We start from the raw sequence: 144,179 nt of genomic DNA on the forward strand, positions 1-144,179 counted from the left end.
TTGAAAGTCTAAATTAACTTGCTCTCAATGCAGGCCTCACGAGCCATTGGATTTTATCAAAAATATCTGAATTTGTGTTCCAAAGATGAACGAAGGTCTTACAGGTGTGGAACGACATGAGGGTGAGTAATTAAATAATTTTCATTTTTGGGTGAACTAACTCTTTAAGTACTTAAGTGTATCAAAAAGTCACTCTAAAGTTCTGCTAATTGCACTCAATATGAATTTAAACTCTAATACATTTTCATTTATTTGCCATTAACATGTAGTTCAGTGTCTGAAAACATATTCAATTCACACATAAGGATATTCTTATGTTATTTCCATAAATGTACTTTTTTTATATAAGTATGCTAAAATGTACTTTCCCCCCCAAAGGGTTCTTATAGGATACCTGTGAACTTGATGAGAACCGACTCCATACATCCACTAAAAATCACCTTGACAGCAGTTGGTGTCACAAAAATAGACCCAGAAAAGCTCTAGCAGCATTTGTGCCACTTGATTTCATATTTCATCATCGTGTAATGACATTCATACATTTTAGGTGTGACATGAGTGTCCAAATATTTTTGGCCAACGTTTAATTCACTTTAAATATTATTATCTTTGTAGTTAAAGATGCTGGCTTACAGTTAATATAAAGGTAAAATATTCATTTCAAGTTTGAAAACTCTAATCAGTGGATGCTCACCAGTTATCAACAGGTTGTTGTAATAAATAGCTTCCACTTACTATTCCAGTGAGTGTATGTGCTTAATATTTAAGTAACGGTGTAAATCTTGCAAATACAGTGTATTTTTGGCCAGGCTCCTCTTGGATCGGTTCCAGGCTCGTCATCGCGGAGACCGGGGAGAGCCCTCGGCAGCGGACCACAGGTGATGCATCACGCTCAGACTCATGGGTAGGTGGTGGAGGGGGACAGAGTAAACAGTCGTAGATCACGGGGCTGTCACAGATGGGCTGTGTCACGGTGCCCATACAGGGAACTCACAGCCAGAGGCCTGGTGATCTGACTTTGAGAAAGCTTTTAATCTGAGTTCATTAGAAGGGTTTCACAGCAGAAATTAGAGGTAAAGACACTTATGCAGAAGCTTCATTTGTCCGTGGACAACTATGACTAAGAGAGTGAATGTGAAATGCATGTAGGTGGAAAAATCTCTGATTCATTCTTTTCAAGTGGGGGAGAGCTGGTGGCCAAGCATTTCTGTTGCTATACAACCTGGTCCCTCAGTCTGAAAGCCCAGGAGTTGCAGCCGGAGCCAAATGTTTCAAAGGAAAGTGGCCCCTAAAGTCAATGGCATTCAATGAGCCCTGGATCTAAAGGCCTTTGTGCTGGATTCTTAGCATTCAACTTAAATCTTCCCATTACAACTGCCTATCTGCTTAAGCACTGTTAAAATGCTATACTTTCCTTTTGTCAGTCTGGCGTCAGTTCATTTGTTTATTGGCAAACAACATGTCCATGAACTTCATTTTTTTTTTACAGAAAAATAGATTATAGCTTAACCTTCCCTTGTTAAAAAGTATACTTATTATGTAAAAAATACAAGAATAAATTTAAGTGCGAACTGAATAAAATGTTTTCAGACACTTAAGTGCATGGTAACTGCAATTAAATGAAAATGTATTATAGTTTAAATTTATATTAAATTCAATTATTTAGAGTAGGCTATTTTTGACCCACTTAAGTAGGCTAATTAAGCACACTTCTTTCTCACAACAGTTAATGAAACATATAAGGTAAAGTGTGTATTTTATGTGCTGCAAAAATGGTTTATCTGTATTTTAATGACATTTTCCACTTCCGAAAAAAAGTCTTAAAGCCCATGTGAATTGCCTTTTGCAAGCCATTTTACCATAATTTGACATATGTATGAGTAAAACAGGATATTCCTCATTCAAGAAAAAGTGTAGGGTCGACTTGTTTAGATTGTGAAAAGTGTACATTAAAAAATGCAGTCTGGCTGCATGTAAGCATGCTAAAACAATGCCTAATTATACACGTTCCTATTGGTTATTATCAGATGTGCTGTCTGCGGAAAGGGAAAGTCATATATTTTGATATAAGATTACGAATAGAAACACTTTTTTCTTGGGAATAACATGCACCAATGACTTGTACACAAGACCAGGGACACACATTAAGAAATCAAATAAGGCCATTTTTGATTTCATGTTGACTTTAATCACCTATTGTACTAGTAATTTGCTAGAGTAACTGGAAAAATGCTTGGAAACAGACATTAAATTGGTTTTAAATGCAAAAACGCTGAAGAGAGTTCCCAACCCCCTCTGCTGCCTGCATGTCTACATTCTACCCGCACAACACTCGCAATTCTGCTGATATAGTCAGCGACTGACCCCCCTCCTCCTCGACACACACACGCATTCACACCGAGCACACACACTCTCACACGCGCCCAAACGCATTTATAAAAGCATTTTGAGTCTATATTACTTTATAATAATAAAAACTTGTTTGTGAGCACTGACACAGGTCAGGCTACCTGGCGCCTTTCGCAGGCGCAGGTTCTGCATTGTAGAGAGAAGGCGCTGTGCCTGCGCTGTGCGTGTTCGCTGCCCATCCCCCACAGCCAGATAGCAAAGTTCTGCTGCTTTTGCAAGCACAGAGCCAGCCGCTGCTGCGAGAAGCGAGCGAGCGAGAGAGAGAGAGGCAGAGGCAGACAGGCAGAGAGAATGAGAGGGGGTGGGGAGAGAGCAGCAGTGTTTGAGTGGGGTAAAGAGCATGGCTGTTTCCATTTGGTTATTTACTTTGCGCCGTCTCTAAGCTCTCCGGTATCTCTTTACCAAACCAAATACACGTTTCGCTGTTGAATTTGGGGTTGGATTTGGTGTGCCAGATTTGATTGCTGCGGCCTACGCAGTTTTTTTTCCTTTCTCTATGGCTTGCGCTGCATTTCACTTTTTTTCATTTTCACTTCCTGCTCTCGGTCCATCCCCCATCCTCTTTCCCTTTCCATCCCTCTCTCTCTCGCGCGCGCTCGCTCTCTGAACACATGCGCACATACACATTAGCACACAGGCTGTAATTTCATGCTGTCCTCTGCACAGATCAAACATAATGCTGCTGCAATAAACCCTCTCATTTGCTGTCTGAAATATGCAAGAAGCACTTGTTTATATTTTGTATATGTAGAATGCTTTGTTGTATGTTCATGTGATAAATATGTAAATATGATGGAACATTTATTGTACTATTTATTGTACAATTGTATTTATTCCATTCTTAGTTGTGCCCACCAAAGCACAATTTGAACGCCCTAATCTAAGTATTAAAGTGTGAAATGTTTTATGTTAAAATGTCAACTTAGATAATTAATGTGGTTCAGATAACATAATATTTTGAGTTTCTATTGATTAAACCAATCGCCTTCATTGTATTAACTCAATTTTTTAATTTCAATTAACTCAAAATTTTAAGGCAACCAGGTAACTTACTTTTTTTTAAAGTTAAACCAACAATTGTTTTTTACAGTGTACTTTGTCCTATTTCAGCTTAATATGCTGAGACATGTATGATTTCCCTGAAAAGTGTAAACACTGTGGCACTGTCGGCCCTTTCGTTGTGTTGTTATTGTTAACTAAAACGATTTTTTTTTTAAATTAACTATTAAATATAATTTTTGTCAAATTGAAATTAAATTAAAATATAAATATTAAATAAAAAATTAGATGAAGTAAAAAAAAAAACTAAAATTAAATAAAAAGCAATATATATATATATATATATATATATATATATATATATATATATATATACATACATAAATAAAGATGGCAAAATAACTCTTCCAACCAACATAATCAATCTCTCTATATTTTTTTCCGTTTTGGAAAGTCATGGAAACTCTATCACAGATTTTTTTTTTCTTTTGCTATTGGAGCAAATGGAAATACAAAAATTATATTTGATGTCGTCTACTGTCCACCGCTATGCAAGTTTATAAGTTTACCAAATTATGAAGACTTCCGCTTCTGAGAAACCTGGAAATATGAAAAGGGTTCATCACCCAGCAACAATTCAGAACACCCTAGCACCCACCTAGCAGCACCCTGAACACCATAGCAACTGCATAGCAACCACACTGGCAACTGCATAGCATCCACAGCACCCTAACATTGTGGCACTGAGTTTTGCATGGGCACATTTTTTTTTTTTTTTTTTTTAAATCAGCATGAAATGGAAGTTGTGATAGTCTTTTTTTCCTCTATTGTGACATATATCTGGGTGAAACGTATTTTCAAACAAGAAATAATGTCAGGCAGGACTTGATTTTTAATCGCCCCGCCCTTGTGCCAGTAAACACGTCATCAGAGAAGAGATGTAGCTGCAAGACAGAGGGCAAGTTATTTTGGTTAAAGATTATGAGGGCACATGAATTAAAAAAATAATAATAATGAAGTGCACGGGTAAATAATTTATAATAAATACTGCAATATTGCATAAAAAATATTTTAATTAAAAAAAAATCTTTAAATTTATTTAATACAATGCTCACAGTACAATATTTATTTTATGCATTATTTCACAATAAAGCCCAAGGCTTACATACGTATTTTGTGCTCAATCCACGAACTGGAACAAGAACTATGTGAAAGTACCTTGAGATGACATACTTCTCTCTCTCACTCCGGATCCGCATAGCGCTCCATGACGCGTTTTGCATGTGACCGCGCGCTTCGGTAAAATGGCTGTGTCTCGCGGAGCCTCGTGCTGGTTTGATCGGTTTCTCTCTCGCGCTCTCGTTCTGTAAGAGGCCCCCCCTCCACATACACACTCACACACACATTTGTGTCGGTTAAATTCATTCCCGGGACCTTTATTTATATTCTTCAAGAAACTTTTTTATACTCGAGTCGCATTCGGGAGAGAAGACCGAATTCGGTCTGAAAGTCGAAGGAATGATACGGGACACGGGCACGTCTTTATAAGAGCGTTGTATTTATATTCAAAGTGACTCGCGGTGAAAGAGAGGGAGAGAGAGAGATCATGGCCGCTCAGGTCGCCACTCTCAACACTAGCCCGCCCGCCGAACTCAAGAAGCCGGAGCGGGAGCCGCAGGACGAGTCGGTGCTCGGAGAGAAGCAGCAGGAAAGCAAGGAGCCCCGCGCCGACAGCGGATCCCCGGGCCAGAAGGAACTACAAGACGGGGCCGATGTGGGAAATGCTGCTGGGGGAGGAGGAGGAGCAGGAGGAGACCCTGACATGAAGAACGGCAACGGGAACCCGTCCAGGGTGAACAATAACAATAGCCAGAATGATTCCGAAGGGAACAACCACCCCGGCATGGCTCCCCACCACCCGGGCGCCTTCCCCCCACCTCCATACAGCTACAACCAGCACTACAACCGGGCCCCTTTTCATCAACATGGCGGACAACAAAGCCCTGGCATGGCAGGGCCGGCGGTAATGGACTCATACCCGCCCAATTCGCACGAACACGGCTACCCGAACCACTTCAACAACTACAGCCCCTTCCCAAACCGGACTCCGTACCACCAGGGCCAAGGCTACGGCATGAATTCCCCGCGAAACAGCCAGCCGCCGACGGCCGGGGGGCAGCCAGGCAAGCAACCGCCGCCAGGAGGAACTACTACTGCTGCTGCTTCCTACAACAACCAGAGGTATAACATGGGAACCCCTCAGCCCACGTCCACCCCAACGCTGAATCAGCTTCTGACCTCTCCCAGCTCCACGAGGAGCTACCAAAACTACCCGGCCAATGAGTACAGCGGCCAGGACGGGGCTACCAAAGGACCGGGGGACATCAGTAGTCAGTACGGTGGCGGCCATCCGGCCTGGCAACAAAGAAGCCATCACCCTCCTCCCATGAGCCCGGGAAACACTGGACAAGCCCTCAACAGGACCCAGGTAAACTTTGCTTAACTCGCTCGGCTAGAGCTGTGTGCTTCGGTACGAGAGTCTGCCATTGTTTCTCTTGAGGTGCGTCCCAATTCGCGTACGTATGCACTATGTATGCCGTTTTGAAGTGTAAATAGTGCGAATAGTGTTCACACTGAAAATGTTAAAAAGAGCAAGTGCATTTTAAATACCCGGATGATGCAGTCGTTTAACCGAAAAAGAAGTGTGGAACGTTGGACACTTCATGCACTCAACGGTCGCAGCTTTCCTAACGTGGTGGAGGTGAAGTGGCTTTCAGACTACCGCATGACAAAACCGTATAAAATGTATACAATAGACTATTCAGTACATAGTGCATAGTGTAAGTGCATAGTGTATAGTATGACATTTGGGACACAACTTCAGTCTGCTCTAAAATGGCTGCCTCTGTTTTTCCAACGAACTCAGTTCATATAAGCAGCTTTTATTGTACTGTATTTCTGTCTCTTGTTGTCTCGCTTTGGGCTGGTTGTGCGAGACAGATGTCCAGAGCTCGGACAGGGCTGATGGGGGCACGAGTTTGCATGTGGAATTTAAAGTAATGCTAATTTTTGAGGCAGGGCTCGTTGCGTGCATTCAGCAAAAATACCAGCTTCGTGTAAGCCCAGCTTCATGGGATTTGATAACAGTTGTGTCGGGAAAGTTTTAAACGTTTTTGAATGAAGGTTGTTGGTTTGAATGATTCTGTTAATATATTCGAGTTCGTTAACGCCTCGTTTATTAGCCCCCAGACTATCAGAATAACTGCTAGTTAAAAACCAATGCCAAAAACATATTTTCAGCCCGAATATTTCACCATATGTGGGGTAAAAGTGAACATTAACGCCCCATTAACAGTTAAAATCGGTTTGATTTGAAACGCGTCGCGTTTGGGAGTGTTTTGAGGCGTTTTTTTTGACCGTACGTGTGTGTAAACAGGCTGAGTGATGTGAGTAAGTGCAGCGGGCTGCTTTGCTTTGGGATTTGAATTATGGAGGTAAAATCCTTCTGTCAAAGGCAGAAGACAGTTGGTCTTAGGTTGACACGCGAGCTCAAATCTGATTGGCTGCCTCTTCTCCTGCGCCTGGCCATTTATAATTGCATCTAATGCAGCAAAGAGCCCCGCCGACGAGCTGCTCTACTTACACTCACTGTGTGCATGGGCGCGTTTTAAAGCCTTTTTAAAGCGTTTTCACGTTTTAAATGTATGCAAAATGATGATTGGTTAAGATAAATATATATATATTTTAATTTGAGTCACTTTTGCCTTACAAAACAGACTTATATTTTATTTATGCACAGGTAATTCATGCACAAATTGCTTTGTTTTTAACAATAATGATTAAGGGAATTTACAACTTTAAAATGCGTGCAATGTAGTGCACATTTTAGTGATGCACATTGTTTTGCATGGTCTGAAATGCCCAGTGTTAAGAGGTATTTGCATTTCATAAAAAGGTTTATCATAATGAATGTTGTTTACTAGGTTACATGATGAACTGTTGGCATCTGAATCCAAGTTGCCTGCTTCCAGGTTTTCTATTTAGATTGCTTTTAACTTATTAGTTTAGGCACAATTATTTATTTATTTATTTTTATTTTTTTGCGATAGCTACTAAACAGATTGTGGTATTTGTATGAGAATATTTATAACACCCTAAGATCTTAATTCATTGTTCAAGAATCTTGATTGTCTATCTGAATCTCTTAATATGAAATTTAACATCGAAATGCATGCCATTTAGAGGACTTAACCTTTCTTTCATGCATATATATATATATATATATTTTTTTTTTGCATGTCCTGAAATGTTCATTAATAGCAGTGTATTACTATCAGAGATTAGCATTTGTGGTATGTAGAATTATATCATAACTTGAAAACCATGTTGTAGGTTACAGGGATGTTTATATCTTATCTGCATCCAGGTTTCTTAATGTTTAAATTTCATCATTCCTACTATATACAGTGTGTCACTGATCTCAGTGCAGGTAATATTGAAAGTAGCATGCTTGTTCAGACTCACTGTGTGTCTGTGTTTACAAGCAGTGTAGGCGTTAGCCAAATGTCACTGTTGTTTTACTACCATCCTGTCCTCATTGTCAGCTTCTGACCATCAACAGTAATATTCTGTCTTTCTCAGGCTCACACCTTTACTGAATCCACAGACGTTTATGCTGTTTGGAGATTTTTGTTTTTGAATGAGAGAATAATGCTTAAAGATGGGATTGCGTATTCTCATTGTGGAAGTGAAAAGTGTTTTAATAACCCTTAGCCAATGCAACAGATATTTTTTAGTGCATCTGCTATGCCATAACCTTGATGGGAAGACAAGAATATTTTTCTTAAGCCAAATAGTATGTCCTTCTCTAGAGTGTTTTAATTTTCAGATGAGATTTTGAAACAAGACTTTTTTTTTTAGAACTTTGCATTTGTGGTGACTCTTTCTGTTAATCTGTGCTTGTGCAGGATGCAGTGGCATTGTCTTTTTTTAGATAAACAACAGGTGATTTGGTGTAGATGTGACTCATGAATGCACAGAAACTGTTACTTCTAAGTTTGATTGTACACACTGTATAGAGTTGTGATTAAGAGCAGCTTTTGTTTATGTAGCTTAAGACATTGTTAAATGAATAAATATTTCATAACATTTATGTAATGAATATTTAATATGTTGAGATTTGAATGATAGGCTTTCTGTGGAGTTCTGTAGGTGCAGAACCTTTGTGGACCTAGTTAGATTTATACAGATGAGTGTATTTATAAAAGTGTACATAGATTACTACATTTCTGCATAGATTTGTGTATTTAAAGTTCTCATTTGTGGTCTAGTTGTAAGCCAGATAAATTGTGATGTTAAAAGGTTTTGAAGCTGCAGATTTGCATGAATGATGCAATGGGCAGCTTGAACTTGATGATGGTGTGTAATTTTCAAAAGCAACCAGCCTTGCATATATCTGTGCTAATATTTAAGTGGGACTTTTTTGGTGTACAAATACCAGAACTGTAAGTTAGTTTTGAGTGTCAAAGTGAACTAATCAGTAGTCGTATTTTGTTACAGTAAACTTTTTTTTTTTTCCCCCATGTAAGCTTGTTTCAAGTTAGATTAATTAGCTGAGAGATAAATGCATCCCTAACATAAAATGGGTAAAACCTTGAGGAGGTCATGTACAGTTTTCTTTAGCTGAATTTTTTAAAGTCATAAACTATGGAATAAATGTATGTGTTTGGCAAATATTACTTAAATACAAAAAATGAAAAACTTTACAAAAATGTGTGAAAGTATTGTGTTTTTTTTTGGTCCAATGACTTAAAAGGGTGAATTTAATTTGTTTTCAGGCACCATCATGTTGACTGAAAAGTCATTGCTGAAAAGTAGATTAATTAGATTAGAAAAAAAAACCAATATGTAAAATGTACTTGACGTTTTTTTTTTTTTTTTTTTTTAACCTTATGTACACAAATATTGCACATTAGATAAATTTATTAATAAATGGAAAAAAAAATATTTTTTTTGCTTAGACTTCTGTGAACGTTTTGAGTGATTAATGTGGACTCTTGAACAAGAGTTTTTAATTTATTCTTTGAAATGGACAGATATTCATGGAAACTGAATAGATTCATGGAAACTGATCTCCTCTATCAATGTGGTACTAGGGTTGTCACGGTACCGAAATTTCAGTAGTCAGTGCCAATAACAGTGTAATTTCATGGTTCTTGGTAGGGCTGCAAGCTGCACGATTATGACACAAATCATAATTGTCGATTATTCCCTTGAAATTGTAATTGCAATTTTATCAATTACAATTATCACAATTACATTTGAGTAATGTTTTGAATAGCTTTATACCATTGTTTGAAACAACTGAATGTCATATTTTTATGTAAAAAAAAAAAAAAAACGGCCTGGAAACACTCTTCCTGAATATTTTTTTTTTTATTGCTTTTCTGTAGCATTAAGCCTCAAATGTCAACTAGGCCTACATATTGGGTTGGTTTCTTCTTAAAAAAAAAAAAAAAAATTAAACAAATGCAGAACTAATGTTCCCCTAGGACCATTTTCCTGGTTGCATTTGCACCGCCAGTAGGAACTCTGAAGTATAAACCACACTTGTTGTCTTTTATTTTGACTGTGCGGTGGACTTTTATTTTGAGGCTCTGAGAACAGCTCAGCCAGAGCCTGAGCACACAGTGCTTGCATTTTCCTCCTTCATTAGTTTACAAACTGTTTAACAGTCCTGTCTAATACTAATAGATAGAACGGTTATACAAAGAAAGGAGACAGTATATGAAAAAGTATTAAGCTTTTGCCGTGTGGTTGATTGCCAATGTTGCTAACTGAGCAGAAATACATAATCATGTTTCACTTGGTCCGTTCAAAGTCGTGCTGTATTTTCTCCTTAGCGTAAGGTTGAGAGGTCCATCTATCACTGTTTTCCATGTTTGCAGAGGTGGTTCGAGGAGTAAATATATAGGCTGTGTACATGGCTTTTTAAAAATGACGGGTGCTGGCCAATCAACGTACACTTACGTCACTGGTAGTTCCTTTTGTGCTGAGTTAGACCCAGATCTTTTACTCTCTGAACTGAAGTAGTCGTGATTCACCTCTCACAACATAACATGCTCTAAACACACCTCTTAAAGGGATAGTTCACCCAAAAATGAAAATTCTGTCATCATTTACTCACCCTCATGTTGTTCCATTGTTCAAAATGTCTTCTTTTGTGTTCAACAGAAGAAAGAAACTCATACAGGTTTGGAACAACATGAGGGTGAGTAAATGATGACAGAATTTTCATTTTTGGGTGAGCTATCCCTAGAATATTGTAAGTGGATATTTTTTATTTATTTTTGTAATCATGCCTTTGAACGATTATGAAATCGTGGCATCCGTAATCATAATCGCGATTAGAAATTCGATTAATTGTGCAGCCATGTTTTTCTGTGCCAATTTCGGTACCATAGCAAAAACCATTTTGCTTTAATGTTGTTGTTTTTTTTTTTTTTGTTTTTTTTTTAAAAAAATTTTTTTTTAAAATTAATTTATTTAACTGAAAATAAATTTAATTAGTTCACTTTTTAGTACTATTATTGATTATAAGTAAATACATTAAAACATAGCAAAATTGTTCAGTTAAATAAACATTGCCAGGGTTTTTCCTGGGACAAAAATGTTCTTTAGTGATGGTGGATGAACACAGTAATCCACACACACAGTACAAAATACCCTACCCTTGTGAACTGTGAAACGAGTACTGACAATAAATCCAAAATAAATGCAAAGAAACAGTTTGTAATATTGGCTTAACCTATTTATCCATGAATATAAAAAATAATCACTGGGACAGATCATAAAATGGTTTAGAATTAATTTATACTTTAAAATCTGAACATTTATATGTAAAAAGTCCCTGAGTGACTGATTTGAGCTTTTTAACTTAGCTGGCTATCAGCGGGGACTGGTACTCCAGAACGGCAGGTATCATCACATTAAATGATTAAATAAATCTTTGGCAGGACAAAGATTCATTTAGGGTGGCCGCCCAAATATTTTCCATGCAGGAAATTGATGATTGAAAAAATGATTGCATACTTTAAGACTTAATGCACAGATCTATTTTGACATGATTTTTTTTTTGCCCTGTCCATTCTCAAACTGTACATAACCATTTCAGATTCAAACCTGCATTTTAAAAAGGGTTTGACTCCTGAAACTTTGCAGTGTGTACTTAGCAGCATGAAAAATAAAAATGTATTCAAATTATGAATGGGTTTTATAGAGAAAGAGAGAAAAGAGCACTCCCTTTATAATCGAAGAAGCTGATATCACCGCAGCGCAAGCTCACTGACCGAGTGAAAATCAAAATAACCAAAAATCTGTCTATCCTGCACAGTGGATCTCTTATTTACTTTGTTAGTTATAACAAAATGGTTTGCAAGCATGCAGAGCTCACGCTGAACGAACTCAGTCATAGTGAGCGTGTTCTGACTGACTTAAATGCCTTCGATAGGCCATTGTGTTCACACGCTTAACAAACATGTTGTGATTGTTGCAATGCTCAACGCTGCAAAAAAAGTTGTTAATAGAAACCGTTCACACTAATACGCACGGCAGCGTTTGTAAGCAGCTGGCCATCAGCGGGTACCGGATTGACCAGTACTCTGTGCTACTGTACTGCAGAAAGGCTGGTACTGTTACGTTAAAATTTAAGTGTCCACTTGGCACCAAAATAGCTTTACTTTTGACAAACATAAATGTTACTGGATGATTTATATTTACATGGTACGGCAAGATTCTCGAAGGGTCTATTTGAATGTTAACTGTATGCCCTTTGAACTGTTCTAAGACCAGTCTTTCTGACCCAGATCTTGGCATTGACCCATCAGACTTCCCTGAGAGCAAAGCGTTTCTGTTTAAGAGGGAGAATCCTATCCCAGCATCCTCCGAATGAAGGGCACGGTCTCAGTAGCCTGCGGGGTAATGAGTGAACTGTTGCTGCCACAGCACACTGTCTGCACTGCTGAGTAATGAATCTCCACATGCTGCCTCACTGTGAGTGTGTGTGTGTGTGTGTGTGTGTGTGTGTCACAGATACTTAGGGAAACAGAGCCGGGAGGGGGGGTGTTTTTGTGAATGATCCTTTGCTGCCTGCCGGTGACAGCTGTGCGCTTGTGAATGTGGGTGGGTGTGTGAGCATGCACATGTTAGCGGACGCTGGGAGAAACGCTCTGACCTGCTCATGCTTCATGCGCCACCAGCGATCCGTCTATCTTTCTAGGAGCGTTTAGGTTGAACAAACTCTGCACAAATTGGCCTCTTGTACGCTTGCTTTACCCACGCAAAAGCACTCATGTAGCCCTCAAACTGTTTTGCACATAACATCCATTCCTCTTGTTTCTCTCTCTCTTTCTTGTCATCACTCTTTCTTTGCTTTTCACGTTCTCTCACTTTATGCCAGTTTGCATGCTACTATACAGTAGACGTATAAGACCGTGCTGGTGTTTGGGAAGTATGTGAAGTGCTTTGAAAGTATGCGTACGTTTAAGATACAAACATGCAGTAGGAATGTGCAAAACTATATACTTTCAAAATCCTGGAGGACGCCAGCTCTGCACATTTTGGATGTCTTCCCTCTCTCAGTGCAAGTTTTGTACCTCTACTAATGAACAGATAAGGTTGCACCAGCCATTTGTAAGTTCTTATTTAAATTGGAACATAAATTCCAGACTATAGGCTTAGTTAATACTAGTTAGTTTGTAACTAACTGTTTACTTTTTGTTTGCACCATTGGTTCTTATAGGCAGAACTTGTCTAGTACATTCATTGTAAAATCTTCCAAAAGTAATGTTTAGTCGCATATGACAACATTTACCTTTTAATGATGAGTTATTTATCGATGATAAATAATTGTTAGGTACAATGTACTTATTGTGTTCATGTCAAAACACTTTTGCTGCTATTGAGTTGGAATACGGGTAAGGTTGGGAACAGGTTCGGTGGTATGGTTAACAAACTTTTTTTTTTTTTTTTTTTTTTTTTCACATACACAACATGCAGTGATGCACACCAAGGTGCGCTGTTTAGATTGGGTTCATGTTAAAGAACTGCAAGTCATTTGTTCACATAATGTTCTCTTTTAAAATGTATAAATGTCAACATCATACATGTCTGAAGGACTGAAGTCTGTCAAATAAAACATGATCTTATTGAAGCAGTTCAGTCAATCTATTTTTTTTTTTTTCTGAAAGTTACTACTCCTCTGAGGCTTCTGTAAATATTTTGTACTATTCCAATTTTAACTTGCATCTAGGGCTGGGCGATATGGCCAAAACTATTATCACAATATTTTTTTTTCCATATCATACGATATCGGTATCTATCATGATATTCATTTACCATTAATGGGGACGGAAATGCTTTTCACATATTTGTTAGACCTTGAGAATAAATGTAAACTTTGTTTACAATTAAACGCCACAGAGAAGCTACCTTTTAATTTAGGGCCCCATGAAATCCATTTTGTTTTCCCCTAAATTCTGTGTTTTGCATTTTATTTTTTGGTGATTCTTTGTTTTATGATTTAATACAAATTTCAATAAACTAACAGTTTAATCAAGCTTTTAAAATGTAATCAAATTAAAATATAACAATTAATTTACAACAAAACATTTTTATTTTTTTTTCAAATAAGATGTTGCACAACAGAACTGTATACATTTAAAACCTGGATGAAAAAATATCTTGGTTGTATGATATTCATTAGAAATAATATTATTATTATTATTACTTTGAGAAGTACATTTTAGTATACAGTAGTGATATATTTCTGTCATAAACTGAACTTTTATTTTGACAGCTTGTAGTGAAGATCTTTTAAGTTTTAGTTTCAGTGTATTTGACGGTAGTTTTTCCTCAAAAGAAACTGTGAAAAGCTTGTGAAGTGACTCTCAAAGCAGGCAAGTTCATGGTTGTTTCTCAATATGCGTGCTTAAGCGATCTTGCATCCTTGTGTTCTTGTACTACGTCATCGTCAACCTTCAAAGTTCAATTCCAATACTCAAGAATGCAAGTACGAAGCATGCATGAAAGTACCTGGATGTGTTTATGATATTGAGGATGCATTGAATGCAGACTTCAGAGAATCGAACCGTTATAAACCCCAGAAGATGCTGTGGGTGGACGATGTATGGAAGCCTGTAAGCTTTCAACTTCTTCTCACTTAAGAGATTCCTGCTGCAATCTCACAAATATGTGACGGCTCGTGAAAGTAAACATTTGTCTGTTTCATTCGCTTAATAGCGGAAAAGTGGATTAAAGTGATAAAGACCTGAAGAAAGCCTGCAGTATTTTTATTGGCATATTAAAAAGAATCTTAACATTGACAAAGCATAGGCAACATTAAACATACTAATTTTCACAAATATATGCGGTAAAATATAATATGAAAATAATGTCTATAATATGAAATAGATGTTTTAATAGGTTTACGACACTTGTTTGTGATGTATTTATTGTGCATTTGGCATATGCTAAATACACAGTGAGCGTCACATGTGTGAGTTTGTGTATCAGACGAAACCGCGCCGCTCATTCACACAGACATGCAGAAATCACTTATTAGTGACATGCACTGACTGGCTGTTGTATTTATGTCTGCTGTGTGATAGGCTTTTAGATGAATCTATTTCGAGTAAAAATGTCCAATGCTTATTATCGTTATCGACGTGATTTTGATATATCATTTATTGCCCAGCCCTACTTGCATCTATCACTTTTTCCCCCCACTTTATTTGTTGGCTCTTCATCGCAGTGTTTCTCTTTGTTTGTTTGTTTCTTTCCTCTTTCCCTTCCATTCTTTGTCTTTGGAAGTTCTGCATGTTCATACAATGAGAAATAGTCTTGGACGCCTGTCTAAAAGCCACAATCAATTGCTTGAAATGGAGTACTAATCATTTGCCATAGTGTACCGTTGATGATGAGGTGTTCCCTTTCTCCTCTGTGATTGGGGAAATGTCACATTTAAGCAGTTCCACAGGGCTGTTTGGAAATGTGAGGGTAATGTATTTTCTTTTGACATTTACTTTTAAAATGTAGCAGATTAGCATAGTAATTTCCTTCTTCAAACTTATGGTCCCGGAGTCTGCAGGCTTCATTTACATGACACACGTATGTGTGTGTTGTGTGGAGAACACCATTAACCTTTTACTGGCTACTAGAGTCAGCCACATAAATCACACTAAACCCTAGTGATATGAGACCACAACTTTAGTGAGAAAGGTGGTTTCATACCCTTATTTGCCTGTTTGCTATATAGAAATAATGCATGCCTTTATACTGTTTGAACTACAATCTGAATTTTTTTTTTTTTTTTTTTTTTTTTTTTTTTTTTTTACTGCTATTGAGCACTTAATCATACCTGTATATTGCTCAAGTGGCTTTTACTGTCTTTTTATTTGTTGTCTGTCAGTGCTAAATGTCATTCTCGGCTCACACTCTTGTTTTGAGTGTGAACTGCGAATCCGCCTAAACAATCTGTAGGATTTTTGTCTCCCTGTTGGAAAACGCACTCTTGAGTGGCAGTTAAAATGGTTTTTTTGGCTGTGGTTATTTTTGCGGTTATTACTACTGTAAAAGGGTCAGAATCAAAACATAAAGGTGAACTTGAGGTCTTCTGTATATGTAGAGTTACAAAGTCTTTCCATCCATATAAACACTGGCCAAAGGATTTGCATGTCCACAATCCAACTGTATCTGAGAAATATGCAAAGCACAGGTGCCGCTAAATAAACCTATTGTTGTCATGTTGGCATATATTTAGGCAGCATAATGTAAATGACCTGACAATAAACTAGTGAAGTCCTGTAATAGCATAACTTTGTCTTCAGGACTGTCTTTCTAACATCGCTTCCTGTAACAGCTTGCTGAGGGCATCACTAACTTGCAGCTGTCACCACAAAGCAGTGAAGCTAACCACCACCTCCTGATGTTTCAAAAGCACTACCTGAATGACGGGCCTGGCTGACAGGTCCAAATCAACGCAGGAACTAGAATATGCCGTCTCTGCTGTCAGTGTAGTTGGCCATGGTTGCGTCTCCTAAAGGAATGCTTATTCGGACAGTTTTTGATTGACATGGACTGAGTGCATCTGGAAATGCATGCCATTTTATCACACGGTGGCTCCATATTCTCCCACATTGGTTAGTCTTGTTTGGCTGGATGCTAGAAATCTGTCTGGTGGGGATTTTTCTATCCACTTTTTTCCCAACAAGTCTACTGCATTTAAGATTATGAGTGGCACTTGGTAAGTTCCACTCAAAAAGACTAAAACAAAATATTTTGAATCATAAGGTTGCACTACAAATAACCTGTATCCGCCACTGAATGTGCTGTAAAATTTCCTTCATGATTCCTTCACGCTGCATTCTTTTCCTCCTGATTTTCTTTTTTCCTTTCTATTCCGCTGTAACAATATGAAACAGGACGACACAAACTGGTCTACTCTCCTGATTTAATTTACAGTATATCCCATTAATAATTCACTGGAATGCACTAAGTATCTCTCTCTTTTTTTTTTTTTTCTTTTTTTCTCCCTAAATCCTCACTTTGCTTTCCAGGTTTATTTTCACACTGATGCTTTAAAATGTAATCGTCATCTCTTTTCACTTTTAATCCTTATGCATTGTTTACTGGAATGTTTCTAAAGCAGGTAAATTATAATATTTATTGTCTGTCACAGTGACGGAAATAACTTATCACTCATTATCACTCAATGTTCCAGTTAATTAACATTTTTGATTATAGCAACGTGTTACATAGTGCAGGCATATTACTACAGTGATATTTAACACATTTGTAATATTCGCTATTATTAAACACGTTCGCTGCGGAATAGTAGTAATTTGTTAATGCTTTTACACTTGTCCCTTTTAATGTTCAATGCTTAAAGGGAGAGCAGAATAATGTCATCTTAATGTACTCAGTTTTTGAAAATGCTTGTTGCGTTCATAGAGCGAACCTTTCGCTGATTGTTTACAGTTTATCAGAAGTTACTCCAATAATTTATGCAAAGTGTCATGGGGCGTAGGAGAAAGATGGATAGCACGGTGGACTTTTTTGCACACAATGCACAGCTAGAAGGCAGGACTACTAATGCAAAGATGTGTCTCAAACTAGGTTGTGTGGTTATTAGGCGTAAAGTGAAGCAAATTTTGGTTGTTTACAGCTGGCTTGAAACTTGCTGTATTTTACATGTAATAAATTTCAACTGATATGTGGTCACAGATGTGTGTATATCCATCTTAATATTTTTAATGTAAAATTGGGCGTGGCTATTTGTAACTTGAATATGTGAGGCATCTGTTGTCAGCTGTACAAAAACAGTCTCTTGTGCTAATTGATATTTCAAACTGGTATTTATCATATTTTAATTTATTGTAAACGTGGTGTTTTGTAGTGCAGATAATTTTACCATTTATTGTTTTTTTGTTATTCTTCTAGTTATTTACCTACAGTATCTAATAAACTGTAAGTGTTGCTTATTCACAGAAAATAGCTTACTTCCATGCTGGAAAATTATGTGGTAATATGACTAAATTTGAAGAATAATTGAACATGAAAAGGTTTTTGTGTGGTTGGCAAACTTTTTTTTTTATTTTTTTTTTTTATGAGTTTAATTTTTGGTTTGCAATCAGAATTTACCTGATTTTAAAAAGCTTGATTGTTTAAAGTGGCAGATGACAAAACTACAGAAAGTGCTTTTAATAAACAGAATCTTATAGTGTGTTGTTGTGGACAGAGACCACAATGGTTATCATTATAGATATCATTCTTGGAGTGAGCGGTCCTTTATTCCATCATTTAATATAAACAATTTGTTCCCCAGTGAATTTCCAGTTTTCCAGATTTCCCGTAGCGAAAAGAACTATGTTGTGATATTCAGTTTCCATTATATAAAATTACACCACTCCTTGTATATATGTGAAATGCAGGATGTGAATATCAGCAGGTCAGTTAACATCTATGTACTGTATTATATTAATGAATTTGTGCAGGCGAATAGCATGCCAAGCCTTTTTCTTTGAAATTCTTCAGAATAGTTGGAGAAACATAAGGGGTGTTGAGTTTATCTGTAAATGTGTTAGTAGTTGATTGTAAATGTCACTAATAATTCCTGTGTTGCCACTGGTGGTAGTTTTCTCAATTTATAGCTTTGATATTACTCAACCCAGTGAGGTGTAATTGAGAATTGAAGGAGTATGGCTTTCTCCTTCAGTGAGTCCTTTACTCAACAAATGAAGAGAATTTGCTGTTTAAATTGCTGTTGAGAAGATGAGACTTGTCTAAGCGAGGACAGAATCTCATTTGGAGTCGCACTCCCAATGCGGAGCAAATCAGGGAACAGATGAGTTGAAAGCGTTGGTTCTGACTTGTTTTCAGTGATGCTTGTTTGTTAGAGCTTAAAGATAGTAAGCATGTTACACATGTAGACCTGTATAGTTGGATTCACAAGGAATTTGAAAATTAAAAAAAAATGTAGCAATTGAAACTTAAAACAGATTTTATGCTTTCGGGTAACAATAGCGTGAATCTCATGAAAATGAACATAATGTAAAGAAAAAAGGGTGGTTCTAAAATACTTTTATTTTTTGCAAAATATATGGCTCGCCAATATGGACTGCCCGATGATATTTTGGGGCCGACGCCCGGGACAGTAGACGAAACTGTCACTTGCCCGATTGGGTCAATGCTTCATCGACACAAATGTTTATCATTTGCACGTGTTTTTAAGCATTGCCAATTTAAATATTCAAGCGCAACAATGCGAAAGAGCTCTATTCCATACTCGTGCGCTGTGTGAGAAGCTTTGTGTGTGCAACACATCCGAAGCATGCGCACTCACAGCGTACAAAAACTGAATTGAATTCTTTTACGTCTGCTTGCACTTGGACTGATTCTCACAATTATGTGAAAATGCCTGTATTGGTAAGTATCCTAGTAAACATAGTTGACGTAAACAGTAGAGAAATAAATAGTACTGTGTAACAGTATATTGGATCCGTGCAGCTCTTAAAGTGACAGAAGTCTAATAAACCTGCTGCTGTCTGTCACTGTTAATCAAACAAGGACAAGAAAAAAAAAATCGCTCACTGCTCTTGACTGAATAACTTTTGTAACATTTAAGGATTAATCTCTAATTTATACTAATTATACTAAATTAATCTCTAATTTATACTAAAAAGTAAAGACTATGCAGTGTTATTTTACATTTGATTACTTTATACAATTTCTGTTCCTGAAAACTATTGTTAGACCTACCTGAAAAACACTGTTTTTCATTTAATTGTTCTATTGCATTAATTTGAGCTATTGCTCATAATAATATTATTTATTATTTTATTACTGTTTACTTGTCTTTAACAGTATTTAAAATTTAGGAGTTAGGCTATTAGTTTTTGGTGTCATAACCTTATTTATTAAGGTTACATGGGTCAAAAACAACAAAAACAATAACCAGTCCTTTTATTTATTCATTTATTTATTACTTTTGGGGCCAGTGAAAAAATTGGCAGGGCAAGTAAACATATTAACCACTGGCCCGACAGGGGAAAGTAGAAAAATCCTTAACATCGAGCCCTGAAATACTTCGTCACCCAAAAAATAGAACAAAATCTTTATAATCCATTGTTAAAGCATCTAAAATTGTGACGTAATAACCTTACTTATTAGAATACAGGGTCAAATACAATGCAAACAAAAACTTATTTATTTTCTTTGGCTGTTCCAGTGAAAATTTTGGCAAGTGAAAATTTGAACCACTGATCCGACTAGTAGTATTAGAAGGCAGTGGCATGGATTGTTGTAATTAAATGTGTTAAATACATAAAAATATAATAAATATAAAAAAGCGGCCAAATCTGTATGGACCTAGCTATAGTGTGCATCCTAGAACGTTGCATAACACTTTCAAAGATAACGTTTTGGAGATGACATCTTTGTCGTTAAGAGTGGAAATCTCGATTCCACGTGCCTGTACATGTTCAGCGCTAACTGTTCCACACTTGCGCTCCTGGATAAACCTACACTGGAGTGATGTGATTTGTATTCGTGCATGTTGGTGTTTTGGCACAACGATAGTCCTTTGCTGTAGGCCTGGACTGTTTGTCCGTGTGGAGGATTAAATTAGCAGCAGTTGTTTATCGTCCGTACCCAATCCATCTGTCTGGCTCAGTAGAGCCGGCGCTATCTGTGCTATCATACTTCACTCCAACGCCCGACCTCTCAAACACACACACACACACACGGAGTGGTCCACACCCCCTTCCTGCTTCCCTAACAGACAGTGAGACATTCCACCCGGTGTAACCTCCTCTGCCAAGAGCGCTTGGCTTTCCTCTATGCAGATTAGCCATGTGCTAATTGCAGTTATTTATTTTTTTTTCCCCCTCCCTTTTTCGAGAGAGAGTGAGAGAGGAAGGAAATCAGCCATGGACAAGCGATTGATTGGTGGAAGAGGATGGGTTGAGAGAGGTGAGCCAAATAGCATGAGTGTCTCTGGAGCTGTAAGATTATTTTAACAGAGAAGAGATGTCATGTCCAATCACTCGAGAGATTTACGGACCCTAATGACAATATTTGAATTTGGGTATTTAAAGTCATCATGGAATCAAAATGAACCTACATTCAAAAGTTTGAGGTCAGCAAGTTTTTAAGAAATTAAGTTTATAGACATTTATAATGTTACAAAAGATTTCTATTTTGAGATAAACACATTCTTTTGAAATTATTCAAGGAATCCTGTAAAAATGTTTCACAAACTTTTTTTTTTTTTCAACATTGATACATGAGCAGCAAATCAGCATATTGGAATGATTTCTGAAGGATCATGTGACACTGAAGACTGGACTAATGATGCTGAAAATTCAGCTGTGCAATCACAGGAATAAATTACATTTTTAAATGTTTTCAAATAGTAAAGTTATTTTAAATTGTAATAATATTTAGCAAAATCTGGCTGATGTCACCTATGTCGCACAAGCTATTGGTTAACTTTAACGTTTATGTCCTGCTGCCTTAACTTGACTTAATAGGAAACTGCACTCGTCAAGCTGTTTTATGGTGGCTAATTTGCACAGTGACTTAATACTGAACATAAGTAATTTTTGAATGAATATAATTTTTCTTTTATCAATATTTATCAATAAGTTTATTTTAATGTGCAAATAAAATGTTCTTATTTTCTAGTCAATTGCTGATAAGTAATTCCTTCCCTGCATTTATTTCTCAAATATCCCGTTTCGAATGTTTCAGGTTTATTTCAATTTCTGTATGGTCTTGTTTTCAGGAACAGCCAGGGGTGTTTCAAGAGAAAATCCCATGACTGGCTCCTTGTTTTTGTTGCTATTAACTAGTATCATTCATTAAAAAAGTGAAAGGGGAAACTCTCGCCCTCAGTGAGTAATGCTGCAGCGGGAAATCCTTGAATTCCCCTCAGGGATCAATAAAGTACGTCTGTCTATTTAAAAATGAGAGACGGCGAGATATGGTGCTGCTTATCTTTGACCTTGCCTGAGGATGAATTAAAAGCACTTCATTTCTGAACAACTGTCATTCTCTCTCGCCGTCACATCCAACTCTCATTCCCGCACTTAAGGGAGCCCTGGGGTAATTCATATACATAATACTGTGTGAAAGCAACCTCAGCGTTTTTCAGACTGGATGCGGGTATGTGCCCACTACTGCATGTTTACCACTGTCTCTGGCAGAAAGAAAATTTGTCTTTTGGCCTGCTGTCTTTATTTGTGAGCCATTCCTTTAGGCAACATACAAAAATGAATTTGTTCACATAATAGTTTTCACTGGATATGTACTGCTTTAATGCAGGGACATTAAATCTCGCTTATTCTAACCATGTAAAATCCCAAGAATACAAATGAAGATGGCAACTTGGGGTCAGAGATTTGCTCAGATCTTTGTTCAAACATATTTCTTCTCCTTTATCTACTTCCATTTACCTTTTTGGTCAAGGGCCTCATTGATCTCAGCCATAACCTTGTCTGGACTGCTTTATCACGGCATGTAGATGCCATCTTCCATTCTTATACAAGTAAACACAGCTGTACCATCAAATTAACTCAACACTATCTTCATGCTGGACTTGTGGGCTACAAAACTACAGCCCTTCCATTAATCAACTGAGTAGTCTACACTAGAAGCATTCGCTGCAGCCCATTACTTGTCCATCTGAAATAACTTTTAAAAATATAGTTTTTTTTTTTTTTTTTTTTCTGTTCCTGACAGAGGAAAAAAGTGTCAACTGTCCAGATTCACTTCAGTAGTCTCAGGCAGGTCCAGTCTCCAGCGCTACTCTGATGTCCAGAGAGCCTTATTACAGCTGCTGGAGGAGCAGTGCCGATTGAAGATCTGCTGTGGTTGCAGCTGGGACCTGTTACCACTTCAACAATTCTGCTCTGTGCCTTTACTGGACTTAGTGATCTTTGAAAAGTGGGAAAGCAAATGTGTTTGCTGATTCTTAGAGGGATGCAAGAATGGAGTGGGTTTATTCAAACAGTTTCAAAGTTATGCCGAGGGGTGGACAGCATGACCAAAATGCTATATCACATTGAGTAATTTATGTCATAGTAACGGTATGTAACACAAAACACTATTTTTTTTATTTATTTTTTTTTTTTTTTTATTTAAAAGTTATTTTTTTTTGCTGGAAATTCTGAAAATGTTTTATTTTGATCATTCAAAATACTGCAAAATGCTTTACAAATAAAGTACTTAAATTTTTTTTATTTTAATTAATAGTTCATGACAAATTTATTCACATAACAGGGCTCGAAATTAACTTTTTTACTTGGTAGCACTTGGTAGCAAAAATTTAAGAGCAGCACAACTAAAATGATGATCCTGAATTCTTTGCCACAATTGTCCCGGCATTTCTTGTGCTCTCTCCATGTTTAATTAAGCTCTTGTGCTTAATGTGTGGATTAGCGATGAGATTATATATCCTTAACTAAAAATATACAGAAATTATTCTAATAAAAGTGTTTTCCAACATTATGTTGGGAATATTAAAGTTTTTTTCGTCAGGCACTAATTTGCAGACTCATTAAGCTACGCAGTTGTGGGGTCCACTTGTTTAAGCAGCAATGAAGACAACAGATCTGAGAGAAATTTCAAAAAGGAGACTTAAAAACAAAAGGAAAAGAAAAGCACAGTGTTGGAGTGTTTTAGGCTGGCCACACAATTGGAGATTTTAAGGCCGATTTTGAGCCTGATTTGCACTCCCCAGTGATCTTGGGGGTGTGGCCTGATTGCAGCCAACTTTTTGTCCAAAAAATCCTCAATTATGTGGCGTCATTACGATTATTTTACTACTCCCAATTGCGTCAGAGCCTCCACGATCCCACATCGTAAATATCAAACATGTTAGATATTTATGTCTCTTGATCGGGCTGCCTCTGACGTGATACCCGAGGTAGCCAATGAGAACGTGCTTCTATAACTGAAACTTTGCACAAACATGCCACGAAAGTGGACTATTAAGAAAGATCACCCATATTCTTTTTTTTTTCTTTTTTTTTTTCTTTGTTTTTCACTGTAAAACAGAACACGCCCCAGGAGAGCCAGCTGACAATTGTCTATTGTCCTCCATTTGTTTTTCTTCTCAAGTCATGTTTGATCTCGCGAGTCTCCGTGAGATCTCATCTCACTGTGAAATCGATCCTACAATCAAGTGTGTGCTCAGAGCATTACAATGCTAAAAATCGGTTGAAACTGTCATTATGTCTGTGGTCTCCCACAGTTTTAAAATCGTCTAGTTTGTCCCAGGCCTCAGTGAAGTAGTTAACCAGGATGAATCAAGTGCTGGGTATGTGATTATGTAACAGTGTTCTTTTCATCTTCTCTTTTCATCTTTTTACATTTTGCGCGCTAGTTAGCTCCCTGTCACATGACAACGGAGCGCAGTGAAAGGGAGTGATTGACTGCTAATATTAACCAAACTAAAATCTGCTTTAAAGTTAAGAATGTAAAGATGAAGTTTAATTGGTTATTGATAGAATGGTGGACCGGTCACTGTATCAGCTCACAGCAGGCACATACTGTGCAGTAATTAGCAACGTTTTGTAGGGAAATGAAAACGGGTCACACCTCAACAATTATTTGCACAAATGAGAAAAGCTCTGATTGGGGAAATTTACCACTACACTCTTGTTACCATGCAAGATAACGGAAATTTCAAATGGGGAAAAAAAAAAAAGTGTTCAGAATAAATAATCAGTGGGTCAATATTGCAGACCGATTATGCATAATTGAGAGAGGCAGAAATTAATTGTGCAGCCAGACTCACTTGCAGCGTAGTCAGATTTGCTCATGGATAGGGGCTGTGACACACCAGGTTGGCTATCAGGCAATATGTGGTCGTCAGTGAGCGTCCGTTGGCCTTACTTCGTTAGCAGTTTGCCTGATTCATCATGTTGAATTGGTGCTGTGGCTGTCAGAGAGAGTTTGCTCTGAGTTTGCTCTTAACTGCTCTTCAGTTTAGCAAGAAAGTCATTGCATGAGAATAAAAGCGAAAGTGATGAAAGTTAGCAAAGTAGTGAAGACGGCACAGACAGAAGGCTGTTCTAATTTTTAGTAATCTTACCCTAGAATTCCAATACACAAATATTTTTATAACAAGCTGCCAGAAATGTAGAAAGTGATTGATATTCAAAATGGTAAAGTGCTGGTTTAAGTTTTATATATCTGCAGTCCTAGTTTCAGTTTCCCTTTTTGAATGACTAATATATGATACTTACTGCAGAAGCAGAACGCACATGCTAGTTGGCCGTTGTCTGTAGTCTTTGCGGTGTGTTTAAGTGCAGTTTTTTTTTTTTTGGCCCAGACTTTTGTCGTTGCTAGTTCTTTGACATAGGCTTGTGTCACCGCCTTCACATGAACGATGTAGTTTGGTTCTTTCAGATTTGAATGTAATATTATTCAGTTCAAGTCTCATAAAACTATTTGAGAACACTTGAAAGCAAGTGCTGTCTTTTTACAAGTAGAAAAAATATGGGCAGTTCATCTCCAATTTAAGTTGATGATCTCAGTTCCTGCCTTGAAGTGGAAGGGTCCCTGTCATCTTTCCCTAATTCCCAAGCATCGTAGTCTTGTAGTTCCAGAGACTTTATTCCAATCTCCCTCTGTTCTTTGAGCTAATGTTCGGGTCACCCTCCAGTCATCATACACATTTGTTTCCTCTTGTCTGTTTTCAAAGGGAAGTTCAGTGTTCATCCAGTCTCCAGCCGCTGGCACTCAGGATGGCCTGGCAGATAGAACCGCTGCTTTCATTCTCTCATTCATTCAGCGCCAGTTTCCCCTCCCTTCACTGGCATGGTTTTTTAAGCATCCAGCATCTATTTTTTGATTTTGGGTGGTGTGCCTTTGCTATGCTCTGGCTAATACTGTTGTGACATTGTGATTGTTTTCATTCTTAACAGTGGAAACAAGCCTCTCTTGGTATTGATCACCATTGACTTCATCTTAACCAGAGATGCTTAAGTGAATGCTTTCAGAAAATTAATGATCCAAATGCTTGGCGTGCAGCTGGATCAATGCTGTAAGGAAGCTGAATCGTACCACAATAATTTCATCTTCTGTATGGCACTAGCTGATTTTGAACTGTGCAGCTGAATTATTAGCACTTACCTTTATTCTTGTTCTTTTTTCAGCCTCCTGTCCCCATGGACCAGGTGGGAAAAATTCGAGGGCAACACTACGGTGCTGGAAACCCCTACTCTCAGCAGCAGGGACCTCCCCCTGGCTCCCAACAGGGTCCTACTTACCCAGGACAAGGTTACGGACCCCCGGGACCCCAGAGATATCCTATGGGCATGCAGGGCCGCACTCCTGGAAGCATGAGCGGAATGCAGTATGGACAACAGGTCAGCTTAATTAATTCATGTTGTGATGTTTTGTCATTTTGATGCATTACATAGCTTTGAGATGTTTTCCTGCCAAGCAAAATAGTCAGTTGTATGGAAGCTGTAGCACACAGGAGTCAACGCTAAGGATTTTTTCACTGGCCCCACAACAGAAAAGTAATAAATAAAATACTTGTTACTTTCATTGTTTTTGACCCATGTAGCCTTGTATTCAAACAAATAAGGTTATGACACCAAAATTTTAGGTTAACCTGATATTTTACAATTCTCAATTCCAATTTCGTTACCACAGCGAAAACTGCTAGCCAAACTACTAATTATTAAACATTATTAAAGGCTCAGTATGTAAGATTTTTGGATTAAAATATCCAAAAACAACTAGAAAAATGTTATACATTTTGTTTACTTGTGTACATTATCCCAAATGTTTCGAACAATGTTTAAATACAGAGAAATCAGCTAACAGTAATACAGCATTTTATCCTTCGTATAATATATTTTTAAACGAATTGCATGCTATTTAGCAACAGTAATACAGCATTTTATCCTTCATATAATATATTTTTAAATGAATTGCATGCTATTTAGCAACAAGTCACCCTGCTTTAAAATGATATTCTAATATCAATCAAGCTTACTGCAGTGTGCAGCAAGTGTCTCATACCAGCCACCGAGTGAACGCACAGAGTAACTTTAACATAACTTTCAACACGTTCAAATGTATTTTTAGTATGATTGTTTTGACCAAGTAAAACTGTGCTGCGTTACCCCACAATTTTAATTTGTCAGATATAGTGACCTGAATGAGTAGTAATTCAACACTCTCAGCTATTTCATTAGAATGGAAAAAATAATGTTAAGTGATCAAACATAACTGTAACAAAGTTCAGGGAAGGAGGCGGACATAAAACATAACTTTAATTGTACCTTTAAAGGTGGGGTATGTTGTACATTGTTGATATTTGAAATCAACCCAAACAAACCCACCCCTCTCTTCATTGCTCCGCCTCCAAAACTCACTCTTTAATCCTAACCACTCTGCTCAGAGTCGGTCTCGAACCTCGGCCCGCCCGCTGCTGGCATGCGAGGCGCGTGCACTAACAATGACACTAAACACCGCATTCTCTAGTGATCGTCAGTGTGCAGTGGTTTACCTGCACAACGCTCACTATCTAGCCACTGTTACACATGCAATATGAGAGTGGGTGTCTGTGTATCACAACTGACGGCAACAAAATGCTTCACGAAAAATAAAGCACAGTTGATGAACGAACGACAAGTAAGCACAAAAAATGAACGTTCAGTACACAAGAGTAAATACAAACAGTAGTTTGTCGTTAATCGACAACAGCACAGCAGCCCCAGACAATCATGACACTCAAACCCAGTTTTACTCGCATGAAAAGTGGGTTCAAAGCAGCCTCCACGTCTGTTTTCAGGCCTTTCCCGCTTAGCTCTCTCCAATGCTGAAAAGCTTTTCTAATATTAACACAGGTCCTAAAGCACTTGCCCAGTCATAAACCTTCATTCCAGTGATATTTCTTTGAGCTCTTTTGTATTGTCTCACATCATTTCTCTTTCTGCGCTTTTTTTCAAATCTTCCTCTTGCTCGTTCTGTCTCCACGACCATCATACGCCCCCTAATGCTGATTGGTTAAAAGTTTGTTGTTGGTATCGGCCCGACTAACTTCCAAACAGTGTAGTTGAAAAAATGGATACCCCACCTTTTAATCGTAAAAAAACAAACAAAGTGAAAGGAGCAGCAGCATGAATAGTTTTGAATAAGTGACCTCTAGCAGTGAAAATTACATATTGTGCCTTTTAAAGACAAGTAAACAGTCAGTAATAAAATAAGAACAAATAATAATCAAATGGCAATAGCACAAATAAATACAATAAAACACTATTTATTTCATCTGTGTTTCACATACAAAATTTCACTTTCTATTTATTATAATAGAAATTTTTACGAATCAATTTTGCTCAGTCGGTTGTTAAAGAGACCCTTTCCATCGCTCTTCTGCAGCACTTGCTAGTGCATTAATGTCACTACGTCACAATGTAAACTGCACTTTAAAGCATTTTTCTGAGTTTTGTTTCAGCACATCCAGTACCACAGTACAGCGGTTTTAACCGAGGGAGACAAGGAACGCAAATACCAAAAAGTATGGAGCTAAAATACTCTCAAAATTAATGGATTTTACAAAAAGATTCATAAGTGCGTGACCTAATTCACATTCACTACAAAGTGTATTTTAGCTCCATACAGTAGAATTCAGGTGGTTCTGGTCCAACCATTCTGTTTATTAACATAGTGGGTAGACCTTTTACTCTGCTGCCAAAATTTGACTCTCAGCTTGAACCTGAAGGCTTCTGATAGTCTTAAGACATTTTTGATCATAGCAGCATGAGCTCATGGTTTTTTTTTTATCTGTGCTTTCAAAGAAGGTTGTTATGAGGTCACAGTGAGACTCTGGTTTGTCACTTGGGGATTTCCTTGCACGCCCGTATTTTTGTATGTGGCAGTCTTCAAGTGTCTGTCTGCTTTTCTTCATCCTGTTGTCTGTGCACTTGCGCTCGGTGCCCCATTGTGCTTGTGTTGAGTAAGCAGATGCACTGGAGTGCCATCCATTTGTAGAAAGGCATAGAACATGCTCTTCAGGTTGTTTTTATTAAACCTTCCTGTCAGAGGTGTTTTTCTTCCCCATTTTTATATTTCCTTTTTTCCTTGAGAGGGAAAGTGCCCAGCTTGTCACCATCAGGCTTTTGTCACACAGTACATTCTCCAGCAAGGTCAAATTGTTTTGTAGGCTGACTGAAAGTAATGAAATTCAAGCATTTCTCTGAAAGCCCATGTGCGCCCTGGTTGTTCAAATGGATAAGAGCTCTGTAAAAAACACTGACCTCAGTCTTAGTGAAACCTAAATTATGTATTTTTGCTGCTGTTGTGAGCCTTTACAAAGTGTGTGGAATGACAACACAACATCTCACAATGCAACTCACATTAACCGCTATTTTACATAGTTACTTGCCAAGTCAATTCTCATAATTATATTTGGGATTTTTGATGATTAATTATTTTCATGTTATAACCTAAAACTGAGAATGAATAATGTCAATTCATACTTGTTTGTTTTGTTTTTTTTTTTTTTTTTTTTGAATAGTAATACAGTTTTGCGCTAGGGCTCATTATATACTTTCAATGAAAGCTTTAAGTAGCCAGTGAATGTTTATTTGTAGCGAGTCTGCTGTTTTGCAGGTTGCAGACTGCCCCTGCACAGACTTGTTAGCAGACACACACAGTTCATGTCTAACACTCATCTGTTTCGGTTTTATTCACGGGTAACGCTGGCCCTGAATTGAGTGTCAGTTCATCCCTCTCACTGAAAGTGTACTAGCGAGTAACTTTTTCCAAGCATTTCCTTGTGCTATACTTTTCTCCACTGCCACCTCCTCTCCCTTCTGCTGCTATCGTCTGGCTGTCTGCCCACATGCCCATGAGAAAAGCTTAAGTGAAAAGCACTTCAATCAGAACTTTTCAAATCACAAAATAAAATGTAAACGGATGCAGATGATTTAATAATGAAAGTGATGCTGAAAATATTTATAATAACAATACACTGTTGTGATTGTCGGCATGAAAAGAAAATTCACCCTTTCTATTTTGTAAAAGCATATTATAGATCTTATTTTGAAAGATTTATCTTTTCATAAGTTTCATAGAAAAATTGATCACCTAATTTTTAATCAGTGTCATAACTTCTGGTGAGACATCAGACTTAGCTCTGGTATGTATGCAGTATTTAAATTAAGTCTGCTTAAACTCCGCCCCTCCACAATTGACTGCAAGCTCGTGTTCACTTTTGAGTGAGCCCACATCTCTAAATCCAATCAACTTGAATGTACATCGCAATACAGAAGAAAAAAGTCTGTCGCTATTGCCGTTTCATCACAATTTGGTTTGTTCATAAGGGAATATCTTGTCTTCGCATGCCTGGTATAATTAAAACTTTATACTGATAGTTACAGATGGTCACAGTTACATCATGTCCCTAGTTTATAGTTTTATGTTGCAAAATTAATGTTTGCTTGCTAATTGGAGTACTTGGTTCTTATTGTGTTCTCTTTAGATGGGCTATGGACAGCATGGCCCAGGTAGCTATGGTCAGAACCAAGGTGGTTACTACGGACAACAGGGCCCTTCAGCTCACGGAGGCCCCCAGCAGTCTCCATACCCTCAGCAGCCCTCCACTGGACCAGGCTCTCAGCCCCCTTATTCCCAGCAACCCCCTGGTCCTCCCCATGGCCAGAGTGGGCCCTCTTACGGGCAACCTCAGGGCCCCCATGGTCCCCCTCAGGGCCCCCATGGCCCCACTCAGGGCCAACCTCCATATTCCCAGACTGCACAGTCAGGACAGCCTCCCTACCCCCAGTCCCAGGGTCCCCCTCAGTCACAGGGTCCTTCTCAGGGCCAGCAAGGCTCTCAGTCGCAGCCTGGATACTCTCAACCACCCTCCGGTCCAGTTCAGCCGCCTCAGCAGCAGGGACCTTCACAACAGCAGCAGGGCCCACCACAATCACAGCCGCCCAGCTCAGTGCCGCCTCAGTCATCCCAGCAACCTTCAGGACAGGGTCAGCCCTCACCTTACTCCCAGACCCCTCCGCTGCAGTCTCAACAACAGCAGCAGTCGCCCTTCCAGCGCTTTCCTCCACCACCTCAGGTAAAAAAAAAAAAAAAAAATGACAGGTTTTAACAGTATCCAAATACTTGGAGCTGCTTTGATGAACACTATCCTTACACAAGTGCTGTGTTTGTTGCCCTTATATAAAATGCTTCTACATCTTGTTGTCATTACTTTGTTCCTCAGGAGCTTTCTCAAGACTCCTTCAGCTCTCAATCTTCAGCTCCTTCCTCCAATCAGCCCATGGTGTCTGGTAAGAGCGGTCCAGAGGAGAGCATGCAGGGACGACCTTCCAGTCTGCCTGTGAGTATTATTAATGTTTCAAACCAGAATAATGTCATGCCATGCTAGCTTTCAAACAGTTTAAAGTGCTTAAAGGGTAAGCTCTCTTGCATTATGTCTATGCTACGGTTTGGTTACTCAACAAAATATTTTTAGTTTATCTACCACAGCTAGCTTATGCTTTTGTGCCTTAATGTATACAAACTTGTCCAAAATGTCTTTGTTTTTGGGATAGTGATTGGCTGGAAGACAGTAGTACTATACAGGGATCAGATCCGTGGCTGTAAGGTAGTTTACTTGGTAACTGGCATTGAACCTTTGAGAAAGATTTGTGAGTTGTGAGGCGGATGGTAAATATCATAAAATGTGTCCCTAATCATTGGTATCCTGTCCTTCTCCAGAAGGGCCACCATCTTGCACAATTTAGCTCCAGTCCTAATTAAACACACCTGAACCAGCTAATCAAGGTCTTTAGGGTTGCTTAAACCAGGGGTTCTCAAAGTCTACATTCAAAGGTCCAAATCTGAATTTTCATCAATGTCAAAGGTCCGGAACAATTGGTTATTACAAAATTCAACACAAATCAACACACATTTTTGGAAAAAATAAAGTGCCTTTTGCATTCAAAATACATTCATAACAAGTGCAAAAGTAGCAAAACAATTAAGCATTGTCAGTGTCAGCGTTTTTTATGAACAAAACACAACACAAGGTAGGCAAAAGCCGCTTTTCCACTGTCGGGCCGAACGGTTCTCATTTCGTAATCATTCCATTTCGTGCCGATCTGGGCCAGCTGGTGCGGTTGCGGTTTAATTTTCCACTGTGGGGCTGATAACGGCCGCTCTTTGGAATGTAATACAAAAGCGTCTGTCATTGTCTTGGTAACGCAATGGTTTATGAGATGAGATGTAAATAATGACCACGTTATGGAGGATGATCAGTTATTTCTTTTAATTGTATTATTAATTCGTGTTTACATCGCTCAAATAGAGCTCAGCTAGCTACAGCGAAACTGGTAGCCAGGTAACATACAAGTGACCAATCCTGAGTGGTGACGTCACTTCACAAATTCTACCAGCATGATTCAGTGCCCGTGCCCAGAACAGTTTTTGTAATCATGCCGTGCCATACCAGGCTCAAGTGAAAACACAACTGGAACCGTTCCTTACCATTCTAAAAACGGTTCGGCCCGACGGTGGAAAAGCGGCTGAATGTCTGTACTTTGTTTCATAGTGGCGTTTGACATTTCCACTCTTCACAACTCCAACTGTCTCGTTACAACCAATCAGAATGGCTTTGTGCTGGGTTGGGGCGAAATGAACGCATACCTCTGTCCAATCATCTTTGAAAACTATTTTCTTCTGCAACTTTTCTTTTCCTGGAAACTGACATCCTCACCCATCTAAACGCTCACTGCGGCGAAGTGTCGCCCGATTACGTCAAACGTCATATGCTCACTGGATGTCATGACAACAATGTCACGGAGGTAAACTTTAAATATCTCGCCTTCGCTTTCATTTCGGACCATCTGCAAAAAGACATAAAAAACAAAAACTAAACATGATTTACAAGTTTAACATGCGTTTACCAAAGTAGGAAATCCCTAAAACTTTTAATCCCTTACACACAATTAGTGCTCTTGAAATATGAAATGGAGGCGGATCCAGATTGAATTCCTTCCGGATCTGGACCGGAGTCTGGACTTTGAGAACCCCGGACTTTGAGAACCCCTGGCTTAAACCCTACAGGGAAATGCGTTGTTCGGAGCAGGTTGAAGCTAAACTCTGCAAGACATTGGCCCTCCAGGTGCAGGATTGGACACCCCTGCCCTAAGTGCCTCGGAAGAGAACTGCACTTAAGCAGCACATAGCATAAGCACTGCCCCCCCGCCAGGCTACATCTGTGACATACTTGTTACTTTTGGATGGGTAGAAATTCTGACCACAAGTCTATGCTGCTAAATTCTCTGGTTGTGTTCTGTACAGCCTTGCATGAAAACTATTGAGGCCAGTGTGAAAGATGCTTGGGACACTTAACATAATTACCACTTTTCCGATCAGGCCAGTGCTGCATCATTACGAAAGTTTATTATTTGCATATTTTTAAGTCTTAATTTAAACGTTCAAGTGATTTTAAACTATTCATGCACAAAAAGATGCAAAAGAAAGTACTTGAATTGAAACTCAATTCAGTACTTGTATGCTGTTTCCTGTCCGCACACACACAGAGAGCCTCGTCTCAGACAGCTCTGTGTGGGTGCCAGAATATGGAAAGGAGTTCTCTTTTGTGTTGTCTTTTGTTGTGTGTATTTTTCCGTGCAAGTACAAGTATGTATGTAAGTATGCTTGTCTTGGTGAGTGTCCCCGTAAACACGGTGGGTCTTAACTAAGGTGAGAAACAAAAGGCATGCATTAGCTCTTAAAGTGACAACAATCAAAAATCAAAAAACAAAAGACAAAAAGAAATCACTCCCTTATCTTGACTGAACAACTTTTGTAGCTTTAACATGCGTTAATCTGTATTTAAGTCATACAGTGAAGACTATGCAGTGTTATTTTTTGTTTGATTCAATTTCTGTACCTGAATACTACTTTTAGACCTACCTGAAAAACTTAAAGTACTGTTTAATTTGTATCTTTGTTCTTTTGTATTTTTTGTGCTGTTGCCTGTTTATTTATTGGCTGTTAAATTTTTTTTATTTTTTTATTTTTTATTATTTTATTACTGACTATTCACTTGTCTTCAGTAATGTTTGAACTTTATAGTGGTTTTTGCAGTGCTAACGAAATTGGAATTGAGGATTTTTATTAAATATATATTTTTTTGGTGGGGCCAGTGAAATGTTTTGCAGGCCAAGTAAAAGTTTTAACCACTGGCTCCCTCTGGGCCAGTAGAAAAAAATCCTTAACGTTGAGCCTTGTGTATCATTCTATGAAAGAACTTATGTTTTGTTTCACACCTAAGTGTTGTGTGGTACTGGTTTGTCTAATTTACCCAGCATAAACCTTATATCATACTACATGATGGTTACAAGGTTAATTCCAGTCCAAGATAAGCACGGACGCCAAAAATCGGCTATACAAGATTAGCTGCTTTTGGAAATCAGGTCAGCAAAAACCTGAAGTGAATCACTATCACTGTGAAAAACATTCAGGATATGGTGTGCGTGTGTGCGTTTGCTTATAGGTTAGCAGATACAAATAGCTCATTCAGAGCAACAGAGTGTCCAAAATTTCCAAATGACCTGAGATAATTAATGAGAGAGAGAGAGAGAGAGAGAAAAGTGTCTAATAGAGAGTTGGCAAATGACTGGAGCTCAAGGGCTTGAGAAGGTAAAAGGAGGATGAGTGAGTGAGAGAAATGAGATCGTTTCGTCTCTGCCAGTGGGGGATGCCCTCAGGATGTGATTTCCTCTTTATTTATATATTTCTCTTACGTAGCCAGTGACTGAGATTGGCTGAGATTTTATTCAATCCAAGGAATCCCCATGGTTGCCTGCAGGAAAGGCAATAATAATGTAGCCCTCGATTGACCCCTTCTACCACCAACATGTCCCTCATGCTCTGCTCTCACGGTAGATTAGCCCCTACTGCTAACTTTAGCCCGGCCGACACCAAAGGTAAAACCCCTCCAAATCACTACCTGACCTGCATGTGAGTTATCCAGCTGTGTAACAAAACTACTAGAAGCTTATTGGTACTACCATGCTGAGAAACAATACTGGGCATATATGTATTGTTACAGGGTTTATTTGTGTTAGGGTCTACATTTTCCACTCCTTGTAGCCTCAAAGTTCTTTAGCCCTAATACAGAAATATAGTGCTTTCACCTCCTTGAATTATTAGGCTTTGGGATCTTTTAGATTAAGTCTTCATTTGTTGGTTTTTGAGGACTGATTTCATGAACGTTAATGTGGATTAAAGCCGCCAACTGCAGAAACATTTTAGAGAGTGAATAGGGACCAGTTTAACTGGTTCAGCTGGTTTCCTGACAGTCGTTGCTTCACACTGCAACGAGTGAACAAGTCTAGCAACTGTACACTTTGTCAGCGCTCTGTGAACTGTTTGTTCTCATGCATGCTTTGTCGTCTTCACTGAAGGATATTTACAGCATTTTTTAACGTTTGATTTAGTAGTGGCTGCTGTAGCTGAATTTCTAAAGGCATTTCTTTGTGTAAATTAGTGAAATCATTGCACATTATTTAAAGAATAAAAAAGTTTTTTTTTTTTTTTTTTTATAAATCTTTTAAAAAATGCATCTTGCTCCACCTACAAAACAATTTTCTGTTTCGGCTGATGTTACTGAGGCCACACACATAAATGTGAAACGTGAGTATGAGGCTACTGACAATAGTAATGCTATTCTGAAATCTTGCTATCGGGTAAAACTTCTCAATAACCTTCAAAACACTCAACTTCACATGGTGAGTGAAGAGATATTTTGTTGCTTGGTTATCCCTGTCCACAGTAAGGCCTCATTGGTCTAAAACCTGTCAGTTTGCATAGCATTTTTGCTTTTAGAGTGTTATTTTAATTAGATTATTTTAAAGTGTTTAGATTTTATTCATTAATTGAAATACTTTTAAATCTTCCTGTGCCATAGATATTTGCTAAGGCCCCTAGTGGGCCCCCGTCCCCTGGTTGAGAACCACCATGTTAAAGGGATGTCAGTACCTTTTATTGAACTCTTACAACGTGCAACCGCAGTTCACTGTGCCTTATTTAACCTAGTGAATAGGGCTGGACGATATTGGAAAAAACTGATATTTTGTTTTTCTGCTATAGCGATATGGAAAAAATTCACCAGATGACTTGAATAGCTCTATTTGAAAAGAATTAATCATTCTAGGATGATCGGGGTGATTTTGTAGGTGAGTGAATATGCATAGAAAATAATGAACAAATTACAAGCATAGATAAATATAATAAAACAAAGATACAAATTAAATAAATAGTGCTTTATATATTTCAGGTAAGTCTAACAGTATTCAGGTACAGAAATTGAATAATCAATTGTAAAATAACACTGCATAGTCTTCCCTGTATAAATTAAATATAATTAATCTGTGTTAAAACTTGTGACTTTCCTCTTTCTCTTTTGTTGTTTAACATTCATGACACAGAAAGCAGCAGGGGGTGCTGTCACTTTAAGACCGAACGCACAGCGCGGATCCAAAATACTGTTAAACATCCAGTTTTCTTTTTCAGTTGTTTAGTTCACCTAGGCCATAGCCAGTTGTTTACGAGGATAGGCAATCTTTTACGTGCATTTTAGCTTTTTTTTTTTTTTTTTTTTTTTTTTCTGCGTGTATGTGTCCGTTCAGGCACAAATAGATGCGGAAGAGGACGGCATGCGGTGTTCACGTGCATCTGCGCTGCTCTGTGTGTGCGTGCACATAATACGTTCAGAATTGAGTTCTGTTTCGCGTCTTCATGCGCTAAACTGGTTTAAAAATCGCTTGAATGTTTAAACTGACAGGACCTAAAACATGCTGAAATGATAAACTTTCATTGTATGATGGTCAAATTTTGCAATAAATCAGAGAATCAACGTGCGTTTTGAACTGTGGTGTCTGGTCCGTACAGATTAACGTTCCCTACTAGACATCGCACATCCTGCGATGTGACTATCGTGGATGCGCACATCGCGATTTCGATGCTAAAATGATATATCATGCAGCCCTAGTGAATTGATGCTTTTAAAAGTCTTTCTGCTTTAAATAAGTGTAAAGCCACATTCAATGATTGGCAATTATATTGACAACAAAAATAATTGGACTTGTGGGTTTTTGTTGGCAAGATTCTACCTTCAGACAGCTTTTCATGAGCTTGCATTTGTCTTACTTAATACCCATTTGGCATATTCCTCTGTAGACGCACTCTGGTTTACCATAATGTCTCCGTCATATGTATCCTGATACATGCCAAGATAGAGAAAGACAGAAAGCTGGAGCTGATCAGATACGGGGGAGAATCTGAATCCAAAAAACTGATTCCCCAGATTGTGTCTTCATAGGCAGAAAGACTGGGCATCTTTTGCTGTGATCCTGATTAATTAGTTTTGAATTATGTTTTTTCTTTTTCATTTCCCAAATTAATCTCGATGCAGTGTGGTTCATATCAGTCGAGGATCAAATCAAATCCTCTTCCATTTGGTTGATGATAATGGTGTTTATGTCCGCATATACGAGCGAGAAAGATCTGGCGTGGGGAGATTTCCAATAGCTTGGGATTTCAATGTGGGACGCCCTGGAAGTGATATATCCTCTCTGTGTGTGAGAGAACATGAACACTCCCTCTAGTCTTTTCTAATCTCCTCCAGTTCCTTTCTGACGGGCTTTTGTGCCCCTTCCTCAAAGTGCGGCTAATCCGAAGCAGTATCCGCCTCCCCTCTGTACTTCTAAACTCTGCCGTGTCTTCAGGGGTCTGTCACCCCCGGCCCCTCATTTCCCCCACTGCCTTTATATCTCACACTCTTCCTTTTTAAGTCAATATTCTCAGTGTCCTGTAAGTGCTCCATTTGAATTGTCCCTTAAACTTTGTCCATAATCTTTTTGCAGTATCTTATTCTGAGATGCATAATAAGTAAATGTGCTCAGGCCTGGAGGGGAAGGTCACATGTTACTCACACGCTCGTTAGTTTTTTTTCCCCCCTCTTCCTCCCAGTGGAAAGGTTTTATGGAGTAGTAATTCTGAATCACAGGGGCACAGCCCGTTGGGAATGCGAGAGAGACGCTAAGAGAAAATGGGGCTGGAATACAGTGAGATGGAGATAAAACTCATTGTGGGTATCGCCCACTAGTTCATGATACACATCACAATATCATAATCACTTCTTATATGCAATCTAATATGTATTAAAAAAAAAAATGCTTGACGGGTGTGCATATATATAGCAGGTTTGCAGATGGGGTTTAGAATTAAGAATTTGTTCTTATTCAGATTTTTTTTTTTTTTTTTTTTTTTTTAAAGTTGAATTATATAGGAAACACTGATAGGGATGAAAGCAAATGGAGAAAGAGGGTGTCAGGATGGATTGAGGCAGGATATTGAGAATGAAAATAGAAATGGAATAGAGGAAAAGTGTGTTGGAAAGACAGAGCAAGCACGTTAGACACTGAGCCATATTCACACAGGAACCCCAGTGGCTGACATCATTTTAAGACCACCCGCATTTTTCCTCAGCACCCCCAACCTGACAGACCACCAGTGCCAAGTTCTCCAGTACTGTCTGCGGCTCTTTCCATCCATCTTTCCTCTCTTTCTGTCCTGTTCCTTTTCACTTAGTTTCCCATCTAACAGTTTTGTCTTTGTTGAAGTTTCCTTTTTTTCTTACTCTCACATTGTTGTGCTGTCTGGTTTCGGAGTGGTGTATTTATGGCCCTCTTTTTACTCTTTTATTTTGTTGTAGTCTGTAGCTTTTATATTTATTATTAGCATAACTATTGCTCTTGCTCATACATAGGGTTAGTGATTTCAACAGTCATTGCTCAACCCTCCATTGTCTGTGGTATGAACATGTCTCAAAAAATGTAGCTTGAGAAAGGGAGTGATACTACTTTACCAAATTATCAGAATAATCAGATATGATTTTTTGCCTGGTGGAGATAAAAGGAATGTTATGGAAGCCCGTTTCCACCACGGAATTAAAAAAATAAGGTAATAGAGACTTTTAATCTCACAATTCTACATTTATTTTTCCAAATTCCAAGTTTATGTCTTGTAATTTTTAGTTAACGTCTTGCAGTTCTGACGTTTTTTCCTCAATGTAAATTTGCAATTCTGAGAAACATGCCAGAATTGAGATATAAATTCGTAATTGTGATAAATCCTATTTTTTTTTTTCCTCAGAATTGCAAGTTTATTACACAATTATGGATTCATCATTATGACTTTTTATATATTTTGAGTTAAACTGCAACTTTGCATCTCAATTTTCCCATTTTGATACCACAGGGAAAAACTGCCATATATATACTGCCATATAGATATTTTAATATTCTCATAATTTTTGTCCATCCATTGAAATTCTAGGCAATCAAGACACGCCATAACAGTAATACATATAGTAGTTTAAGCCAAGTCTTCTGAAGAGAGCTTTGTATGATGAACAGATTTTAATTTAGGCTTTTATTCACACATAAATATCGATCAATTGCCATACAGTTATCTAATATAAATGTTTGCTCAATGTATTTTTTACATTGGGGTAATTTTATCACAATAGCTTACATCAGTGGTTCTCAAACTTTTTTTGGATACACCCCCTTTAAACCTTTATAAATCTGGTGCCCCCCCCCACACACCTCTGACTACCAAATAATTTCACTAAAAATTATGAAAACGTACAATGAGAAACACCTGCAATAGTTTCACTTTGAGTTTGTGATGTCGTTGAATCATTAAAAAATATAACGGTAAGAGAGAATAGATCAAAACACTACTTTTAATTTAAGTGGGCTTGTTGAAGAATGATTAAATTGTGGAATTAGCGTTCGGTGCCACTTTATAAATGCAGAGCGCAACTGCAACGGCTGTTTTCCATATTTTTTTTCCTTTTTTTTCCTCTGCTGATCTTCCGCACCCCCAAATTGAACAAAATGTATTCAAATGATTATCTTATAATAAAAGGGAACTTAATTCGGGATGCACAAGCTCTTTGAGAGGTGGCTTTATGTGCGTGCGCTGTGGATATGAGTACAAAGAATACCGTCTCTCAAAGAGCATGCGAATACTACGAAGTGATATAAAATTGCTTGCATGTTTAAATTGGCAAGGCTTAAAAAGACGTAGGCAAGTGACATCTCCATCAGCTGTTCCGAACCACGATCGAAAGTGTTGTATCGCAGCGCGCAGCTCGCTTATAGTGCAGATGCAATGTCATTTTGAAGCTAGAAGCCATTTGCTCATTTTGAAAGATAGAGAGAGAGGAGATGTGGCACTGCTGATTAAATTACTAATAAATGTTTGCGGTAATATCCTGCATTATAAATGCTAAACCTGCAGGAATGAGTAAAATCATGCGCAATACTTGCAGTCCTGCTCCGAAATTCAGTTCCTGTATGGTATGGATTTAATATCGATACTATGGCATTAGATTGTGGTATCGTACCAAAGCCAAAATTGTGGTATCAAGCCAACCCTAGTGCATGCTTTGGGTGTGAGCGCGAAACCAGTGCAAATGCATAAAATTATGCAATCCTGTGGTGAAATTCAGGCCTTCTTCAACCAGAGTGAATGAAACGGGCGCGTGAGAGGAGGCAGGTCTGTGTCAACTCGCTGTTGGAGAGAAGAGCGCAAGAAAGTGCAGCTGGTATCGGTGTATCGATATTTTTGACCACACTAGTAGGTGTATTGAAGGAGGGACTCGAGCCATATCATGGGACTAAATAAGGTTTCATAGCTTTGGAGATAAGACACTTCTGACCATCTAACAATGTGATACTCACCTTGGCACTTACATAGTGGCAATTACCTACAACACCCTTGAAATGTGGTGATATTTTGCACTTTGACATGCACTACTGCAGTGTTTATCACAGAACACCAGGTTGAAGCATTTAACTTTAAAATGTATAAAATTTTCTAATGGAAAACACAGAAATTTTCTCTTGACACAGACTTATAAACTAAATTTAATTTTCTTCAAAAAATGTAATCTAGTTTGAGTATATAATTCTGCTGCTTTCTTTTAGAATAACACTGTCCTTCAACTTTTCATTGCTCTCTCTGTGTGATCTGAATGTTGTTCAGAAGGCAGCGGTTCAGCGCAGCTCTCGGCCTGTTTTGCGCGGCTGTGCCGTTGCAGTATTCAGAGTCTGGGGCGTGTTTCCTGTTGCTATTCTGGGTCTTCCTGTGTGCGCGTGGCTTATTCATGTTCAGGGGCTTTAGGTTGCGCTTGTTCATGTGCTCTCTGTTGCACAGTTTTTCCCTCGTCCTGTGTGTTAGTTTAATTAACAGAATCAAGCAGGATTCAAGAAAAGCTGCAGTGTTAGTTTGCAATTTATGCTTTTCCAAGAGATTTTTTTTTTTTTTTCTAAAAGGATTTGTGTATCAAATATGTTTCACTTGAATTTTTTTTTCTCCTTCCTCCCTTCGTTGTCTGTCTCTCGCACGCTCGTTCACACACCCACTCTCAGCACCCCCCCCCCCCCCCCCCCCCCCTCTCTCTCTCTCTCTCTCTCTCTCTCTCTCTCTCTCTCTCTCTCTCTCTCTCTCTCTCTCTCTCAGTGCTCCTGCTCGGCTGACGGCAGCACAAAGGCCGTGTCTCACTGCAGCACTCTCTCTCTTTCCCTCTACTGCCTCTCCCATTATTTCTGTTTTTCCTCATCTTTCCTCTTCCATACTTTTGAATTGCATCAATACAGTGATTTTATTCAGGGTTTTTTTTTTCTCTTGTTGTTTTGTAGATGGGATTTAGAATTAAGAACTGGTTCTTATTTAGAACTAGTTCCTTTTTTTAATTTTTTTTTTTTATAAAAAGACAGTCATCAATTACATTCACGATGTTTAGTTCCATTAGTGGTTCTTAAACGTCAGCCTCCATCCCCAGGGCTGGGTGGTGTGGCGATATGTTCCGTGTGATGGTAGAGATGTTAACCAAAGGATTTTGTTATACTGTTTATACCTTTGTATATCTGTGGTACAATTTAAGTCAAGTGGCAAGCAGAAAACTGTAGAGTGATGCAGATGGATGCTTCCAGTGTAGATTTTGATTATAATGAAAGTGTGGTTTTGTGTAGGGATGTGCTGCTGTAAGTAACTGTTGGAATTCAACTGTTTGCACACACTTATTTTTGTAAACAACTTTGAAATGTGGCTTATGCAATCCTATTTCTAAAGTTGTACTGTATTTTAGTCTGTTTTTAACTTGTAATGCAGGATGCACTCATTCACAATACGTCACATTAATGAAAATAATAAAGGTGCATTGTCTGTTGTCATTAGTTTAGCGATGTATGAAGTGTCATTCACACAGAAGTCACTGAAACCAACCAGCTTCCTGTTGGTCAACATGGCAAATCTTTGTGACCAATTGAACCTGTTGTGAAATGTGTTGGGAAATCTTTTGCCTTAACACGAAATTCCCGGTCCTGTGGATTCTTATCAAAAAATGAGTAATACTTAAATAACTGTGTTCAGATATAAATTTGCAACTGCGATAATGTTTTTCCTTAGAAAAATGCAGACAGAACATCACACTAAAATACTTGTAAGCCGTACTTATATGGAACTATTTCCTGCACTGCTATTCAGGCATGTTTGTCCTTTCTCAAAAGTACTAAAAGAATTGTTACAGAATATCATTGAATGTAAATGGAACCAGAATCTCATTAAATTGCTTACGATTCCTATCCCTATTTGGAGATCTCAGTTCTCTCGTCTCTTATGCTTGGACTACAGCTCCAGCGTTTTTTCTGTGCTGTATCCATGTCTCCGGCCCTGTGCTCTGCTCAGTTCTGACTCTGGGGCCGCTCTGCTGTGGGAGGGGCGTTGCTCTGGAGAAGAGGAGGCAGACAGGCTGTTTTTTTTCCCTCTGTCAGGCACCCAGCCCCCCAGTATCCTCCCTTCTCTCTCCCTCTGTTTTCACCCAGACTGGGCGGCTGCCTCCCTTACAGAAGCATCTGTGGTTCCCGCTACTATTGTGACCCACACAATAGACCCCCTAATGCACTCATACAGAGAACCCCTCCCCAACACCGTCAAACATGAGAGAGAGAGAGAGAGAGAGAGAGACGATGGATCAGTCCAGATGCCTGTGAATAGATGTTTTTATTTGCAGCTCTGACGATGGTGCCCATATGATGTGATAACATTTGGCTTACAAAATTATTCAGTGCGTCACTGAAGGATATTTTTACTCATGGAAACCCTTAGTTGTTATAGTGTTTTGAACATATTTTATCTGGTGTAGTTATTAACCAAAATTTATGAGAAATACCAAAAGACATTGAGAGTATTTATCTGACTTTGGCTGTGTCCGAGAGCTTAAAAATGTTGCCTTCGGAGGAAGGTAGGAAGGCATCAAGTCACGTCTGAATCCAACGTTAGCTTCACTTGCTGTCCCCTGAGATACCTTCATCTGATCGATTTTTGAAGGCAGTATAGATGTATCCTTTGCTGTCTATGATATCCCACAATCCTGTGTTACATTCTGTAAAAGTTGAGCTGAAAAACAAAGATGGCATCTGAAAGTTGCGGTTGGTGGTCAGTTTGTGTAAATGTACATTTTTGACCAACATTTTCCACTTTTGATGTCATTCTAGTGAGAAATTATGGTTGTACTAATTAAATATTTGCTTAGTTATCACCAAAACTGTCTCTGTTTTGCTATAGATCATTAAAATGTTACACTGTCTCAGAAGTCGGTCCAAATCAGTTTCGTAAGATACCTTCATGCTCAAATGCTGCCTGCAAAGTCAATCCCTGATAGGGCAGCGAGGCAACAAGTCAGCTGCCTAAGTTTTCGGATGCAGCCCTTGACTCGGTGGCTCCAGCTTTGATTGGTTTACTGGTAAATCCAATCACAGACATTCAATCACTCTTAGAGAGAGTGACCATGGCATATAGCGCAACAGTCAGGTTCCGGAAAAATCCCATTCATTTTCCCCATGGATAAATTGAGTTGTAGTGATTAATGTGTAAGAGGTTTAAAGACACGCCAGGAGCTCTGAGGTTAAGTGATGATGTATGTTTCCGTAAAAGCCTATAGTCAGTGTGATTACAACTTGCTGATATATATATATATTTTTTTTTTAACTGCTTAATTGCAGTATTTTCAGTGTAGAACTCCATTACCCATAATATTCAAGAGAGATCCACCAATCAGAGAAGTCACTGTTACCATGGAAACACTGCACCAAAAGTAGCAATCCTATGAAACATTGAAAACTAATGGTGTAAACGTGTACATTGTGGAACAATGTTGGTATATTTTTAAAAATATTGCAGTAAACTTAAACTTTTAATTTTGAATATTTCAGTACTTTGTCCTCTTGGATTAAATTGTTAATCAACTGCATTGTTTCATGGGACGGGTAGTTTATTCCCTTATGAAGTAAATTGAGGTTCTTAACTTTCAATTAGGGCTGTAACAAGGCTGCAACAACAAAACGAAAATCGATAATCATCAATAATGAAAATTATTGACAATTAATTAGTTTTGAAGTGTAATATTTTGAATAATAAGATACAGAAAGTAAAAGATGGATTTTAACTTAATCAAAAAAAAAAAAAAATCAACAGATTAATCGATTATCAGAATAATGGTTAGTTACAGCCCTACTTTGATCAAACGTTGTGTTTATCTCTGAGCTGGATGGTTTGGTTCTTGGCTTATACTCTTCATTCATAATTTAATTCCTGTGGAGAAAAATACTTTTGAACCTAAGACTGGAAAAGTAAGCAGTCATTTGCCCTCTGTTGCTTTCATTGACCACAGTTCATCAGCAACACCTGTAACCACTTGCATGTGTGTGGTACCAAAGCAGAAATGATCAACGACAGTGCCTGTCTTCATGTGCGAACAGTTTCAATCACATTAATATTCATATATTCCAATCCTCTGTTTTATTAACATTCTGGGTATGTGCAGACAGTTCAGGAGTGTTTAGGTTGGGGTGGGCACAAGTGCTCAGAAGTGACCGCAATGAAAACTGTTATTCTGTGACTTTTTTTTTTACTTAAAAACATTTCACACCGTTTGAAATTCAGTAACAACTATGCACAGATGTGCCAATACGGGGCTTAATTTTTTATTTTTATTTATTAGAGAGCAATTTTGCATTAGCACTGTTCATGGTGACTTTCAGTCTGGGGCAGCACTCCAGAGGGGATTAGGGGGCGTTCACACGGGACACAGTGCCAAGACCGCTGGGGTCTTGAAGTGGTTTATATAGAAAGCATTATTTAAAAGGAGTATTTATAACTTGGCTGAAGATGCTGAAAAAACAATGAGATGTAATGCAACAGCCAGTTTATCTGTTTGACTATTTGAGAAGAGAAAATTGCCCTTAGAAAGATCCATACTTTAGTGTGACGTGAGGATATGACCCTGGAGTGTGAAAAGTGAGTTATCAGCTATTACCAGCAAAGCTCAATAAATAAAACAAAATCACTTATTTTCTTTTCAGTTCCTTTCTGAGCTAGTGCAACTTACTCTTTTTACAATGTGAATGGAAGGGCTGCACAATAAATAAAAAATAAATCGCAATATGGCTGCTTTTTAATTAAACATTCTCTGCACGTTTTAGAGTGAAGCACAGCACTACCTTTTAAGCAGCTCATGATCTGATGTTTTCAGTATATCAGTTTGGCTCTGTTTGCAGTTGCTTGTGCTCCGACTTGGTCGGTTATAACATGCATTTAGGAACGAAGTATGCGGCAGCCATCTTTTCATATTTCTAATGAGAAGCGCTAATAAACCGGCTGTTGTCAACAAAAGACACTCTTTAAAAGATTACTTCACTTTAAAATGAAAATTACCTCAAGATTTACTCACCCTCAAGCCATCCTAGGTGTATATGACTTTCTTCTTTCTGATGAACACAATCTGAGGTATATTAATAAACATCCTGACGCATCCAAGCTTTATAATGGCAGTGAACGATACCAACGTGTTTGAAGCTCAAGAAAGTGCCTCCATCCATCATAAACGTACTCCACATGGCTCCGGGGGGTTAATAAAGGCCTTCTGAAGTGAAGCGATGCTTTTGTGTAAGGTAATGTAAAATATCCATAATAAATATCCATATTTATGTGTGTAAAATATCCATATTTAACAAGTTATAAAGTAAAATATCTAGCTTCCACCAGACCGCCTTCTGTATTCAACTTACGAAGACTCTCGCAGTTAAAAATGCTTGCGCTACGTCCTACGCCTTCTGTATTCAACTTACGGAAAAAGCGTAACTGACTTGACGGAAGGCGGTCTGGTTGAAGCTAGATATAATAGAACTTACCCTTTAAGGGCTGTTGCCTGCCAAAATAAAAGCTTTTGATTTAACATTTGAAAAAAAAAAAAAAAAATTGAGCCATCATTATTACTATTATAATTTTGCAGTTGTACTGTAAAATTGTGAAATACTATTTTTTTTTTTTTTTTTTACAGTGAAATATGACAATAGTAATTTATTTTTGTTAATATTTGTATTTAATAATAATGATTATTTCTTAAATGCTACTTTTTTTTTTTTACAGTGAAATTTTTACAAGATAATATATTAACTAGAAATGCACCGATACTAAATTTCTCTGCCGATACCGATAGTTTGGTTTTTCTTAAGGAAAAAAAAAATCTCTCCCAAATAATGTTGCAAACTATACAGGGAACCCTCTCATTTGGTACACTACAATATTAGAGGTTACAATTAACAGCAGAGGTATTATATTCAGCTGCTGTTTATTTTCAGATATAATAATTACACTCAAATAAAAACTAGAATGTATAAAACTTAGTATCACATAAGGTAGTTTTCATAAGCACTTGTCTTCATGGCAAATTTGCACAAACATATAATTAACAGTAAATAAGCTCCTCTCTAGTGTTTTTTTATTTTTTTATTTTATTTTTTTATATGTAGATAGCTAAGAAACTGTGAACATTGGAAAACATTCCTGAGGTATGTGACATTGTTCACAAGCTGTTTTATTGACGTCTTTCCATCGGCCATCGGCAGTTTTTAAACAATCGGCTGATGGCTGATAGTGATAATAGCTTTTATCGGCCGATACCAATTGTTAGCCATAGCATCGGTGCATCTCTAATATTAACCATATTATTATTATTATTATTATTATTATTTAACTTGATATTAGTTGATATATATATATAGTAATCACAAAGGAAAAATTGCGCTGCCCTGCAAAAAAAGCACTGCAAATCTGGAAGCGTCTTTTAGTATCACATTTTTAAATAGCACATTTAGCCAAATTGCGCAGCTCTGGTCAGTGGTGCTTGCTCATGCAGACGTCACAGGCATAATGGTTGCCAGCGCATTGCTAGATGGTTGCTAGTGTGGTGTGGATGGTTGCTAGGCTGTTCTGGGTAGTTTTTCGGTTCTTGCTTACTGACAAGTCAAGAGCTCACCAATAAATCTGTATGGTATTCTCGTCTCTGGCTATTCATTGAACTTCTCAAGCCATATCTAAAGCCTGATCACATCCTTTATGCACATCCCTAACCCTAATATGAGCAATAGTAGCAGTGATGCTTGCCTGTGCAAGAAGAGTATCTGTGTATGTGCTGAGAGTGAAGCAGTAATGGCCGCTGGTGGAGGCAGGGCCCTCTCTCTCCCCCATCACTCTCACAGTCAGTGGGCTGGTAGCGCCCCCTCATGGCTGACATCTGTACAGACACAGCACACAATACTCGGGTTCTCCTTCACTAGGGAAGAGAAGTTTATACCCCAAATCCTGTTCTGATTTGGTGTGAGGAGCAAAAATTTGTGAATAATCTTACAATCAGCTGTACGTGCGTATGTGTATGCATGCACGTCTGGCCTGGTGTGTTTGGGTTTGCTTTTAACTTGACGTCTGCAAGATGTGTTGCTCATCCAGATACGGTGATGCTGTGTAGTGTTAGTTGACAGCAAGTGAACGGTGAAGGCCTGTGTGTGTGACTGCACTGTGACCTCAGCGGCAGAGAATGGGAGCGGAGGGGGAGGGGGGGCTCCACTTTGCACTAATGTGTCAAGCACGTGGAGACAGTTGCTATGGCAACCTCACAGATGCAGCTGCGTGTGTGCATTTTTTTTTTTTTTTTTTCTCTGTCCCCGTCTCCTCCCTCCCTCTCTGCCTTTCCTCATTCTACCGTTTTGGCAACAGATGAATGGGCGAGTGTGTGTGTGTGTGTGTGTGTGTGTGTGTGTATGTGTGAGTGAACAGGAAAAGAAGAGGGAGTGGATCAGCATCCAGAGCCAGCAAGGGTCAGACTAAGTCTGTAGGTGCGTCCCAATTTGCAAACTTATGCACTATTCTGTGCCATTTTTTTAGTAAATAGTGCGAATAGTGTACACACTGAAAATGACAAAAAGAACAAGTGCAATTGAAATAGCTGGATGATGCACTCATTTAACCGAAAAACGAAGTGTGAAACATTGGACATGCACTCAACTGTCGCAGCTTTTCTTTGCATAGCAGAGGTGGAGGGGCTTTCAGACTCCAATACTGGATGACAAAATAACCTTATGAAATTCATACACTAGACGGTTGAGTACCTAGTGCATAGTATAAGTGCATAGCATAGAGCGTGTAATTTGGGTGTACATCCCCTCTGCACGCTGTCTTACCTCTCACAGGATTTTCCCTCACCTCATTGTGGCTGGTGTTAATAAAACACCACAAACAGCATTTGCTACGTCACAATGGGTTTCTGTTAAGTTCATAAACTTGAGTTTTTCACTGTGGTGTCTGTGAAACATGGCTGCCTTAGTGACTCTGTTGATATTCATCACAACTCACTGGCCTGTTTTATGCTAAATATATTTTTGAGAGTCCCTAAAGTCATTTGCTTTTGAAAATCTTATTTTCTAAATATCACTAAAGTGTCTTTAAGTAAAAGCTTTGATAATGTAAAAAAAAAAAAAAAAAAAAAAGGGAACAAATAAAGCATGTAAAAATAATTCTAACAAATTAAAAAAAGAGCATAAAACGTTTTAAACTGCCTGAAAAAAACATTGCTACTTCAGTGTAGCTTAGAACTAGTACTGTAGCTTAGTAATTTAGTGTAGCTTAGTTGCACATTTTTATTTATAACAGCAGTAATATTACAAAAAAAAAAACTCATAGTATTTATAGAGACATTGTTTAGTGTTTTTTTTTTTTTAATTTTTTATTTTTTTTTTTATTTTAGCATGATCCTTTTACTATGATTGAATTATTTGTGCTATCAGTGGTTGTAATTTAACTCCTAAGATAACGGTAAGCGGATTCACACGTCAACAAAACAGTTGTTTGAGAATTTTTGAATTTTTGAGAGTGTGACAAGACTGCTACTGACAGATGCCTTTTTCATGATAAGCATAGTTTCAGCAAAAATACCATGATTAGGGTTGCGACAGTACAATGGTATGGCGACATATGACGTTATAAACGCGTATGATTATCATATCATGCACATTTGCTGATCTACAGTATTGAAAAAAAAAATCCGAGAATTTCATCTGCGCATGCGTAACTACTTTTCACTTGACTGCTTACTCTCAACTTGCTCCACACACGTACAGTGAAGAAAATGTTAGAGACAGAGGCTGTTATCTCTAATCTCTATCCCCTGTCGAAAAATGTTAAAATTTGCAGTAGGCTATGGGAATACTTTGGATACAGAAAAAAAAACAAATGTGTATTTGTCCTTGAGGATACATTTTCAAAAAATGTAAAAGGAGGAAACACATTGAACATGTTCGCCTATATTCGAGAACACAGTTTATAACTTATGTCTTGTTTATAACTTAAGGTCATATGATTTTTTTTTTTTTTTTTTTTTTTTTTTTTTTTTTTTGTGTGATGCAGAGTGAATCCTGGAATCCAGTCATGAAAAAGGAATTTACAGTATAACACAGATGTTACGTAAAACACGCAAATTGATGGATGGATGAATGAATTGCAAGTAGAGCTGTGCAATAAATCAAATTGTGACAACGCAACACGGTTTTGCTAGGAATTTTTTTTTTTTTCACTAGGAATAGGTCAATTTTATAATGGTTACTTTTCTGAAATAATACATCCTTTATGACAGGTGGCCGACAAATGCGACCTCCAGAGGACGCAGCCTTCAAAATGAGACACAGCTATTGTCTGATGCCTATCACATACTACAGGATTTTCTGTGAAATCTGTCTACTTTGACTGGCCAAAATCTGCAGACTTGCTCTGACTTTCTGCAACTAGCATTAACTCCTCCAGACTGCAAACCAGGACACAAATCTGGGCAAAAGTCATATAGTGTATTCCAGATTTAAGATTTTTTTTTTTTTTTTTAAATTGGTTTTGAAACCCAACCAGAGAGTGAACTAAAGGAGAGGCAAGCAGAGGTGAAGCCTGGAGGGTCAGTCTGTGAATGCATACAGCAGTATGATGTATTGCTCTGTTCAGACAGTGTAACATGTTGCTCAGTACTGCTCTCATGCCCTGAACTGAGATGCTACTCTTGACCCCTGTGTCATCAGGAGAGCCCAGTCTGACCTCTCATGACTCCCTGACATTTAGAGATCACAGGGTCAGACAAGTTCATGTGACTCTCCTGTCAGGACAGAACGGGTTAAGAAACCCTCAGCCGTCAGTCAGATGACTGGTCTTATGATAGCAGAGTATTCCTGTGCGAAGCCACACTAAAAGAGTTAGTGTGATAGAACTGTCTGGCTTTGTAGAGGATTTTTTTTTTTTTTTTTTTTTCTCTCCATTTATCAGTGAAATTCTCTCACTATGTTTTGTATTTAATTGGATGTCTCAGTTTCTTCAAGTTTGTTTGAACTTGAGATATTAAATATTAAGGTCACAACAATCTAGCATTCTAGCCCTTAAATTTTGAAGGATAACTTTGTAACAATACAATGCTGGTTGAAAATGGGCAATGTCTGTAATATATGTAAATTAACTATATGTGCTCTTTCTCCATATTATTTGCACCCACATATATTTGTTGGCAAAAGTCCAGGCTGTTGCTGAATAGGTACTTTGTAAACGTTGGCACCAGATTTTTTTGCAATTTCATTTCTGATTTTCAGGGGGGAAAAGCGCACATAAAAGCTTGCCGCAAAGCACCGGAAAAAGTACTGATAGTGAATGTGTTGGGGAAAAAAATAGCAAGATATTAAGGATTCAAGGAGACATTTTAAATGTTTATTAATAAACTAGTGTTTTCTGAGTCTGTGTTGGCTGCAAAGATGTTGATGATGCTGCCTTGCCATCTCCGCAGTATAGTCAACGCACCTATAGAGAGTAATGCACCTTTCATACAGATTACATAAACAGTATTTCTTTTCGATTTTAACTGGTTCGTTTAAAAGGTAGACATTTCAAGCTTTCTATAGATGTATTTCTCATGTCTGAGGCAAGTAGCCTATATATGCTGGGTTTCGGTTCATTTTTGTGACGTGCTCCAGTTCACGGAGACAGAGACTGCAGAAAGCGCAGAAAGTGTTTGTTTTCTTGATTTTACAAGGCACTTTTTCTTGTCGTTTTCTTGTTGTTGTGAGTTTACACAAATTAATTTTGAATGTAGTACTCTTATCTGTATGACCAAAAAATTACAGTATTTTTAAGTTGTTTCTGCTGTTATCAGAAAAAAAGCAAGTGATCGCGTCGGCGCCTCCATGTCCTGCAGTAAGCGCGTTATACTTAGCTTCCACACTCTGCACAAACACTTGGATATGCACCTAATAATAGCACACATTTATCTAGGTTAACATTAGAGCGAGCAGCCGTGTTAAGTTGCTACTTGCATGTTTCAAATGATAAGCCATATTTGAGGTTGTTGGATGATAGGTGAAAGTTTGGATTTCCTGCCTGACATACTGTAATTACCACAAGGAACTGCCGTTAACAAGCTGTCCCTCACGGACCGCATGACTTCACCACAATTTATTTATTTATTTTTTTTCCTGCGACTAACAATTTTGGTTGACTAACGGGGGGCAGCCCTACTTAATATATAGGCAAACATACATATAAATGTGACGTCAGTCCCATGATTCTTTCTGAAAAGCCTTGTGTTTTTCATCCTTTGCACTTTCCACATTAATGTCATTGTTCACAGAGTTCTGTGACAAACTCGTCTCTGAGCAAAATGAATTTGTAACAGTTCTTAGGTAAATTGCAGAAGTTTCCCTAATGTGATTGTTATTAGGTTAGTTTTTTTTGTGCACACACACCCCGTTTCTGTCCTCAGAGTCTCTTCATTAATTAATTCCTTCTCTTTGGGATCAGTGATGCAAGACTCTGGGTTTACAGCACACTCTTGGGTAATAAACACCTTCCTCATGGGTCACATACACAGGAATCTCCTAGTAGACGCACACATGCCAACATAAACACATATCCACAGAGGATTGTTTCCTGTTAGGAGAGCAGACCTGGGTCATACAAACTCTCTCCATGGATGCATTAAGTGTGTGTGTGGCAGTTAAAACAGGAGCCTGAATCAGCGTCCTCCTCCTGTCTCTCCCTGTAGGGTTCCTCCAGCAGGTCACAGCCCAAAAATAGCAGCGGGCGCCGTTTCAAGTGCAAAACCGCCGACTTTGGGGCCGCAGCCAGTCTGCGAGTGTGAGATTTCTATGGGAATACTTGGCTAAGCTCCAGTCGGGCTCTGTGTGTGTGTGTTTCTCGTTCCACTCCCACTTTTTTTCCCTTTCCCTCTCTGATCTGACTGGCAGATGAGCTTGCAAATTTTCACTGAACACATGCGCTCCACGTGACGACAGTTTAGTGTGTAAATATTCCCACACACACGCACTCCTCCGCTGGGAGGCTTTATGACTGACTGCCAGATTGATTTCAGCATCACACCCCAAATGAACTCGCTGCTCATTTTGCTCAGGCTTGTTTTCAGGCAGCCAGTGTTCTGTAATGGGCAAAACCATCAATAATCAAAGACAAATGGTAGCACAAAATATCCATGTTTACTTCATGTATATTGAGCGAACATTTTCATATCTAATTCCTGTTTTTTTTATATTATACGTGTCATGTTGTATTTATGTTATGCACTGTTTGTGTAAATGTCGCTGATGTTTGCCCTGCAACTAGATTTTTTTTTTTTTAAGAAAATGTGAACAGTATTTGCCAGTGCAAAATTTGACACAGCAATGCTAGTTTTTTGTGGGTGGTATCCAGATTGTTGCTATTAGGTTCTGGTCAGGATGGTTCAACAATTTATTCAATTCATTCACCCTCATTTCGTTTTAAAACCATAACGCTTGTTCATCTTAGGAACACAAATGAAGACATTGTTATAATTCTCTCATTATTTGTGCTCATCCATTGAAAGTTTATGTAATCAAAAGTTTAATGCATCAAAAAGTACAAAAAGACATTGTATAAGTAATCCATATGATTCAAATTGTTTAATCCAGTTCTTTGGAACAGATACAGTCACTTTGTGATGAACAGATTTAATTTAGCTTTTATTAACACATAAACATTGATCAACGCACATGAAATATGGTAAACAAAAACATGCATGCTTGACACATTAGGCTTGCTGCGGTAGTTAGTGGTGTTATCAGTAATATCGGTGTTGTAGCAAGTTTATATACCGGTGTGAAAATTTCCTCACTGTGACATCCCTACTTGAAATTAAGCAATGAGATTTGTTTTCATCAAGTCAGTACAGGTGAGAAGACCTGGATTAAACCGCTCCATTCACATGGATTACTTTTACAATATCTTTTTATACTTTTTGAAGCATGAAAATTTTGGTTTTATGGACAAATGATGAGAGATTTTTGTTCAGATAATGAACAAGTCTTTTTGATTTATAACATTTTATAATGAGAATTTTCATTTTTGGCTGTTATCCCTTTAAGATTTAAATTGTGATGACAAACATCTTGGAGAGAGTTTTAGCATGATGTCCTTTATTATGCTAGTCATAACCATTACAATCTGTATACAATGCTAGAAGCAAGAAGCTCTTCCCAATATGCCAGAAGTACACCCATAAACCTTAGTCAGGGCAGTGCCATATTTAATTTTTGACAGGAATGAAAACAAGGCTGTGAGGGATAGAATACAGTGTGTTCATTGGATTGTACTGTTGTTCATCTGATAAGTTTTTTTTTTTTTTTTTTTTTTTTTTTTTTTTTTTTTTTTTGGAAAAACTTTCAGATGACAACTCCATAAAACAATTTTAAAAATTGTGATCTAGGACCTTTATGCAGTGTTGTCCCATTGTAAAGACAGCCTCGTTTTTATCTGCGTTAAATTCAATATGGCGGCTAACCTAAGGTCTATACAGCGTGCACATGCTTAGTTGATATAACTTTGCTAAGGTGTTCTGAAGGGGCTTTGTGTAACAATGGCCAGAGCAAGATAAACCAAATCTTACAAACAAATAACAAATACTCCAGTGGATCTTCCTCAACTGTCATGAGTTAGATGGTAGCAAAATCAAAAACAAGTAATCAGAGTCTGATATTGATCTAAATAAATATAGATAGGCCTGTAATTTAATATGGGGTTAGTGGTTCTCATTTATGGCTGTAATATTTCACAATTAATTGTATGGAATTGTGTAATACGAAATAAATCTTTTTTTTTTTTTTTTTACAGTGTGAAAAACTTTTGAGAGTGAATGCAAAAGTTTTGCGAGCGAACTCAAGAACATTGAAATATAATTTTTCCTTAGTGTAGCACTAGCACACATCTCATTAAATCATGTGATTTGAGGTATTATTATAGTCTGTGGCACAAGTTCTAAAGGCTTTGTTCAGATTGCTTAGAATGAGCAACAGTAATGGTGACGCTTGCCTTATCAAACAACACTAATAACATTTTTTTTTCATTCCTCTCGTTCTCCTGTGCAGGATTTGTCGGGCTCCATCGACGATCTCCCCACAGGCACAGAGGGTGCTTTGAGCCCAGGCGTGAGCACATCGGGTGTGTCCAGCAGTCAGGGTGAACAGAGCAACCCAGCGCAGTCGCCCTTCTCTCCCCACACCTCTCCTCACCTCTCGGGTATCCGTGGCCCCTCTCCCTCACCCGTGGGTTCACCTGCCAGCGGCCCAGCCTCGCGCACAGGACCCCTCTCACCCGGAACCATGCCTGGTGGGAACCTCATTTATATCATTTATTTTAATAATGCAGTTTTTTTTTTTTTTTTTCTTTCTTTTAGAAAATGATTATCAGTAGTTGACCGCTTTTTTTTTTTTTTTTTTTTTTTTTTTTTATATAACTTTGTTGTTTACACCACCTATAGGAAACCAAATGCCCCCCAGACCCTCGAGTGTCCAGTCGGATGGTATGTTACATTCCTCCATGGGTCAGGATAGAGGTGAGTCTTAGTTTTTGAAATTTCTGTGACATTGTATGATTTTTACAATTTGACTAAGGGCTGCGCGATTAATCAAAATAAAACCGAAAACGCGATATGGGTTGATCACAAAGCCTGCGATTGAATTAAATATGCAGAGTGGATCGATTCACAGTAAATGCTGCTCAACAGGAGTGCCATCTCTGAGTTTTTGTCGCTTTAACGTGCCGTTGGGAATGCAACACGCGCCAACCATCTTTCCCATACTTGAAATGAGAATCGCTTAACAACAAATGAGAAGCTTTAAGCTCCCTGTAGTTTTCCGTTGAAATAAGTTTAATGATTTAATGTCTACTATTTTTTTTTTTTTTTTTTTGCTATTATTCTTGCAAATGCTTTTAAACCATTTAAACCAAGCACCACAAGACAGACGAGAACGCGCTGTCTGTGAATGTCATGTGACACAGACTCGTGTGCACTGAAAGACGCGCACCACTATCAAGTAACTACAGAGAATTATGGCAAAATGTCAGTTTTGTCGAGTATCTTCATAAGAGCAGTCTTAAATGAGTAATATAACATCTTAAATGAACCTAAAGAGTTGTGAGAAAATTAGATGCTTGTCAGTTCTGGGTCATGTTCGGCAGCGGCAGATCTTAAGTCACAGCAGCCTAATAAACCAGTTTCTGTGATGTCTGTTAATCAAAGAACAAAGGTAACAGAAAATTATAGCTTTAATAAGGATTAATCTATATTTAATTTATAATTTATGCAGTGAAGACTGTAAAGTGTTTGAGAACTTTATTAAAATTCTGTATTTCCTACCTATTAGGCAGGTATGAAGGCCACAGGTAAATATGACATTTATTATAAAGGGTTTATGTGAAGATTGTTTTAAGTTCACTTTAATTAAACGTTATTTTTTAAAAAGCCTAATAAATGTTGAAATTGATAGCTTACAGTTACACTATAATGTTGAATGTCTATAATTAATGTTTTTAAAAAAATCATACAGACATCAGTACCAGTATTAGTATCAGTGATAATGGCCTTCATTCATTAAAAGATGCCATTAAACAAATATAAAAAGATGCCCCACCCCAAATTGTGCTGCCATAAATTGATTGTACTCTTCCTGATGTACCCTAGAGTAAGAATGCCAAGCTAGCTGGTCACTAAAGGTTCTGTGGAGACTGTAATAGGCAAATTATACATCATAAATTGTGGTTTGCTCATGCAAATTTGACCGTATTGCTTTTGAATAGTAAACTCTATTGGTGTCTACACAAACTGTGCAACAGACCATAATTTTTTACCAACTTTACTTCAGTGCTGTTCTATGCTGTGCACTTGAGTTTAGAAAGTTGCAGTCACAGCAATCAACAAACCAGACATCAAACACCTGGATCCACACCAAAACTACTAGCATTAAAGTAACATCAAGGATAGTTTACCATAGCATAACTGTGTCTGCTCTCTACAGTATATATGAGGAACCCTCAGATGCCATATGGCTCTCCTCAACCTGGGTCAACTTTATCCCCACGGCAATCATCTGGAGGCCAAATGCATGGTGGGATGGGTTCCTTCCCACAGAACAACTCCATGGGTAACTATGGGCCGCAGGGTGGCCAGTATGGACCACAAGGTGAGAAGCTTTATTTTTATTGAACATTTTACTGATGCTTTTTAAAGGGGGCCTATTATGCAAAATTCACTTTTACATGGTGTTTGAACATAAATGTGTGTCGGCAGTGTAGACACAACCACCCTATAATCGCAAAAATCCACCCACTTTTTTAATCCCCATAAATCATAAGCAGTGTCTCAGAACAAGTCGTTTGTAGATTCTACCTTTTGTGACGTCACAAAATGCCTAGGTCCCGCCCATGACTGCTGACAGACTCTGCCCTATTAGCATAGATATCACCTTCATTGAGCTGTACAGTCCGCCATGTTTATCTCCTCACCAGAGCATTTAACGGCAGCATTCAAGAAATAAATGTATTCTTATTTTATTCATTCAAGAGGAGTGAGTGATTTTCTGTTTTTCTTTTGCTGTTTAATTCATATTAACAGCATATACAGCAGTAAGTACTGTGTATTACGCTGCTTTCCAGTTAATACACATCTAATATACACATGCAGTTTCTTTACTTGCTGTTTGTTTGTAGACATAACCGACTGCGTTTTTTTTTATTTTTATTTATTTATTTATTTTTTTTTATAATATAAACATAAGCTTGCGTGTATTTGACGGTTTAAGCACAATAACATGTGAAAGAGATCTTAGTTTAATACTCACAGGACGCGCTGTCTGAAATTCAGTTCTCTGTGCTTGTGCTTTGGGTGTGTGGGTTCAGAAAACCATATATCAGAAGTTTAGACTGATATGGCTTTAAATGCATGCAGCTAATAAACTTTCATGATGAAGACAAGCAGCAATGTCGCGTGACTGTGATAGAGATGATCATCAAAACCAGACAGATGTTTTAGTTTTTGGCAGAGTATCCGAGGCATGAGTTGTAAAGGCTCCACCCTCTTCTGGAAAGCAGGATGGGGAGCAGCAGCTCATTTGCATTTAAAGATGCATGCAGCAAAACAGCATGATTTTCCTTGCACTCAAAAATGGGCATTTACAACATGATATAATAAATGATCTGTGCGGAATTTTGAGCTGAAACTTCTGGGGACACCTGTGACTTACATCTTGTAAAAAGGGGCATAATAGGTCCCCTTTAAGAACATCAAAAACATAACTTTCACTTTTATTACAGTAAGCTAGTTTACATTAACCTCAATCTATTTAACAGGATACCCGAGGCCACCAGGTTATGGAAGCATGCCAAACGCTAACTATCCAGGTGGTCCTGGCATGAGTGGCTCCATGAACCCTATGGCTGGGCAGGGTGGAGGGGGGCCGTATGGAGGGATGCCTCCAGGACGCATGGGTCCAGGTCAGATGGGTACGAGGCCGTACGGCCCTGGCATTGGCCCCAACATGGGCGGCATGCCCCCTCAGGTGGCATCTGGAATGTGTCCGCCACCTGGAATGAATAGAAAGCCTCAGGATCCTGCGTCAGCGGGCATGCACCATGGCCCATCCAACTCCATACACAGGTAGAGTGCACCACATGCTGCTTTTAAATGACAAACTCATTGAGAAGTGCCATGCAGAATACAGACCCTCTTGGAATGAAAAAACATTTTGATTTCATCTGACAGTGCCAGTTATTCAGTGTGTTTCGACCTGATCTGACAATGCCATTTATTCAGTGCGAGAACAAGCTCATTGGTCAGTGCCGTTTGTGCAAGAGTCCATTCCACTGACTGCCAATACAAATTTAAAAAATGCTTGGTCATAGGGTCGTAGGTGCAATCAGCAGGTAGTTGAGCGTGATCATATACTGTAATGCTAGCCAAAAGGATGTGGGGAGACATTAGCATTAGCTACTTCAGGAAGGGAAAAACAGACGCTGCATTAGATTTTATTTAATTTTTTTTAAAATGTTTATATATTGCGTTAAATATTTTTTTTTACGTGATTACAAGCAAGCATTCAAAATCCTTAACGTGTTAAAGCTGCAGTCTGTAAGTTTTGCCTCTTTGTCGCCATCTCTGTTTGAAACCTGCAATTGCAGTTGTTTGCGGAATTATCATCTTTACGTGGGTTGTGCCTCAGCACGACGACTCAGCGCGGATGAATCTAATGTTTGCTTGTCAGTCACCACACTGGTGTGGATACTGTACTTCGGAATCACAGATTGTAGTCTTGAAGTATGACCAAAGTAAGAATTTTCACCAAAAAATGTCATCTGAACAAGTAACATGCCTGCCACTTTTGTTCTGACCAACTAAGGAAAAAAAAGCTTTACAGGAAATCACTCTGCCAATGGTGATTAAATCTAACGATCACTTAGCTCGGATCATGTCAAACCGTGCAAATTATTATTATTGTTATACTTTGTTCTCAAATTGTTAGTTAACAACATCAGCATTGCGTGACTGTGTATTTAATGTGTATTAGTGTTGCCTGTAGATTTCAGTTTCTGTACAGTCTAATCTCTAACGTCAATTTGTCATACATACAATCCACCATCAAAATAAGTTTAATTATTGCAGCTGCTGTGAGAAAAGGCTATAAATGATCCGCTTCACATGCGATTTAGCCTGCTAGCTGGGACTCTTTCTTTAAACAGATGTGACACAATGACGCAAAGACAAACAACGACATGCTCGAATTTCCAGCGAAAACCCACCAGTACCACCTGAATTAGAAAACATTACAAGCTTACTGTTGTGAATCGGGCTAAGGTAAGGAGATAGTTTTGAACACTGGCTGGTTATGTACTTGCTCAAAAATTGATTTTTGGATAATTTTTGGATAAAAAAAAGTTATGGACAGCAGCTTTAAAATATTTTAACGCAGATAAATTAAGCATGCAAAATTGCGTCATTAACGTAATTTACGTCATGCAGTTAGATGATCTTGGCAGTTGGGAGTTTTATCAAACTGAGCATCTACAGGGCACAATAGCTATAACCCTGGTTGGTGGAAACTTCTATTCTAACCCCTTAACCCGATTTTGTTTCTCTGTTTGCGAGCAGATCATGTAATGCCAATAAACAAAAGTTTTTAGTCCGATTATCCAGTTGGCGCTAATGTAATAATGTAAGAAAATCAGGCTTATTTTATCAGAGATGGCAGAGAGAACAGTGAATTGCGGACAGTTTTCAGTGAATTATTCATTCCATTGTGTGTTTCGCTTTAAATATTCTGTCATACTCTCTGATTGTTTCTGAAGAGCGTGAGCCCTCATGCATCACGCTGTGTGAAATACAGACTGAATGGAACATCAAAACATCCCAACCTGGCCAGATGATATGCAAACTACGTTTCTCGGCTGGATAAAGCAAACTTCTCGCTAGTAAAGTTTTGATGGATGCGAATTGTAATCAAGGTAAAGATGATTGCAGTAACGTACAGGAGTCGTACAGTAAGCACGCGTGAGTCCGTTATATTGATGCGCAAACAAACCCTGTATGTGCGCTCTCGATGCACTGATCGCACATTGTATTTATGCACAGACACTTTCACTTCAGTACATTCACGTTGTTTCCACACACATTCAGGATAAAGTTTTGATCTGTCTTGTGTATGTTGTTGTGTTTAGTAATTCTGAATGGATCTGTGTACTGTAGTAGGGATAAAATGCAGTCAGGTCAAGGCGGTTGGTTTAGGTTTTTTTGGCATCTCCATGTGGTCCTGTTCAGTATCGTACTTGATGTGTCTAAAACGTAAACGAGCTCTAAAAAGCTATAAACAAGCTATTTGCTGTTGCACTGTGCACATATTATATACACTAAGTTCTGAAGTTTTATTCTGTAATGTTTTTTTATTTTCTTGTGTACTTTGATGTGCATAATTTTATGAATTATATGGACTCCTTATATCACTTGGTTCACTTGGTCCTTTTGGAGTCTCCAAGTGTCCTTTTTTGGAAAGAAACATTAATTTACTGTGGAAAAAGTTTGCAGAAAATTAATGTGGTAAACAAGAGAAATGGTGTATGCTTAATTTCACGATATGGGTGCGATTAATCTCAATTGTAATCTATTGATAGCCCTTATATATGGCTTTATATGATGAACAGATTTACAAATGCTTGCATGATGCATGAAAACAACATGAGAGAGTAAATGCAGAGTTTAAATTTTTGGATGAACTCACCATTTTCAGATCGGGAATAGTCATTTTGACATGCTTTCTTGCTATTAGAACTGTGATTGATCATCTGAAGCTCATACACGCTGGAACAGCACTCATCAAAGTGAAAGCGCAAACATCATTTAAATCACTATATCACATTTAGTTTTAGTAGTATGATTATTCAAAGCGTTTTAGATGGTTTATTCTTATGTCTAGTGCATTAATAGCGGGAGAGGCGGGACATGGCGAGCACCAGGAGAGTCTGTGTGTGCGCAGCTTGTCTGTGTAAGAATGCCTGCACTGAAATCGCGAGTACTGCGTGAGGAAAAAATAAAGTTTACGGAGTTTCAGTTCTACTGTATATAATGTTCAATGTAATGTATAATAATGCAATGGGGGAATATTTGTGTCCTGATAATAATAATAAAATAATATTATTATTATTTTAATAAAGTAATAATAATAAAAAGCCTCTCTTATTTTGGCTTAAAATATTGCAATCGTGAGTTCAGTATCCGGATTTGTATCAAATATGTATATATGTGTATATATATATATATATGTATGGACGATGGCATTGTCTATCGACACAACCCTAGCTGTGACGGAAAAATTTGAAGACCGTCCGTCATTTTGACATTACACTGAGGGTGATCTATTGTAACTTGTAACTGTAATTCCCACCAAAGGCTATAGATATAGAAAGATGGTTTACTCCTATTATGAATGGGAGAAACTGCAACGCGCAATATGGCGGAATATGTCCCGCCTTCTAAAAAAAAAAAAAAAAAAGAAAAGAAAAAAAGTCAATCGCTGATTGATAAAGTCATTGCATCACTGTAGCTGCCGTTAGAGGTTCCCATAGAAATCTGAGACTCGCGCTTAAGACTGCACATCTGCGTTGGCTTGTTTAATGCTATTTTAGCATAAGAAACAACATTTATGGGATGGTTCATGTCAGATTTTGTTGCTGATTTGAAATATGTAATTTAATTGGGAGTTCACCAAGCAGTTTTTGAGATTTCAGGATTCCCCCATTCAAATAGATAGGACTTGGTCTTGGATGCCCGAAATAGCTGCCCGGAGGCGTTGCAAATATGACCGCTGAGTGAACAGACATTCCTTGAAAGGGACTTTGTTCCCACCCATCAAGTTGGTGGCGAGTGTGCTCTAGTGTGGCAGCAGAGTGCATCTTCAGCCTCTAGAACAAAATTAAAACTGCCACAAGAAGTCGTCTGTCCGACTGATGCTAAATCTAACGACAGTTACCTTTGCATCAGTCTCCCTTGATTGTTTTGATTACGCACAGGCGTCATCAATTAAAATGACAGGAAGTAATAGATTATGACGGAATTTTTATGGACAATGTGAAAGTCTACCACTACCTCTGGTGTTGGAACACTCGCATAGCTGGATCTCTCTTGTGCCTTTTTTGATAACTAGCAAGTTGGTAACACAGTAGACAAGTGCATGTTGTGAATGATTTGTAGAGATCACATGGAAATATTAAATATGAATTTATCGCTTTTCCTTAAATGCTTTTATATAACCCTGAAGCCTTGTACACACCGGGGCGATTATCGTGCGCGCTTATCGCCAGCGTTTTTCGAGACATTTTTCTACACGTCTTTGTGTTCATACCCAAGCGCTTTTTTTTTTTTTTTTTTTTTTTTTTTTTAAACTGCCGATGTGCTGAGTGAATGTGCGAATTCACTCCCTGACAGTATATGGCGCTTGTGCTCAGTGCAAGTGAACATGTTTATGAATTAGACATTCTAAATAATATTTCTTACAATAAACAATAAAAATACAGAAATAAAATAGCATATAATACACATCTATTGGTGTGGCCAAGAACTGGCAGAGCACCCATAGTTTGTAGGGGTGGTCTTCGTAGTAGTCTTCTTATCAGTGTGTGTTCGGCAAGACCGTTTTGTGCTTGAGCGCCACCAAGTCGTGTTTTACTATAACTTCAGCAGCTCCAGGCATGTGAACAAAAGCAGCAATCTCATTGGTCGGCCAGTTTTTAACGTGGCGCGTCAAACCAAAAAAACGAACCCGAGGCGTTTTTTTTTTTTTTTTTTTTTTTTTTTAATGGCTCTTTTACGCCTGGCGTTTTGCGCGTCTGTGTGCACACTCACGTTTGTGCCCTTTGTTTACTCACGAGGCGTTAAACGTCAGCGATAATCGCACATGATAATCGTCCCGATGTGCACAAGCCTTGACACTGTGGAAGTCCTGATGCTCCAAATGTCGGTCCATCCCTGCTCACTTTACAATGAAATTAAATGCAATACAGCAGCAGTAAAGTTGAACATGCATTGATTAATTTGTTTGGGCTCAGAATTATAAATTTTGATTAGCTAGTATTGTTCCCCACCCTTGGGTTAATGTTTCTGCAGATAAAATGTGTAAAAAAAAAATAAAGACAATGGCAAGCCACTGCAAATAATGCAGAGCTTGCTTGATTTTACATTTAAATTCTGCAGTCGCAAAACCATGAAATCCTGGAGGGACTGCCGGTAGAATCAGACTTGCAGCAGAGATTTTACAGTCCTTGGGAGCACAGCTGGAGTCAGTCTGGTCATACTGTGAGAGCTGAAAATGAGATCATAACAGTGAGAGTGAAGGAAGTGTGTTGAAAGAGACAATGGAAGATAATCTAAATCATTCATACCATTTAAGATTTCTTCAGTTTAGTCAAATTTTTCAAAATCTGTTTCTCTTCTAGACCGCCTGGATATCCCAACATGAACCAAGGAATGATGGGAGCTGGGTCTCCATATGCCCCACCCATGAACAGCATGCAGGGTATGATGAATCAGCCAGGCCCGTACCCCATGCCAGGCAACATGTCCAACAACTCAGGTAAGCACTGAACTTGCTTGTGAGCTACCGCCTGTATTTTTCTTTCGTTTTTTTCCTTATGCATCAGTTTTTGTCTGCACGTTTTTCTAGTTGTTTTCACATTTTTTTAATTGAAGAGTCCCACAATGACAATGTGTTTCAATTTGTCTCATAGGCATGGCTCCCAGTCCAGAGTTTGGCATGGACAAACTCAACCAATCTCAGAAGTTGAATAACAAAGTGGATGGGACTCCTAAGACTGAATCAAAAAAGGTGAAGAGCTATTAATATTTAAATGGGTCTCGGCTTTAGTTTTGTAGGCCGGCATGCCTCTCTTAAGCTCAAGGACATGGGCAGCCCTGAGCTCTGTGAACAGCACTTGACTGATCATCTATATGGAGGGTTGTGAATGCCGGAGAATGTACATGGGGAGGAATGCACATTCAGGGGTTTTGAAATTGCTCCCTGCAGTCCTGGCTTTATACATCATTAATGAAAATGCTTTTCCACTGAAATGCGCATTGCACATATACACCTTGTTGATGTGTCTGTGTTGATAGTGTGCTTTTTTCCCCCCAGTGCTTCCTATTTATGAAAATTGCATGTTTTTTTTCCCCCATAACTAAACAGCAGGAATCTAATATATGATTTTTGCTTTTTCATTCTTGCAGAAGTCAAGTTCCTCTACCACCACTAATGAGAAGATAACCCGTCTGTATGAGCTGGGTCCAGAACCAGAGCGGAAAATGTGGGTGGATCGTTACCTTGCATTTGCTGAGGAGAAAGCCATGGGCATGAGCAATCTCCCTGCTGTGGGCCGCAAGCCCCTTGACCTCTTCCGCCTCTACGTGTCCGTCAAAGAGATTGGCGGCCTCACTCAGGTGTGGAGATGAACTTCTCCTGATATGGTAGCTGTAAATTACAGAATGGTTTCATTAGGAGTTATTCATGATTTCGTGTTGAATTTCAGGTCGATTTAAATGCTTATGTTGGTTTCTGTTGGCTTTGGAGTTCACTGAAGTTCTCTCCAGCCTGTCACAGTCATTAAATTGTGTCTGTCTGCTGTTATCAGGTTAACAAGAATAAAAAGTGGAGGGAATTAGCCACTAACCTGAATGTGGGCACATCCAGTAGTGCGGCCAGCTCTCTGAAGAAACAGTACATCCAGTGTCTCTATGCCTTTGAGTGCAAGATTGAACGAGGGGAAGACCCTCCACCCGACTTCTTCAACAGTGACCCTAAAAAGAACCAGGCCAAGGTCCAGCCCCCATCACCAGGTCAGTGCAGACATGCCCAACTGGTCATAATGCCTTTATCTGAAACTAAATCCAACACCATGCTATAACCAGGTGCGATGCAAAAAGGCATATTTCACATGTTAGTTCTTCAGTCTTTCATTTTTGCTGTTGCACTGGGTAGCCCTGCCATTGTGCAATCTTATCGGTCCTTAATTCCTCTTCAAAGAGCTGTGTATTAAACATCAAATATGTTCTGACTGCTTGTGAGATTTGCCCCTTGTTTTCAGCATTTCTCTTTCTGATGTTAGATTACCACAGTATTTTGCAGAATTGAAGCAATTTGAGAGGAATTTGAAGGAAAGGTTAATGCGTTGTTATTCTGAGTCATTTTCCCAAATGCAAGTACAATGTGTTTATGATGTCCAGGAAAGCTGACATTGAAAGACGATAACTATCTGGACATAAACCTCTTCCCATTGCCCTGATAATGCACCTGTAACCAGCTAGATTAATGTGCTTGTAAATGTGACATTATAGTGTGCATGTCTTGTTTTAATGGAATTTTGCTTTGATGTGGTTGAGTACAGCTGGTAATGTTTATACGCCAACATTTGACGTTCATTTCTTGTGTCGTTTATAGTGATTTACTGTTCTGTTAGCTACCTCTCCTTTCTGCTTGGATATCATAGTTTATTCCCTTCTGTGCTTCTGTCTTTAGGGCTGGGAAATATATTGATAACTTTAATTTGGCAGTAAAATTTTTCATTTAGCCAAAAACAGGAAATGAAGTTTGGACTGTTCAATTTGGGTAATTGGGTACTTGAACTTAGTATTCTGTTTAGGGTGTCGCCTTTGTGGGTGATAAATTAATCCAGTTTTAGTTCTTCGGCAATGATCTTGTTTCAGCCGAACAAGTTTTACATCTTACTACTTCAGCATCCTTTTTGGTCATCGTGAAGTGCGTCCACACTGCTAAAATGTTTACCTGTTGTAACTAGTGTTGTCACAATACTGGAATTTCTCATTTTGATACGATACCTTGAAAAATATCGATATTCAATACCTTTTTCGATACCATGGAGAATAACTGCCCCAAGTAATAGCTTAGATATTTTTAATATTATCTTTTTTTTTTTTTTTTTTTTTAATCTATTTAAAGCCTAGGTAATCAATATTTTGAAACGGCCCAACAGTGTTCCATAAGAATCAAGCGGGTTTAATCCAAGTCTTCTGAAGAGACTTAATCACTTTATAGGATAAGGAGATTTTAATTTAGTTTAATTTAATTTTATTCACATATAAACATTGATCAATTACCATTACAATTATCTCACATGTTTGCTCACTCGATTTATTAGTGTTTTTACAATGGGGTAATTTTGTTTTGCGATAGCTTACACACAACACAAGGAAGCTTGATTTCAAACTTTTAATTGAATTTACAAAAAAGTGAACAGTCAGTAATAAAATAAGAATAAACTAATAGCACAAATAGATACATTAGAATAAAGATACAAATGAAATAAACAGTGCTTTAAGTTTTTCATGTAGGTCTAACATAGGGCTGCATGACATTAAAAAATAAGGTCATTGCAATATTTTGTGTTTCTGTGATTATATTTTTGTTTTTTGAAAACATTCTCACCAAACAAATAGCTCAATTTGGAAAGAATTAATCATTCTCAGGGCTCGAAACTAGCTTGTTTACTTGGTGGCACTGGTGCTCCCTACTTCATAAGAGCACCAGCAAAAATTTAGAAGCACCCACCGAAAATTAAAGAGCACCACAACTACAAATTATAACAGATTTATTTTATTTAAAAACAACTCGACACATTTTGTAAAGAAATGAAAACAGTAGCGATGCACTGATCGTGATTTTTTTTTTTTTTTTTTTTTTTTTTTTTTCATGGCTGATTCAGTCTTTCTTTCTTTCTTTCTTTCTTTCTTAACAAGCAAATTGGCCAATTCTGATACCGGTTGCTGATTTTTTTTTTTTTTTTTTTTTTTTTTTTTTTTTTCCCCTCTTTAAGCAAATTTATTTGTTTAACGAATTTATTTATTGCCTTAAACAAAAATACCTTTTAGCCATTTGAAATTACAGGCAACACTGCATTAATTAATCCAATATTAATTATTAATATAATTAATCTGCATTAATTAATCCACTGCATTGATTGATCCAATCAAAGATACACGCATGTAGCATAAGCAGTTGATTTTGATTTAAATTGGATTGTATAATTTCAAGATTTAAAGTAAAAATAGAATGGTCTGACTTTAGATTTGTGAAATTATGCTACATAAGACACTTGCACAAAACAAAAACGACAGACAAACTGAATGAAAATGCAAATTCACTCGCTGACAGTAGGTGTCGCTTGTGGAACAGCAGTAATATAGCTTTTCCTTGGTTACCGCTGTACTCAAAGCAGCGCTGCGCTTATAAACACTACTTTATATGGAGATGAGGAAAAGAAAATGCAATCAAAACTTTTGAAGACAGTCAGTTCCCTTCAGATATACTCATATAAACCCCCAATTCATTATATTTTTCTTCATATTTTGCGCATCATGAACAATGAGCTGCTGTGGCTGGTACAGTATTTTCTTTGCTGGCGAGTCTGTGCTCTATTCTTTGCGTCAGTCTTCAGCCTGTTCCCTCTCTGGCCTGTGTTAACATCCTGTTTAAAGACTTAGTAATATTTTCACACAAATGACCATATTCAGGTACAGAAATTGAATAATCAAACATAAAGCCGCATTTCCGCCGCAGGAACTCCCCCTAGGAACTAGGGACTTTGGGGTGGTACTTGGTGTGTTTCGACGGCAAGAACCAGGGTCTAAATGAAGTTGCTGGTAAAAATTCCCCCCTTAGAATGTCCCTGCTCGCAAGGCAGTGCTTTTACAAAGTTCAGGAACTTTCGGGGGTGGGACTTGGGCGCTGAACATGCTGATTGGTTGAGTTCACGCAGCATTTTGATTAGTTGACTCAACGCAGAATTTTATTTCAACCACCATTTTTAAAAGTCTGTTGCGGTACATGCAGTAAGACTTTGCTATTCGAATCAACAATGGAGTTTAAAAAATACAACCCATAGACCGACGACAAGGTTCAGGCTTTAATAAGTTTAGATGCAGAGGATGAAATCCAGCGGGAACTGGAATGTCGCGTGCAGTCCTACGTCACCAGACTAATTTGCCTAATCTTCACTGTACTTTAGACCGCGATGGAAACGCAGACAGCAGCAGGTCTGGGGGGAAAAAAGTTCCTGGGACAAATTGTTCTGGGTAATTTTGGTGGAAAAGCGGCTTAAACACTGCATAGTCTTCGCTGTATAAATTAAATATAAAGATGGCATGTCTAGTTTATATCGCAATGGTTATGCAGCACATGAATACCAGATTTAAAATAGACAAGTCAGAAGCTTTGCACTGGACAGGCATCCCAAGCGTTTTTATTGTATCAAGCATTGATCTGCAACAATGACAGTGTCCAGCCTATTATATAAAACTGGCAAAAAGCCTGGGTGTTAAATACATTGAAGGAGACTGCTGGGTTATGCATTCCATTCTGTTTCACTCCATCCAGCTGTTTTTCAAAACAAGAAAATGTCTCATGTAAAAGAGAGTAAGTTTAGTTGAGAGAGACTGAGATTACAAGAGAAATGGGGCGAGTTAAAGGGGATCCCCTGTGATGTAGAGCATGTCTGCTTGGCACTGTGTCAGGTGCTCCAGGCTGACTGTTTTTTTTTTTTCTTTTCTTTTTTTTTTTTTTTTTTTTTTTTTTTTCTTCCCCTGCTGCAGACAGCTTTTTCCTGGCCTTAGGATTCAGAGGCAAATCCCTGGAGGGCTGAACCAAGCCAGAAAAAGTTTGAATGGGTTGAGAGGGGGTGAACGAAGGGGTTAGTGGTATGTAAAGTCAAGCTGGGGTTTTTCTTCATTTTTTTTTCTTTCCCACCCTCCCCCCTCTTTATCTGTGTTTGAGGGATATCCTTGCCCAGAGGAGGGAGGCTGAGGTATTGTGCCGTGTGTGTTAAAGAGCATGTGTGAAGTGTGAGATACGGATATGTCTGACCTGGCAGTGACCCCGATGTGTGTGTGAGTTAATGAATGGAAGCGTGAGTCATCCAACAGCCGTGCCAGTAGTAATCGTCCTCTAGCTGGCCGCAAGATGAGCTGCAACATGTGGTGTGCAAACATGCTGTTCATCCACACACATTTGTGTCTGTCTCTTCATCATTCCCTGCGCTCTCTGACATTTACACACATGCACATTGGCTCAAGTCTACTTAAACATGGTAAGCATTGGGGTGGGAATCGCAGGGTACCTCACGATACGATACGATCACGATACATGGTTCACGATAACGCTAATATCACAATACAGTGATTCTGTGATAATCGATATATTGCTAGACAATCCTTTAATGATACATCACGATATCTAACTATGAAAACAAAATGCCAGCAAAAAGGCTAAGTGCAGGTATTAAAGTCCAAACTGTTAGACTGAACTTTGTGCTGTTTTCTAAGTAAATTAAACATTTTATACTTATCTTAAACTTTTCTTTGCATGTAAACTGACACATTTAGCCTAAGTTAACTGCTTATTGACTCTTTTTTTTTTTTTTTTTATATATAAACCTGGTACATTAAAAAAAAAAAAAAAAAAAAAAAATACCAACCTCTTTTATTTAAACCTGGGAACATCTCAGTGTTTACCAGCTTTCTTAAAATCAACCTGGGAATAGTGTTGTCAAAGGTACTGACTTGGGTATTTTAAAATGTTAAAAATGTGACGATACCAGCATAGCCTAGAATTTGAGTGCTGTTGAGCGGGTTCTTAAAACCCTCTGATTGGCCATTGTGTGTTCACATGCTCAACATATGTCTCTGATTGGCTACAATGATCAAAAACATATTGTAAATAGACAGACATTTTTGACGCTCTTCACAGAACGCTTACAGATTCACACGGGAGCGTTTGAAAGCAGGCGTCTATCAGCTGATCCCTAATATATCCGCTGATAGACGAATTTGCTGATAGACGCCTGCTTTCAAATGCTTCTGTGTATATCTGTGTAAGAGCTCGGTGAAGAATATCAAAGATGTCTATGTTTGTCACATCAATGGTATAAAAGCCTAAGTGCGTCCAGACTTTAAAATAATAGATGCCCCAGCCACGATTAAGTTCACTCACACTGCGACCTGCCATCCTGTTAAAAACATCTTTTTAATAGGCTAGTCAATTTATGTTCACGTTTCCCTCATTCATGTGTTGAGCGCCTTGAAGTAGCAACGGTGGGAGCAGGGAAATCTATTTAGAGCGCCTTATTTTATTAATTAAAATACTGATATTTTGTGCCAGCGTAACGATTCTCCTATCGCACAGAGAAGGACAACGATATATCGCCCTATCAATATTTTGTCCCACCCCTAGTAAGCATTTTGGTTGGAATGTGCACGAGCACTCAAGGACTTGAAAAAGACAGTAAAGTTTGATAAGGAAGTTCAAAGTATTTTTATTTTTATTTTTTTTTTATATAAATATCAGACTATCAAACTATATCAGATCACAAAAGCAAACAACAAATGGTACTAATACTAAAAATCATGATCCTAACCTTTAGAACCATAGCAAAATCTAAGTTAGCCAGACAGTGATTAATTTATGAATCATTAAAATATTGGTTTCTGGGATGTTGTGAGCCCAGAGACTGTAATAGTACATTGGAAGTTTTTAAAAGCTTCGCTTAAATGTGTGTTATAAAAAAATGTGCTCATTAACATCTGTTGAAATATGATTCTTAATTGAAGAATTGAGATTTGGACCCGGAAACAGTATTTGATACGACTTAACAAGTGGTTAGCTAAATGCGAACATACCAAAATGGGACCTTGTTTGTAATTTTATGATTTGCATTTGAGTACTTTGCCTGTTTATCGGAGTACTCAGGCGATCCAGCTGACCACCCTTGAGGCATATTGCCTCATCTTTCTCGGCACATGACTAAGCACTTAGCTGTGTTTTAAGAGTGTTGTTAGCTTCTGGTTGAGTGGTAGTAATGGAGACTCTGTCATGCTGGGATATGGAACTTCAAACCTTAGGATGCTACTCTCTGAGCACTTAGCTGGCAGAGCACCTCTCCCTGTGTCATCGGTGGGGGGGAAGTCCTCAAATGAGATTAAGTGCCATGAAAAGCAGCGTGATTTCAGGCTGGGTAAGGTTGCCAAATGAGCCGAGCTCAGCACATTTCCTCGAAAGCATGGCGCTGCATGTTGGCACGCTGTCTGTCCACACTGACAGTGAGAGTGCTGTGGAAACAACAAATGCAGCCCGTCAGAACATATTTGATGTTTAAATTACAGCCATGTGGACAGGGACTTTTGTTTTCTGGTTTGTGTTTCTTAAAGGACAAAGTGTTTACTATACACTCAATATGACCACCTAAACTTCCTTTAGGATTTGCTGACTGACCAATCTGATATCTTTTTTTCCCCCAGCTGGATCAGGATCGTTACAGGGCCCTCAGACGCCTCAGTCGACCAGCAGTTCTATGGCCGAAGGTGGTGACCTGAAGCCCCCTACACCTGCCTCAACACCGCACAGTCAGATGCCACCAATGCCTGGTGCTAGGTACGGCAATATTGTGCCCCTCTGTATCAACTGTATTATCCGTTTTGGGACAGGACATTCAGAATTAATTTCAAGGGCCAGAATCTCTCATTTGAGCTTACCATCATTATGTCTCACACAGGAGCAGTGTGAATTTGCAGGACCCATTTGCTGATGGTGGGGATCCAGCTTTTTCCAGACGTAACTCTGTGACCCCCAATTCAGGTTATCAGCCTGGTATGGGTGGACCAGACATGATGGGCCGCATGGGGCCTTATGAGCCAAATAAGGACCCCTTTGGTGGTATGAGAAAAGGTGACTCTTCTGGTCATATCTTTACAGTGGAATGTTAAGGATCTCTTTTGTGAATTTTTCTGTTTGTTCATTTTCATATGGTGAGTTTTATATCTCTTGCCATTATCATGTATGAGACATACATACATATATTCCGGCCTAATTTATATGATGAAATCTTTATAGCTGTGCTGCTATAATATAGAGCCAACTCTGTTACGGTTCAGTTTGTTTGTACTTTGCTGCATTAACATTTCAAAATTTCAAGTTGTCTGCTCTCAAAAGTATTATGCACATCCTATTATTTTTATCCCAGTGTGATTGATTGTTCAAAGGCTTGACAAAAAACAAAAACAAAAAAAACATTATTTTAAACAGAAATTTAGTAATTATGCTTATAAGTATACATTGTGCTTTTTAATGATTTGTCATGTAGTAAATAACACACCATGATAAGAATCATAGGTTGTACATAATATTTTAGTATACAGAAGAGGATGTTCAGTGTGTCTCTCTGCTTGCATTTACAGCGGGTGAGCAGTTCATGAGCCCAAGTCAAGGCCCAAACAGTGGCATGGGTGAACAATATAACCGAGGCGCCCCAGGACCTATGGGCAATATGCCGATGGGTCAAAGACAACAGTACCCATATGGTCCAGGATACGACAGGAGGTGAGAGCGTTTATTTCTCGGTTTAACCTTTTATATTAAGTGTAGCCATTGAATTTATCACAGCAATGAATACATTACTACAGAAATCTGACGAGTGTTCATTTTAATATATAATAGCTTTGCTGTGATTTTTACATTTCATACCAACCCAACCAAGGAGTAGTGTCTTCTGTTACTGTTTCTCAAATACCATTTCTTTATTTCCTCACAGACCAGAGTCAAGTATGGGCCCAGATGGTAATATGGGTCCACAACCTAACATGATGCCTTCTGGTGCAGATGCAGGGATGTACTCACCCAACCGGCCCCCACAACAGCAGAGGTTAGCATTTAATTAAACTACACAGATGTTGTATAGAAAGCTTAATTAGAAAACTTGCTTAAAATGTTGATATGCTTGAAATTGAAATTTCACAATTATTACTTATTTCTTATTTCTGTTGTTTGCTACTCAGTATTGAACATCCATGCTTTTTGGGCCTTTCTAAAACTCTATGAATTTTTTTGGTTTGCAGGCATGATTCTTACAGTAATCAATACCCTGGCCAAGGTGCTCCCCCTTGTGGACCATACCCAAACCAACAGTCAGGAATGTACCCACAACAGCAACCGGTCAGTGCAAAACAACCTTTTAAAACTTACTGTATTATTGTTAGCTGTCATTGCCCAAGATCTAAAAAACCTTTTTCTCATACAGAATTACACACAAAAGAGACCGGTTGATGGTGTTTATGGTCCTCCTGCAAAGCGCCATGAAGGGGATATATACCCGTTTAGTGGTCAGCAACAGGGACCCCAGGCCCCAGGTGGACCTCAGTCCCAACCAGATATGTATAACCAATATAATACCTATCCAGGCTCAGACAGACGCCCACCAGGCCCACAGAGCCAATTTCCTTTTGGTTTTGGGCGAGATCGAGGACCTAATGCGGGTGGTCCAAACTCCCAGCCCACCATGCAGCCGCAGATGATGGGTAGCTCCATGAGTGGTTCCATGCCTTCAGTCCCAGATGGACCCCAAGGTCCCATGTGGCCTGGGCGTAATGAGATGAACTACCCAAACTATCATAATCGCCAGGGGCCCCCTGGTGTCCCTTCTCAAAGTCAAAGCTACCACAGCATGAATCGTTCTGAAGACATGATGCCTTCAGATCAGCGCATGAACCATGAGGGATCTTGGCCTGGCCATGTTAACCAGCGGCAGCCCCCATACGGGCCTGGAGCCTCTGGGCCACCAATGTCCAGACCTCTTCAGCCCAATTATCAATCCTCCCAGAACCACATTCCACAAGTGTCCAGCCCTGCACCCATGCCAAGACCAATGGAGAATAGGACCTCACCCAGTAAGTCTCCATACATGCACTCGGGGATGAAAATTCAGAAAGCTGGACCTCCAGTTCCTGCGTCACACATTGCCCAGTCGCCAGTTCAGCCCCCTCTGATTCGGAGAGACGTAGCATTCCCACCAGGTTCAATAGAGGCCTCGCAGCCCATTCTGAAACCGCGTCGTCGGCTTACCATGAAAGATATTGGTAAGAGGCTCAAAGCATCGTTCCCATGAATACTTATGTCTTGATCCATTTGTAAAGTGTTCTAAGAGTTGGGTTTTGTTTTGTTTCAGGAACACCGGAGGCTTGGCGAGTCATGATGTCCCTCAAATCAGGCTTGTTAGCTGAGAGCACATGGGCTTTGGATACCATTAATATTCTTCTCTATGATGACAACAGCATTTCTAACTTTAATCTGAACCAGGTCAGTAAATTTTTTTTTTTTTAGACTATAGGGGCTTTCGCACCAGAGGAACCTTTTTATAGTTCCAAGAACTATTGGCTGAAGTACCCGGATTTTGCCGTGCTCGCATCGCAGGTGATTTAGTTCTAGGAACTCCTTTTGGGGGAGTCGCATGTCAAACGCATGTCAAACACCAGCACCTGGCACTTTTAAAAAGCTGTGTAAACATTTTTACTTCACGAACATGGAAAACAGCTATAACGGCAATTACCTGTTGTCTGCAGGGTTGTGTTCTTTTTTTTTGCCTCATTGATATGTAATACTGAAAGTTGTCATAGGAGATTTTGTCTCTTAGCCCCACTTTTTGCTCTTTCAGTCACGTAAACTATGCATTTACATTCCATCTCCATTATCCTGAAACCCACCACACAACAAACACAGCTCCAATCATGGCATCCTCCATCCACCGGTTTTAAGCGGTTTAAAAGACGCCACTGTCGGCTGATTCAGAGTTCCAATTCCCGGTGTGAATGCAACTAGGAACATGGCCCGGGTGAGAAATTAGTTTTCGGGGGACTATCCTAGTGGCTAGTTCCTATAACTGAGTTCCTAGAACTATTTGGTGCGAAAGCCCCTTATATGACTAGGAATGGGTCAGGTTTGTCAACAAGTGTAACTTATCTTTTAATTAATTTTTGTTCTGATTGCAGCTTCCTGGCTTCCTCGAGCTCGTTGTTGAGTACTTCCGAAGGTGTCTCATTGAGATCTTTGGCATCTTGAAAGAGTATGAGGTTGGAGACCCTGGGCAGCGTACCCTAATTGACCCAGATGCCATTGACCCTGAGATGTCTGATGAGGAGGGGCCAGAGGCAGAACAGATGGAAGAGGAGGATGAGGAGGAGGATGATGAAAATGTCGAGATCAACCCTGTCCAGACGGCACAAGTCCAGGTCAAGCAGGAGAAAGAGGAGTCAACGCAGGTCCAAAAATCCAATGAAAAGAATGACGTAGATGAAAGGGAAGGCGAAGATACTTCATGCAAGGATCATCTCAGATCATCTACCCCATTGCAGGACATGAGTGCCTCCCAGGAGAGGCCAAAGCAGGCTAGTAAATTTGACAAGCTTCCCATCAAGATACTGAGGAAAAAAGACCTCTTTGTGATTGGGCGCACTAGTAAATTGGGTCGGCGGCAAGCCTTTGATAGTGGTCTTATCCATTGGAGTGTGGGTGGTGGTGACACCACAGAGCACATACAAACCCATTTTGAGAGCAAGATGGAACTCTTGAAGCATCAGAAACGGGTGCCAGTGAATGTTGAGCCACGTAAGAAGGTATCTCCAGTAGTGGAAACTGTTACGGATAATGCTCAGAAGGCTCAGGCAAATGAAGAGCAGCAACAAGTACAACCTCAGCCATCCTCAAATCAACCATTGTCAGAAGGTAAAATTACTACAACAGCAAGCACGTCTGCGAGTATAACGGCCACCATTGATGATGTTCTGTCGGCAAGGCGAGGCTCTGTAACTGAGGAAGCAGTCAGAGGGAGCAGGGATAGTGACAAGGAGAAGAATATGTTTCTCTTTGGCATCGATCTTGCACAACAGAGTCGCAAAATCAAGATCTTGGAAGACGAGCCACATAGCAAGGATGAGACCCCGCTCTGTACACTCTCAGATTGGCAGGATGCCCTTGCTCGCCGCTGCATCTGCGTTTCCAACATTGTTCGCAGCCTTTCCTTTATTCCTGGTAATGATCTGGAGATGTCAAAGCATCCAGGACTTTTGCTGTTACTTGGCCGGCTTGTGCTGTTGCACCATCGGCATCCTGAACGCAAGCAGGCCCCGGTTACCTATGAAAAAGAAGAGGAGGAAGATGAAGGTGTCAGCTGCGAGCGAGACGAGTGGTGGTGGGACTGTCTTGAGGTTTTGCGGGAAAACTGCTTGGTCACATTAGCAAACATCTCAGGCCAGCTGGACCTCTCCATCTACCCTGAAAGTATTTGCTTGCCACTGCTGGATGGCTTGCTCCACTGGGCCGTGTGCCCTTCGGCAGAAGCGATTGACCCCTTCCCCACGCTGGGGCTCAACGGGACACTGTCTCCCCAGAGACTCGTCCTCGAAACCCTTAGTAAGCTTAGCATCCAGGATAACAATGTTGACCTCATTCTGGCTACGCCACCTTTCAGCCGCTTGGAGAAGCTCTACGGCTCCCTTGTGCGCATGGTTGGTGACCGCAAAGTGCCCGTCTGCCGGGAAATGGCGGTAGTGCTGCTAGCTAATCTTGCGCAAGGCGACAATGTCGCGGCCCGGGCTATTGCTGTGCAGAAAGGAAGTGTTGGAAACCTTCTTGGCTTCTTGGAGGACAGTCTTGCAGCCACCCAGTTTCAACAGAGTCAGGGCTCGTTACTGCACTTACAAGGTGCACACTTCGAGCCCACTAGTGTGGACATGATGAGGCGGGCGGCACGAGCCCTGTACGCCCTTGCCAAAGTGGAAGAGAACCACTCTGAGTTCACGCTGTATGAGTCACGGCTACTGGACATATCGGTGTCCCCACTTATGAACTCTTTGGTGTCCCATGTAATCTGTGACGTACTTTTTCTGATCGGCCAGTCATGACAGCCGTGGGGGTGATCATGTTTTTCCCCACTCGTTTTTTTAATGTGTGTGTGTCTGTGTGAGTGGAGAAAATTTAACAGCGAAACTGACTGACTGTATGTTCATTTTTTTTAATTTATGCAAAATCACCTCAGATTCCACTGTCTATCCTGTCTACCCTTGCTTTGCTCTCAAGGAAGGAGATACCATTAAGTCGCGATCGATTTAACATGTATGATAAGAATTAAACTAACAAGGATGTGCCGATCGAGATCCTCACCTGCAAGAGTGCGCTGCCCTTTGGACTTTTTTTTTTTTTTTTTTTTTTGTAAGGAAAAATAAAATTACAAAAAAGACACAAAAAACAAAACTGTAACCAAAGTTGCTGTCACGTTTACAGTGAGTTTGGGGAAAAATTGTGCCCATATTTACCTTCTGGGTGAGGATGGGCATAGAGACGACCATAATCTGGTTCTTGGAGGCTAAATGGACTTGCAGACTCTGGTGTGTGGTATAAATTGCTGTAACTTTGATTAAATATATACTTAGCCCTAAAGGAACCAGGTCGTTGGCTGTGAACAGAAATGTAAATGGGAGGCCTGTGCAGTAGATTGTAGGACTTTTTTCTGTACTGTACACCTTAAAACTGTAAACATACTGTAACAATACTGTTTCACACTGAGATAATGCTGGCTTGGCAGCAAAAAAACTGTAGTTTTTAAAAATGATTTTAGTTCATGTTGAGAGAGGAAAAAATGGCTTTCCCCCCAAAGTAACGTGAACCTACAACACCCCGACCTCTTCTTTGTCCCTCGATTGTATGACTTGACCCTTAAAGAAATCACCTCTTAGGACTGGTCTTGAGCTCTAGATGCAGTCCAGGCTGCAGTGTATATAATGATGTTGTAAATTACACTTTGCTCTTTTTTTTTTTTTCTTTCTCTCTCATCTTATGGCGCTCTTCACCGTTTTTAATCTTTGACGAATTAAAGGTTTCACTCAACAGATCTCTCATTGCGCATTGCCATGTGTTTATTTACCACCTTTCTCTCCTTACATCTCTGGTTGTAGGGATGCAATCTTTTGCCCTTGCGATCCCATACACATAACATTTCAATTCTTTTTGTTAAAGCTGTAGAGGCATATATCAAACCAGACAAGTCCATTAACTCCAACCGATTTCATCATCATTCACCGGAACAAAGATACAATAAACAAGTTTGTTTTCCCCTCTTTCCCAGCGGTTTCCTTAGTCGATTCCAGTGCTATGGATTCATATTTGTATTTCAGATGATGTAGCTAAAATCTTGTTGTAAATTCCTTTTCCCCCCTTTTTGGCTTAATGAATATCATTTATTCCGTATGAAATCTTTATACTATATGTTCCACGTGTTAAGAATAAATGTACATTAAATCTTGGTAAAACGCTTGTGATTGGTTTATTTATATCAATTTTTATCAGTTTCGCAGTTGGAGTTTATGAATTTATATGAATTTATAAGCTGTATGGACTGCATTTGTTGCATTGTTGATTACCACAGATTCCTCAGTAAACAAACAAACCAAAAAATTGTGGTTGGAACCAAGAAGTTATAATGGACGTAAATGGTATATGCTCAAATGCCAGTGTTTGGCAAGTATAGCCACAGGACTTAAATGTTACGCATGTTCAATTGTTGATACAATCTTACAAACTGCATGTGCAAAGTTGCTGTCCATTAATTCCACGTCATGTCTCTGGCTCTGTAAACACTTTAATTTTCATATGCACAAGGATACCTGAAAGGTCAAAATCCTAATATGTATTGCATAGGTGACAGTGACAATTAAAGTTTGTTCACCTAGAACAGTAGTGCTGCCACAAAAGCGATTTGGACAACTTCACAGCCTAACTCAATTTTTACTATTCAGGTAAGTGCTTGAAAACAAAAGACATTTCTGCTGGTAAACATTCAAAGTGAATGTCACATTTACTTCCTTTGCAATTCTATTATGAAACCTGTAAAAAAGAAAATTCTGTTGTAATCAAAATTATCCTCGGGTGCTGTTGATAAGAGTATGAACACTTAACTGATTTGCCATCAATATGCATTCTTTAGCTGTCGTGATGTATGGTGGATGCCTGACTCTACAGTTCCTGTACTGTAGTGATATGGAAAGTGGTATGAACTGTTTTTTTCTCTCAGAATTAATGGTGTCTTAACCCAAAGAAAACATCTAGGCTACTTGCAATGGAATAATTGTATACTGTAAAAATACAGGCTACTTTAGGCTGCCTATATTATTTTAAGTAGAATATGAAATGTATGCAGTTAGGTTTTGCATATTTAATCGAATTGTGTAAAAATGTCTTTACATCTGGCAATCCAATCAAATAATGAATCGAAGCGATGTTAAAATAGTTGTAAATTTGCTTCATTCATTATCATTATACTGAAACGTGGAGGTTTCAGTGCAGTGCGGAGTTTGGTTCACGTTTCGTGCATACAGTAAAATTGCGTCTTGTTCAGTTAAAATGTTTCGTACTGCAAAGATAGTATGCAATCCCGAATGTAGCACTGCCTTTATCAGTAATGAGCACTTTAAAGCAATATATTTTGTTATTGATTTCTCTCTCTCAGTACATTTTACAAACAAGATGACCGAATGATAACGATAAAATTGTGGTAGATGCATAAATGAAGAACTAGTTTTGATTTTGTTTCAGAAGTAGTACTTATACGTATTTTATATCATGCTAGCAGTAGACACGTGGCTACGTATCTAGGCTTACAAATATCAGAGCACGCAATGTTAATCTCACAGCCCCATCTAGTGGTTACGTGCAGATTTTTTACCAGTACTTAGAAATTGATTAATAAACGGCAGGGCAGGGATGAGTGCAATGGATGTTGTCTCTAAAAACCGGAGCTATCTTTTACAGACTGACCGAAAGCTATGAAAAGAGAAGCAAATGCATCGCTGCAATTCGTAGAAACAACTGGAATCCAGACAGCGAAACGTGGATTTGCAGTTACCGTTTTGTTATTGGATTTGGGGGTAAAATTATACCCGATATATTGTGATTTAACATGTTTGGCTGGGCGATATGACGATATAAGTGATCATTCTCTAAGTGGTATGGATGTTTTGCCACTTAGTCCGTCTTGGGGGTGTGACAGCACCGTTGTCACGTAGTTGCTGTTACTTTTCTCAGCGCCGGCCAATGTGGGCTATTCACAGTCGTTGTGATTAGTGGATTTTTCTTTCTTTCTTTCGTTTTTTTTTTAATTTTTTTTTTTATAAAACATAAACGTCATCCAGGATAGGTTTTTCAATTTGCATTTCAAGTGTATTTTTTTTTTTTTTTTTTAATTAATACTATACGTGTACCAATGTCTCCAGCGTGACAAAAAGTGTCTGGAGGTTTGAATCATATGGTTTGAATCGCCATGTACTCATCTTTCTGGCCCGTCTAGACTAGCGCCCTCTAGTGTACAGAGAGCAATTTTCTGTCTCATTATTAGGAAACATTTTCACTCAATCCTAAGTGAGGTTTTATTTATTTATTTATTTATGTATCTGTTCGATAAAAATAACACTTGGATTTAATATTTGATTTATTATTTCATCAGTTTAATGTTTATTTCCTAGTGTGTATCTGCCATGGAAATGCCACGCCGTCTGTAGAATCCTGTTGGAACCATCATGTATTCATACTGAGTTTGTTCTTCAAGTTCTTTTCCTTTGTTTTCTTCATGTTTTTCTTTGTATTTTTATGACTATGGGTCAATGATGTGACGGGTCATTTTTTTGTCCAAAGGCCTTAATAATAATAAAAACAAAGACATGACATCCAAAGTAGGCTATGTAAGGTAGTACAACTAGATCTCTTTTATTAAATCCCAAAGGTTTTAATTATATTTTACTACATATAAAGGTATTTTAAAGATTTTGAATTGTCAAAAGGTCATTCGGTTTAACCGTCCAAAGGCCAAAACAGCCATTTCATTTGTGATTAAAATATCTTAAAATGTAACAAATGTATTATTTTTGTATTCTGGCCTGATTTTATAACATCATATATCAACATAGTGCAAAATGGTATTAAAATTATTTGTAGAAGTCGTTGCTTTGTTATGAGAGAATGTCCGGAGAAAAAAAAAATTCCATTGATATCATTCGGAGTAACCAATATAAAGGGACCATTTTAGATCAAGTCATGTGGTCAATATCATGTGACAGGATGTGACATCATTCAGACACCTGCAAAGGACCACATGGTTGTGAAGCAAAGTAACTAACTCTCTATTTGAAAAATTCATGTTTTCACTTGCTCATATACATGTCCTGAAACATCAGGTCATCCGGTACAACCGCTATAAAACATGGAAAATGTAATATTTTAAAAACTTGTACTAAATATAAAATGTATTTTGGTTGTCATTTTGTTAGCTAGCTAGCAAGCTAACTAGCTAGCTAGATATCAGCCTGTTAGCATTGTTTCAAAATATTGTCATTTGGTACAACCAAAAGTGTCATTCGGTAAAACCGAAATTTAGTTTAAATTGAATGACTTTTTTGGTGACAAATTTTGTCCATCTTGTAAAAAATGTCAAAAGCCGTGCTAACTGATTATAAAAACCACATAATCTCACCATTAAAGGGACAGTTCACCCAAAAATGAAAATTCTGTCATCATTTACTCATCCTCAAGTTGCTCCAAACCTGTATGAGTTTCTTTCTTCTGGACATAAAGGAAGATATTGTGAAGAAAGTTTGTAACCAGGCTGCTTTCAGGCACCATTGACTTCCATAGTAGGAAAAAAAATACTATGGAAGTCAATGGTGCCCCAAAACTGTTCAGTTTCCCATATTCTTCAAAAAATCTTCCTTTATGTTCAGCAGAAGAAAGAAATGTATACAGGTTTGGAACAACTTGAGGGTGAGTAAATGATGACAGAATTTTCATTTTTGGGTGAACTATCCCTTTAACACTTAATAAAACTTAAGAATGAATTATATCTCCATTATTTTTTATTACACTTTTAAAAACCTTATTTGTCAATGACCCATATCCTTTTCTCCAAAAGGTTAAAATGAAGAATTAAAAGAGGTTGCAGACATCTCTGCAATTTTCTTTGTACTATTGCTTATAGATTTTCTCTATTTTATTACTGATAAAAGGAAAATAATAAAAAAGATTTTAATTTAGATTTTATTCTTATAACTCAAATCATTAGAGAACTATTCATACAAGACTTTATACACTATACCAACATTATTGAAGAAAATTAATCAGCTAGATAGATATCGAATGACACTGAAGTGAGCTCTGTATCCCTGTCACTGCTTTCATCATGCCACAACAAATGTGTTCTTGCAGAATTACACTCTAAACAACATAAATATGTAATACACGAAGAGCTTTCAAAAGATTATGAGCCTCTATTACGCAGCCTGCTGTGTGAAGAGCATCTGAGGACTGTAGCGTCACATCCTGTGTGCCATTCACATCATCTGTGCGGCGGTATGAATATGTGCGGCAGATCATCTTTTATTGTGCTCTAAATGTAAATAAAAAAAAACGATCCTTATTCGGCGTACATCATTCACCGGAGAATGAAAGCGGAACCGGAACGTTCACATTTGAATATGAAGCGTGCATTTGCGTTTGTGTTAAAATAAACTACTGAAGCCGCTGGTTTATTATCGAACCATGTAGCGAGGACGCGTTTGTGACGTCGCCGCTGCATATCGCGTTACGTCACATGCTGGTAAATCCGTCGCGTTTCGCGGATTGTGATCTGTTTGCCAATAAAGCGGGACGCGGTCGGCGTGTGTGCGTGCAGTGTTTGTGTAATGACACTAATAAGCAACATCTATACGCTCGTATCGCGCAGCAGCTGATGTTTGATGGACACTGAGCGCGATTTCACCGCCGTAAATGATGAAAAACCGCGAATATCAGCAAATAGATCCTCAGGCACTCGCGACACCGACCCCGACCCCTCCTCCGCGACCTCTGCCCGACTACAAGCCCAAACGAGCCCGGAGAAAATGGGAGGTGTTTCCCGGCAAGAACCGCTTTTACTGTGACGGTCGCATCATCGTGGCGCGTCAGAGCGGCGTGCTGCCGCTCACACTGGGACTCATCCTGCTCACCAGCGGACTCTTCTTCGCATTTGAGTGAGTCTGATGCCTTTGGCTGGTAGACCGCATGGTCACTTAGCTGGCTGTTGTTAGAACATTTAAGCAAGTAGTGCTGTCTGAAAGCATGATGAACACAACAATATAGGCCTAGATAAGATCGAGGTGTCACAAGAGCATCTCGCGGTCAGGGTTTTGAGAGAAAAGTCCGATTTACATCAATGTCTATTTACTCTGCTTGTGGTTTTGTGGTCTCAAACACCTGCTTCAAAACAGTCGTAAATTAGGAGGCCACACTAAAAGGATATAGCTCACTTAAAAAAAATCTCTCATGTCTGTATAACGTGAGATTATTATTATTTTTTTAATACAATTGAAATCAGTGGTAACATTTTTCAAAAAATGAATCATGAATTCTATAAAAATATTAAAGGGTTAATTCATCCAAAAAAAGAAATGAAAATTCTGTCATCATTTACTCACACTTGCGTTGTTCCAAACCTTCTTTTAAACTAAAACGATATTTTGAAGAATTTTGGTAACCGGACAGTTGACGGTAGCCATGGAAGTCAAAGCTTTTCTTCAAAATATATTCATAATTTATGATTTTTCATTTTTGGGTCAACTTTAGGCAGCAGTTTTTTATTATTATTGATAACTTTAATAAGAAGTGAGAAGAAATGTTCTTGCAGATCATCATATTAGTTCTGAAGGATCATGCGACACTAAAGACTGGAGTAAATGATAAATTACATTTTAATTTATTACATTTTAAAATAGCTATCCCTAAAGTCAAGAGTCATAATGAAGGTAATATAAACACCGTATCTTCAATAAGACAGGAGTATTTTTCATAAATCGATAATTTTGACCCATACAATGTATTGTTGGCTATTGCTACAAATATACCCGTGTGACTAATGACTGGTTTTGTGGTCCAGGGTCACAAATGTCAGATTGGGCTGATTTGTCATGTTTTATAAAATGTACTAAGATATGTCATATTTCAGTATTTCATTAAAAAAAAAAATGTCATTAGTGTTAATAAACAGTAGGTTTCCACTGTGACAACTTACCCTGTTTATGTGTCGACGTGTCCTTCTATAGGATCAGCATTGGACAGAATCTGATAGTTTTTTTAAAAATCAATATGTATTATTTTTATTATTTAAATGGCCGTTAACCTATATGCAGTACCTTAATTACTTCATTTATAATTACTAAATGATTCCTAGACTACAACAATAAAATACAATGGGTATTATGCATGTTTTTAAAATTAATATCAAGAACAATTTTTATTATTGCCATTATTTATACAAATGTGACAGTGTGTCCTGCTAAAGGGTCTGCAGTGGAAATCATCCCATGTTGTTTTTTAATCGATACAGATGTAACAAATTCTGTTTTATTTATAATAATCACTAGATCATAATACTACTGCAATACTGGGTACTGTTTTAATAACTATAATTAACAACAATAAGTATTAATAATGTAGGCTTGTTTTGTGATACAAATGGTTACAAATATATTGTCTAATTTTCTAGCTACATATATATCTCAATTATGACTGAATGCCTGTTATTAAAATAAGTTTAGTGCCATATCAGTAGACTCTATATTAATCCTGATCATATGTTGCAAAGTATGCATATGGTAAACATTTTTGGTCTGATTTTTTTGAGTTTACTACAAACTGAAAATAAACTTTGAGAAATATTCACTGAAGTAAAACTTGCCTCCCTATTCTGATTTATATAATAATAGAAATTGTTCTATAAATCTGCGTATGAAATGTACTATGTCTCTCGAGACATTATTTGTACTGAGGCCACTTTTAGGGATTTAATTAATGATGTATGGTTACTTAAAAGTGGCTTATTTAATTTTAGTGTTAATCATACCCCTCATTTTAAAGCAATTCCTTGTGGATACAGCACATTAAGTGGAGATTCAGTTTGATACTGTAGTTCAAATCTTTATATTACATTAGGTTTATGTTATTTATTTTCAATGTACTGCAACACCTTAGATGTTAGTTCTTGTTTGAATCCTCTTACACAACCACCGCTGTCTCTCGTTCTCTTTGTAGGGCATTGGTTTAGCATTAGACATTGGATTTGGGATCCACAGAGCTGCAGGGAATGGAACAGTTTAATGGAGCACTATGTTTTAAAGCTTCCTTGTTCCACAATCAATGTTTTCCTAATTGAGCCATTCTGTGGTTACAGCTGCCCGTTCCTGGTGCAGAACCTCACCAGCTTCATCCCGGCCATCGGAGGGGTCCTTTTTGTGTTTGTGATCATCTCTCTCTTCCAGACCAGCTTCACAGATCCAGGGATTCTGCCCCGGGCAACACCAGAGGAGGCCGCAGACATTGAGAAACAGATCGGTGAGGGAGCACACATCTCCACGTGACCATGGTTATGTTCAGAAAGGATAACTAGAGTACAGGCTATATATGGCATACTAGTTTTAGCTTAAAAAAAAAAAAAACTAGGCCTAGTTTTTTTTTTTTTTTTTAATCTTTTAGATACCCCCAAATATGATCATCTTTGTGTGAGGGACAACCATTCTAAAATTTATAAGGCAGCTATATATTTTCATGTCTAAAGACCCAGTTTATACTGTACTGTACAGTTATAAATGTGTAAAATAAATTTGAAAATATTACTTTTTTTCTATTCAATATAGTACTGCACTGTTTTTTAAATCAAATTTAAACTATTTTAAATTTCTTATTTTAATCAAATGTATTTATTATTTATTATTATTTATTTTTTTAAATGTTTTAAAAAAATTCCACGGACCCCCTATAGCACTCCTTTGCGGCAACACTGTCACATGACCTCACCATATTTAATGATTAATTCAGCGAGTGTTGTTCAGTTATCTATGAAAATGAATTTGATTATTTTGCATTTTTTAATCCAAGTTTGTCTAAAATATCTTTTGACAGTTGATTATATAATGAGTCAAGATAGAGATGTCTGATGTTGTTTCTGGTTCATTCATTATTCTGGAAATGTGAGGACAAGTCTAGGGCGTTGCATTATGGGATAGAGTGCCCAGTGCAGTGTGCTGTTGCTGCTACATTTTGACAAACGTATTAGGTCCTCCACACTCATGCATATACAGATATATAGATATAGATACAGCAGTATACATTAGTGTTGTCAAAAGTACCGGTACTTCGGTACCAAGTCGGTACTGAAATTTTGAGCATTTCTGTAGTACCGAGAATTCGGGTGTATTCTGTACCCACTGATAGGGCTGTGCCAGTATTTACTTGAATATGACATGAGTGAAGCACAAAGCTTTGTTTACAAAAGAAATAATAGGTTAGCAATTAAATGTGATATCGCAGCCATGTAAACATTTTGGTTCATGCCGAATGAGAGAGGTAGGTGAGTCCATAAATTTAAGCTTTGTATTCTGTTTTGCGAATCACGATCTGGTCACCTGATTATCAGAGAATTTAACAATATTCTATTAGTTATTCCACTGAACATGGAATCTCTGTTTCTTTTCCCAGATCTTCACTCACGCAGGGGATTATGACGTTTCTTCCTTTCGTTTGCTTTTAGGCCTGTTATAGGCTATTCGCATTCTTTACTGTGGTAAAGTAGAAAAAACACCCTAGTACAGAAACCTTTTTGCTTGCACGTCAATTTCTATGTAGTTTGTGCTTGCTATTAGACTTTATAAGGCGCATCAAGTTTATATGTATAGCGCTTTTCACACACTGATTTTTACTTTTGCTTTCCCTGGCAGCGCTAAATCAAATATAGTCTGAATGTGTGAAGATAAACTCGCTCTTCAGACCTTTTACAACATATGTCAGTTCCTTGTAACATCAGGGGATAACATGAAGATATTATTAAAGCGAAATGGTCTCTTTCCTGCTCGTGTCCCACATCCCTCTCAAAGAGCAGAGCAGTAGGCTATATGACTCATCTTTGTGTAGAAATAAAAAAACGAATGTTTTTTTTTTTTTTTTTTTTAAATAATATTTAACTTTCTTATTATTTAGGTTACCATTATTTACCGATATTTATTTCATAGTTTTACAGGCTGTAGTGTGTCGTTTCATTGAAGGAATAGCTAAAATAAACATGCGCGTCTGTTACAAAATGGATGTTTGAGCATTTTTTTTTATTTTATTTTTTTTTTCAAAATTTATTTCATTGAGGTATATATATATATACACACAAGCTCCAAATATTTATATGTATGATTACCATATTTAATGTTTTTAAAATAGGCTATATAAAATAGTAAAATAGTTCCAACAGATTTTGATGCGGGACCGAAATTTTACGGTTCTCGGTACCAATTTTTATGGTATTGGTACCTACTACTGGAATTTTGGTACCGTGACAACACTAGTATACATACTATGTATGTAGTAGAGCTGCATGATTCTGGATACATTGGGAATCATGATGATTTTTTATTATTATTTTTTTTAATACAGATTAAATTCCTCAACAATTCTGAATAGACAACTAAACAAAACGTAATTTACTAGGGGTTCTGACAAAATGTTAATTGCTGCAGTTTTAAAAAATATTTAATTAAATTAAAGCTGCAGTCTGTAAGTTTTGCCTCTTTGTCGCCATCTCTGTTCGAAACCTGCACTTGCAGTTATTTGCGGAATTATCATCTTTACGTGGGTTGTGCATCGCATGACTCCTCAGCGTGGATGAATCTAATGTTTTGAGGAGAATGTGTCACCGCACCGGTGGATGCTGTACTTCGGAATCCCAGATTGTAGTCTTGGAAGTATGGCCAAAATAAGAATTTTTACCAGAAAATGTCTGAACGAGTATGTAACAAATCTGCCACTTTTGTTCTGACCAACGTAATGACGCAAAAACATTGCTCAAATTTCCCCTGGAAACCTACCAGTACCACTTGAATTAGAAAACATTATTACAAGCTTACCGTTGTGAATCAGGCTAAGGTAAGGAGATAGTTTTGAACACTGGCTGGTTATGTACTTGCTCAAAAATTGATTTTGGATAATTTTTAACCAAAAAAAGTTACGGACTGCAGCTTTAAATTAATATTTAAAAAAAAAAAAAAATGGTTTGGGTGAATGATTCAATGACTCATGCATAAAGACTTTTCTTTCGTGGCTTAATGCAATTTTAATAACTCTTTATTATTGAGCACATTCTGTAGTTTAGCAATAGTAGACTGCATTTTACGACAATCACTGATCTAGCTGATTTGGGCATTAAGTTTGGGCTTTTATGGAGGAACAAAAGCACACTGTTGTGAAGAAACAAAATGCACTAAAATCGCACATCTCTAGTTTCTTGCTGTCGTTGCTGTAGGGTTGCTGTTTTATTGTTGTGTAAATATATTATCCTTTCAGACACCTAGTAGAACTGCCATTCCAGCTACTAGTTCTACATAATGTAGTGAAGCAATTTTAGCTGCACCTAGAAAAATAGTTTCACGAGTTTTGCGTCATCTGATTGGCTCTTCTGTTTGACTTTTATAGAGACAACCGATCAAACTATATGAAGCTATTATCGGCCGATAACACAACCTTTTGCAGAAGTTTCGCTAATGTGTCCGTGCCTTAAAACATTTGAAAAAGCAAATCTATAAAAACCTTGTTTGAGAAGATTAGAGGACATTCTGCCCTAATTATAGAGGGTGAAACTGACATGATGACGGTCAAATGACAGGATGATTGTCATCAGGAACACGGACTCCCCCAGGCCTTAAAATATCTTCACTTACTCAGTAGTAGTAGTAGTAGTAGCAGCACATTCTTGTCTGATTGTGGCAATGAAATTCAGTTTCATCTATGCAGATTTATCTATTATTGTCCTCCAAACAGATAGCCTGCCAGTAAGAGAACTGAAACAGTCTGCGGAAATTAGTTCACATCTGTGACCCATGTTATTTCTGACCTGTAAATTTACCGTTTGTGATATGTCATTTCATTTTCAACAGTAAAGCTGTGCTGAATTTGATTAAGTTGGAATTGAAGTCAGAATTGAAGTCTAAGTGGTAGAAATGAAGTCAGGTTTGTTTTTGAGAGAGTTTGAGGATCAAATACTGTATAGGGAGTAGTTTATGAAGTGATTGACTCATTGACTGAATCAGAAGCAAAAAAATCACAGATTAGTGCCTTTTCCATGGCTCTTCTATGTAAATGCACTGGATGGATGTCTTTTTTTTTTTCTTTCTTTTTTTTTCTTTTCATTTTACTGCCATGTGTCTCACGTTTTTAAGTGCAAAAGGCTTGCTGTGAGAAGAATGTGTTTTGCATTACACTGCACTGTTTTTCCATTGTTTTCTATGTAAGCACTTACTATAACTGTTGTGCTCATATCTTGCATCATTTGCAGCTGTTTTAAAACACAGCGCTCAAATTATAATTTCAACTTTTTAAAAACTCATCTCTAGACCTTAAGTGTGTGTGTGTTTGTGTTTTCACTCCACTACCCGGCTATAAATAAAAAAATAAAAAAAAAACACAGGGCAATGGAATAAAAAAGTAGTGTCTACTACAGACGCATTTTTTTGAACATCTTTTAATTTAAGCACCGTGTTTTTTAGAAAGCTGTCTGCCTTGCGCGAGACACAGCAAAAGACGTGAGACATAACCTCAGTCATCAAAGACTTCCGCCAAGCACATATTTACATAAAAAAACATTGAAAAATGGCACAGTGTAATGCAAAAACAAGTTCTGCATCTTTTTGAACTGTTAGTGTAGTTTACAGTTTATTAAGGTGAGGTGATCGCATTCATTTAAATGTAACTTTAGTAATTTTCAATACTATTTAGGCCAGATGGTGTGGATAGTATGCACATTGGGACGCAGGGCAAGCCTATTTGTGATCTGCCGAAAACCCATCACATGGTGAAATTTTACCTATCACAGGTTTCAAGCTGGATTCAAGCCCTTTCCAATTGTTTTTTTACTTCTTTCATAGTTTGTCTGTAACAAAAGTTATGGTTATCTGAAGTCACCTGATCGCTCTGATTTATAGGAACGGAATTCTGAGAAAAAACAGGTTTAAATAACTGTCACCCCCTTTTTTCGCATAGACATGAAAATGCACTATCCAAACATAAATGGTTGTAATTCAAGAATGCTTTGGAATATAGACCTAAGGTTAGTCTTGTTTTAAAGAAGACACTTGTCAGATTATTGTAGAAGTGAAATAAATTATGAAAGTGAGTAATAAAAAAAAAAAAAAAAAGTTATAGAAGTTTAATTTTATGAAAATGTAAAAATATAATTGTTTATATTTTATAATAATATATTACAACGCATGTTTTACTCTTAAACTGCAAGAAAATAAAAGCCAAAAATGTCAACATTCCAAATTTTAGGTTGAAATATTTCAAAAATGAGCTTTCAGTAAGATTTTGTTTGGGCGCAGTACCAAACTTTTTCACTAGATGACACTCAAGCTCCATATCTGACCATTTAAGGGCGCCTCCATTTATTTGAGTAATTTGAACCATATATTTTCATACATTTTATGAAGTAGACATCCTATTCAGAAGTAGTATGGACAGTTTGGCAGTATTTGATTTGAATTCAACCTCTCATAAACATAATTAGAACTTGTATGTGTCATTATAGCTCCGTTGTTCTCGTGCTCCGCCTTCTCACGATAAAGTTGTATTCGAAAAAAAATATTTGCGTGCTGTAGTTTATACAGGACTGGCGGGAAATTTGCTTTAATACACCTTCATTCTACATGTTATGTGGTTTATTTTGATAGGTGAACTGTCATTGTAGAGAGGGAAAGCTACGTTTTTTTTTTTTTTTGTTTTTTTGTTTTGTGTTCTTAAACAGTAACGTAAGACAGCCTTACCACTATAAATCGCTATTTTTCTGCACTTAACAGGCGAATTTTGCCAAGATATTTTCAGAGATGATAGACAAAATGTCGTAGAATGATAATTTAATGAAACCCAATTTTGACACGAAAATGACATTCGACCTATTTTTTGACTTTACTGAAAACGTTCCATCGTGACATCCGACGGGTTTTCCCAGATCGCATCACATTTATTTCCACCCCCAATGTAATACCAAATGTAGCATTTTAATCAACGGTACTTTTTTTTGTTTTTTTTGTTTTTGTTAACCTTTTACCATTAGGTCTTGGAGTATCGCAATAATATTGTATTGTGAGTTCAATATCACGATATGTATCGAATTGCGACAAGGGTATTGTTACACCCCTAGTGTTTGTGCTTAATACCTTTAACCTTATTCTGTTTGTCTAGTTGTTTCAATAAACAGGAAGTGTTAGCTGTTTACAGCAACTTATTAGAAGCTGATCCTAACTGCGTAGTTTTGTTGATTTCTTTCATTTTTGTTATTGAAATTCCTTCCTTACATTTCATCCTCTGCTGGAAATGTTTTTCTCTCTCAGACAACCCAACAGGCTCATCTTCATCCTACCGCCCCCCTCCACGCACCAAGGAGGTCATCATCAATCAGCAGGTGGTTAAACTCAAGTACTGCTTCACCTGCAAGATCTTCCGCCCGCCGCGCACCTCCCACTGCAGCCTGTGTGACAACTGTGTGGGTGAGTGTTGAGGAGGAGATGCACGGCAGAGAACAGCGAGCTCACTTGCAGCTTTGTTATTTGGCTTGGGCCGATGAATCTGGGGCAGTTTTTTAATGATAATTATTAGCGGTGTTTGCTAAAGTTTACATTTACCTTTATGCATTTGGCAGATGCTTTTATTTAAAGCTGCATGGTTAAACTGCACTCAAGGTATACAATGTCAGTTCATACGTACAGTTCATCAATCCCACGATATTAATGCTGCTAGCGCCATGCTGTACTGCTCTGGAACGCAGATTACCCAGATATCACCTAGAACACCATAGAAATTTGCCACCAACATCATAGTGCAACAGTCCCTTGTAGGGCTGCACTATTAATCAAAATAAAACCGATTATGTGATTTATTACATTTCAAATGCTACTGTTTAATTAATTAAATTCAGAGTGTAGAGCGGCACTGTGTTCATTTACATGTGAGCAGCTCATGATCCACTGGTGTTTTCAGTGTCTCAGAGCGGCTCGGTTCACAGTAGGGCTGGGCGATATGGCAAAAAAATAAAATCTGATTTTTTTTAAATTTACTGTTTAACTAGTCAACTTAAAAACTTAACTACAATATGATTTAAGTAACATTCTCTTTATTACCAATCTGGTTAAAAAAGTTCCATTCCAAGTGCACCACACATGAAGTGATCAACATGGTGTAAATGTAAAACAATTTGTTAAATATCTTTGCAGAAATATGCCTGAAATATGAAGGCAAATGTTGTACAAACTTATCTTAAACACATCCTGTATACTCAGAAATAATATAAAATAAGAAAATGCTAAATATTTCTTAGCCAAAAAGTAATGGCAATAAATAACACCAGTAATAGGCTATTATTAACAGCAAATGCTTTGTAAAAACAGAAAACAACAGCAGCTTTCAGCCTGTCACCATCATGCAAACATGAAATATCAAACAGGTTTACAGGTTTTTGCATTCCATTGCGCTATTTGTCCTATTGTTTTTATGTTTGGCGGACATGTTTAGGTGTTGCACTTGTGTCTCGTGTCTTTTGCAGCATCTCACCCATGAAACTGCATTCTAAAAACACGGCGGTCAAGTTAAAAATAAAGCTCAACTCGCGTTTAATAACTTTACCTTTTTTTTCCTCATTCCACTGCCTGCGTCTCATTTGTATAACGCAATAACGCATTTCTGAATGAACAGCCGCTTAAGAATAGTTATGTGTTCTACGCTCATAGAGCGTCACATGAGAGCGGTTAATCAGACGCGCCGGCGCCATCATGTGGTCGGATCGTTTTCTTCTCCTAATACGGTTATCATTGCTGTATTGTCAACATGTCCAATTGTAACGCTTGCTAACATTTTTATTCAAAATCGCGATTTCTCGATTTAAAAAATAATAAAATCGAGGCAAAACATTCAATTCGAATTAATCGAAAAAATTGGAAAAATCGCCCAGCCCTAGTTCACAGTAAATGCGGGTCTACACAAACTCCATTTCTGCATCTTCTCTAAGTTTTGGTCGCTTAAATTGTGCATTTGAGCACCCATCATGCGCCAAATTTTCCCATACTTGTAATGAGAAGTGCTTATCAACAAAAGAAGATTTAAGCTCCCTGTGGTTTTCCCACAGGAAAGTTTGGATGAAAGTATGGTGTATTATAAAAAACTGAAGTAAACTAGCCAGAAAATATGATATATAAACATTCTTTTAGTTGTTACAAAGATAGGTATATAGGCTCTTGCACTACCCAAATCAAACCCGTGTTTGCTGTCTTTTCGCCAAGTTTGCTGTCTTTTAAACGTACACGCGGCAGATGATGTAAAACACAAAGTTTACTTTATTCGTGTGCAGCAATGGATGACACGAGGCTTTTATTTATTTATTTTTTATGTTTACATGGGAATGTTGCACAACTCCCCATGTTAACAAACTTTCAAGACTAGCTTATAAATTACCAAGTTATAAAAACAAATTTATAGTTGTCTTTGTAAATAAATGCTCACTTTATATGTAGCTTGGAGCCGCTGCTATGACGCTGTACAAACACTTCCGCGCGCCTCTGCAGCTGCAGTTTACGATGTAGTTACGCTCACGCGCCGCTCAAGCTTGCAGTGTGAAACGGGCGAAAGAGCTATTGTACGAATCCAATATACTGTTACACAACATGTTTTCTTTCAACTATTTATGTTCCAAAACTTACTGTATTTATTTGAATACTTGGCAAGATGGGCATTTTGACATAATTTTGTATGTATTTGGCATTTAAGCGCAATAAGCAATGAAAAATAAGTCAATTTGGTATTCACAAGCTATTTGAGAGGTGACTTTATGTGAGCGCCACTTTTATAGATAAGCCGCTTTTGATGTGAGCACGAAACCGGTGGGTATTAGTAAAATTAGGTGCAATACAAGCACTATTCAACCAGAGCAAGTGAGACAAGTGAGTGAGAGGAGACGGTTGTATGTCAGTTCGGCGTTGGAGAGAAGAGAGCAAGAACACGCAGCTGGTATTGGTGTATCGATACCGAAGAAAAAGAAGTACTGGATATGCATCGATACTGAAATATATGACACCGTTTGTCATATATTTCAGTATCGATGCATATTGAAATATCTTTTTTTTTTTTTTTTTTTTTTTTTTTTTTTTTTTTGAGTATTTGAAAATGACATTTTTGAAAATCTGACAAAAAAACAAAGGTACAATACTTTGTACTTAACTGCTTTGATGAGGGAAAGAACTACAATCCCATGAAGCATTGCGACTGGGAATTGAATTAAAAACTATTTAGAAATTGATTGAAAGTTGATTGTGTATATAGAAACAACATATTTTAATTTTATTGCAAAATGTGCATATGCAAATATTTAATTAGTTTGAGAGCTTTGGGAAACTGACTCAGTTAAGTCATTTGCAGTGCTTCATGGGAGTGGTTGGGCACTAACAAGTTATTATGCTGTGATTTCCTCACCATGATTCTGAATTTTTTTTTTTTTTTTTTTTTTTTTTTTGGCAGAATCATGGATAATGTAGTTTTCACCAGGATTTCAGCAGTGAAACACGAATCAATAATTTAAAGAATACATTGAAATTATGCATACATGGCTTCAACAAAAGCGTATATAATTTAACAACCTTGCAGCACACATTAGGTCTGTCTTCAACTGTTTATAATTTAAAAAACAGTTCCCCTTTGAAGAAAATGAATTGAATTTTTACTTTACTGTTGCACTCTTTTGTACAGATGAACATCACTCATAATGTCTCCATAAAATGTAACTGTAATCTAGTAACATTCAGTATTAAATGCCAATATATTTTTTCCGTTAGCAGTTTCACACTATTCTGCTTGTGAATCTACGTGGGAGGTTATCTTTCTCAGTGTTATAAATAGTGCTAGATTTATGCAAGCCGATTTGAACCAGTTTGTATTTTGGTTTAATCTCTCAAGTTCTCATTTGTTCTTAAGCCAGAAGACTTTTTAATTACTGTTGTAATAAATCAAGAATGTGACGGCCTGTTGTCTTGTATCTTTTGATAGAGCGCTTTGATCATCACTGCCCTTGGGTCGGGAACTGTGTGGGAAAACGAAACTATCGCTTCTTCTACACCTTCATCGTCTCACTCTCTTTCCTCACGGCCTTCATCTTCGGTTGTGTTACCACACACCTGGCTCTAAGTATGTGTCATATCATTTAACTTGCCAACAGTTTCTCTATCTTTGAGCTTGAGCAAACATATGTAACAGTGAGAGGTGTGTGAATTGAAACAGTTCCGGTGATGACAGATCACTTTCTGGTTTAGAGTACTTGTAAAAAACAGATTTGTAACAAGACTAGGTATTTCTTTCTAATGCTTTTATTTTACATGTCATCTACATGCATGAAAGAATCACAGTTTCCACAAAAATATGAAGCTGCCCAACTGTTTTTACTAGGGATGCACCGATCCGGCTTTTTTTGCTTCCGATACCGCTCCGATACCTGGAATTCAGTATCGGCCGATACCGATCCGATATTCAAGTAATAATAAAAAAAAGTGCTAAATTGCCTAATAAACTGTATGCCTCACTTAGGGCTGTTGACGGTCGGCATGACAATATAGTTTATATATATATATATATATCTCTGAGGTCGCGTTAACCGAAAACTAAATATATTTATATATAAATATATACTATAAAATTAAAAGACATTTCTTTTAAATTTATAGCGGAGTTTTTTTTTTTTTTTTTTTTTTTTTTTTTTTTTAATGAGGCAGCAACATATGATAGATAGGACAGAACAAAAAAAATGCTATTAATAATCTTTCATTGCGCAAAAGTATTATAATATGAACGGCTCCCATACAGAGCGGCACACAGCGCTTATGCGCATCCCGTGTGCAGAATGATGCGCTTGAAGCATCATGGAGTCACAGCGCGCAGCGGCAGTGCTTCGCATTGAAAAGTTCAAAGCACAAAGTGAAGATATATTGATGCGTATTGCATTAACTGTATCGTTATCTACAGATTAAGTATAATAATAGAAACATGGATTGATCTTGGATAGAGTTTCATTGTGTTGACTGTTGTAACCGAACGCGACACGCAGTTTGAATGCTGAATTGAGAATGACTGACAGCCATAGCGGAGGGAGGCATTTACGTGAACTTTAATTTAACGACTTAAATATTTATCTGTACCTCAAATTAAACTATGGAATGGCTTCAGAACACTTGGAATATAGTGCACAGAAACTTTCTGGTGCTTTTTAATGTTTTTGTGCCTTTTGTGGAGCCTAACAATAACACAGACTATGTATTATAGCCATATACTGATACTCACAGTATCGGATTTGGATCGGTCCCGTCCGGCCGATACCCGATCCGGCAAAAATGGCAGTATCGGAGCCGATACCCGATCTGAATATCGGATCGGTGCATCCCTAGTTTTTAATATTTATTTATAATAATAAGAAAAGTTTCCTGAGCAGCAATTTGTTATATTAGAATCATTTCTGAAGGATCGTGTAACACTGACGACTGGAGTAACGATGCTGAAAATTCATATAATATATAAGAGCTTTTATTGACTAATGTTCTCTTTTATAGGGTCACAAGGAGGAAATGGGTTGGTTTTTGCTCTCCAAGCGAGTCCTGCCAGATATCCTTTCATTTTTGATGTCTGATTTCAGATTTTTACCTTAAAAAAAGTCTGTTATTCCTTTTAAAGGAATGCTCTGAGTTAATACAAGTAAAGCTCTGTGAACAGCATCTGTGACGCTGATGTCAACTTGTCCCTGAGTTTGTAAAAACAAAAAAAAAAAATCGAGTCTGTAGTAATGTACCCAATGTCTGTAGTAATGCCCCATAGGCTTCCATTATAAGTGCAGTGCACTGCTTGTTTTTACACACTGAGTGACAGGTCAAAGTTACAGCCACAGATGCTGATGATCAAGTTGTAATTAACCCAGAATATTCCTGTATTGTGTTGTTTTGTGTTCATCTTTATTTGTACAAATTCTGAAGCCTTCCTTGACGTTTGTCCACTGCTCTTGAGTTAGTGGTTTGCTTCTTTTCTGTATGGTCAATTTTGGGCCTCTCAGGCTTTCATACGTACCTGGTGGCTGCAAATCTTACTACTAATGAGGATGTGAGTGTTTCCTTTCATAACTTAGATGATGTATTTTTAATTTCAGGGCCAATTTATTCTAATACACACTCTCTCTCTCTCTATCTATATATCTATCTATATATATATATATATATATATATATATATATATATATATATATATATATATATATATAAAATCATATCATATATGGGGGGGTTTGGTCCGTGTACAACAGCACATGTGCGAGTGACTTGAGCGCTTAAAAACAGCAGTCCACTTGAACTCGTCTTTCCGCGCTCATGGCCAAAGGAGTATACTTTGAAAGTCTTGCGCGCTCAACTGTGCATGGAGACACAGCGGAGACAACTTTTATTTTCTTTCACACACAGAAACAACTTTCTAATAAAGCGACCAAAACTGCCTGTCAAGTGAAAATGGCTTTTTATCTTTAAGTTGAAATGAAAGGCAATGTGGATAAACATTTGTAAAGCTGTTCCTCATAACATTTTAAAGCCACGATGTACAGAACCTCACACAAAGATAAAGAAGAAAATGTATAAAAACATTTTGGATCAATGAACCTAAAAAATAAATAAATAACTGCAGAAAGGCCACACTGCAGACAAGATTTGCAGATGTCGGCAAATCAAATTAAATTGGCTAATGTTAAATTGCCTGTGTGAGCACCCTCTAAGTACAACTCAACATCGATGCATGGAAAAACAATTAAATTAACAGAATTAAATTAGAACAGAATATACCTTTCTAATAAATAAAAATAAAAAACTAAGTCAGAATCAAGTCACAAGGTGCAGAACAAATGTGTGCAAAATGCCTAAAATGCAGGAGAACATATATTTAAAACACAAAGTTAAATTAGATAACTCCAAGTGATCAATAAATAAAATAAAAATAACGAAATTATTAAAATAACAAAAGTATATATTGTCAACTTTCTTTTTAACTGCAGAGACAATAAACTGGAGTGGCAGTCTTTTTAGCTAAACATGTTCACAGAATCCAAAAATCAAATTAGAAATGGCTGAAATGTTTTGAAGTCACTTGTAACCTACCTGATCGGAAAAAAATCCAGTCTTTCACTCGATCTGCCTGTGTCCGTTTGAGTCTTTTCAAATAGTGTGCGAGAAAAACCTGCAATGTTTGTTGTTGTTGAGTGGTAAGACATGAGCTGTTGGCACAACTTGCATCTTACTTTTTTTTGGAGCATCTTTTACCATTTCAAAGTGCATCCGATTCCACACTTTAAACTTTCTTATCCCAGTGTTAACATTGTTAAAGATTTAAATCCCTGCCACCAAGATGCTCCTCTGTCGGTCACGGATCATCGAAAGTGAAACTTAAATCTGTCACAGGGGTGGTTGGATTTATTCATGCACATTTAAAAATATTTATTAAAAGCTTCTTTCTTTTCACATTTTTATTTACAGCATTATCATAATAGGCTGTATATTAATGTATTGGGAGAAAACCGGTAGTTCTATCTGACATTGAGCACTCCCATATAGCCAAAAAACTCCCATATAGCCAAAAAAAATCCTCGTCTTATAACACCTATGCGAAGATTCGACTGTGAGATTGGTAGTCGAATCAGGCTCCTCCTATTGAAGCATCAAATCCTCAGATATTCCAATGACAATAAACAGTGTTCGTGGCCATCCAGTTTGAAATGCTAACTACAATCTTCGAGGTTTTTCAGATTTTCTGTCGTGGTGTTCTCTCCATATTTACAATTCTTTGCAGCCTTTAGATGGAAAGTCAAAGTAACTCACTCCCGCTAAACATTTACTCTTTGAATTCTTGCATCTGGCAACAATATGAGTCAACACCATTATGACTAAAAGTTTGCAAAGTAGTACTTCCTACTAAAGCAAGGCGGTTTTTGACTCCAAGCATATCTATAGCAGACTGGTGGGAGTGGCCTTGGACAGCAACATGCCCAGTGTATTATGAGTGTTCATAATGTCATAATGAGTTTTCCTACCTATTTGGCAAAAGGGAAGACAGCAGCATTTTTTTTTTCTCTGTTTTCTCTTTTGCATCCATTTGATTTTATTTAAATAATTTATAAAATGATTTATTCAGATTGCTTAGAATCAGAAATTCGGTCATTGTGAAAAATGTATTCAGTTAAAAAGTATGAACAGTTAGAATATGGCTAGCTGTGGAACATGCAATATTTAGTTAAAATTTATGAGGCTGAAACAAATTGGATTTATTGATGATAAATATATAAACCGGGTTATTTAAAACAAGTTCAGGTGATTAGTACTATTGAGAAATCTTACCCGTTTCATTTATGTATGAATGACAAATATGCATCACATTAAAGGGTAAGTTCACTCAAAAATGAAAATTCAATCATTAATTACTCACCCACATGTCGTTCCACACCCGTAAGAACTTCTTTCATCTTCTGAACACAAATTAAGATATTTTTGATAAAATCCGATGGTGCAGTGAGGCCTGCATTGCCGGCAAAATCATTTCCTTTTTTAATGTACTTTAAGGTACTAAAAACATTTAAAACAGTTCATGTGACTACAGTGGTTCAACCTTAATGTTATTAAGCATCGAGAATACTTTTTTGTGTGCCCAAAAAACAAAATAACGACTTTATTCAACAATATCTAGTGATGGGCGATTTCAAAACACTGCTTCATGAAGCTTCGAAGCTTTCCGAATCTTTTGTTTCGAATCAGTGGTTCGGAGCGCCAAAATCACATGATTTCAGTAAACGAGGCTTCGTTACGTCATAAGAGTTTCGAAATTTCAGTAGTTCACGTGACTTTGGCAGTTTGATACGTGCTCCGAACCACTGATTTGATACAAAAGATTTGTAAAGCTTCGAAGCTTCATGAAGCAGTGTTTTGAAATTGGCCATCACTAGATATTGTTGAATAAAGTTGTTTACTTTTTTGGTGCCGAAAAAAAAATTCTCGTTGCTTTATAATATTAAGGTTGAACCACTGTACTCACATGAACTGTTTTAAATATGTCTTTAGTAGCTTTCTGGGCATTGAAAAAGGAAATGCTCTTGCTGGCAATGCAGGCCTCACTGAGCCATTGGATTTTATCAAAAATATCTTAATTTGTGAACGAAGATGAACGAAGGTCTTACGGGTGTGGAACGACATGAGGTTGAGTAATTAATGACAGAATTTTCATTTTGGGTGAACTAACCCTTTAAGTTTATTAGTTTGTGTTAGAACTGTATAATCCAAATTAATTGGAAACTGAATGGAAACTTAGAATGGAAACTTTATATGCTGTTCAAATACATAAATCTTAGATTAAATATTTTTTAAGTGTAGCTGTATTTTTATTTATTTATTTATTTATTTTTTGTCCATATTACAGATTAAAGGTTCCTGGTCAGGGAAAAGTGGAAATGAAGACGCTGGAAATCCTTACAGCTACAACAGTATAATCAAAAACTGCTGTTCTGTGCTCTGTGGACCCATGCCGCCCAGGTGAGACACGTGTAGATCAGTAGATTGAGCATATATGGACTCCACTATGCCATGGCAGGCTGAAACAGTGTAGTTGAAGCCTGTATTTATTACTGTGGCTGAACTGTGACTCCCATTCTTCATCTCTCGTCTTGTCAGTTTAATTGACAGGCGAGGTTTTGTGCCCTCCGATGACTCCGTCCAGACCAGTCCAGTGGAAATCGAACTTCCAGCTGCTAAAAACGACATAAACATGGTAGGACGAGCAGTCACCTCAGGCCGACCTCCTCCTCCTCCTCCACCCCCGGGTGTAACCCTACAGCAACCTGCCTTCTCCATTCAGAACCACTCGACAGCCTGACTTCTTGTGTCTGTTCCAAACCGAGCATCCCCCCTCTTGCTGTGTTGTTTGTTGTGTTTTGGCATGGGTCGCACCCTTCAATTAGATGTGAGACAGCGTTCGGGTCGCTGGGCTTCGGCCAAGTGCGGCTGTTTCAAATTTGTTTGGTGTTGGGTAGAGCCGTTATGGCTGTGCTGCCTTGGTCAAAGTCATATGTAGATGAGATCTGTGTTTACTTTGAGTTTGAAAGGGAAATAAATGTTTATGGTCTCATTCTCTATGGTTTAGCTCCCTCTTAGATCAGCAGGTTGGAGTGGAGATGGGTGTAGATGACATGCTTCATGTTGCACAGTTACAGAAAGAGGAAATGAAACTTCTGGCTTCCTGTAACATTGAATTATGTGTTAGTGAGCAGAAAAGACGCTGTAGTTTCATGTGATGGTGGTGCTTGTTTTTGAAGCCCTTTATTAGAAGGAGACCTTTGTGCTACTCACAGATATGCAAGATTATGACATGCAATTGCGCTCTTGGAAAAAAAACAAACATCTGAGTATAAACAAACATCTGTCAAAAAATGTTCTTTATTTTTCCTTTATTTATTAATGTTTGTGTAACTTAAGTTGTTTTTATTATAATCTGATCATATACAAACAACTCGGGCTGTTTAAGTTGTTTGTATAATTTATTTTGTTTAATCAAACAAACAACTTGATTTTTGTTTTAGTTTTTGTAATTTGTAGTTTTGTAGTGGGTGTTTATCAACATGAATGTGCCTTAAAGTTATGTTTTTCTCAGTTATTTGTTTTGCTTTATACTCGGATGTTAACCTCGTCACCAACCAAAAGTTCCTCTCATCACGTCAGCAAACAAACGAACAGCGCTAGTGTTTGTGTATGTTTCTCTGGGTTACACAATGACATGTAACCTGGGTTACATGTCATTGTGTATTTTGTGAAGTTTAAAGTAAATATCTGAATATCACTTACATTCAACTATGGAAAGTATCAGGCTCATTTGCAGAATAAAACTGATAAAATGAATAAGGTGCTAATGCATCTCTTCACTGATGCACTGTTCACTGTTAATAGCAGTAGTGGTAGTAGTGTAGCTATACTCATACTTGCCGCATTATTATTATTATTATTATTATTATTATTGTGTGTGTGTGTGTGTGCACGCGCATGTATGTTGTGCAATAGTTTGCATGTGACATGGAAATGTCCCTATGGGATTTTATGTATTATGACAGCATGGGTTTAAATCAGATTTTTTTTTTTTTAAATGAAGATAATTTCTGGCATTTTGTACCTTTTGAACATATTTGTGCTTGTATATGTTAAAAATGCATTTTAATGTTAAATAAATATTTTTTTTCAAACTAAACCACAGAATTCCTGTCCTGCATGTACACTTTTTGTTGTTGCCCTAATTTGATTATGTAGGGTGAGTTGTTTGTTTACTGCACTCTGCCAGTTGTGGTTTTTTTTTTTTTTTTTTTTTTCCTTTCCTGGCATGTTCCGGTGCATCTGTGCATTAGTGCACATTAGTGATGTTACACTTGCCGGTCTTAGCACATTAACCCTTGTCCTCTGTGTGTGTGTGTATGTATGTGCATGTTTGTTTAGGAAAAAGATTGCCTGGATTTCGCCCTGTCTTGTGCCAGCTGATGGTTCAGTGGGCAGAAGTAGGGGATTGTAGGGAGGTTGGTAAGACTCAGGCAGGTGTTTGGGCACATTCATAGATTCCTGTAGGTGGCGTCATATTGGCTCCACATGCTTTTGGCCTGCATGCTGCCTGACTGCTGCTGCCGGAGCTAATAGTGCTGATGCACTGCGTCTGGCCTGAAGTTTTACAGCATCAGCACACAATCAGCACTGCTCTTCCTCTGACCACTAACCACTATTTCATGTTTTGTTTGTGTAAATATACGTGTGCAATATATTTTGGACTTGGGCTTTGATTTAGACTTTCATGTCAAGCTGTATTATGCTGTGGATCAAAATCTTAGTGATAATTCACCAAGAAATTATAATTTATGTCATTATTTTCACACTCATGTTGTTCCAAACCTGTATGATTACTTCTGTGAATAACAAAAGATGTTAAGCAGAATGTCTTAGCGGTTTTCCCATACAGTCCCTGTTTTTATAACCTCTTTAGTTCATATTATTATTATTATTATTATTATTATTATTAGAATACCATTGCAACGAAACTGTTGTCAATATGCATTTTAATTACACGTCATATAAAAAAAAAACAGTCAGTAAATATCACTGCCATGTTAGTGTCATAAACCTAAAATATACATCACAATGCTTCTTGGGTTTGGTCATATCGGGCATAGTGGTTTAGTGAGAGTAAGTGACACACTGAGCGAGTCTGATTCAAACCGCAAGATTCACATCTGTGAATGGGACATCACGGATCACATGGTGTTTGTGTGTCAGAAGATGGTGTGCACAGATGATATCTGATGAAAACCGCACTAAGTTTTTTGCAAGTGTCACTCACACATTATGGCTAGATTTGAAATTGTCACAAATTTTGGTTACACTTTATTTTAAGGTGACTTTGTTACAATGTAATTGTACATTTAGGCTGAGTAATATTAATTAACAAAGTACTTACTATAGGGTTATGGTTAGAAATAAGGTTTGGTATAGGGTTAGTTGCGTGTAATAATGCGGTATTTACTGTTATTACTGTAGTAAGTACATGTAATTTGTAACAAGGACACTGCAATAGTGTATTTTTGTCACTTTTTAGTTGCTTTTAGAGTTTTTAAAATTTCAGTACCGATTGGTAGCGAAGTCAGTACTTTTGACAACTCTAGTTGCTTTCCATTGCCCAGTTTTTTTGTCGTTTTTGGAACATGGCAGCCCCTGTCTATTTTAAGAGCAGCGTGAACTTCTGCTAAACATCTCTTTTAGTGTACTGGACATAGTGTCAAATAAGTTTGGAACGACATGAGGGTGAGTAAATAATGTTTGAATTTTTATTTTTCAGTGAACTACCCTTTAATCGTTATTTTGCGTGATTTGTTCTGATTTGACTGATTCTCATGATTTTGCTGTTGTTAATTTCCATTGTTCTCTCCTGGCAGACTTTATATGAGCACTTCAGCATGACTCAAGTGGTCATATACATTTCTGTATAGCAGAACAAAAGAAGAATCATATGCATGAGCCATCAGTGACACTGATATCTGATTGGCTGCTGCTTACTGCTCAGCTATTTAAGTTTCTCTTTTAAACCATATGAAAACACTTTTACTTCCACTTTTTCTAATTTGAATCTACTTCCTTTTTTGTCTTTGTCACACCCATTCCCTTATCCCTTGTTCTTTATAATTTCTGTCGTAACCCTTCGTCCATTGCTCCCTCACCCTTTCCATTCTTCCTCCACAGTGCACGCATGGTACCAAAGGTCTGCTGGAAACAGCCTCTCGATCTCCTCTCCTCACAAGCTCCTGTCCACAGGCCAAACCTCAAGCAGCGCCGGCTGTCTTGGAGCCTCTTCCAGAGATCACCCCGTCACCTGCCCTGGAGCCACCCAAGATCGCTGGAGGACGCCAATCGACCAACACACCTCACAAACATCACTCCCACCACAGATCCAAGGGAAAACAAGCCAGTCATCACACCCAAAACCCAACCCACAAGACAGCCAACTCCTCTCCAAGACCCCATCACAGCCACAGTTCAAGACGGAAAGACTCCAAGAACAGAGACACAAAATTCAGTTCTCTGCGCTGAGCAATGAGACTCCATGAACCTTCAACGTCTTGTAATTTGGATTATTTGAGTTTGTCTTCATAAGATTGATCAGTTTGTAGGGTGGCTTCAGTTGGGACTCCAAACAAATAGGTCTAATATGTCCAAAAAGACCTCCAGTTTTAGTAAACTGATGGTGGTGTTACAGTCTTACTGTTCTAAAGAGGAATACCATCAATACTGCAATCTGGAGAGCAGGTATGAAGTATGGGCTTCCGTTAACAGATTGATGACTGGAAAACTTTGTAATTCACATACGGTGTGTTTCCATATAGACAAGCACAAAGGTCTCAAAAGTGAACTGCAGGGCAAATGCCTTCAAGACAATTGTCAGTCTTAACAGTGAGTTCCAAAATGAGCTTCATCATAACAGCCATATTGGAACAAGAACACTGTTGTCCTCGATATGGACATGAACTCTGGGATCCATTTCTCTGGCCTCTTTTAGGCCTCATCGGGGATACATTGGTCAAGCTTCAATAAGCAAGAACCAATCTAATTTATGCAAAAATAAAAAATAAAAAAATACAAGAGCATGCCTGGAGAATATAGCTCACAATCATTCTTCATCCATCATGTTGAGTCTTGTTGAATTATTTCTTCTCCCAAAGGACTTCAGCATGATTTTGTAACATATTGTGTTTGAAACATGGTATTAAGTGTGCACAAGTACCTGCTAATGTGGATGAGATGATGCCTCTGAGTCTCCTGATCACCGTGTTGAAGATCTAGTATCGTTCTCTCTAAACCTCGTCACAACTGCTGTTCTTCACATTGCATTCCTGACCCACTGCTGTCTATCAGTAAATTAGTAATCAGACAGTCTTAATGCACTAAGTCTCAATGCAGCAATACTGTAATGTTTTAGTTACTCATTGTTTGACACGTGCTACAGTATGTGTGGACACTTTGTGTTTGAATGGGAATGGGAATATGGGTGTTATTGTTATCCAGGTTTTGACTTAATATGCAAACTGAATGTTATTTATGAATGCTGAAATTGATCCTCTGTTTCTCAAGACCTCTGCAACATTTGCACAAATAAATACGAAGAACCAACAGGCCAGCCTGGATTTCGTGGTACATTCTGTGTTTAAAGCTGTGCTGCCTCACAAACTGGTCACATTACGTTTAGTGTACAATGAATTGTGATTTGAAGTGACAGAATATTTGTGAAGCTTGTTATTTTATTACCATGTGAGAGAGAGTATCAGTTGGTAATTCTGATATTTAGGATTTATGGATTCAAAAGTGTTCTAGGTCTGTGTCTGGAATGGAATACTAGCTTACTGTATACTATCTCTTGTGAAAAAAAGTACATTTTAGCACACTTTTAAAAAGTATTTATTATGGAAATTATATACTTATGTAATGTTTTGGAACACTTAATTACATTTTAATTGCAATTAAGTAATGTATTATAGTTTACATTTATACTGAATGCAATTAGCTAAACTTCAGAGTGCTTTTTGAACCACTTAAGAAGAATTTCAGTGCATGTTTATAATTTCATAATTACTTCTATTGTTTTTGAAATAATTAAAGTGTACAGAATGAACTGACAAGCATTTTTGGTAAACTGAAATATATTTTAATGTTATTATTGAAACTGGTATGTCATGTATTTAAATATATCTGTAATTACACATTTGTAACGCTGCAATTTGGTAATAAAATAACTTAAATGCAATATTAAATAACACACTACAGTTGACATTAATGACATTAAGTGTACTTTAAATCACAGAAAGTTTTACTTAAGTTATTAAAAAATACTTTAAAGTAAAACTTTAAATTTGACATTATTACAAAGTGTAGGCTACTTTTTAAGCTAAGACAGTCATAAAAGTGAATTCTCTTTAAGTACACTTAAGCTATTTTTTATTTTATTAATATAATATCTGCTAGTATATTTTTTAAAATATACATACTTTTTTTTGAAGTGCATTACAAGTACACAGTCAATACAATTAAACGGATAGTACACTCAAAAAATTATCCCGTGATTTACTCACCCTCAAGCCATCCTAGGTGTATCTTCTACCAGACGAACACAATCAGAGATATATTTAAAAATATCCTTAGTCCTCCAAGGTTTATAATGGTTGCAAATGGGGGGCCGCGTTTGAAGTAAAAAATAATGCCTCAATCCATAAAAAAAAGGTAATCCATACATCTCCAGGGGGTTAATAAAGGCCTCCTGAAGCGAAGCGATGTATTTTTGTAAGAAAAACATTCTTATTTAAAACTTTATTAATTCAAAAAACTAACTTCCAGCGGACGACTGTACGCAAGTCGACTTGCGCCAAATGAGTATCCTTCTGACGCGATGTATGACGCAGGATGTAGGAGTATTGTAAGCTTAGACATCTCTCGTGGTTCAAACAAATAAGGCTGTGCAACAAATTTAAGTTGCTCTTATATCGAAATCCTCCGAAATTGCATGTAAAAAATGATCGTTTTAGACTTATAATCCGTGACTGGTGATTTGTTTTGATCTATCCTCTGCGCCTCCGCGTTCGTCATTACATTGTGCGTCAGGTCAAAGGATACTCTTCCGCCTCAAATCAACTTGCGCATTCTGCGTACGGTCGTCCATAGTTATTTGGATTTATAAAGTTTTAAATATGGATATTTTTCTTACAAAAATGCATCGCTTCGCTTCAGAAGGCCTTTATTAACCCACGGGAGTTGTATGGATTACTTTTTTTATGGATGGATGCATTATTTTTGGCTTCAAAACGCGGCCCCCATTCACAACCATTATAAACCTTGGAGGACTAAGGATATTTTTAAATATATCTCTGACTGTGTTCGTCTGAAAGAAGATAGTCATATACACCTAGGATGCCTTGAGGGTGAGTAAATCATAGGATAATTTTCATTTTTGAACCATCCCTTTAATCACACTTTCTTTTTCACAAGGGATATGCTGCCTACTGCCTATAACAATTTTAAATACGTGATGCTGTATGCAACAATAATTGTTTTAACAAGTAATATGCTACATTGTTGTCACATGACCTTATAGTGCTGCACGTTTAATCCAGTCCAGTTGTCATCTTGAAAATAAATGTGGTTGTTTTTAACCATTTTTTGTGTAAAAATATTACAGTTTTTCTGAATTGCTGAAATGCATTTCTTGAAACCAGTACCCACTTCCTCAAAACCTTTAACAAAACCAAACCTTCAAACTACATTCAGAGAACATCTGACTCTTCTGGAAAAATCAAACAATTGCCTCAAAACCATTTTATCTGTGCTCAAAATCAAATAATGTTTTCAGATCATACACACAGCCAGTCAAAATATAAACACTACAGATCATTCATTAGACACTACATCAAAAAATGGAGAACACAGCATCCAAAGTATGCAGTTACAGAAAAAAAGTATATGTAACAGTAAATTAATTTTGCAATCACGTAAAAGGTGAATAAATTGAATACTGTATGCACTGCAAGTCTAGTATTGTGCTGAATATTGTATAGTAGGCCTACTGAATGTCTGTATATTCACTGCTTGCATACTGTAAAAATACAGTAGTCCAACTGCAAAAGCCAAAATGGTTTAAAAAAACGAAAAGTGTTGCAATCAGAACTCAAAAGAGTTGTGCAACTGCAAAATCAAAGTCAGTGAGAGATTCATTCTGCCTAAGCATCACGTCTTCATGTTGGGTACTTTGTCCACATCACAGGCAATGTTGTCTCTGGATTTTTTTTTTTTTTAATGGTTTTACAGAAAGAGTGATTTATTCGACAAATTAGGCTATTGAGAATTTGGTTCAGAGAATGGGGTTTAGTTATTTAGCAATTCAGAAAAACTGTAGCTTCTGTCAGTCAAATCAAAAAGTGAAAGAAAGGGAGTGTAAAAACCTGGACCGATACTTCCGTTTTATCACACTAGTCAAAAGTCGAGTGCATTTGTGTGTTCTGTTGTATACAAAGGAGGGTTTGGCTGGTTAGAATGGCGTCTGTTTGCCCCCTGCTGGTGTAGCGTAACTGCAGCATCTGGCGTTTTGCATTCTTAACAGCCGTTCAAAAATGTATGCGTATTCTGTAGAAATAATAATAATAATAATAATAAAAACACAAGTAACATTTAATTTTCACTGATTCTTTTCAGGGGTGCTCTCTTTGCTTGAAATAGACAAATTTTCACAGCCGTGCATGACCACTAGATGGCGATAGTACCTACTAAATCCAACTGGAGGATTTTACTTGGTTCATAAGACACGGATAACAAGAAATCAAAGTTTAATAAACGCGATTTTTGGAAAGCTTACTTATAACCTCTCTGCTTATCTCATATGAGCAATGATGCCCTGTCTTATGTTACGTAATTAAATCATTGGATTTCATAAGTAAAAACGGCCAACTACAGCAAAATTCATTCCACAAACTGGCAATTGAAAGTAGTTTCTGGAAGTATTAAATGTTTTTATGACCTTCTTCTGGAACTTATTTGAGACATTTTCATGTTTTTCCAGTGTACCCACAGATTTGATATGCACTGCATTTGGAAAAGTGTTTTCAAGTATTACATAATAGCATAGTGATATGTTCCTTTTTCCAGAATCGATTCTGTGTGCAGTTTAACAGTTGAATACATGAACTTTATCTGACAGAATACTGAATGTGACGCATTCAACCTGACCTTCCATTTCCAGTGACAAATAAGCTATAAGCTTACATGTGATTTTAACACTTTTGACTTTTGTAGTTAAGATATTGCTACACAAAATTGGATTATTAACTGTTTTTATTAGTTCCTCTATGAATTAAACACATTTAATGAGGTCTTGTGATAACAACATAACAGTATCATTTAATTAATGTTGCATTTGGTTTTATATTAGCAGCCATTCAGTGTAGGGCCTGTATTTCCAGCCAGTGAATGCCATGGTAATCACCTCAGTGAGCAATGAAACATTGTAAACACATTTTCGCAATTATATCATCTGAGACACGAAAGTGTAGTGCAGGAAAACCCAAATCAATGCACTGAAGAGCAGCAATAGCTGTCAAGAAAGACAAAGTCATTATTCGCGCATGCAGTTTATTCAAGCATATTATCATGTAACTTGAGCTGTGCTAGACTGCTTTAGGCACTTAAATTTGTCAGCCACAATTTGTTCAGTTCATTCGTATGAAGTGAAATTAAATAAAAGATGGAAATGCATTAAGCTTTTGCAGCTATTTTTAAAGAAACAAGACAATAAATTCGAATAAATAATAATATTTCGCATTGGAAATGTAAGTTCAAGTCATCCGTATTGCATTGTGAGTTTGATTATTTTGTGCCGTGTGACTCTTGATATCTTTAGCGACAAGATCTCAACCCTCTGTCTCTCCACATGCTGTCTATGGCTCACTCTCCTGTTTGTCAGAACAGATGAGGGACAACGGAGGAGGAGAAAAGCAAGTTTGTAGCATTTATGAGTTCTTAACAAAAGTATATACAGGTTTGGAGAGCAGCCAGGCGGGGGGTTGCGCTCGTGTGGCTGGCTGGTATGAGATGTGAGGGATATCCCACGTCTGGGGCACATGAGAGGCACCTTTGTCTAGGCGACGGAGCTCCGGGTCACAGCTTTTCAACACAATTTACTATACGCTCTTTGCCAAGGCTCATGTTACTCCGGTCTTGCCGGAGCATGTTAGAGGGGAGTGTTCCAAAAAAATCTATCAAAAACAATGTATGCTTTTGAAGTGAGATAAAGTGCCTTTGAGCACTCACGTGCGTGTCTGAGAAGATGAAATGAAGGCAGTGTTTTTACTATGTCAGTCGTAAGTACACCCGCTCTGCTCTCACATCACATAGGAATCATTACAGTTCTTTATGGGGCGGATTTTGGCCTCAGAGGTCTAATTTACAGGGAGAGTGAAACTGCAGCGGGCAGTCACATGTATCTGGGGTGTGTTTAGAGATGTGGTACATTATGTCTCTCTGGGTCTGGACAGTGTGTGAACTGCCCTTCCTGTCTGGCTGCCTGTGGCTGCAGTGAAAGGAGAGACAGAAGTGTGTGAAAGTGTGTGTCATGGTCTCCTTAGTATTCAGGGTTCCCACGGTCATAGAAAACATTGAAAAATCAGGGAATTTTTTTTATGATTATTGTGGGAAATTCATGTAAATTTTGCTCTCCTCTAAAATACTTCAGTCTGTCGGTGAGTGACTCATTAAATGGAAAATGTTACTTTCTAAATACCATCCTTGTTACAAAGTAGTATAGTGGTCACCCAATATGAATTCTGTAATGAACTCCTAACTATTTTTTTATCAGCTGAATCCGCCATAATACTTTAAGTACCAAGTGAGATTTTAAGTTAATATTTCAATAATTTTACAGCACATCTGCAAATTCACAGTTCTCTGATGTTAGTTAATGGTCAAACAACATGCAGGTAAACAGTTTTTTGTCTGTAAATTTTGTTTTATTTTGATTATTATTATAAAATTATTTGCACAACCTCCAATATATATATATATATATATATATATATAATTTAAAAATGAATATTTGATAATTATAAAAATAATTTTATTTTACACTACAAATTACCAACATTTATGTCTTAAATTCTTTACTTTCAAACGCTCTATTTCCTTAAGCTTTTATTTTTGGCAGAATATGTGAAATTTAAACTTCTGTCCACAGAAATGTTCTAAATGTTGTGTGGATGTGAACATAAAGTTAACCAAGCACACACTGCGTTCCCAAAAGGCACATTAAACTCACAGCGCATTCAGAGATGAAGTTTATGAGAACCTCATGCAAACCTCTGAGGGTTTAATACTATATAATACTTTTTCATGTACTGTTGGCTATTTTTGTTTAACATTTCTGAAGATGGAGAATGGGAGCTCCTGTGCTTCTGTCTTCTGGCACTCTGGACTTTACAGTACTATCAAAATAAAAGTCCTTTTCAATATAAAAGTCTCGCTACTGGCACTTAACGGACTTAAAGGATTAGTTCTCTTTCAAATGAAAATTACCCCAAGCTTTACTCACCCTCAAGACATCCTAGGTGTATATGACTTTCCTCTTTCTGATGAACACAATCGGAGAAATATTAATAAATATCCCGACGTATCCGAGCTTTATAATGGCAGTGAACAGGGGTCACGAGTATGAGCTGAAGAAAGTGCATCCATCCACATCCATCCATCATAAACGTGTACTCCACACGGCTCCGGGGGGTTAATGAAGGCCTTCCGAAGCTAAGCGATGCATTTGTGTAAAGAAAAATATCCTTATTTAACAAGTTATGAAGTAAAATATGTATTCCGTACTTCCGTATTCAAGTTACAAAGAAAGTATAAACTGGTGTCGTGTCAGTTACACTTTTTCCGTAAGTTGAATAGAGAAGGCGTAGGACGTAGCGTAAGCTTTTTGAACTGCAAGAGTTTTACACTTTCTTCGTAAGTTGAATATGGAAGGCGGTCTAGTGGAAGCTAGATATTTTACTTCACATCTAGTTAAATATGGATATTTTTTTTACACAAATGCATTGCTTCGCTTCAGAAGGCCTTTATTAAACCCCCAGAGCCGTGTGGAGTATGTTTATGATGGATGGATGTGGATGGAGGCACTTTCTTCAGCTCATACTCGTTGATCCCGCTCACTGCCATTATAAAGCTTAGATGTGTCAGGATATTTATTAATATTTCTCCGATTGTGTTCATCAGAAAGAAGAAAGTCATATACACCTAGGATGGCTTGAGGGTGAGTAAATCTTGGGCTAATTTTTATTTTAAAGTGAACTAATCCTTTAACTTTTTTTCTGGCCAACCAGAAAAAATTGTCAACCAATGCAGATAATTTAAGAATGCCAAATATCGGCTGATATATCAGCCTTGGCTATTTATTGGTGGACCACTACAAAGTAGTCTTCCTCAAGGATGCACATTCTAATCTCAGGACATATTTTTTGTCTGCTAGAGTTAAAATGTGAAGTTGCAGGTTTAAAGGCACAATGTAATATTTTTGGATTAAAAAAAAAATCAAAAACCACTATAACAATGTTATATATTTTGTTGACTTATGTACTTACATTATCCTAAATGTTTCCAACAATCTAGAGAAATTTTAACCCGTGTCGCCGGCCAATGACATCATATCCACAGTACCCACGGCTCTCAGCCCCACCCTGCTTCATACCACAGTAATGTTAATAAAACTTTAATACATTAGCTCATCCATGAAAAATGATTTCTGCCTGTGTCCCGTCAGATTGCTTTCCATCAGCTGTTGAGGTGAAGACGACAACTCCCATGATTCCACGCTCATTCACAACATCATCAAGCTATGCCATTGTTATTGTTTTGAAAAAGCAACCTCTAGCGGTTAAAACTTACATACTGTGCCTTTAATTCTATGTATTCCAAAGATTAGTATTAAAATCTTTTTGTTATTTTATGTAAAAGTTTAAAAGAAAAAAAATCTTAGAAATGTACTTTGTATAGTTTTGAAAACTTTTATACAATTTTCAAGAAAAGATTAAAGGGATCTCATTCCAATATATTAATATCATTCATATCATTCCAAACTATATTTAACACTATTTAGACCTTTATTCACTCACAAATTAATTCAAATCACAAATTAAATGAAATATAGCGCCACAAACCTTGAAGTGTACACACTTGATGTTGAAATAGCGAGCGATATCAGTGCCGTAAACCATGTCGTAACGGTTCTCGAGGGTGCAACTTTCAAATTTGAATCATAACGAGCGCGGGCTTTGACTGTGACGGCCGCGGCTGAGAGATCGCCGGATAAAGGGCTAAATTTTGATCTGTTCCTTACAAACATATGGATTCTAAAGATTTGGACTACAGCGAACAAATAAAATGTATGTGATTTGTGAATTCATGTTGTGCTTTGGTGTATCGTATGTATTGTCAGTCGCTGCATAGGAAAAAACGATTTCTGTGTCGCACAGCAAACAAACTAAATATTACAAAATGGTTAAACAATTACAGAAATTGTATTCATTTAAATGCTTTGTTAACGGTAAGTCATGTTAATAAAGAGTCTACAAATGTTAGTAACACATCGGTTAATGTTGAAATAGTGTACACTTTACAATAAGGTTCACAAATTCCATTAATAAATGCTTTGTTGAATGTAAGTAATGATAGTAAACATGAACAATATATTTGTTAGTGTTCAGATGGTTTCCACTTCAGAATTATGTTTACAGCCCAAATCAATGCCTTATTAATAAATAATGCTGATAACACAATGGCATTTTTACCTTTAGGGTAAGATGGTGAGTTAGAAATGTTCACCCTTAGTGTGTCAACTGCTACATAAACTATTAAATATGTACAGTAAGTTAACCTTAAAACATTAAGGCTATTTACAGGTATTGTTCATGATTAGTTCATGTTATCTAATGCATTAATTAATGTTAACTGCTTGCGCTGTTAAAGTGAATAGATGCATTAATATATGCGCGAGTTAACGCTAACAAAGATTAACTAATGCTGAACAGAGTTCATGGTTAGTTAATGTTAACTAATGCATTAACTTATGTTAACTAATACAACCTTATTGTAAAGTGTTACCATGAAAATACAGTTGTTCATTGTTTGTTCATGTTAGTTCACAGTACATTAAATAATGTCAACAAGATTTTAATAGGCTAATGTCTTAGTAAATGTTGAAATTAACATTAAAAAAGATTAATAAATGCTGTAGAAGTGCAGTTCATTATTAATTCATGTTAACTAATGTTAACTAATGAACCCTATTGTAAAGTGTTACCGTTAAATGGGAACTGCAAGAGAATTTAAAAAAAAATCATTCCACATATGCTCAATTTGAGTGATCTGTACTTAAACTGGACCGTTACAGGTCACTAAAGTTATGTTTTTAAAGCATCATGGGTCACTGCCCTGTTTGAAAATGAATCATCTTCCAGGTCCCAGTACTCCTGTGGAATTCTGCACACTGTTTTTGGGATTTTTTTGCACTTAGCTTCATCCATTCATCCTTCTTTATGAGTTTCCCAGTTCCTGTCACAGAGAAGATTCCCAAAGCATGACTCTGTCACCACCATCCCTCACTGTGCCAGTAGTGCTTTTTGCTAAACATTCTTGGTTCTGCCGTCCTTCATTGTAGATGCCTTTTGAAGGCCACTCTACTTCTACCGCTCTTCAAGTCTGGAAGATCAGTCATCATTTTTTTCACCACTTTATGATGGATTTCACCTGTTTTACCTATCTTTGGCCTTGACTGGTATTTCTCTTTTCTTGGAATTGTGTTTCCTTGGTGGGAAAGCTGGAGAGATGCTGCCAGATCCAGGTTTGTTTACTCTGACATCATGTGAAACACTTCAAAAACACTAAGGTGAGAAGATTGGCAAGGCTGTCCATCTATCAGAAATCCATGACATTTGACCACAAAATCAAAGCTCTGCAGATGCTGTACTGGCCTAATATTAATGCAAAGAGTTTCTGAATCATCCTTCTCTTCTGATCATCCATATGTTGCTCTAGCTTCAGTTCACTTAAGGTCTCCTGATTTATGAGTGAAAAAAAAAAAAAAAAACAGAAGTTCAGAGTGCAGGAATTTATGTTAAAAAAGAGAGACAGGCATAACTTGAGTTAAAAAGGTTATAGCCCAAAAGTTAACAAAGCTGTGTGAATATGTGAAGGCCGGGTGCACAGCATGAGTTATGAGTTAGTTCCAGAAGCTTAAAGGGAAAAATTCAGAAAGCACAGGATGTGTGCACGCCAAGCATTTGTTGAGTTTGCTAGAGAAAAAAAAAATCCCTTTGAGAAATGCGCGGATTGAATAGCTTATATATAGCTTAGGAAGCTTATAGGTTCACCTCAAAATGATAATTCTGTCATCATTTACTAACATTAATGTTGTTCCAAACCTGTATGACTTTCTTCTGTGCAGCAGGGTCAAATATTTTATATTACGTCAGTGAATTGTTCATTTCAATGAACTGGTTTATCTGGTTCATGAATCAGATTGATTAATTCACAAAGCAAAGACTTGATTATGTGATTGCAGTCGTTCTTGAGTTAACTAAAAAGGAAATAATATCAGTGAATAAAAAAGTGCTATCATATGACTTCAGAAAACTTTGAGTAGGAGCTGAAGAAAGTGCTTCCATCCACATCCACCCATCATAAATATTTGCTCCACACGCAAATATTTATGATGGGTGGATGTGGATGGAAGCACTATCTTCAGCTCATACTCATTGAACCCTATCACTGCCATTATAAATCTTGGATGCACCAGGATATTTATTAATATTTCTGCGATTATGTTCATCAGAAAGAAGAAAGTCATATACACATAGGATGGATTGAGGGTGAGTAAAGCTTAAGATAATTTTCATTTCAAAGTGAACTAATCCTTTAACTGATCTGTGTTTGCCTCAGTCTGACTTTTCCCTGACCACAAAAGCTTTAAAAACACAAGCAAAACTTTGATTCTTCTGTGATTCTGCTGTGACTTGTTTGTTTATGGAGGTGCTGAAAAGAAAGATCTGACAAGCACACTGTCAAAGGAAGTTTTTGCACAAATAAACTGCATGTGCAAATAAACTGCATTTTCACTATGCTTGCAGTTATTTCTGCATTCGTTTTTTAATTGTTAGTAATTGTATACATGCATCAGATGGATGATGGACTTTGGTCATCTCACTGTTTTATTCAGCATAAGCAAAGCATTCAAAACAGTATGTCAAAGTTTAAAATTGTGTCTCAAATTCTGCCTATAAGACTGAAAGTCACTGCGTAAAGTTACTGTCCACCTACTGCGTGACTGATCAGACTGCAAGATACCACCCAAAATCCAACAAACAGCATAAGACTTCACAAAATTAAAAATGATGCCCCATTGTGGCATTTTCCACAATAGTATTTCACTGTAAGAAAAAATACATAGAAAAATGCACTGATATTTTTCTGCCAGGACATTATCCATAAAGTTTACAGATATTTCCTTTAACCATATAACAAAACACAATACATTGAATAAAAAACCTGTGAAAAATCAATATGGAAAATTGCTTCATATTAACACATTACATTCTTCTCTATATTGGGCCCTTCCTTTTCCTATAGACATCAATCACTCTGAAACATTATTAAGATAAAAAAAAAAATCAAGTCACACAATATTTTTTTCATGATCAGTCATTGCTGTTGAATGAATTTAACACTGTTATAAAGCAGAGAAATTGTCAAGAAGAAGAAGAAGACTGAAGAATGCAGATTCAAAATAGATACACAAGGTTTAATACAACGAACTGGCAGAAGCGGAACAGTGTGCTCAAACACAAACAATAACCGACAAAAAACAGGAAACGGGTAGGAACTTAAATATACAGAGATGATGACTTGAGACAGACAGCTGTGACGATTAGTGTCCATGGTGACTGACAGTGGCGGGAACAAAGACAAAGACATACGTGATGAAGGTAAACAAACTGAACATCCATGAAAACTGCAACTAAACGTGACATAACACCCCCCTCGGAAAGGCGTGTCCTCTTGCAGTGACTAAGAAAGTTTGGGAAAAGAGGGCGGAGGCTTCGGTGGAGGACGTGGAACAGGTGATGGGCAGAAGCCTGGAGGGGTTGGCCACAGGTACTATGGTGGCACTGAAGGTGGGAGGATCCAGGGTGAAGCTTTGACTGACGGCTGGGTGGCAACTGGGAGCTGATTGACGGCGGCAGAACCATGGTGAGTGGTGGAGGAACTGGCGGAACAGAGTGGTTGACGGACCAGGGCGACATCGCAGATCTGGAAGACGGGAGCTAAGCTGCTGAATCGCGGGACTGAGGCAATAATGTGAAGACGGATGACCAGGGTGACGATGTGGTGAGGGAGGCCGACGGGGAGGTCATAGGAAGGGAGGTGTCCAGTGATGCCGAAGTCCGTGGCTGTATCTGGGTGTCGACCACCAAAAGGACGACCTGGAGTGAAGCTTCCGGGCAGACAGACCACGGAGGCGATGAAGGAGTGGTGGGTCAAGGTGAGGGTGACAGGCTGACAGGTCGAGGTGGAGGTGTGGGCCTGGAGACCAGGGTCTCGGCCTGTAGCCGAGCTGGTGGTAGGGAAGACTGAGACGTGGAGGATGAGCCACGCGAAGTGAGTGGCGGTGGCAGAGCCGAGGAGCCACACAATACCAATTGTGCCGACGGATCCAGGGGGCTGGCCGTGACCAGCGATGGAGACGGGACAAGGACAACAGGCAGGAATATGGGGTGAAGACTTCCGGACGGGACCGGTGAAGAAGATGATGATGATGTGAGGGTGGGGACTTGGGTGGGAATAGGATCCGCGGAACACAGGTCTATAAGGACACATTCCGCTCCTGGCTCTGAGATGGACTTCCTCGCTTACGTCGACTCTGGGGCGCTGAAGTTTTCCAGCTCTGGCTCTGGAACATCCTCTGTGGGCGCCTCAGGCACGCTGGCTGGAGAAGAGAGGCCGCCATCCTGGAGCATCCAGGCCAGGTACCCCAGATACGGCCTGTTCTCTGGGAAGAGAAGGAAACGCAGTGCTGGTGAGTCCATATTTCTTTTTTCTCTCTATTTTTTTTTTCTCGTCTTTGAGAGGTCGGTTATTCTGTAACAAGATTCACAAGAAGACTGAAGAATGCAGATTCAAAATAGATACACAAGGTTTAATACAATGAACTGGCGGAAGCGCAACAGTGTGCTCAAACACAAACAATAACCGACAAAGAACAGGAAACAGGTAGGAGCTTAAATATACAGAGATGACGACTAAAGACAAACAGCTTTGACGATTAGTGTCCATGGAGACTGATCAGTGGCGGGAACAAAGACAAAGACATACGTGATGAAGGTAAACAAACTGAACGTCAATTAAAATTGCAACTAAACGTGACAGAAATGTCATTATGTAGTCAATTAAGTCTAGTGTTAATTGATATAAGTAACTTTGCAACTAACTACCAGTCATTAGAGTATTAGTAGACTGTCTGCTTAATATCTGCTAACACTTTATTTTGATGCTCCCCCAACAGACATGCTGAGTAACTTTGCAACTACATGTCAATTTATTATATAATCCAAACACTTACACCAAACTTAACAGTCTACTACAGTCTACTAATACTTTAATGAGAGTTAGTTGACATGTAGTTGCAAAGTTACTTATAGTTAGTAGACCATCATCCACCAAGAATACATAGGGTCAAGCGATTTGGAAAATAGATGGATGGATGGAAAATATGCTATGCAAAATTGCCAAATATAACATATACTGTAGAGTAAATTAGTGCATTTTGAGAATACTATCTTACTTCATGGTCAATAACATAAATTAATTAATTAAATATAATTATATATTTTGATCACCATTATTGACAGTTCTAGTCGGTAATTAATGCTGAATGATGTTACAGAATCAACTGGCAGTGCCATGTTAAGGTCTAAGTGAATTTCCTAACTTCTTGGGTTTTCTTTGGATATGCACATTGTGAAGTATATTTAGGTTAACTGGACTGAATACACAGGAATGTGTAGAACACTTTGAAAATTCCTGGCTTATCTTAAAACCTGCCAAATACCAGTCTGGAAGGCAACAGTAACATACCTTGGCCAGCAAGTGATACAGATTGATGGTGCCAAGTGGTCATGGACATTTTTCAATGTTAGATAAATTCAAAGCCACTCTAGCCATACTATGTTGAAATTCTTTTGTTAATTAATTTAATGTAATTTACTTTGGCAACCCAGACTACGGCACGTTTCCCTATTCCAGCCGAATGAGTAATCTTTTTATGTTGCAACGATTTTACCTTTTGAATTGTAATATTTAAGAGAACAACCTGAGATGTTCTGATCTGTCCAATATATCATGATTTTATAAAATCTCTCTGAATTTTGTGTGATTGTTTAGATGTTACAGTATAGTTTCCAACCATGATAAAGTTTAATGGTTTGTCTGTGTCATATCCGTGTGATTGATTCTCCTTATGTGCTCATGACAAGACTGACAATCTCCTATTCACAGACTATTTGACCATAATGGTGCATTAATTTGTGTGCCTGTGAGTATGCAGTAACTTTACAGTGTGTACCTCAACATAGCAAACAGTGACAGCTGTTCTGTGTACTATTGAAAACTGTCACTGGAGTCTCTAATGGTTTCTGAAGGGTGGCTGAAACCTCATACCTCACTCAAGGACTCTGAAACCAGTTAAAGGCAATCACATCCATTCCCTCCATGCTTCTGCCACTCTTTAAAAGAAGATAAGTACTTTCCGGTTTTCCTGTCATTTCTCTTTTCCCCGTCCTTGTAAATATTCAGTGGCTGGTTCCCAGATAGCATGTGAATGGAAACAGTGATGGTTGGCCTGGCCAGCACGTGTAGCCGTAACTTCTCAGAACTGCAAACCCGAGAAAGAGAGGCAGGAAAAGAGATTAAGCTTTTCCTTTGGGCTCTCATGCACACCCTGTGATTTTCGTACCTCTGGCTTTGAGGACTTCTGTTGTGATGGAATTCCAGCAGATGCTTGTGGTGGTGTGTGACGGGACTGACAAAAATCATCCAATGGAAGCCTCACATTTCTGTTTCTCATTTCCTGTGCTACTGCCTTACTGTCTTGATTACCTTATTCTCTTTCAGCCTCTAATCTGTTTTTCCTTGTATACTAAAAAAGTACCATAAAGAAACTCTTGACTCAATAATACATTTTACACAGTACAGGACACATAGTCTAAGCCACAGACACAGACCTTTCACTGACCATGTGATGTACTGTATATTGCACACAAAATTGAAAAGCTCTGGCAGAAATAGCCAATTCCAATCTGACACAGTTTCCCAGGAATCAGGGTGCACAGGTTATTATCGGTCTGCTAAGGGAAACAGGAATGGGTTTGTAGAATGAGTGTTCCCTCAGTCAGTCACATTCGGCGTTATGTCAGAACCATAGACTATAAAAAAAGATGGATGATGCACCTTCGCTCTCTTCCATTGTAGTAAGTGAAGCCGCCAGTGTGCCAATATGGCACTGACATCTTGAGTCTTGAGTCAGTGAACTTGGAGTCTGCGCAGTAGTGAGTGTGATGTGAAGCCGCGATATCAAGGTCCCGCCCACACTTCTGCAGAATCGGTTAAAACAGTTTAATGTAGAAATTAAGTTAAAGCTCCAATTTCCTCCTGAAGAGCCAGAAAAAAAAGTCTGTTGGTGCTTCAGTGACTACTTCGCTCGGAGAAGCTGTCAATCTCAGATGTCAATCATAATGTCAAAACCCGTGTTTTTATAGCATCAAATAAATATCTAAATCCAAACTTATTTAAAGAATGAACATTTGAACTAACATCAGCATGATAAAAACTGCCTAAAATGACAAACCATCTTTACAACAAAATATGTGAAGTGTAATTTGATTAGTTGTTTAGTTTGCCTCACGTCCCATTTCATTACATGGAGAGGGTGGGGGTTTATGACCTATACTGCATCCAGCCAACTTGGGGCAATCAAGACGCTTTGGCTTTTTCTAGTACAGTGCAGAACAAGCCAATGGACATTGGTGAGTGAGATTTGTATCACGAACCACTCCCCGCGAAGTGGGGTACATCAGGAAGCATCAGGAAGCGTTTCTCACAATTCTGCTCTGCAATCATCGTTTGAGTTTGTACAACGAACCAGGAAGGTTCAGCTTTGCAGAGAGCGACCTTTGAGCCCCTGCAGTTGGTAGAACTTAAGTTCCTGTCTCTCAAGACAGCGTTCCTGACTGTGTTCTCTTTTGTCAAGAGGGTAGGGGACCTGCAGGCATTCTTCGATCGAAGAATCATGCCTGGAATTTGGGCCGGCCAACTCTCAAGTAATCCTGAGACCTGGGCCTAGATATGTGCCCAAGGTTCCCATCAGCCCTTTTTCTGCTCTGTCCTGTTCACGCTTTGCGCTTGCATGTGGACCACACGCAGAGCTTCAGGACCTCAGACCAGCTCTTTGTCTGTTATGGAGACCAGCAGTAGGGAAAGGCTGTCTCCAAGCAGATGTTGGCCCACTGGATTGTGGATGCCATAGTCTTGGTGTATCAGGCTCAAGACCAGCTGTGCCCCCTTGGGGTGAGAGCTCACTCCACCCGGAGTGTTGCCCCCTCCTAGGCATTTGTAGAGCTGTGGGCTGGGCAACACCTAACACGTTTACAAGGATTTACAATCTCCGTGTAAAGCCTGTGTCCTCCCTTGTTCTGGCTACAAGTAGCTAGTAAGTAGGGGGACTCGCTCGGTGTCTCCCTTGCAGCACTATTCCCCCTGAGGATAGGATACAAGCACTTATCTTGCTCCCCAGGTGAGTTCCCCACTTGGCAAACCCTGGATAGAGTTCCTCCAGCACCCTCGGCAGCCAGACGCAGCAGAGGCGCTAGGTCTAGCACTCGTGTGTGTGCCCAGAAGGCAGCTTACTTGGGCGCTGGAAGGGACAGCGATTGTGCCGTTTTGGTAGGGATCCCAATTTGTCAGTTCAGTTCTGATGTAACGTCGAACCTGACTGACTGATAGGGAATGTCTAGGTTACTAATTTAACCCCTGTTCCCTGAAGAAGTCACAATCGCTGTACCGCAGCAGAATAATGAATTCTGCTGTTTGTTTTATACTTTTATAATTCCTGTTATGTTCCGACTTGTTAAATTTAAAGGATTTATTGTGGAGAGAGGTGAACTAAAATACATGTTTATAGTGGTTATAATGTTTGTAAATGTTTATTTTATTTACTGGTATTTTAGCTACATTATTTCTTAATGTAATAAAACATGTGACTTAATGTGACAAGAAAGGAAAAATGTACACACTGTAAAAAGTAATACGCTATATCTACTCCATAACATTTTGGCAACAGATTACAAGCAATATTATTAATTAAATTCAACAAATAAAACTGAGTTAGAATTAATCAAATTAATTCCTTAAATGTCAACTAAAACAAGTCAAATTTAAGTAAAATTTAAACAAAAATATCTGAATAACAGACAGACGTCAAAGATGAATTAAGAACTCTTTATTTTGTATTGCCAACATTAAAGACACCAGATGATAACAAGTAGAATCACTGAAGGAAAGAGAAACACATGAATTAACAGAGGTTTAGATGTTGATTTTATTGAACATTTCACCATTATGGTGATCAGTGTTTCATTTAGTTGGCCAGTTTGACTCTTTGCTTTTTATGTCAGTTTGTGGTTTTTGTAATGGTGTTTGCTAATTTTACACATTTTAAATGGTTGACTTTTAAGGAATTAATTTGATTAATTCTAACTCAATTCTTATATGTTAAATTTAATTAATAATATTGCTTGTAATCTGTTGCCACACTTTTATTGAGTAGATAGAGCGTATTACTTTTTACAGTGCAGTCAGCTGGTCATTATCACAAAATAAACCCTGACAGTGTGATCAAGACCCTGACATGGAGTATTTTCACTAGTTGCGAGACACACAAAAGTAGCGCTGGTTTCAATTACCTGATTGAAGTATTGCAGGGACCTGTGTAATGGCTTCTAATCTTTATATATTCAATTTTTGTTTTATTAATTTAGTAGCAAGTTAACACAGATTTGTTTTAGTTTGGTTTAGTTTGGTTTTCATTTGCACAAATATAAAATATATACTGTAAAAATAAAAAGTACAATCCATATACTGTGCAGTTAGAGGAAGAAAACTTTAAAAGGGCCTAAACAACAACAACAAAAAGTAACTAAATGTGAATGTGATATCTTGGTATAATAGATTGCAAAAGAAACTAAATGTGAATGGGATATCTTGGTATAATGGATTTCAAATTTGTTCACGTGGTAGGAAGTTTCACATGTTGGCCAAACGGCCCTTTCCTGCCTATATGGGTAGTTCATGGCTAGAATACACTTTCACACTTGGTTTTATTGCCTGGTCCTAAACCCGAGTTTGATAACGGCACTTGCATCTGCTGCAAATGTACTGCAAATATTCTCAAGAACACTTATAACGAGCAGAAATTAGATCTACATTCTCTCTACTTGCAGTGCGTCAGTCACACTTGTCAGGAAAGTGAGTAAGAACACACATTTTTATCGAATCATATGTTATCAATAGAAGTTTACTTTTTATGATAGTATTATCACATTCGTGATAGTACTATCACTTTCGTGACAGTATGACCTGACCACACTTTTAGGTGGACTCGGGTACAGAAAACAGTGTTCACATCATCCAAATTAACCGAACTCTGACGTCAATAGAACCCGGGTGCTCGTGTGAAAGCCCCCTTAGTTCCAAAGTGAACCAGGCTTTGTTCTCACAGTCAAAAGTGTGGCTATACAAGACTGATATTCTCAGCATTGTTAAACTGTTACCTTGCAGGCAAACAGAGCATCAGTACAAAGACTGTGGATACAGAGAATTCAGTTAACCATACAATACTTAGGATGCACCACTGGCAACAATCGTGTGAGTCCAGTGTAAGAGTGGGTGAGGTTTTTTTACTGGCTTGAACCTCTTCAACTTAAATTGGCACACTTTTTTCTTTAGATCTGTTGAGTTAGATTACCCATATTAAGCCTCTACAAATTCATTACAAGGATCTCAGAGGCCTACTGGCGCTCAGTTAAAGACCCCCTGCCTGTAACATTGTTCAGCATCAGGTATATGTGAAGAAAGTGGGTGGTCTTGTGCAGTTGATAGAAAGGTGAGGTTGGTTTTATTGTGTTATACTGGAAGATACTTTGCACAATTTTTTTTTTTTTGGAAAAGAAGTCTAGTACAGTGCAATTTCTCCTATGAACTGTGAAATACTGAGAGAACATTTCCATTTTACCATTGAGCAAATAATCCCATATTCCATGTTATAATCTCAGGGTGTCTATGATGTATCACGTTTGTTTTCAGAAAATGTAAAATTGCACTACCATTCAAAAGTTTGGGAAGTTTTTTTAAAAATGAAAATCAACACTTTTATTCAGCAAGGATGCATTAATTTTTTTAAAAAAAAATGACACTAAAGACATAAATTGTTTCTATTTCGAATAAAAAAGCACAAAAGGTGCTGTTTGGTTTTGAACTTTCTGTTCTTCTGTTTCCCCAAAAATATGAAGCACAACTGATTTTAACATTGATTAGAAATGTTTCTTGAGCAGCAAATCAGCGTATTAGAATGATTTCTGAAGGATCATGTGACACTGAAGACTGGAGTAATAATGCTAAAAGTTCAGCTTTACCATCACAGGAATAAATTGCATTTTAAAATACATTCAAATAGGAAAGTTATTTTATATTATAAATTGTAATAATATTTCACAACATTATTTTATTTTGTATTTTGATTTAATAAATGTACCCTTGGTGCATTATTTACCATATGTCTCTAAAAAATTAATTCTTACACCATTGATTCACAGCATCCTTCATATTATTATAGTTTTATCATCTGGACAGTTACCCTATTCAGATTTTGTTCAACTCCTGAATTAAAAAAAGTTTGCCATTTGTTTGGCTTCAAAGTTGTATGGCACTTTGAAGATCAATTAATTTAGTTAAGTGAAATGAAACTAATGTGGTTCACAGACCTGGAACTACTTCATAGCCAGATGATTAGTGTCACTTATTCATGAAGAATGTATGTGATGATGTGATGTCACTAAGTGCCTGAGGTTGATATGCTCTCTAGAGAACCCCACCTGCCTGCTCTTCAGGCTCCAAAGGTTTGCTGGGTCACTGCTTTCTAACAGATCCCCTGGGAAACTACTTCATTTGATCCTCTGCCTATAGTCTTACTTGATAACGTCCATTAAAGCAATCCAGACCGCTCTCTTTTGTTGTATTCCACTGCCAAGCGGGGACTAAAGTTTCAGTCGCTGTGAAGGGTGGCATCTTATATTGCCTGCTTTTGTTTAGTCATTAGGGCCTGAGCACTGATGATGCTAAAAAGTCTTAACATAAACACCTAAATCAGTCCAATTTAGTTTGACCCAAATTAAATTTCCATTGTTATCAAAAGAGGAGACTGTCCTCCAAAAAACGACCCTATAGGTTGTTTTTTCAAGCACCTTATTATGACCTATATTTACGTTTTAAAGTCATTCGCCCTCTAGCTGGCGTAAAAATAACGACAGTGTCGTGTTACATCTGCCGTCATGAAATGACGTATGACCGCCATGTGTGTAAATGTGTGTTAATTTAAATGCAATGTGTAGACTTTTTACACGGTCCCTTACCCGCTATTTGTACTATTTCCATTTAGCAAAACTCATTTTTTTTATTAACAACTGCACCTACACCTACCCCTACCCCAACCCCAACCCCAACCCCAACCCTAAACCTACCCTTAGTGATTTATAGTTCATACACACTATATGAGCACGTGCATTCCCTGGGATTGAACCGGCGATTGCATAATCACATGATTGCATATTGTTGTATATTGCAATGTTCTACCATTGAGCTACGCAAAACCCAAAATATGACGCAGATAAAAGGGTACAATGCATTAAAATGAAAGTGTCCTGTTGTCGATAGGGGCGCAACTTTAGTAAACGCTCCTATGGGTTGTATTTCAGAGAACAACACAACAAATATGGGTGTATTGGTTGGAGGACATGTTGGAAAAGAGGTAATGTAGACCTGAAATCATCATCATCATTATCATCAGGAAGGATTGTTTCATGTATTTAATATACAAATTATTTTATATTGTTTTGTGTTATATATTTGTTTATGACCTGATTTTTTTATTTGCAAAGTGAACAACACATTCTTAATTCCATGTCACATTTATTGCACAATTTCAATAAAATTTCCTTTGACAGATATTGACAGATATACATCTATTTTTATATTTGTCCTTGCCCTTAAAACATGCATTTCCCTAAGTTTATACTGACTTTTTCTCATTTTAAACAGTCTCTGAATGTCACAGTAGTGCAAGTAAGAGGAGAGGTGAGGATTCAAATGCAGCGAATTTATTAAAAAATAGAGATAATCCAAAGATAGATAACTGAAAATAATCCATACAGGGAATGGGAACAAGAACGGTAATCCAGACAGGGAACTAGAACATAATCCAAACTGGGAACAACAACACAACAGCTTTACAAAATATGCAAAAACGGATACAATCAAGGGAACCAATGACACAAACGTACTACAAAGGGACTACTATCACAGGAAACAGCAAACTGGAAATAAAACATAAACCTCTGGGACCACCGGACTTGGGAACCCCGGCCTTGGGCCCACCAAATTTGGGACCGATGAGACCACGGACTTGAGACCAACAGACATGGGAGGCTGGACTTGGAAGCGCTGGAACCACTGGACTTGGGACAACCAGAAAGGCTTATAACGCCGCTCATACCAACATCATCGCCAGGTGCGAAACCTTTGAAGCCGGTACGAGTCACCTTGGCAACACATACTGCATTGGTGTATGCTCAGCTGCAATGCCAAGTAGATGTAATATTCCAAAGTCCACTCAGGTTCCCACAATGGCATGACTGAGGTGAGCAACTCGGATAGATACTCAAATTTAATTATAGCCTGTTAACATCAAACCATTTCTTTAAAATTCCAAATTCTCAAATTTCTTCAAAATCCGATCAACAAGGGAAAAAATGAAGCATATAAATTCTTGAATCTGACTATTTTCTCAGTCAAATTCAAGAATACATGCGTATTGCTGTGATGCACATAAGATGTTAACATAAGTTTTAAGAGTAACACTTTACAATAAGGTCTCATTTGTTAACATAAATGTATTAACTAACATTAACTAACAATGAGCAATACATTTGTTACAGTATTTATTAATCTCTGTTAATGTTAGATAGGCCTAATAAAAATCCATTGGTTCATTATGTCAGTTCAACAGTACAACATTTGATTTCAATAATGTATTAGTAAATGTACTAAAGTAGTTTACTAATGTTAACTAATGAAACCTTATTGTAAAGTGTTACCATTTTAAGTCATACAAATGTGCACTTCATAAGACACAAGATGTCAATAAAGAGTGTACTGTTTATTTACATCTTGCATCTTATGAAGTGATCAGTACTTTTTTGAAGGTTGACAACTCCTGGTCACTGTCTGCTTTTATTTTTGGAAAAGAGCAGTATGCTGTGAATATTCTTCTAAACTTTTTTTTTTTTTTTTTTGCATTACTTTCAGAAGGAAAAAAGTAATACATGTCTGGAATAACATGATATTGAGTAACTGGTGACAGTCTTCATTTTTGGGTGAACTTTTCCTTTAAGCTTACGGTCAGGATTGTTCTACATGTGTGGAGAAAGTGGGTTCATTACAGACTGAAAAGTGAGCTGTCAGCAGACTGTGGTCTCCAGCAGTGGAAGGTTTTACACTCAAATGACTCACCATGAGACACATAAAGCTCCTACTCTCCCACAAGCTCCAGAGAAGGTCCCCGTGCCCTGAGGGAAGCCCGGAGAGAGGGGGTCTCCAGCAAATCTGCATGGAAAACCTCTGAATCAGCTTTGCGAGCAAGGTCGTTATATCTGTGGCGAGTTATGGTGGTGGTAAGAATGTGGTTTACCACTGGGGAAAACATCACTTTTTCATCATCAGGGAACTGTTGGTAATTGTTTCCAGAGTCTGATTACGCAATAGCATATTTAAAAAACATTTATTTGGAAGAAATGTGTTATGTTTTCTCGCTCAATACATTTTTGTTTGCTACTCAATATAATACATACATGTAATTTTCTTTTCTATTAACATAGCGTTTGTATGCCATTACACGACGTGTTTGTTTACACTAAGTGCAAATAGCGTCCCTTGTTGGCAAACACTATTTACACAATGTCTGGCTGGGCCACTCAAGTTTTAAAAAAGATGTGCGGAAACAGCTGTGTCCCAAATCAGGGGCTACGTCCTCCGGAGGTCGCATTTGAAGGCTGCATAAGTCATCGAGTCGGTCTCATTTAAGAAAAGTAACCATTAGATTGCAAAGTAATAAAGAAATTACAGTATTTTACACCTCACGAGGAATAACAGTCAATTTTATTACAGTTACTTTTCTTAAATGAGACCAACTCAATGTATGCAGCTTTCAAATGCAACCTCCGCAGGACACAGTACCTGAATTGGGCCACGGTAAACATCTTCAATGGCGCAGCAATAGTGAGTAATGCTTGCAGATCTGGTTTTTAACGCGAATGACACAGGGTCGAATCCGCCTTTTGCCAAGCTAGCATTTACTTAAAAAAAAAAAATTAAAATAATGTTCTAAAAGTGGAAATAAACTGTGAACGAGTGTTTAATAATATGTGAATAAGTGTTTATTGGGAAGGGTTAGGGGAAGGTGTAGGAAGGGTTTTTATTCTCCCAAATGAGGCAGCATTAATTTATTAATTTTAATAAATATAATCATTTACACTCTATGAAATTACTGCATCCTGTTAATGTACAAAAATACTGAGGTGCAAATAGTATCTGCCAATATAGAGTATAGATACAGTAGCATCTAATTACTCTTTACTCTTATTGCAAAGAACTATACTTTTACATGGTGTAAATAGAATCTATCGCTATTTAAATATCATATCACTAAGAAAATGCTGCTATTGTCTTAGTGTAAACAGAATATATTACTATTTTAACTTAGCGTAAATAAAATATATTGCTATTTTCACTTGGTGTAAATAGCATCTATCGCTAAGAAAATATGCTATTTCAGTGTGATCTCATGAGAATACGTGTGTATTTTTACGTGAAGTGTGGTTCTACCACATGTACATTTACTTACGTTTTCATACACACAAAAACGTACAACCGTGACGTATTTATAGCACTAAAACATAAAAATACTTACGTATTAACAACAATAAAGTGTGAATGTAGCCTATATGAATTCCCATGTATTAATATTAAAATCGTGGCATTAATGTTTTAAATCTGTTGTATTCAATTGTCATATCAATACATGTTTTTAGTCGAATTTATTGAATGCAGTTTACTCATCTACTTAATATGAAAATAGCATTTCTGTTCGTGACTTGTGCTGCAAACTTGTTTCGGAGGATTACAAAATGTTAAACAAGACTACAATTTGAAACCTTTTGAAAAAAATTTCTGTAATTGTTTAACCATTTTGTAATATCTAGTTTGTTTGCTGTGCGACACAGAAGGCATTTTCTCCTATGCAGTGGCTGACAATGCAACCATAAGATACACCAAAGCACAACATAAATTCACAAATCACATCCATTTTATTTGTTTGCTGTACTCCATATCTTTAGAATCCATATGTTTGTAAGGAACAGACGAATTCAGCCCTTTATCCATCAATCTTCATCTTCATTCTCAGCAGCAGCGACCGTCACAGTCAAAGCTCGCGCTCGTTATGATTCAAATTTGGAAGTGCCACCCTACAGAAGCGTTACGACATGGTTTACGGCACTGATATCGAATGCTCATCGAACGCTCATTGTTTCAGTGGATTGACATTTGAAATGAGTGCGTGCCTTCACGGAGAGAAGCCGGATCCATCATATTTTCATAGATTAATAAGTTAAATAAGTTAAATTCTGCTCTGTACCCTATAAAAAACTATTACCGCCAGAGAGGACTGCGACTGCAACTCATCATCATTTGAACTACTTTTGGTACCACTTTTGACATTTTTTTTTTGACATTTTGGTTATGCTTAATTGTCTGTTATTCTTTTATTTATAACAATACGGAGTTTTAAGAAATGGGTATGGGTAGGTTTAAGGGTAGGTGTAGGATTAGCGGCTCAAAATATCGTTTTAATGTTATATTTTATGTTATACGTTGCATATATCTTTATGACATGAAAGATTTGTAAATATTTTACGTTTTTTCACTTTAAATACGCATTTTTACGTTTTAGCACCTTTCTAAATGTACAAAAATGTACGTTTTGTGTCTTTGATAGTTACGTATTAATACCTACGTATTAACAATGAGACCAGGCTGGCTATTTTCACTTAGTGTAAATAGCATCTATTGCTAATTGGACTTAGTGCAAATAGCCGCTGCCTTCAATTAAATATTGCTCAATTGAGCTTCCTTTGTGTATATTATTGTGAAAACATTAACCAAGTCATTAATGCTGTCAGCCCTTTTCATTTTTGTTTTTAATTTTCAATTTTATGTGCTCATTCCAAAACCAAGTAGAAGCATAATTTATGTAAACAAATTGCCATTCATAAAAAAATATTCAGTTATATTAGTCTTGTGAATAATGCAAGCTAAAGGCCTATATAGTGTTGTGCACTTTTCTTGATTCATTTAAAAAAAAATAAGGTATCTTGATCTGCAAATCAGCGGCATTCAGAAACACCCGATTATGATTAGTCATTCGTATCATTGAGCATATACATTTTTGTATAATGACCTTGAAACTGGATATTTCACTGCTGTCCATGGCAACATACCGCCGGTACTTTCAAGTCTCTTGTATCACTCTTTACTCTCTTTTCAAATCAATGATGGCTGGCATCTTGCAACTCAAACCAGTTACCACAGACTTAAAGTGTATGGTAATTCATAAAATCAAGCTCCAAAAAGAAAAAGAGGCACTATAAATGCATAATAGAAATAGTGATTTGACACTATTTATGAAAACAGTATAAATGTATAAAGCTTTATTTACAGATGGTATATTACTAGTGACACACATCTTCTCGCATATTAATTTATAAGAACAAATGTCAATTTATGTAAAAAACATTCTGGATTGTTCAATTCATCACACAGCCCAACACAAGTACTGTACGCAACATTAACCAAGTTACTGCGGCATGCTTTGATAGATGAAAGTAATAACCTCCAAAGCCCTGCTATGATTTTGGATTAAAAGCATGTTGTTGCCATCTTTGTGCCATTTTGATGTGTGTTGGCAGGTAGAAATGATGAATGAGGAACTCAAAACATATAGCAGAGATTACAGGCCGTTTAATAGGAAAGTGTCCCCCCGCAGGGGCGAGACCACCCTTGATAAACCACAGTCTCCATTTAAATTTCAGCACATTAATGAGATTTATGTCCCCGCTTATATTGTAATTACAAAACTTACTGCCAAGAGGGATTAGACTGCCTAACCTAAGATTTCATTCTGTATTTTATGTTATTTATCTAAGTTATAAGCTCATCTGTTGTTGGGGGCTTTTTCGGGCAAAAAAATAAAACAACAACCATCAAACAAAAAAACTTCCAAATACATAAATAAATAAATAAATAAATGAATGAATGAATGAATGAATGAATGAACGAACGAACCAGATTTTTACATTTTCTGCATTCTGTTTATAAGGTGTTTTTAGTAGATTATAGCATTTTTCTAATCAGGGGCCAGTTGCATAAACATAGCCATTATGTAAGTCTGTGTCTTAAGAAATAGTACGAACAACTAACAGTTAGTTAGAGGTAATCAGTCTTACTTTTCTGTATCAAATTAGACCAATCTACGTTTTTATGTAACTGACTTAAAAAAAGTTATGACCAGTCTTAAAGAAAAAAAAAAGGTGACTAACTTGTAAGACTAGTCTTAGCAGTTTACGCAACTGGCCCCAGGTGTTTTTGGATGTAGATAAGCCCTTGTGAAAAAGTATCACAACTTTAGTTGTTACAAAAATATCACACTTTAAAAGAACATTTTTCATATACACTTAATTGCAATTAAATGAATATGTATATAGTTTAGATTTATGTTAAATGCAGTTAGCTGAACTTTACAGTGCTTTTTCGACCCACTTAAGTAAGACTTAAGTACAGCTTTATCTATAATTTCATAAATGCTTCTATTGTTTTTGAAATTTGGTTACTGCCAAATGTACTGACAAGCATTTATGGTAAACTATAATATTGAATAACACACTATGGTTAAAATTGTAATCAAGTACATTATATGTGCTTTAGTATGTTTAGTATGTTATTTTCAGCACATCAAAATAAGTGTACTTCTTTTAAGCATGACAAAAGATTATTAAAACAATGAATTAAAATGTACTTTAAAATAAAACTTTGATAATTTTACAAAGTGCACTTTTCAAAAGTGTACTTAAGTGTGTTCAGAAACATAGGAAGTGTACTCTCTTAAGTTCCCATTCAGTCAATTACGTTTGATGTTACTTCGATACTGACATATTGGGGTCTTACTTAGGAGCCCCAATACCCTCTGAGAAGTAAAAACCGGACCCATGAATATTGGCGAGTGAGATTTGCATGCTGAGCCATATACGGGTATACATAAGGCCAGGTCGCACTCATTCATTCAGATTTTTGCTTTGGAACCGAGTGGTTGCGCACAGTGATCATTCTCTTCCAATTGTCTCTAAAAGAGCTTGCCTATGAGAGGAGATCTCTCTTGGCGTTGAAAGGGCTCATTCAGCGGTGTTTCGCCATTTATAAAAGAACTTTTGCACAGTTACGTGAAACGATTTCCCTAAAATAGGAAGCATGGGCGGCGAGTGTCTTTTTAAAGATGCCTCTCCGTCTGTGCAATTCTGGATGCGGTCATTTCCTGTCCTCATCTGAGGGCCATGATCGCTGTCTCACATGCTGCCCCCACCCCCCCTTCTTCTTCTGCCACTCGTGTGGAGCATGGGAGTCTGGCTAGCACCTCCCAGCCCTGGCTCATTCGGACAGTCGTTTCAACTCGCCAGCCGTTCCCCCAGGTTCAGCGGTGTCCTATTTACCTTGGTGGCAAGTATAGACGCCCCGGTCCTGCTGGCGATGGATGCAATGGAACCTGTCCCTCCAGCACATACTTCATCATACCAAAGAAGAGAGGTGGGCTACGGCTAATCTTGGATCTGCGTGTCTTGAATCGGGCCCTTCACAAGATCCTGTTCAAGATGCCCACGCAGAAACGCATTCTCATTTACCCCCAAGATTGGTTTGCAGTTGACCTGAATGACATGTACTTTCATGTCTTGATTTTATCTCGACACTCCTACGCGTTGCTTTCAAGGGTCAAGCTTATCGGTGCAAGGTCCTCTCCCCTGGCAGACCCAGCCCTTGCATTGCTGTGTCCCGTTTAAGCACTGCGCGTTACATGGACAGCACGCAGAGCTTCAGAAGCTCTCAGCGGCTCTTTGTCTGCTTTGGAGGTCAGCAGAAGGGAAAGGCTATCTCCAAGCAGAGGTTGGCCCACTGGATAGTGGATGCCCTCACCTTGGCATACCAGTCCCAAAGTGAGCCGTGCCCCCTCGAAATGAGGGCTCACTCCACTCGGAGTGTTGCTTCCTCCTGGTTGTTGGCGCATACAGCGTCTCTCTGGCAGACATCAGCAGAGCTGAGGGCTGGGCGACACCTAACAACTTTGCGAGATTCTTCAAGTTGAGAATCTCCCAGTTGAGCCAGTTTCTTCCCATGTGTTGAGTATAAACAGGTAATGTGCAGGAAGGCTGGCTCTGTGTCTCACTTGCAGCACCAGTGATGGGGATAAGAGCACCTACTTTGCTCTTTAGGTGAATTCCCCACTCTGCATCCCTGAATCGAGTTCCTCCAGCATCCTTGGGAAGTCAGACACAGCGGAGGCTGCTAGGCGGCTTGCAGTGGGCTAGATGCCCATATGCTTTGATTCCCCCTTGATAATCCCATATGTGTACTTTCCACAGTATAGTTTCCCTGTTGGTAAACTTGGGCTGCTCTGCCCTGTCTCAGGTAGTAGTTCTTCCCTTGCTAGGTAGGACCTATCGCAGAGATCTTCCAAATGTAGCACTGCCCCACAGGTCAGTCCATATGTGTGTCCACCACACATTACCTCCCTTCGGCAGGGTGTGGCCTCCTTGGTGTCCCTCTCCATTGTGCTAGGCATGCTTCCCCAGTGTTAACAACTCTGGTTGTGGTGAAAAAAATTGAGAACCAAAACAATCTTCCCGTGTAACAACTTGTAAGAGGAACAGCAGCTACGATTGTCTCTTTGGTAAGCCTTGTCCCTTCCATCCCATTGGTATGGCAGACTGTTTGCTTTAGGGTAAGTGGGTGCTTGGTAGGTTATGACTGTGTGAGGGCAGTTGCCAAAAGGGCACGCTACAGCTTTCCAGCATCTGTGTCTCCAACACTTGTAACACGGTTCAGTAACTGTGGCGCTTTCCATAGGGACCCCAATACGTCAGTATCGACATAATGTCAAACGGGACTGACTGACTGGGATGTCTCAGTTATTGATGTAACACTCATTCCCTGAAGGAGGGAATGGAGACGCTATGTCTTAGCATAAACCTGAATGAGTTAGTGCGAGCCGGCTTTATATACCCGTATATCCAGATAAGAGTGGCTCAGCATGCAAATCTCACTCACCAGTATTCATTGGCCCATTTTTAACTACTCAGAGGAGATTGGGGCTCCCAAGTGAGACCCCAAATTGTCAGTGTCGACATAATGTCTCGGTTCCCTCTGTGAGGGAATGAGGGTTATATCAGTAACCAAGAAATTACCTTTTATTTCATTGATATAATATTATCTGCAAGTACAGTTTCTTTTTTTTAACAAATGTACTTCTAAGATTTGAAATACACTACAAGTACACAAGCACAATTCAGTGCACTTATTTTTCACAAGGGTGTGATTTTTAGGTTTTTACTTATTGTTTGAAGTCAGAAGAGTCTATCCCCAAATTTAGTTTACTTAGGTTTAGGGGCTTGCTGAAATCCTTAACCCTAAGTATAAGCAACAGTAATAAAGATGTTTGCCTTTGCAGACACCACTAACCAGTTCCAAACAGTAGTCTAATTTCAAATCAATTCAGATCAGAGCCTTCATACTTTTGAGAATCACAGACTCTTGCCAAATACAGTGCATAAATCAGGTCACTGATGTCATCAGATATGCTTTTAAAGATATCAGGATCATCCCAGATCAACTTCAAAGTGCAGGCGTATGTCAGCAATATAACACACATACTTTATGCCATTACTTCAAACACATGGGTCGTGATAAATTTATGTGGCCATAAAAGAGGATTTTGGGCTTCTCACAAACTGTTTGACATCTGGGCTCAATTTTTGGCGTAGCGTATACAAGAGTGCAGTAGGCCTTTGTTCTCTTGAGGGGTGTCAGGCAGGGGGTCCGTGCATGCTGCAGGCCTGCGGTTAACAGTCCAAAAGAGGAAGAGGGGCTGATCTGGAGGTGTAGCTTACAGCAACTTACCCTTTAATCTCACAATACAGTTTAGCAGGATCTGCTTCTGTTTTGGACGTAAGGGTCCCCTGTTTTTTTCTATTCCTAGTATAAAAGCTTTATAGTTTATAACCAGTATTTATAACATCTTAAGTAAACACCATAAATCTGCTTCATAACGCATTAGTAATTGTGCTGTAGGCAGCATGCAGTTGTGTATTTGCTAAGGCAAGCATTACTACACTGAAATTTTTTTTTTTTTCCACTCAGAAATGCTAGTAAATTTCATAATTAATTACAAAGAAACAACAGCTAACACATTTAATTAAATGTGAAATTTTGAAGTTACAGCTTTGTACTATTGCTCAAATGTACAATTAGTGGTTTGAACTAAGTATTTGAAGCATTAAACTCTGTTTTTTTCTGTACAACAACAACATAACTGGGTAACACTTTAGAATACTGATCCTTCATTAATGAATAACTACACAGGAATAAATGAGTAATGCATTATTAACACTCTAGTAACTACTATTAACAAGAAACTCTGATTAATGAATTAGTAAGTAATAGTGCTCAGTTGAAGGTGGTAGTTCACTATTAGCTAATCAGTAACTACTGTTTTACCAGAGAACTACTAAGAACTACTATATACAGGTTCATAATTAACATGAATTAACATGAAGAACCTCAAAAGTTTACAATGACTTCAGTATTTACTAGAGAGTTATCATGTTTCTCACTTTAGAGTACTGATCCAAATTTTTAGTAATTCCTTCTGAAGGATTTGGTAATACTTCAGTCATTACTAGTGGGTTACCATGATCTTCAGTTTAGAATTAATTATACATTATGCATTATTCACATTAATTATGAATGTGTATATAGTAGTTCTTAGTAGTTCTCTGGGAGGTATGAAAGAAAAGGTCATTACTAGTTAATAGTGAACTTCCACCTTCAACTGAGCACTATTACTTACTAATTTATTAATCAGAGTTTCTTGTTAGTTAATAGTAGTTACTAGAGTGTTAATAATGCATTACTTATTTGTTCCTGTGTAGTTATTCATTAATGAAGGATCAGTATTAGTTGGCTGCATGTATGCTTCTAGAATGCATGCTTGTCGAAGGTCGAAGGCTGTAGCTCCAACCACACAACTTTGCGAATGTTCGTTGGAACTATGGTTTCGGGAAACACAGAATTGTTGAAGTATGCTGCTAACGACCCTGCTACGTTCCTAAATTAATAGAGTGCAACAGTGCCTGTCCCCTTTTTCAGCGGCGCTTGTTCTGGAGTTATTTTTTTCAATATTGACACCCTTAGTAAATATGAATAAAGGCGGCTGTGAAAATAAATTTGCATTGTTTATCCTTTTGATCTTTCATTCAAAAAATTCACAAAATTCTAACCTTTCATTGAAGTAAAACAATTGAAAGTGGGGGGAAACTCATATTATGAAATAAATGTTTTTCTCCAATACATGTTGGCCACAATTATTGGCACCCCTAGAAATTCTTATGAGTAAAATATCTCTGAAATATATTCCCATTCATATTTACATTTTTTAGCACACCAGGGTGACTAAGAGCATGAAATTGTCCAGCCATGACTTCCTTAAGGACTTAAGGAGGACAGTTTGAGTGGCCAAAGACTCTCCAAGGATCACAGCTGGAGAATTGCAGAAATTAGTTGAGTCTTGAGGTCAGAAAGTCTAAAAAAAATTACCAAACAGCACTTACATCACCAAAAGTTGTTTGGGAGGGTTTTCAAGAAAAATCCTCCTCGCTCATCCAAAAACAAACTCCAGCATATTCAGTTGTCAGACAAAACTGGGACTTCAAAAGGGACCTAGTTCTATAGTCAGATGAAACTAAAAAAAAGAGCATTTTGGCAGCAAACCCACCAGATGGGTTTGGTGCAAACAGGGATAAAAAGTACCCTATGCCCATGGATTCATGGATTCTATCAAATACGAACAGATAAAAATCAAAACCTGAATGCTTCTGCTAGAAATCTTATAATGGGCCATGGTTGGATCTTCCATCAGGACAATGATCCAAAACAAACATCAAAATCATCACAAACCCTATAGAAAATGAGTGGAGTGAAATGAAGAGAAGAAGCATCAACATGGAGCTGGGAATCTGAAGGATCTGGAGAGATTCTGTATGAAGGAATGGTCTCTGATATCTTATCAGGTGTTCTCCAAACTCATCAGGGATTATAGAAGAAGACTCAGAGCTGTTATCTTGGGAAAAGGACGTTGCAATAATTGGGTGCCAATAATTGTGGCCAATGTGAAATAGAGTGAAACATTTATTGCATAATGAGCTTTCCCCCCATTTTCAATTGTTTTACTTAAATGAAAGGTTAGAATTTTGTGAATTTTTTGAATGAAAGATCAAAAGGATAAACAATGCAGATTTATTTTCACAGCCGCCCTTGCTCATATTTATTAAGGGTGCAAATATTTGTTGAGTGCACTATATATATATATATATATATATATATATATATATATATATATATATATATATATATATGAATGAGAGCATTGGAGATTGATATGACTACATAATTCGCAGTGCTTCATGGGAGTGGGCGGAGCTAAAGAGCTATTTTGAAGCTTGTTGCTTTTTCAACTCTCTGATTGGTGTAAATTTCTGTAAAGCATCATGGGTAGTGTACTTTTTCACCAGGAATTCCACTGTTAAACATAGCTAAAAATAATGCAGGCTGACCATGGATTAACAACCCCGTAGCTCACAGTAGGTCTGTCTTTAAAGGTTTAGAAGTTATCTTTCAAAATCAATTTCCTTATGGAAGAGTTTTTTACTTCCAGAGTTTACTTCTGGAACCCAACTGTTGCATTCTATACACTTGCAAGCAAACAAACAAATAATAATAATAATAATCTCTGCATTTCTCCTCTGCTTTACCTTGTTTCCTAATCTATAACTTTCTAATAAACCTGCCATTGTATACTACGAATATTGTTAGCTCTGACAAATTACTTATCCTCTATTTTAAGTCGCTTTGGATAAAAGAATGGGTATAAATGATGCCTCAAATCATGTGGCTTGTGTAAGGAGGTGTGCATGTGATATTAATTCAGTTTTACAGTTTCTGCTTGTCTTACAATTAAATGTAAGAAGAAAAAAAATAGAATAATACAGAAGGAATTAAGGACCTAAGTCGTATCTAGAGATCAAGGCACTATTGCATATAAACTGCTTAGACTATACAAGTTTAAAAGTTTTTTTTTTCCCTTACTCAGTTACATACTGTTAAATCTTGAAAAAGTAAGACTCCCTATCCCTGGGCTAACTGCTAGTTGGTCAGACTAGTTCTTTAAACATGGTCTTAATGTAATGGCTGTGTTTATGCAACTTGCCTTGTGGGTGGATTCTTTTGACTTTGAACACCATAGCATTGAGGTGGCAAGTTTTACACAGGCAATTACCACCAACATTTTCTTCAGACCTTTCTAGTTTAAGAAAGCCATCTTCAGGTGCTTGTTAAAATATGACTTGAATTTGCAAGGACATGTATCCTCTAATATCAATTTAAATCCAGGTGTAGCTTTTGGCTCTGCTAGCAGTAGTTACAGTCTGCCAAATAAACTCACTTTGAGTCAACTTGTAACTTTTAGGACCAGATGTACTCTAAGCAGAGGATACGTGAAGTAGCAAGAATTCAGGTGTACACATAAACTTGTAAATCTTTGACAAGCTTCTTTCCATTCCAAAGAAAGCCTCAACCATTTGTTTAAGATTATGCAATTATATAATCTAAGATAAGAATAAAAATGAGCTGGACTAATATATCATTCAGTACAATTAATTTTATTACAAAGCAAAAAGAAAAACATTCCAAGATTATGCAATTTAAAATGAACTAATACCTCTTAAACAAAGGTGGTCTAGAACTATAATAAATCCATAAAAATGGTCCTTCTATTTTTTTCATCCAAAGCAATATGAAATTATATTAATGTTTTTCATTATTTAACAAAATATCAACTATAGGTGCAATTTAAGAAATACTGTATACCACAAACACACTTTTTAAACATTTAACAACATTTCACAAGAAGTTGATAATAATAAACCAATAGATACACTGTTTAAAATGAAGACAAAAGTATTATGTGTGAACTTGAGGAGAAATTACTTCATACAGTCACTAAAAATCACCAAAACACCAGTTGATTAAAAGTAATTGCAAAAATGGCTCAAGTTTGACAAGAGTTTCTAAATTCTTTCTAGGGCCACTGTACATATTTTATATAATAAACCTGTTTGTAGTCCTCATGGTATAGAAATGATTGAAACAACACTCTGTCTTTCCTTGTTTGCCCTGTCATCTATTCCTGTTGCTGTGTTTTTGATGTGGAGATTTGCAACAAAGGGGAAAAGAGGAAAAAAAAAAAAATCACAAAACCTATGAAAAAGACACTCTATTCTCCTACACATGAATGAGAATGGTTGCATAACAGGGAACCCAGTAGCAAATGATTTTGACAGTACAACAACCATTGCAATTTCCTCCTACACAATTTTCAGTATTTGAACATTTACACAGGTGGCTTTTGCTTTCAGTGAACATTCATGAAAAGCAGAACACTCCTTTGGAAATGTGGTCAGCTCACAATGGGAGATTTGAATGCACATGCACATGTCACAGTTGACCATGTTTGTTTCCCCTCCATCATGACCATGCTTTTTTGTATTGATATGAAAAAGTGTTTGTTAACAATGTGCATTTGCATGCTTATCATGTTTAAGAGCTCTATAATATTTGATAATAATTAAGCTCAAATGTGAGGTCGTCTTAGGGCCAGTTTGGGTTTAACAATGTTCATGGTCTGTGTCTGGTCACATATGATATCAATGAATTATTATTCTGAAAGCTGTTGGGTGACCTGAACAAAATATACAATGACACACTGTCATTAAATTTACATTAAATTTATCTTTATTTACAAACAAATTAAAATAATGTTACTAGAATTTTGTTTATTATTGTATTGGTAATGTACATTAGGGTGTTTTGTCTTACATTTTCTATTATTTAGTGAATGTTCATTGTATTATTTTAGTGTCACGTGTGTTATATTGATGGTGTTTTGTGTTTGTATGTATGATCCTGTGCACTGAATCATGTGGCTTTCTATTTTACCACATGTATTATCAGTACATTTGAAGGTAATGGTGGTAGTTTAAGTAGATTGGAATATTAACATTATTTCACTTAATTAAATATACAGTTATAGTTTGTAAAATATACAGACACCAATATGCCATCCATAATACCTGAAATATTGAAACATCACCATATTTTTTATGGTGAATTTCGGGCAACCACAGCTGCCATTTTAAATTACCGCAAATTTAACAGGATTTTTTTTTTTTTTTTTTTACAGAGACTTAATTTAAATGAAAATACAAATATATTAAAACTGTAAGACTGAAAATATCTTAAGATATTTTAAAACGAACAAAGACATTTGCTTTACTGTTTCAACCCGCTCTCTCTTGCTACAAGGGCCATTTGGAAGGCACAAAGGTGTTGAAGGTGATCAAGGCCTGTAGGCCAAAATGTATATACATCGGGGGTCTACAAATGGTCACACCTTTAGTACAGTGGGGGAAGTTTTAATGTCCTGATTGGTCAGTTTGAATGTCTCATATTTTGGTTTCAGTCACATGGTCAAGGAAGGGATAAAAGAAGATTGTAACTGTTGCTCTGGCTCTTTGATTCTTGGCTTTTCTTGGGCACTCTCTCTGGCCCTCTCTCTCTCTCTCTCTCTCTCTCTTTCTCTCTTTCTCTTTCACTCTCTCTATCTCTCAGGTAACTTTTGACATACATGCTGGGTACGATTAATGGTATATGATTTTATCATCTCATACATCTATTTTGTAATTATTTTAAGTGTAACCATAATCAGATATTGTCATTAAACCCTTTCTATTACAAATGATGTGCTAACTAGTTTTGATTTAGTATTAACATTAATGTGCTCCCTATTGCAATACAATATTGTCACACTGTAGCAACGCTCTCCCACATATTTTGCTATTATAACTGTGCTTATTTCCGTTGTTGGTATGAGTTGCAGTGGGTGGTTATAGACAAGAAATGTACAGTTTTCTGCCATCTTGCTGATAACATTTCTTTAGTCGCTCGGCAACCCTACAGCCTGAACCCCTGTAGGAGGTCCACCCTTACAAAACATTTGAATTTGCATTTGGCCACTCGCCAGCCACTCCCTGAGCAAGGCCTACGGTACGCTGGGCATAACAGGTGCTAACCGAAGAAGAGCCATAGGCAACAACGTGGAGGCAGCAGAAAAAGCATCCAGATGGCTCTGGGTGAAGAGGGGAGAGCCGTGGGGGAAATAGAATGCCACTTGGACACAGTCCGGGGTCTGATCAGCCTCGGTCGGGTCGCCAGGACGAGGGTGTCTGTTGTAGGACCCAAAACACCCAGTGACTCCTGGAAACAACACTGATGATGTGTCCAAGGTCGTGCATCAGAAGATGTTTACGTAAACTAAACATTTGAATTTGCATTCACACTTAACAAAGGTACAACATTAATGAAAAAATATAAATAGCTTCAAGGTGTGCAAGTATTGAAATATATAGCAAAACTTTAAACAGCTAAGATTCACTCTTTTGGACTTGATCTAGTGCCTTTAAGTAATACAGTAGATGTTCAAAAAAATTGCAATTTGCAAACCACGTGCCACACGTGTCTCTGCTTCTCCTCTCTATCTTCCCCATGTGTCTCTGGCTTTCTTTCCATACATTTAAAAGAGTTGTTTTCACCTGTGGAGCCAAATTTCAATTCCCAGCTGGTCAGACTGAATTCCAAACCTCTGGCTAATCTTTTGCTACTGATATCCCAGTTTTTACAGTAATGACATAAACAACCATATTTTTCCATACCACAGTGTTGGTTGGCATGTTCATTTGTCATGTTGACGTGAGTAGGTGTGTATGGTCTTGTGTAAGAGTTGTAGTGAATGTAAATAGCAGGTCTGAGGACTGGGAAGCAGCTAATTCCAGGAACAACAGTATGGCAACCCTCTGGAGACTGACCTGAATGATTTAACAATATCTGACCGGTGCCTGTAAGAGAGTTCGCTGACAGGAGGCTGTTACTGTAAAGTATATTAGGCAACATTTCCAACCCAATCTCAAGGGAAAACAAAACTATGTAACGAGGGGGTGATTTTGTATGATTTGAATCTAACAAAACGTACAGTTTTTAGAAACAAAGTAAGCATGAAGGTCTACACCTAAATATAACTGGCACAGGGGTTTAAGCAGATTGTACTAAATTGTATAAATGAGATTTTACAAATTCATATGAATTAGCCACCAATTTGCTAAGACATATAAATAGTCACAAATTGCCATAAGTGTCACATGCACACCAGAATCCACCGCTTCAGCCATAGGATCAAACTCTCCAGTCTACTAATCATCCTCACCTGTCAGTCATTATCTCCCCAATTCCTCAATAGGTTGCAACTTAGGCAGCTGACTTGTTACCTCGCTGCCCTTTCAGGCAATGAGTTTGCAGGCAGCATTTGTGCACGAAGGCACCTCACTAAACTGATTTCGAACAGACTTCTTAGGCAGTGTAACGGTTTAATGATCTACAGCAAACTAATGCGAGCTTTGGTGATAACTAATTGAATATTTAATTACTACAATTAATTTCTCACTAGAAATGCCATCAAAAGTGGAAAACAATAGCAAAAAAATGTACATTTACACACAAACTGACCACCAACCGCAACTTTTAGACACCATCTTTATTTTTAAGCTCAACTGTCACAGAATGGAAAGCTCAGGATTGTGGATATCAAAGACAGAGAAGGATACATCTATGCTGCCTTCAAAAATCGATCAGATGAAGCCATCTCATGAGATAGGAAGTGAAGCTAATATTGGATTCAGACATGCCTTGATGCCTTCCTACTTTGGAATACGTCCCTTGAAGGCAGCATTTTTCAGTTTTCGGATGCAGCCATAAATAAAGAACTTACCTTTCAGTTAGCGTCTGGCCTCGTTTCGGAATACAGACTCACTAACCCATCTCAGTGTTACTCCAGTGTCTTCTTCTGTGTATCTCCAGTTGTTTTCTGCATCTGCTCCATGTTGTCTCCATCATTGTCTCATCTCCTGGCATCCACATGATC

General features: G+C 37.8%; 2 protein-coding genes across 3 annotated transcripts; both read left to right on the forward strand.

The window, feature by feature from the left end:
* Positions 1 to 4,665: 4,665 nt before the first annotated feature.
* arid1ab (AT rich interactive domain 1Ab (SWI-like)) lies at positions 4,666 to 77,988 on the forward strand. Its single transcript, XM_051872777.1, has 20 exons — positions 4,666 to 5,896; positions 26,127 to 26,339; positions 30,470 to 31,060; positions 31,208 to 31,324; positions 54,825 to 55,065; positions 55,217 to 55,291; positions 56,754 to 56,918; positions 58,084 to 58,390; positions 63,712 to 63,848; positions 64,003 to 64,100; positions 64,499 to 64,708; positions 64,900 to 65,104; positions 71,573 to 71,705; positions 71,827 to 71,999; positions 72,509 to 72,650; positions 72,862 to 72,972; positions 73,166 to 73,262; positions 73,348 to 74,182; positions 74,272 to 74,402; positions 75,092 to 77,988. Exons 1-20 carry the CDS (start codon positions 5,015 to 5,017, stop codon positions 77,000 to 77,002), a joined length of 6,774 nt encoding a protein of 2,257 aa, XP_051728737.1. The 5' UTR covers positions 4,666 to 5,014; the 3' UTR covers positions 77,003 to 77,988.
* A 4,494-nt stretch (positions 77,989 to 82,482) lies between these two features.
* Positions 82,483 to 105,938, forward strand: zdhhc18b (zinc finger DHHC-type palmitoyltransferase 18b). Of its 2 annotated transcripts, none has more exons than XM_051872787.1 (9): positions 82,483 to 83,149; positions 85,345 to 85,505; positions 91,535 to 91,690; positions 95,232 to 95,369; positions 96,782 to 96,833; positions 97,220 to 97,322; positions 100,665 to 100,777; positions 100,916 to 101,012; positions 104,507 to 105,938. In XM_051872787.1, the coding sequence occupies exons 1-9, from the start codon at positions 82,908 to 82,910 to the stop codon at positions 104,852 to 104,854; spliced, it is 1,410 nt and encodes a 469-aa protein (XP_051728747.1). In that variant the 5' UTR covers positions 82,483 to 82,907; the 3' UTR covers positions 104,855 to 105,938. The 2 variants fall into 2 exon arrangements, with proteins under 2 accessions (XP_051728747.1, XP_051728748.1); XM_051872788.1 differs by lacking the exon at positions 104,507 to 105,938 and adding an exon at positions 102,722 to 102,778 and having other exon boundaries at positions 82,488 to 83,149.
* The last annotated feature ends 38,241 nt before the right edge of the window (positions 105,939 to 144,179 follow it).

The sequence above is a fragment of the Ctenopharyngodon idella genome, chromosome 19, assembly GCF_019924925.1.
Source record: "Ctenopharyngodon idella isolate HZGC_01 chromosome 19, HZGC01, whole genome shotgun sequence".
Classification (NCBI taxonomy): Eukaryota; Metazoa; Chordata; class Actinopteri; order Cypriniformes; family Xenocyprididae; genus Ctenopharyngodon; species Ctenopharyngodon idella.

Coding starts and splice junctions, on each gene's coding strand:
- arid1ab (XM_051872777.1), top strand. CDS start 5,015: ATGGCCGCTCAGGTCGCCACTCTCAACACTAGCCCGCCCGCCGAACTC. Junction 63,849..64,002: donor CAACATGTCCAACAACTCAG/GTAAGCACTGAA, acceptor TTTGTCTCATAG/GCATGGCTCCCAGTCCAGAG. Junction 72,973..73,165: donor CGGCCCCCACAACAGCAGAG/GTTAGCATTTAA, acceptor TTTGGTTTGCAG/GCATGATTCTTACAGTAATC.
- zdhhc18b (XM_051872787.1), top strand. CDS start 82,908: ATGATGAAAAACCGCGAATATCAGCAAATAGATCCTCAGGCACTCGCG. Junction 85,506..91,534: donor AGACATTGAGAAACAGATCG/GTGAGGGAGCAC, acceptor TTTCTCTCTCAG/ACAACCCAACAGGCTCATCT. Junction 96,834..97,219: donor CTCCAAGCGAGTCCTGCCAG/ATATCCTTTCAT, acceptor ACGTTTGTCCAC/TGCTCTTGAGTTAGTGGTTT.